Source organism: Heloderma suspectum, chromosome 2 (assembly GCF_057233095.1).
Source record: "Heloderma suspectum isolate Gila_16-S chromosome 2, 16-S_ref, whole genome shotgun sequence".
In the NCBI taxonomy this organism is placed as follows: domain Eukaryota; kingdom Metazoa; phylum Chordata; class Lepidosauria; order Squamata; family Helodermatidae; genus Heloderma; species Heloderma suspectum.
Genome location: NC_139459.1, coordinates 139220098 through 139364276, shown reverse-complemented (window position 1 = coordinate 139364276; position 144179 = coordinate 139220098). Strand labels below are relative to the sequence as shown.

General features: G+C 43.2%; 4 protein-coding genes across 8 annotated transcripts; 2 read left to right on the top strand and 2 right to left on the bottom strand.

Moving 5' to 3' along the window:
* Window positions 1–34595: 34595 nt before the first annotated feature.
* Window positions 34596–50860, top strand: SMU1 (SMU1 DNA replication regulator and spliceosomal factor). Its single transcript, XM_084835012.1, has 12 exons — window positions 34596–34705; window positions 36062–36272; window positions 38247–38399; window positions 40004–40114; window positions 40815–40943; window positions 42721–42840; window positions 43722–43838; window positions 45240–45367; window positions 45447–45573; window positions 47069–47236; window positions 48026–48178; window positions 49749–50860. The coding sequence occupies exons 1-12, from the start codon at window positions 34680–34682 to the stop codon at window positions 49845–49847; spliced, it is 1542 nt and encodes a 513-aa protein (XP_084691138.1). The 5' UTR covers window positions 34596–34679; the 3' UTR covers window positions 49848–50860.
* Window positions 50861–57664: 6804 nt separating this feature from the next.
* DNAJA1 (DnaJ heat shock protein family (Hsp40) member A1) lies at window positions 57665–68330 on the bottom strand. The gene is made up of 9 exons (XM_084835017.1): window positions 68187–68330; window positions 67184–67329; window positions 65959–66136; window positions 65181–65285; window positions 64813–65040; window positions 62196–62310; window positions 61018–61133; window positions 59888–59988; window positions 57665–59627 (listed from the first exon to the last, which is right to left on the bottom strand). Exons 2-9 carry the CDS (start codon window positions 67313–67315, stop codon window positions 59409–59411), a joined length of 1194 nt encoding a protein of 397 aa, XP_084691143.1. The 5' UTR covers window positions 67316–67329; window positions 68187–68330; the 3' UTR covers window positions 57665–59408.
* A 2072-nt stretch (window positions 68331–70402) lies between these two features.
* Window positions 70403–95855, top strand: APTX (aprataxin). Of its 4 annotated transcripts, none has more exons than XM_084835014.1 (10): window positions 70403–70433; window positions 72498–72631; window positions 73999–74045; window positions 80037–80186; window positions 80774–81097; window positions 82254–82313; window positions 82434–82660; window positions 82895–82998; window positions 83689–84976; window positions 86882–89345. In XM_084835014.1, exons 2-9 carry the CDS (start codon window positions 72502–72504, stop codon window positions 83862–83864), a joined length of 1218 nt encoding a protein of 405 aa, XP_084691140.1. In that variant the 5' UTR covers window positions 70403–70433; window positions 72498–72501; the 3' UTR covers window positions 83865–84976; window positions 86882–89345. The 4 variants fall into 4 exon arrangements, with proteins under 4 accessions (XP_084691140.1, XP_084691142.1, XP_084691139.1 ...); XM_084835016.1 differs by lacking the exon at window positions 80037–80186 and adding an exon at window positions 93923–95855 and having other exon boundaries at window positions 70411–70475; window positions 86882–87007; XM_084835013.1 differs by lacking the exon at window positions 86882–89345 and having other exon boundaries at window positions 70411–70475; window positions 83689–85308.
* On the bottom strand, window positions 86038–139626 carry ELP1 (elongator acetyltransferase complex subunit 1). 2 transcript variants are annotated; one of them, XM_084835010.1, is made up of 37 exons: window positions 139543–139626; window positions 136779–136948; window positions 135380–135532; window positions 134182–134263; window positions 131656–131736; window positions 126094–126179; window positions 123926–124025; window positions 122889–122979; window positions 121786–121909; window positions 121456–121549; window positions 120606–120839; window positions 118755–118925; window positions 115966–116065; window positions 112988–113155; window positions 111609–111715; window positions 110674–110777; window positions 109563–109616; window positions 109369–109474; window positions 107782–107897; window positions 106945–107018; window positions 106746–106824; window positions 106055–106134; window positions 103886–104023; window positions 102046–102131; window positions 101133–101281; window positions 100361–100484; window positions 99015–99112; window positions 98057–98258; window positions 96103–96164; window positions 94371–94433; window positions 94190–94250; window positions 93449–93562; window positions 92696–92807; window positions 91292–91419; window positions 90244–90398; window positions 89174–89252; window positions 86038–88608 (listed from the first exon to the last, which is right to left on the bottom strand). In XM_084835010.1, exons 2-37 carry the CDS (start codon window positions 136926–136928, stop codon window positions 88541–88543), a joined length of 3993 nt encoding a protein of 1330 aa, XP_084691136.1. In that variant the 5' UTR covers window positions 136929–136948; window positions 139543–139626; the 3' UTR covers window positions 86038–88540. The 2 variants fall into 2 exon arrangements, with proteins under 2 accessions (XP_084691136.1, XP_084691137.1); XM_084835011.1 differs by lacking the exons at window positions 126094–126179; window positions 135380–135532; window positions 136779–136948; window positions 139543–139626.
* Window positions 139627–144179: the final 4553 nt, after the last annotated feature.

Here is a 144179-nt window from a genome sequence, read left to right as displayed (position 1 = left end):
AGGGCAGCACTCACTACCCATTGGAGTCAGCCCTGCCTGGTAAGGTTGCCTCCCTATTTTATTGGCCGTGCTCCTGAACCTTGAACAGCAACATGATGTGCAGAAATTAAGCAGGTGAAACTTTTTCTGGTCACTTATTGCCAAATTTCAGTGTGTCAGGCTGCCCAGGAACAGAGACAGTCCAAATATTGGTGATCCAACAGCCTGAAGGTCATTTACTTAGTCATCACTTCACAAACAGAGAGGCCCCTTAGGCCAGGGTTGCAGAACCTCTTTCAGCCCAATTCCATTTCTGAGAAACTCTCAGGGATGGACAGGGTCAAAGGCAAAGAGACCGAGTTCAAAGACAAAAGGGGTGGGATACACCCCACCCTGCATATTTTAGCTTAAAGTTCTTACGGCTTGTGCCTAAGGCTGGATCTACACTTACCGCCTTTTTTCTCTTCCAATGAGGTTTCACCGCCCACCTTTCACACTACGCAGTAGCTGCCTCGAATTGGAACCGGAATTTCCCACTTCCATGCTCCCGCTTTCAATACCCTAATATCCCAGTATTTCCCCTTAATGTGCTCTGATTTTCTGCCTTCGCTACCATATCTGGTCGTAGTCCCCTCCCCCCACCTGTCCATATACGGTGGTGTTTATATTTCCCTCCTGTCCAATCACAGCTCTCAACGGCCCCATGACTTCTTCCGGCTACTGATCGCATAGCTTCCTCAGCAGCCCCCATTTCCTCAGCAACAAGCAAAGGGCTGGATGTGTGTGCACTTGTCTGATCTCGGAAGCAAAGCAGGGTGGGTCCCGGTCAGTGCTTGGATGGGAGACTGCCTGGGAATCAGGCTTCCTGCATTGAGCAGGGGGTTGTTCTATCCCTTCAAATGAGACTAAGTTTTACCCCTTCCTATCCCCCGCTCTGGATGTTGTTTTTTTTAATTGAGGCGTTATCCTCGCAGAATCGGGGCTTTTCTTCAATGTTTTTTTTTCTAATTGAGGCATGATCTTTGAAGCTTCGAAGTTGTGAAGCTTCACAACTTCGAAGCTTTGAAGATCATGCCTCAATTAGGAAAAAAAAACATCGTGGAGAAGCCCCAATTCTGCAAGGATAACACCTTAATTTAAAAAAAAAATCCTGAGCGGGGGATAGGAAGGGGTAAAACTTAGTCTTATTTGAAGGGATACAACAACCTCCTGCTCAATGCAGGAAGCCTGATTCCCAGGCGGTCGCCCATCCAACTCCTGACCGGAGCTGACCCTGCTTAGCATCCAAGATCAGACAAGCACGCGCAGGAAAACAGCACAGTGCTCAAGTGTGAACCAAGCTTGCGCATTTGATGAAGCACTGCAACAGGGAAAATGGGTGAGTGTGAATAATCATGTTTTAATGCGAGAGCGTTTAACCCGACAGGACACCGAATTCATTGCAATAGCGGGCGCAATGTAGATCGGCCCAAGCCTTGGGAGAATCATTTCAACCTTTTAGAATAGCCAGCAGGGAGGAAGAGGGGAGGGGGAGAAGAATTTAACAAAAGCCAAGAAACCACCGGTGGTTGGGGGAGAAGGATGGAACCCTGCAGGGCTAGATTGGGACCCCAGGCAGGCCAGAATTTCTACACCATTCCTTTAGGTTAATGAGCTATACCTGGAGAATATATAATTCTGTGGAGCAACAATTGGAGAGGGCTATTGCCCTCATGTCCTGCTTAAGGACTTCCCAGAGGCCACTGTGCGAAACAAGATTCTGGGCTAGACTGGTATGATCCTGCTGGCCAGACTGGTATGATCTTCTTCTGTTCTTATCTGCTTTGAATATGGAACTGGGAGATGGAGAAAAGGTTTAATGTGAAATATAGTAATCCTATCATTATTCCATGCCATTTAATAAAAGGTACAGCATATAAATTGGCAAGAAAAGAGGTGCTTCTTGGCATACAGTATGTGGGAGTGCAAAGCCAAAGTTAAAAGACAAACTCCTCCATTATTAGGATCATGACTAACAAGGAAATACACGTTTCCAAAGCAAATAAGACAACATCAGACTGGAAAAGAATCTTAATTCCCAAAGGACAACAGCCAACTGGGTAATAAAAAAAAAGCTTGTGTGCTGTGCAGAGTGGATGGTAATATCCTATAGGTCATAGCTGAGGAAATTCAACCGATTAATAAATGCTGAGAGAAGAGAGATAGAAATAAGGTTGTGTGTGCTCTGCTCTACAATGGGGGATAAAAATGTGATAAAGGCAGTGTACATAATCCTCCTGCTTTCCATTTTATTTTCACAACAATGCTGGGAGATAGGTTAGCCTGAGAGTCAGAGCTTTTCTACACGAGACTGATAATTGGCTGTTAATCCTATGTATGTACTTTCACTTTCATTGCAGAATCGAGATCCAAGCACTACATAAGGTGTTTCCTTTCCTGCTTTTCCAGTGGATAATCTCTACGTGGCACTGTGGTATAGTGGAATAGTGCAACTACATAAGAGGAAATAGCACTTTCTTTCTCTTTCACAATTACATGCTGCATATTCCCTGCTCCAAAAGGACTCATCAAAATTGCTGGTTAGACACAGAAGAGAAACTGGAGGATCACAATGTCATCGAAAGTACTCAAACAACTATGAATAGGGAATGAGGAGGACACGATAAATGCCTCATGTAGAAAGCCCTCAGTGACTGCCTCAAAGTCACCCAGTGAGCTTCATGGCCAAATGGGGACTTGAAACCAGGGCTCCCCAGTCCAACATTCTAAACACTACACCACACTGACACTCTGCTGAATGTGGCACCAATGTACATAATGCAAGTCACATCAATTTGCATTATGTTTCTTATTTTGTATAATGTATTACTTTATTTAAAATTATTCTTAGGGCTCCTTTAAGAGGAAGAGAATGCATTTTATTTACATTTTAACATAATTCAGTCATGGTATACTAGTCACAAGTGGACACAAGGAGCTATGCATGGAAGTCTCTCAACCACCAGAGATCTTATTCAGCATTGCTCACTCACAAGCATATCTTTGCACGTATTTCTGTAATTTCCGTGTTGTACATTTGTCTGCACAATCCTCCAGAGAAAAGGACTAAACCTGAACAAAAGTGGTAATTTTTCATGAGTGGTATTTAATAGTGTTTTTAGTGCTGTATTCTGTTGTTCAAGTTATTGTTATGTTTCAAGTTGCTGGGATCAAGCCATAACCCTAAAAATGATAGCATAAAACTATATTTATCTATCTGATTTGTACCCTGCCTTTGTACCAAGAAAATGGCACTCAAGATGACTTACAATCATAGATAAATAAAAATTGATTAAAACAATCATAAAACAAATACATGAAAACACAATTAAAAATGTGACAATAACATTTTAAAAAGCTCCCAACAGACCAGTTCAGAAGCCAAAGGCCTGGTTGAATAAAAACTTATTTGGCTGCCAGTGGAAGGACAGCATAGAGCAACCCAACCTAGTCTCTCTTGACAGGGAGTTCCACAGCATGGGAGCAGCCACTGAGAAGGCCATCTCCTCCATCATCACCAAACGTGCCTCTGAAGGTGGCCATACTGAAAGAATGGTGTTTTATTATGCTTTTACTAATCATATGTGTGAAGAAGCTGAGATAAAACTGAAGTAAAAGTTTCACTGTTATGTTTTGTTTCAGTAACTGAGGACTGAATTGGGTTAACAGTAGAAGAAAAATGTATGCTTTTTACTTGAGGCTTGAGCCTAAGGAGAGTTACATTGTAAATATGGTGTGCTAGCAAACTGGTAGTTACTGTTACCACTAAGAGCTGAAAATGAAGCCAGGTTTCTGTCTTAATATATGGGAAGGTGGGATCAAAATTGGTACATCTGACTAGAGAATAACTGAACATTCTCAAGATGCCCATTAGTCTGACATTTAAATGGAGATGGTATGAGGAAATGTTGGTCACGCCAAAGCTGATTGGCTGGGTGGGGGGAGGTCTCACTGAAGTGAATATAAGGAGCTATGGAGAGGCATCTGGGGGGGGGGGGTGACAGTCAGGAGAGATGCTGGAAGAACAGTTGTCAGGAGTTGCCTGAGGAAGCGTCATCAGGAGGTGTCTTCACGAGAGGCTGGGGAACCTGAAGAAGACATCAGTCAGGAAGAAGGGCAGCTACAAGACCAGGAGGCCAAGCTGAGAGTATGTGAGGCAGGAACTGAAGAAGGTCTGCAAGGGCTCCCACCCTAAGGAGAGGTTCTCCACAATATGTAATACATCATCTAGCCATTTAAAAAAAAAATACATTGCTTTAGCTAGCATCTACTTGCTGCCCCACTCAAACAAATGCTGGAATGCAGCAGCAGCAGCACCATGTGCATCATAGGAGCAGAACAATGCATGGAATAGACAGGGCCCCCGATCAGAATGGCCCAAGAGACTAGACCCACTGCCCTCCAGCCTCTGATGCCTGATTAAATGGTCACTTTGCTAATGGGTTGGTCAGCCCTGCCACCCTGGCATCTACTGCTCCTCCTTCTCACCATCACTGGCCCAGAGCGAGAGACGGGTGAACAAGCGGGTTGTAATGGTGAAGAGGAGCAGCAAGTCCAAGGGGGTCTTGTCAGTGGGCCCCTGCTGGGGTGTGGGCCTTGGCAGGTGCCCCATCATGCCTACCCTTTATGCCTACCCTTGATGCTAGTTTGGCCCTGGGCTTGTAAATTTAGTACTAAATTTTAATTTAGTACTAAACAAAATAATTGTGTATTGAACTGTTTTGGAAGACCATTTTTTCTGTAAATTAGGATATAAATATCATAACTAACTAACCTCAGAATGGAGGGGGAAGGGAGTTATGTGGGACAAAAGGGAGGGAACAAAATCAAGTATAGGGCAGGAATTTTAGTGGCCATTCCAAGTCAAACTGCCCACTGATGTCAAGATGGCTTCATCCATATTTGTGATAAGCACATTTGAAAGATCCACAAACTACCTCCTGAATCTATGTATTAATGGCACATCCATCACAAACAGGAAATCTATCAAGTTCTTATTGCTAGGTTTGCAGCCTGCTCTTGCCTGTTGTAGACTTCTTGATTTTTTTTTTTTCCTGACTCATGATGACAACTGTCAATTCAAGCCTGCTTTCCAAACAACTATTGTTGCTTCTACACTGGTCTTTTTCTCTGGAACAGACATGATTCATAGTTGATGAGAATCCAAATGACATATTTGCAAACCAATTGCCTCCTAGGGCTTCCAGTGTCATCCTCCTGTCTTTTAAAATTTGATTTAATTTATTATTTTGCTATTACAAACTTCCAGTAAATAAACAGAGGAAAACATTTAATCTTACACTGATTCATAAATACAAGTGATAACAAAGAAGAGTTATAAACATAATCAAACTCTTACCAGTTACATTGCCTCTAACAGTAAAAAAAGGTTGTACTGAATCCTGTACTTTATTGTTCCAATATAAAATATAAAATAGACTCCATTTTTCTATTAAAAAAATTATTTGCTGATTGCCCCTCTCTGACTCTAATCATATTAGTTAATTTGATCATAGAGGCTATATCCCAAACCCTCATATACCAACCCCCAATTGTTGGGAAGATTAGCTCTCTTCCTCCTGTCCTGTGGCTTATTGCCATACGGGCAGCCATCGGTAAGTGAATAGTCCTTTCCACATCATCAATTGGAACGATATCTTTAGCATATCCAAATAAAAATATTAATGGGTCCAAAGACAATTTAACACCTACAATTTTCATAATTTAACCCTTTACCATCCTCCAAAAATTACTATTTGGGGGCGGGACCAAAAACGTGTTCCTGTTAAAACAACAACAACTTTCAAAGCAATAGCGATGCCAGCCGTTGTGGTCTGGTTGTGGTTTCTCTACAGAAGAAACTGCCAGGAGGAGGTGGCTGGGGATGCAGCTGGTGATGCCTTATTCTGCATTGTGTCCTTGTAATTTCCTGATCACAATATGGTGAGCCCTTCCCCTGTTACTTTTAAACAGCTGGAGTTTAAGAGCCTTTCTACATGAGGCTTTTATTGTGCACTTGTGATTGCTCAGTCACGGTAATTTGCAAGTCCCTTGCACAATGTAGTCATCCTCCAGGGAGACATGCTTTGCAACCATTATAACGGGGGCGGGGGGGGGGTTCCTAAGAGGAAAGTCTGGTATTAGAAATGGCGGAATGAGAGTCTCATGTATATGTGTAATTCCACTATATGGCAGTGCCATCTAGTGGCTGTATAATGAAATATATAGAAAGGCAGAGAAAGAAAACCCCTGGAAAAAGCACGCATAAAGGAGCCAGTCTTAAAGAATCTGGAAGCAGAAGCTTTGGTAAAGATGTGGGATAAAAGCCTCATGTAGAAATGCCCTAAAAGGTCCATTTGTTGGCTCAATTGCAAGTGAGCAATGAGATTATTTTATTTTTAATTTCCATTGGTACACTGTTTTGCAAATTAAACAAAAATACTTAACCCTGAAAGATGGGAGGAAGCAAGCAATTAGTTCCAATGGACCAGGCTGGCTGGGGTTGATTGGAGCTGTAAATCAACACATCTGGAGGCACCAGGTTGGGGAAGGCTGGGGTTGAAGAGAGTAAGTGAAGGCGCCGCCACCACCAAGGAATAAAAACTGGAATGCAAGAGCATTCCAGGCAGGATCAGATTCTGGGGTATCTGTTCAAGTTGAATGTAGCCAAATAAAAGAAGGAGGTAGAGAAGTGGCAGCTGGCCCTGGAGCAAAGGAGTCATCAGGCAGGCAGGCATTAGGCAAAGTTAGGCATACAGGGATGACAAAACCTGGAAAGATTAGATGCCCTTTGAAAGGTCAAAGCTGCTCAGTCTTTCAATAGGAATAGCATAATGATTTGCTGAGGTCTTTTGTACAGATTAACTCTTAGCCAAACACTGCTCAGCCGTCCCCCCCTTTTGAATCTACTACAGAAACGGACATTCAAAGACTGTTTGGGGGTCCAAAATCACACTTCTTCATACAGCAAGCACCCTCACATAGGATTCCCCCATCAAATGCCCAATAAACCCCCCCCCATTTCTCTTACTTTGAAGTAAATCCTATTGATGCAAGTGAGACTTCTTTCTGAATAAAAGTACTTATGGACTTGCTTGACAACTGAAATCCCAGGTCAGTGTGCCTGCCCACTTTTGCCTTTGCTATGGAACTGGGATTTGCAGGATTTGTATGGGGAATATAGTGTCATGAGGAACCACGGTTTTTATTCTGTTTCCAGCTGATTACAAAGAGCAGTGCCTCCATAGCACAGCTCTAGTATGGAAGCAACCTATGACTGACTTAATAAATCATAGATGGGATGTACTTGAACAGCAATGAAAACAAAAGAGAGTATTATGCAGGACTTGTTCCAGATTTTGTGGGGCCCTTGGGCACTATGCCTTCAGGAGGGACCTGCTTGAGTGGGCCCCCTCTCCTTACCCATGTCACTACTGCCCATATGTCTGCCCTCTCCCTCTAGTCCTGGTCCACCCCACTGCCCAGCAGAAGGCAAGGCAAATGGAGGCTACTGCTCCTTCTCTTTGCTTGAGTCACTGCTTGCACAGTTGGAGAGTTGAGATGAACAGGCGGGAACAGCAAGGAGGAGGAGGAGGAGGAGCAGGGCCAAGGTACTCTGCTGGTCCCCTGTTGGGACGTGGGCCTACGCAAGTGCCCAGCAATACCAACCCCTGATGCCAGCCCTGGAATTATGCAAAACTAACTGCACGTAACTGAACAGCTCTTGGATCTTCTTCTAAATGCTCCCTCTTTCCTTCTCCATCACCCAGCATAATAATCACAACACTTAACATTTAGCTAACACTAGAGAATGCAAAAGAGTTCACATACTTGACCAGGTTCAGACAACATGCCACAGCTCATTATGGGTTATTTAATCCAGGATGAGCGGATGCCAGATTAAAGATACAACCCCCACTTGGAAGTTGTCGTGTGATGCAAAGCCTATGGGTGTGGTTTATATGAGGGTTAATCAACCCTCACATTGCATATTCTAAATGGTGGCTACCCCCCCCAGCCTCACTGTGGGTTAAAAAAAATCATGGTGGGCTGTTGTGTTGTGCAGACAGCCCAGTTGTCTTGGTAATCCTTACAACAACCTTAAGATGGATCAATATTATGGTCCACAAATAAGGTTTTCAACTGGCCCCTGCAGCTGCTGTTCTTCTGTTCATCAGCCTTTAAAAATGTGAGCAAGACCTATGGCTGAGCACTTGAGATAAAGGGTGCTTCCAGCCAAGGCTTTTATTGTACCATTGACTTGCCTCATTCACAGAATCTTATGGGGTGTGTGCTCCAGATGTCATCATCTTCAACTCGTAGCCCTCCCATTTCCCCCCACTGCTTCTTTTGTTTTTTTCTCTTACCAAAGAAACTCTGTTAAGGAAAAAAAAGTGGAAGAGCTGTACAGTGCCTCCTCCTGACTCCGAGCCCTTTGTCTGGAAGGGCCCAAAGTAGCTATGGCTGTTCAGCATTGTTCAGTATTCTGGAAATTATTTGGGACAGACTGAAGGAAGCAGTCCTTCACATAGTTATGAATATGTGAAATTTACTCCCACAAGATGTGAAAGGGGCCACTAGCTTAGAAGGTTTCTAAAAGGGGTTAGACAAATTAATGGAGGATAAGGGTTGACAAGGGCTATTAGCCAGGCTAACTTCATGGAACCTCCATGTCTGGAGGCAGTATGCCACTGAATACCAAATGCTGGGGACAGCGAAGAAGGGCTTTTACCCTCATGCCCTGTTTCTGAGTTTGCCAGAGGCACACATCCATCCAAAGCAGTTGGACCTTTGGTGCAATCCGGCTGAGCTTTTCTTATGTTATTAGGAATAATGTCAAATTGCCTCTTTGCTTTCATGTTGAACTTATGTTAGACTGAAGTTACCACCTGCTCCTGTGCTTTCCCACAGCTGTATGCCAGGCACAAATCTAATAGGCAAAGGTTTCCCCAATATGGTGGAGTGTTGGAGAATGCCTTACATTCTGCCTGTTGTGCAGCTGTTAAAGGATTAGGAGTCCTGCCAGAACAAGGGTGCAGCAGACAGGTGGCAACCTTATCTCTGATTTGTCTAACAAGAACTTTAGATACTGTGTGGGTAAGGAACATTGTTCGTGTTTAGTATTTGACATCAAAGCAAAACCATTTGGAGGAAAAATGTAGTGCTGCATCTTTGAGCACATACTGTGCTAGAGGGTATGCTAATACACCAGGAATGTAGGCTGTTCCAGTTATCAGAGCTCATCATTCAGGTTTCCTGTAACATTCAAAATGTACCCATTCAGCCTTTCCTCCCATTGCTTAATCCAGCAGGTTAGATACTGGACACTAGGACTGGTTTCCACCCCCTCCCCTCCACCACCCTCTTCCATTAATGTTGTGGCAGAGGCAGGAAATAGATTTTTAGGGTAGAATCAGCTGGCAGGAGGGGTATGCTTAACACTCTCCTGCAATTTGTCCCCTCCCCACCTATTTTTAGTTTATATTTTCCCACACTACTGAGACTGGGTGAGTCAGGAGGGAATGACCATAGTGGGGATTTGTGGGGGACAACTGATGGGCACAGCAATGGAGAAGCACTTTCTACTCCCACCCACCCATTCTTCCCTACAAGTGCTTGTGATCCCCCCACAGTGTGGTGTAGTGGTTAGAGTGTTGGACTGGGACTCAGGAGATCCTAGTCCCATTCTATTCCTCACTCAGGCCATGAAGCAAACTTCATTTATTTATTTATTTATTAAATTTATTAATCGCCCATCTGGCTGGTCACCCAGCCACTCTGGGCGATGTACAAGCATATAATAAAACAGTTTAAAACAATAAAATTCTACAATAAAAACATTTTCTAAAATACCCTAACCAGTCACTGTCTTTCAGCCTAACCTACCTCACAGCATTGTGTGGATAAAATGGAGAGGAGGACCGTGTAAAACACCTTGGATTCCTCGCAAGAAGAAAAAAAGATGGGATATAAATGTCATAATAAATAAATATACCTGACCACTCTATTTGCATTACTGTGATAAATATGGGTTTGGTGTGTGTTTGCCAAGGAAATTTGTTGCTCCAGTCTTAGTTGAGCTTGTGCGGAAAGATTTTCTATTCCCCAAATCTAACACTGATTTAAATATACTGTCATCTTTGACTTACATCTCATATCATGCTTTGTGCCCAAAACCTTGAAAGTAGCAGAACACACTGTCTATAAATTGCAACCATTATTTTTTCAGAAGTGTTACAGATCAGAACTAATCGGAGAGAGAGAGAGAGAGAGAGAGAGCACGAGTGCCCGTGAAAGGCCTAAAGCAACTTCATCCTGAATCACAATAATAATGGTCCTAGGGTCTTTTTTCTGATTAAAGTGGACAGGCTAAGGGACCATCAGCTTTGTTTCCTCATTCATAACATCTTTAGTTCACATAAATCGAAGTATATTTCACTGTACAGGTGTCTAAAACATCTTTCTATACTGATATAGGTTGCACCTAGATATCTTTTTCAAGGGGTGAGATATGTATTTCCAAATCTGCTTTCTTCGAGTGCTTCCGGATTAGACTTTTATTGGCCATCACCATGCCCCATTCATGGAATTTTACAGGCAGTCCATTTGTAGCCCTCCTGTGTTTTCCCACTCCTACTTCCATCTTTTTTTCTTACTGTGGAAAATCCATTAAGGAAGAAAAGACAGAATAACTGCACAATGCCTTTTGATTGCTAGTGCTTGGACCCCATTGTCTGGAAGCACCTTATTTTTTTTAATGATAAAACACTCTTCCACACACAATGCCTTGAATGCATCCTTGACAGTCTGCAAAGATATATCAAGCTCAATATAGCTTTTATTTTTTTCCTTCAAGTTATTTGTTTCAGAAGAATTTTGAAGTAAAAGTATGCATTAAATATATAGGGTTTGAATCAAACAGCTGATTATATACTTGACCCAAGAATTATCAGACTAGATCAAGGGTGGGGAACTACATTCCCTTTGGGGCTCAGATTACCTCCTGAGCTCTCCAATAGGCTGGATAACACTGGGGGGGGGTGTGTGCCAGGGACATAAGGGACAGGGTCCTGCCCACTGACATTATCAAAAACCATGATTCAATAACAACCCGTACTCAACCCATAGACCTGGTTTGCACATGGCAACCCAGAATACAGGTTGAGTATGGGTTGTTGAACTGTGGGCTGTCATTACATACGAACCCTGCACTATGGTTTAACAATGGGTTGTTAACCATGAACAACTGAGGAAGAGAATCCATGGTTTATTGTTGAGTTGTGAACTCTGAGTTGTTTGTGGTTAACAATCCATCGTTAAACCATAGCGCAGGGTTCGCTTATAACAACGACCCACAATTCAATGACAACCCATACTCAATCCATAATCAGGGTTGGGTTGTCATTACATGAAACTAGCTCATATTCTGGGTTGTCGCTATGTGTGAACCACATCATATTCTAGGGCATCGTTACATGCAAACCAGGCCAATGTTTTTCTTCTCCTCTCACTGTATTAAAACCTAGGGGGTCATCCCATTATTTATTGATGTATTTATTATTTACAAGTATTTTTAAACTGCTTACATCTAATGATTTCAAAGTGTGGCCCACAAATAATAGAAACATAAAAATAAAAACTAATACACAGAATATATTATATCTACATAAGATGGTAGGCTACGCTACACAAGGAAGGCTTGCATAAATAGATGGGTCTTCAACTCCTGCCTAAAATAAAAAGTGTTGGTACATGTGTAATGTCAGGGGGAAGATTATTCCACATAGTGGGCAGATGCCACTACACTAAATACCCTGCTTAGAACAAAAGCAGAGCGAACCTCAGAAATATGTGACACCACTAGGAGACCTCACCAGATGACCTCAAGGACCGAACAGGTTTGACCAGTTTCTTGCAGAAATATAATACCATGCCTTTCCTGATTTAAAATACAAGAAGCCTTCTTTGTATGTATGAAATCATTCAGATCATTAATATTATATGTTATATATGGAAGTGCAATAGCCATTGCTCAGTGTATAATCGCTGGAGAAGTCTGCTGAAATATCAGTAGATCTTCTAAGTACAGGGATTGATACTGTGGTGCTGATTTTGTGGGTATTAAAAGTTACAGATTCAGGCAATGAAGTAAAAAGCAAGAACATTAATAAAGAGTAAGGATGGACAAATGAGCTATTTTTGAGCTTGTCAGAGCTTTCCTTTTCCCACCATGCTTGTTTTGTTCTCACTCGCAAGGTTCCCCCCCCCAAACAGGAAATGTGTACATCTTTGAACAGGAAAAATGCACAATTTTCCAAGCGCACACCCAAATGTGGATTGCCCCCCTCCATTGAGAAAAGCATGAAAATGTATCCTGGGGTGTCTTTCCACCAACGATTTACTCCAGCCTGGCTACATGTTGAGGTTACATGGTTTACATGACATCATGGCCATCCAGCAGGCGTCCTGGAGTTTATTGTGGAAAAAACGGTTCTTCTGAGACTGGTTATAGTCTGACTTTTCCTCTATACTTCAGCTCAGTTATGGTCCTGTTGGGGTGTGTTCCATCACCCGCACTTGAGTCAGTATCATAGTCCTGCCCATGGGGGCGTGTAGCCATGGGAGAGGTGTCACTCACCTGCCTGTGACCTCACTGACCCAACCCTTTCCCTCCCTGTTTTTCAGAAGTTTCAATGCTGTTTTGGAGCAGGATGCCAAGGGACCAACTTTTTAAAAATTCATTGAAAATAAGTGCAAGATCACTAGTGCATATACGCGTGCTATCACGGGCAAGCAAGTGCTCCCACTACAGCCTGAAAATAAGTTTTATCTCAGGTCGCTTCTTCAGAACTACACGTGGGGAGGATCCACGGCTAATATTCCTTTGTGTCCTTCAGTCCCCTTTCACAAGCTTCATAGTTCAGCTTTCATATATTACATGCTAAGGTGCATACCCTCCATGTCAGTATCTCGCTATCACTCTATCATGAAATGGCACTAACATGCAATTGCACTATCGTGCAATAGCACATTTATTCAGGGGTGCCTGCTAATGCAGTAGCCTGGTATTTAGAGGGAAAGGGAAAAAATGGATGGAATGGGGCATTAGTCTGGGAAGCCTACTCAGAAGTAAATCCTGTTGTGGCCACTGAGGTTTGTTCCTGAGATTGCCATTAAGGGAAGTAGAGCCTGTCCGATTGGTTCGGCAGCCCCTGCCAGTCTGGTGACATTCACTTCCAATCCCCCCACCCCACCCAGGAGTTTGTTTCTGTCAGGGATCTATAATGGTGTGATGCAGTCTTTTGTGGAGCCATGCGTGGATCCATGCCAATTTTATGAAAACTCTGGTATTCCTTCATTTGCTTTGCCCTTCCATTTTTGTGGAAACATGGCCCTGTTCAAAAAATGTGCATTTTAAAGTGCACATTTTTCAGAAAGGATGCATTTTGCTAATGCAATTGCAAGCTTGAGAATGTGCAAGCTCTCCCCCAAATTGGTAATCGTGTTTGTGATTGCGGGGCATTTTTGTCAATTTTTCAAGTGTCAATGAAATTCTCTTATATCCCTAATTATAAACATCCTTTGAAAGCACTATTAGAACATTAATGCCACTTAGTGGCAAGAACCATAATAGCAAGTATTTCTATGACAGAAAATCAGGGCCGGCCTACGATAGTTTGGTGCCTGAGGCAAAGAACAAAATGGTGCCTCACACATCACATACAGAAAGTGCCCTGATAGTTGAATCTTATTTTAACACCCGGTAAAGTAAGCATCCTCCACCATACCTGAGGACTGCAAGCTAGCTTATTATTTTGTTTATCTATTTAAACTATTTTTCCCACTCCTCAATCAAAAAGTTTCCTAGAGTGGTTTACATATAATCAGTAAAACAAGGCGGTCCCTGCCCACAGCCTTACAATCTAAAAAGACACGACATACAAGGGAAGAGGACTGGGGAGGGAAGAAGGGCGGGGAAATTATGCCTTTCAGCAGGGGTGGTGGAATGGCCCTGCTTTCCCCTCTCATCACCCTCAGTGCCCTGGTCTGTTCCTCCAGCTACTGCTTGTCAGGGTCAAAGTAAACGTGACACTTAATGTATCATTAGGAATTACAGATGCTTCCAGACAGAGGGCTCCTTGAGCTACTAATTATAAGTCATTGTGCTACTGTTCTTTCTTTTTCTCCTTAACAGATTTTCTGTGGTAAGAAAAAGGATGGGGAAAGTGGTGGGAAAACTCCTGAGGGTTATGAGTGGAAGACACTGTCTGGAGGATCCCCTACATAAAATTCTGTGAAAGATGCAGGGCAATGGTGTGATAAAAGCCTCGACCCCTATTGTCTGCTTTTTCTTCTTCTTAAATAAATGACAGGCGTGCAGACCGCAATTTTCTTTCGGACCACAGCATATATGTGAGGTGAGCTTTGAACCTTCCCTCCCCAGTCACAGTCCCAATGAAAATAACACCTCCCCACCCCCAGTGTGTGGCTCTTAGGCTTAGAAAAAAACTTCAATTAGCACCAATTGAATTTTATTTTAAGTCGCATAGCTACACTGTGTGTGTGTGTGGGGGGGGAGATTTTCATTGAGATTGTGGCTGGGGAGGGAAGGGTTAAACCTCCCCTCCCTCCACACTGCGGTCTCAATTAAAATCACACACACACACACACACACCATTAATTATAGCTTTAAAAGGTATAGTTCTGAATACTGTATGAAGCATCTTATGGATTGCAATGCTCAGCATCCCTGGCTGGGGCTAATGGGAGTTGCAGTCCACCAACACCTGGAGGGCCACACATAACCCACCCTTGGTCTACAGGTACTGAGCTAGAGTTTCATTCTCTCCTTTGCTTTCCTGATAGCTCTGTTGTGACCCAGCAGCCAGGTTCCAAACATTGCCTAGCCTTTCAGGTAGAAAAGTTCCAGTCCCCCACACCGATGGAAGATGGGAATTGTGTTCCTCCAGCTATTGCTACTAGATTCTCACTTGTCTCTTCTGCTTTTCTTGATCAATCTGCTGTCCCTTTGCAGACCCCCCCCCAAAAAAAATTGCATTCACACATCAGGCCTTTTAAGCATTAGAAGACTGCAGTCCTTTTTTAGATGAGAGATAAGGGGTACTAAGGAATTCTCTCTCTTCCCCCACCTCCATCTCTAGGGACCTAGGAATGAATGGTGGGGGCAGGGATTGGTGGAGAGTAGAAGGTGGGGAACAACATCCGGAGGGGGGGTCAGGGATTGCTGGATCTGAATGAAAGAAGAGGTTGTGTTTGCAAGCTTGATAGTTCACCTTGTTGCAGGGGGAATCCCTCTACGTTGGGGCGCAGGAGATTGGATCAGAGCAGTTGGGTTGTCTCTGAACTGTGGGGAGGACATGGTCCTGAGTGGATTGAAACTCCTTTCACTTTCTGGCTCCATCTTTTGCTGGCAGTTGTTCAGTCTGTAACGTGGGGCATTTGGGGATATGCAGAAAAGGTACTCTTTGGGGGTCAAAGAGGATGGTGCATCTGCCAAAGCTGAATTGTTCTTACCAAAACGGTGAAAACACAGATTCTGACAGTGCACCTGATTTTCAAGATCTGCCGTTTTAATCTTTAAGTGGCTGCTGTTTATAAGTAAGAGCAGCTGTGCTATCTGATGCAGTTTTAGGCATGTCAAAAGCTTCAGAAGCCGGTCTCCACTTGCTTCTATTTAATTTAATGCAATTGTTCCCTTATGGGAGCAAGCATAAAGGTAATATCTGCTTTTAATTCAAAACTGAGCAATAATAATAATAATAATTTACTAAGATCCTAAAAAGAGCAAGGCATTCTGCTGTATAAAACACAGAATTAAGGCTGCACTCCTATACCCACTTACCTGGAAATGAGGCCCACTGCACTCAATGAGACTGAGTTCTGAGTATGCATGTATACGATTTGTGCAGTAAGAAGAACACAGAGTAAAAACAATAGAAGCCTACCTGTAGGCTTACAATCTAAACAAACAGATGAGATTGTAAGAGAAACACTGACTGAGAAATACCTCAGTCATGGGCGGGGGTGGGGGAGGATGTGAAAATAGAGGTGTTTCCAAATGCCAAAGATAAGTTGCTGCCAAAGAATGAGATAGAGGCATGAGTCAACAAAGATGGAAACTCTGGTCTATACTAAAATATTGGTTTTAAAATGAATTTAATAAGGGCAGAGGAGGCAGTATGAAGAGAAATAATTTTAGATGGCATAAAGGAAATGCTCTTTTTGTTGGTCTTCCTTCAGGCCATCCAAAATTATTGGTACCTATTCTTCTGCGCTATGTCTTCTCTTTTTTGCCCACAAATATTGCCATGTTTCTCCTCTTTTTCTCCTTGCACTGGCTCCTCTGCTCTTATTATATTCGTGTTAAAATTGTTTCAGTATTTGCTCTCTGTTGCTTCCAAGCATCTTTCTTCTTTAATTTCAATTCATTCCCCTTCTGCTATGCTCCTTTAGTGTCAGTCTTTAAGTCTAGACCAGAGTTTGCATCTCTGTTGACTGTTGGGAGGACAGGCCATGCTGAGTCCCCAGATGGAGGCTGGACTGGGGCTGAATCTACACATAGCAATTATACTGTTATCATACCGTTATCATAACTATTGGTACACATGACACCAATGGGCACCAATAGTTATAATAACGGTATGGTAACGGTATAACTGCTACATGTAGATTCAGCCTGGGACTCCTGGGCTGCCAGTTGCCCATCTCTCATATGGGAGTAGTGATGCCTTTCCCCAAAGCCATGCTTCTTCCTCAGCACTGTAGATGTAACAGACACCAGTGCCAAGGCACATTTTAGTCATGTATGCAGATTAAACTCTGGGAGTTCTTGGAAAAAGCACCATCCATTTCTTGTCTGATGGAATGAGTCCTGTAGGGAGAGGCACAAATCCCTATCAATTTTCTGTGCTAGGACATGAATTTGGCAAGGCCATACAGTTGGAGGATGTGCAAGGCTCTCATGAAGGTCACACAGATCTTGAGCAAAATCATATTTGATGGAGCTCTGGCAGCAATACTGTGCACAACGTGGAATGCTGCCTGCCTATTCACCGCAGCGCCATTGAGCCAATAAATGAAGCATTTGACATCGGTGAATAAACACATGATAAGACTAGCTTGTGCAGCTTTCTTGCTGGTGAGCATTTACACAAGTCGCTGCACCAAAGGTGCTGCAATAACAAATGTGTCAATAGTGAGGAACAGAGGTCAAAGTTGCATAATCTAATAAACCATAAAAACTGTTTAGCAAGCAATTTGGGTGACAGAATATTTCCCACAAGGGCTGAAAATGCAAGCACACTTACGTGGAAGTAAATCTAGCTGAGTAGATGCATTTAGGACTGGATTGCAAGTGACATTAAAAGAAGAAACGGCAGAGTTGGTTAGCCTCATGAATGCCATTTAGAGTGAATGAAAGGGTGTTTTAACCCCACTCTCACGTTACAGTCAGTGTGGTTTTTGTGAAGTATCAAAAAGCAATCTTCTAGAGATGTGTGATCCCCCACAGCTCACCTCAAAAATTATCTAGGCTTTCTGACTGCTCCTGTCGAATGCTCAAAAAATCTCCAGGGGTGGTGAAGCACAATCTATCCTCCCTTGCCAGTTCCTGCCTCCTCACCAAGCAACAAAACAGCAAAACAATTTTTTTTGCAACTGGGGTGTGTCTGTGTGTGAAACCACACTGAGATCTCAGCAGGGCTCATTTCCCACTGGCATTCACAGGATATGTCATTTCCTGAACTGAATTGAAAGGCAGGAAAAAATTACAAATACCATGCTCTTTGCCTTGGCCATGATTACCTGCTAAGGTGGTCAGTCATGCGTTGCCCAAAAAGAGAACAAAGAGGACACAGATCTACATAAAACCTTCATGTGCTAATTTATAGGTACATATGCAAATGTAGAACTAATTACTATTCATTTAAATAGAAATACAGTACATCTTGCCATAATGAGGAAGACTGACCAGATGATCTGTGTGCCTGCTTGCCCAACCTGCTGTCCTGGTGCAAACTGTTGTTGGGTAACGTAAGGCTCTTCCTTGTTATGGTTCTTTATCTTTAAACTGGACTTGGACATAAAATTAAATGGGGCTTACTTCTTTTTATATTCATAGTTTTTATTCAACGGGGTTTACTTCTGAGTAAACATGCGTAGGATCGCAGTGCCAAACTGCCTTCTGCAAAATGCCATCATGCTTTGCTATCCCTGCAGGCTTTACTGCATAGCACTGCACTTTGTCTTGAAGATGAAACACCACAGATGCTGTGTGCACACTCTAATAAGGGCCAGGCGTAGGCTGTTGGCCAACACATAAGCTTGCCAAGAACATCTGTAACCTCTTAGGATGAATATACTGGCAAAACCTCTCTCATGATTAAAGAGCCAAGGGGGGAAAAAACTCTTCACAGCAGGGAGATTTGCTAATTTGAGTCCTTTTTTTGTTATTGTTTTAGTATTTTATTTTTCCAAACACAAATATGGTAATCTGTATTCAGTTTAAAGCTGAAAGACATTTCCCATAAAAATCATCAAAATGTCTTTCTTGGAGGTCCTGGATTTTTAAAGTGTTGCATAATCCTTTCCTGAAAGCGATGACACAGAATAATTTTATTAAAACCTGTACTCTTGGGATGAGCTTTTCTGTATGTCGCTATTCTTCATTTTTCTATGGTGGAATAAACTTCTCTTTCCTTCCTAACAAAAGCACATCTATGTGGCTCAAGCTTCAGACAAAAGGAGAAGTGAGCTTATGGTGGTCATTTATGCATAGCCAAAAAAGAGGAAACGAGTCACCCCAAAGAAGATACCAATTTGCATAACATTTGCATATGCTAATTAATGGATATATATGCCAATTTAGAAATAATGATAATAGAAACAGAAATACAATACAACTCACTGTAGTGAGCTGCGTGTCTTAGGATGCCCTCGCTGCTCAGAAGCTTCCGAACTTGGAGGCTTCAGAGATTCCTATGCCCTACCAGGCTGAAGCCAGCAGGTCAGGAGCAGCAGCAGAGGCGATCTTCACCTCCCTGTCCTCCGTCTTCGGCAATTGTTGCTAGATGGGCTTTTCAGCCCATCCAGTGAGGGCGCTTTGGAGGGAGAGGTAAGGAGGCTGGAGGAGGCTCAGGATATCTCCTATCCTGGCCTCTCCGGTCGCCTCCCCTCCCTGTCCACCAGACCTCCCCTTTCCCTCCCTCTCTAAGGTTGCTTTTCTGACTTCAGAGGGCAGCCGGCATGGTTCTTTCCGTGCTGGCTGTGAGGGGGCTGGGGAGCGGGTCAGATCTCTGACTCCCCCTTCCGAAGTCAGAGCACTGCTTCTGACCTCAGAAGGGTTTTTCTGAGCAATCCTATGGTCCCTGGGATGCTCTCCCAGGGCCCATAGGATTGTTCTCTTGGTCTGCTGTTCAGGTGTTGTTGATAAGCAACTGCAAGCCCCCTCCTTTTCTTTTTATGGTCCTTTATCTTTAAACCAGACTTGGAGTGGACAGTCCTTCAAAAAAGAGGACCATTTCAAATAGTGGATCATCTCTGACAGCCCTTCAAATAGAAGGCTGTCTTTTGTAAAGTAGGACACCTGGCCACCCTAACCAAGAATATAGAATGATGACATATTCATACAAAATAAAAAATAGAAAGGATTTTTTTTAATTAAAAGCAACAACCCTGAGGTAGCCAAAAAACAAAAAACAAACTTTAAACAACTTTATAGGAAATTAGTTGGGGAGATTTCCCAACTTCTTAGGCTATTTGAGGGGAATTTGTTTGCTTGAGTCTTTTGTTGTTTTTCAACCTGCTCAAAATCAAGGATGGCAGTGAAGATGGCTGATGTCAACTCCTTACCAGCATAAACTAGTTCTTTCAGGCACAGCCTGCAAATATTGAAGAAAGGCCTAACCCATATCCCAAAGCTTTTTAGAAACCTATGGTGAAAAATTACAAAATCGCAGTCAATTTAAAATTTATTTCAGGCAACAACATAAAATCTCTACAAAACAGATTACAAAAACAGTGATGTTAGCGACTGAGCATTAAATAATACATGGTTTGATGTATAAACCAACCTTCTGTGACAGTACAATGCTGAGAAAATGGAAATTTAAAAATAAAAAACAGCTGCCAAGATCACTACATCTTGTGGAGGAATTTTAAGACATGAATCTCCAATACTCACAAGGGGGGTGTCTCCACCAGCGATTTACTCTGAGCTGGCTGGCTGCATTTGGAAGTCACAAGGGATACATGATGTTGTGGACGTCCAGAAGCCACCCCGGAGCTTATCACAGAAAAACTGGATTTCCTTAGACTGCTTACAGTCCGATTCTTTTCCTTAAGTTGGGTTCTCCGCGATATAAGGGGGTTCTCCATGACAACGGAAGGGGATAGAAGGAGAAGCCAATTGTGGATTCCCTGGATTTTTCAAGGAGCCAGCTCTGGTCCATGCAGGGCTCCACGAGCAAGAATATTGCACCAGTAAAAGTTGCTTCATGAACTTGAGCACACTCTGGGATGAGAGCGGAGGACAGGAAGGCCTGGTGTGCTATGGTCCATGGGGTCATGAAGAGTTGGACACGACTTAACGATTGAACAACAACAAAAGTTGCTTCACAGAACATACTTCTGGGTGGCGGGGGAGTTGGAGTGAACATCATCTGATGGGCAGGGGCTGCTCAACCAATAAGAGAGGGCCCCCCATCCAGGCTCTCCTCCCCTTTCTCCTTTGATAAAATCCTGGGAAGTTTCCTCCCCTGTATCCACAGAAATCACTCTCTTTCTCTCTCTCTTCCGTACTTCCTTACAGCGACAATCATTATAGGGACACACTGTTCTTGCTGCCCTGCTGTGATCAATCGAAGCTTCGAAGCTTTGATATTAAGGCTCTCTAAATGCATTATGTCAATTCATGGGGTTCTCAGTAACTTCAGGAGTGCACATTTCAGGAACAAGCCTCATTGACCACAATGGGAATTACTGAGTAGACACACATATGTTTGTGCTGGGAAAGGAGGGGAAACAAAGGGATGGGAAACCAGCCCCCTTTCTAACCTGATGTTGTGCAGGAACGAAGGTGTGAATTAGTTACTTCCAAAGGCAATAAACCAAACAATGGAGAATCATAGCTTGGTGAAAGCACTTTACATCCTTTAGGGAATTAGTGCTTTGAAATGTTTTATTTCAATTGAGGGGGTCTCTGGTGTGCACATTCAGGGGACAAGCCTCATTGATCACAATGGGAGTTACTTCTGAGGAGACACTCATTGGTTTGTGCTGAGAAACACAGGGGCAGGAGACAGGAAACACCCCTTGACCGGGGTCACAGTGAAAGGCACACCCCTAGGCAGGGCTAGCATACCCGTGGTAAATGCGGGGGGTGCGGCACACAACAACTATGCTGGGGAGAACCCGACTTAAGGAAAAGAATCGGACTTTAAGCAGTCTCAGGAAATCCAGTTTTTCTGTGATAAGCTCCAGGGTGGCTTCTGGATGGCCATGACCTCATATATCCCTAACGATCTCTAAACACAGCCAAGTCAAAGTAAATTGCTCATGGAGACACCCCCATAGTTGTTGTGTGCCCCAAGCCCCGCATTTACCTCAGGTATGCTAGCCCTGCCCAAGGGTGTGCCTTTCACCATGACCCCGGTCAAGGGGTGCTTCCTGTCCCTGTGTTTCCCAGCACAAACCAATTAGTGTCATCTCAAAAGTAACTCCCATTGTGGTCAATGAGGCTTGTTCCCTGAATGTGCACACCAGCATTTACAGAAACCCTCAAGTGAAATAGCAGATTTTAAAGCACTAATTCCCTAAAGGCTGTAAAGGACTTTCCAGATGCTGTGATTCTGTTTATTGCCATTTGAAAGTAACTACTTCCACCTTCGATCACCGGATCCTGCACAGCATCGGGTTAGAAAGGGGGCTGGTTTCCCATCCCTTCATTTCCCTTCTGCCTTTCCCAGCACAAACATGTGTGTGTCTACTCAAAAGTAACTCCCATTATGGTCAATGAGGCTTGCCCCTGAAATGCGCACTTCCAAAGTTACTAGATTCCCATTAATCAAAATAACGCATTTAGGAGCCTTAATGTCAAAGCTTTGAAGCCTTGACAGATCGCAGCATCGGCCAATCAGGACAGAGAGAACATTATGTTCCCTTAGTGACTGATCAATAAGGGAATAAATAATGCGAGGGGGGAAGAAGGAGATTGTTCCCAGCATAGTCAGTTTCAGGGGAAGGAGAACACAGTGTTCTTTTAGTGATTGTTCTTTAACAGAGTAAATTATGCTGATGTGGTGGGGGGGGGGATGTCAGAGAGAATGAGAGAGAGAAGGAGAGTGATTTATGTAGTGACACAGGAGGAAACCTCCCCGGATTTTATTGAAGGTGAAAGGGCGGGGAGCCTGGGGGGGGGGGGAACCTCTCTTATTGGTTGAGCAGCCCCTGCTAGTCAGATGCCATTAACTCAAATTCCCCCTCCCCCGGTAGTATGTTCTGTGAAGTGATTTATACTGCTCCTGTAAAGCCGTTCGTGGAGCCCTGCCCGGTCCAAAGCTGGTTTCAAGAAAAATCTGCATAAGCCACCATTCCCTTCCGCTTCTGTGGTTGTGGAGACAGGGTCCTGGTCTGGCTTATTCCCAAAACAACACAGCTGTGTAGTGGTCTCAAACCTGGACAAAAGAAGACACCTCATTGCCATATTCCATGAGGTTATATACTTTTCTTTACATAGCATAAATACATCTCTGCATGCTCAGAGATTAAAACTACACAGCAACAGCATAAGCAAAGGAAGCCATTCAGTAGCCATTTCTTGTAGACAAGCTTATCAGTAAAACAAAAGCACATTTTCTTAAACAACTCACTAAACTGGAATATTCCAGTTTATGGTACATCTTGACCCCCAAACAATTTGTGGTTATCAGTTCTACACACAAAGCAACTCCTTCTATATGCAACTCTCACTTGGCCTTCATTAGTTCCCCATGCTTTACAACATTTTTTATCACACTCTGATCTTGAGAGAGACCTTAGTTCCTGCTTTCGATCACTATACACTTTCTTGTACTTTTCTGCACTTCTCCACAAGCCTCTACTCCAGTTTTCCCCAACCTGGTGCCCTCTACAATCTCTATTTATTTATTACATTTCTATACTGCCCCGTAGCTAAAGCTTTCAATTAAACCAAACTATGTGTATAATTTTGTAATTCAAACAATGAAAGCTTTAGAAGTATAGAAATAGCATCTGATATTACCTCACAAATATGTATGACTTCCAGTGTTTTTAAATCTGCCTTTTGTATTTGCTTTTATATCTGCATGTTAAATAGAGATGGCTCTAAACTCAACTTTTATTGTGAAACTACACTGCCTCATTTATGGAATTTTACAGGGGGTCCAGAAAATGAGCATCTCTAAAAAAAAAGGTAAAGGTGTCCCCAACCAGTCGTGTCCAACTCTAGGGTGTGGTGCTCATCTCCATTTCTAAGCCGAAGAGCCAGCGCTGTCCGAAGACGCTTCCATGGTCATGTGGCCAGCGTGACTGAACACCGAGGTGCACGGAACGCTGTTACCTTTCCCGCCGAAGCAGTACCTATTTATCTACTTGCAATTTCTTGCTTTCAAACTGCTAGGTTGGCAGGAGCTGGGACTGAAGACAGAAGCTCACTCCGTCACGCGGCACTCGGGTCTCGAACTGCTGTCCTGCCGACCTTCCGGTCTGCAGTTCAGCGTCTTAACCACTAAGCCTAAAATCCCGCTTTTAAAATTGGGCTTTCTGCTTCCATTTTAAATGCAGGATCACAACAGACTCCCTTTACACACGCTTCCTCCTCTACCTCCTTTCCCCCCTCCTTTCCCAAGCTTATCTGAGTCTTTCATATGTTTCATTATATAGTTGCTAGATGGCACTGTACCACTAAACCATTCAGGTATGACCTAAATCATATCCCTGATGAATATACAGTGGAGGTGAGGAATAGATTTAAGGGATTAGACCTGATAGACAGAGTGCCTGAGGAACTAGGGACGGAGGTCTGTAACATTGTTCAGGAGGCAGCAATGAAATCCATCCCAAAGAAAAAGAAATGCAAGAAAGCCAAGTGGCTGTCTGATGAGGCTTTACAAGTAGCTGAGGAAAGAAGGGAAGCGAAAAGCAAGGGAGAAAGGGGAAGAAATATCAAACTCCAGATTTCCAGAGAATAGCAAGGAGAGACAAGAAGGCCTTCTTAAATGAACAATGCAAGGAAATCGAGGAAAACAACAGAATGGGAAAGACTAGAGATCTCTTCAAGAAAATCGGAGATCTCAAGGGAACGTTTTGTGCAAAGACGGGCATGATAAAGGACAAAGAAGGCAGGGACCTAACAGAAGCAGATGAGATTAAGAAGAGGTGGCAAGAATACACAGAAGAACTATACAGGAAAGATCTTAATGTCCCTGATAGACATGATAGTGCGGTCATTGAACTTGAGCCGGACATCCTCGAGAGTGAAGTCAAGTGGGCCTTAGGAAGCATTAGTAACAACAAAGCTAGCGGAGATGACAGTATTCCAGCTGAGCTATTTAAAATCCTAAAAGATGATGCTGTTAAAGTGCTGCATTCAATATGCCAACAAATTTGGAACACTCAACAATGGCCGCAAGACTGGAAAAGGTCAGTTTACATTCCAATTCCAAAGAAGGGCAACGCCAAAGAGTGTTCAAACTACCGCACAATTGCGCTCATTTCACATGCCAGCAAGGTGATGCTCAAAATCCTACAAGCTAGGCTTCAGCAATATGCGAACCGAAAACTACCAGAAGTACAAGCGGGGTTTCGAAGAGGCAGAGGAACTAGAGATCAAATCGCCAACGTTCGCTGGATCATGGAGAAAGCAAGAGAATTCCAGAAAAACGTCTATTTCTGCTTCGTTGACTATGCTAAAGCCTTTGATTGTGTGGATCACAACAAACTGTGGCAAATTCTTAAAGTGATGGGAGTACCAGACCACCTTACCTGTCTCCTGAGAAACCTGTACGAGGGTCAAGAAGCAACAGTAAGAACCAGACATGGAACAACCGAGTGGTTCAAAATTGGGAAAGGAGTACGACAAGGCTGCATATTGTCACCCTGTTTATTTAACTTATATGCAGAGTACATCATGAGAAACGCCGGGTTGGATGAATCACAGGTCGGAATTAAGATTGCCGGGAGAATTATCAACAACCTCCGATATGCAGACGATACCACCCTAATGGCAGAAAACGAAGAGGATCTCAAGAGCCTCTTGTTGAGGGTGAAAGAGGAGAGTGCAAAAGCTGGTTTGAAACTCAACATTAAAAAAACTAAGATCATGGCATCTGGCCCCATCACTTCCTGGCATATAGAAGGGGAAGAAAGGGAAGCAGTGACAGATTTTACTTTCTTGGGCTCCAAGATCATTGCAGACAGTGACTGTAGCCATGAAATTAAAAGACGCTTGCTCCTTGGGAGGAAAGCTATGGCAAACCTAGGCAGCATAGTAAGAAGCAGAGACATCACCTTGCCGACAAAGGTCCGTCTAATCAAAGCTATGGTTTTCCCAGTAGTAATGTATGGCTGTGAGAGCTGGACTATAAGGAAGGCTGAGCACTGAAGGATTGGTGCCTTCAAACTGTGGTGCTGGAGAAGACTCTTACGAGTCCCCTGGACTGCAAGGAGGTCAAATCAGTCCATCCTAAAGGAAATCAACCCTGAGTGCTCATTGGAAGGACAGATACTGAAGCTGAAGCTCAACTATTTTGGCCACCTAATGTGAAGAGAAAACTCTCTGGAAAAGACCCTGATGCTGGGAAAGACTGAAGGCAAAAGAAGGGGCGGCAGAGGTTGAGATGGCTAGATAGCATAACCGATGCAATGAATATGAACTTGAGCACACTCCGGGAGAGAGCGCAGGACAGGAAGGCCTGGCGTGCTATGGTCCATGGGGTCACGAAGAGTCAGACACGACTGAACGACTGAACAACAACAAAAGATGGCACTGTGGTCTACCTGTTCTTATGGCAGGTTTTCCCCTTTTTACGAGGGAACTCATGCGAAACTCAAGCTCTGTAATTTGATAGCTCGTTATTTCCAATCTTTTAAAACACGGGATAAAGGTCATTTAGTGCGGGAGATGCCCTGGAGGGTGACAACATCATCTAAATGGCCCATAAACTTCCGTGAGTAACTAATCTCAATGGCAGAAGAAAAATTCCATGTAAAGAAGCCCAATTATTTTTCATTGTTAGCACCCTCTTTCTACTGAGCCAAAAGAATAGGATTCCATTACCATTTTACATTATTTAAACAGCTGTTTATGTGCCTTAAGTTTTGATACAATCTGAACAGACAGAGGGAAAAGCTGGGATTGTGTGACTAGGCAGAAAGTAGTGAGGAAAAAAAGAATAGAAATTCTTTAAGTTGCTCTATCTCTGACATTTCTTAACCAAACTTTATACAATTTGGCTGTCTTATAGATCTCATCACACAGACTCTCTGTGCAAAAACATACGAAGTTGGGACAAACGGTCTTTATGTTATTATGTCAAATGTTCAGGCATCATCTGCTTAAACAATTGTGGTAGAGAATTCAGAATTCCACATCAGCATCAGCTAGAATGGTAGTGAATCATCCTTCATGAAGGTGCAGAGACAGCACAATCAGAAATCCTGTTCTGTTGCCCTTACAAGCCAAACATTCTTCTCTCTTAGATTTTAACTACATGATCATTGACAATAACACTTCACATCCTGTTATTCAGTTTTGTTTCTGAGTTTCCACTACAATAAAATAAAAGCAGAAATAAAAACTACTGGAAGTCATAAACAGTGGTTCTAGACTTCCTGTCAAGATGGCTAACTAGGAGCCAATCTACACGGAAACAGGTTTTGAGGTGGTTCCATTTGAGTACGGATTTTCATGAAATTGGGTTAGTTCCTCCTGGGGCAAACAGTAGCCAGTAATGGTATATACATTAAAAAAAAAAAAACACCTTTCGCATGGGGCAAAAGAGTAGAACTGAACGTCATCAGATGGGTGGGTGTGGGGAAATGAGGAGGCTTGCTCTGTGTCCCCCCCCCCCCCAAGCTCTTAAAATCAGTACGGCTCTGCATACCTTTGCACTTCCACACATAACAACCTCATTATGCTCCCCCTCCCCCCACTCCTGTGATCATTGAATATTTAAAGGGACAGTCAGTGACTGAGTGCAGGGTCAAAACAGCATCCTTTCAAAGCAGCAGGGCTGACTCTCATCCCCAAGGCAATGAGTTACTTCTTGGTAGACATAACCCCCTGCCCCATGCAACTCTTCCCTTCTGCAAATCAGTGCCGTTTCCACCAGCCCATGTTGAAGCCAGCTGATGGTGCATGGGCCGCCTTTACATTAAAGAAAAAACCCATGGTCCTCCCATTGTGGAGCCGTTCTGCATCTAAAGCCGCTCCCAGATAGCAGCCAAGTGATGGCTGAGAGGGGAAGCCCTTAATTTTCAAGTTTCCATAGAACTCAGTGAAACAGTACCATCTAGTGGCTGTTTTAATTGCACAACATTCTGACTTAAAAACATAGTTAATTCATTCTGGATCTTTTTGTGATGGAATAACCAGGAAATACCTCTGGATGTGGTCTGGAGGTTGATGATGTCATGAAAAGGACCTTAAAACTTCCATGAGTGAGCAATCTCAATAGCAGGATAAAAGTTCCGTGAGAAGGAGCCCATGGACTCCCAAACTACACTAAAACTGCTGTGACTGGAAAACCCACCACAAATAGAGTTTAAAAAATGGATTTAGGGCAAGAAACACTATATTAGCTATGGGGAAAGGAATGTGTCATCAGACATGATTGACTTGGGGTGGAGCAAAATTGGAGTAAAAGCCTGGCATAGATGAGCCTCTGACAACAGCAAGTTAGTAAGCTCCAGGCCCCACAAATGATCCTGCCAGGCAATTCCATTGATGGAGGCCCACAAAGGTATTTACTGACTAGGGGAAGCTAGTGTCCCTGCTATGGTATTCTGGGGAGGACTTTTTATTTTATTTCCCTTGTTTAACTTTGCTGAACTACTAGAAATGCAGCAGGTTAGTGGGGATAGAAATGGCAGGAAAACCTGCCATTTATTTTGTTATTTGCAATGTTATTTTTATTTTTCCTTATATTATCATTTGTTGGTGTGGTTGTTTTGCTATATCTTCTACATGATCTATATCCCTTGATCTGAAATTGCGCCTTATACAGCCAAAGTTGCTCTTCCAAGTGTACTTGACACCACAGTGCTTGTTTCGGAAAAACTTTTCACCCTCCAATAACTGTTGGTGCTGTGGGGCTACGGATACATCCTTAGTGCGTATGATGTAGCCGGGTATGGTGGTGTCCCTTCTGGGCATCAACTTTGTTTTGCATACTTAATTACTGTTCAATGATGTTCATGTTTTGCTTAATGCTATTCCCATGCTCTAGCCTCTAGAAGCTATCCTTTAGCCATCATCAGCAGACTATACAAGCTCCCATGGTGGCCAAGAGATTCATACTACTGGTTGGAAGAACAAAGTATCTCCCTCAATCATGCGGTTGTCTGAAGACCTCACAACATTGGCCTTTTTTGAGAGACTATACTGCCGGTGACAGCTTGGCCTCGATATTCCAACATTTGGTCAGCCTACTTCAATCTATATGAGTGATTTGGAATAGGAGCTTAAAAGTATTATTTGAATGCTTTTAAATGTAATTTTGTAATTTGTATTGCATATATGTTTGTTTTGTTTTTGCTTCATATTTTTATATGAGCATCAGTAGTTTTCTTTGAAAAAACTGTAAAAGTTAAATAATTATGAATATTTTTTAAATAGTGGTTCTGAGATGCTAGTTCTGTAATTTTAAATCTTTCATTGTTCCGATTACAAAATTATGCGTATTGTTCAAATTTTAATCGAGATGTAGTGATTTTGGCAGTCATTTTGGATCTTTACATTTTCATTTTCTCAGCATCACAGTGCCACAAAAGACTGGTTTATAAATTGGTTTTGTAACCAATTTGTACAGATGTTGCCTGAAATACATTTAAATTGGGTGCCATTTTGTAATTTTGCTACTTAGTTTTCTAAAAAGCTTTGGGCTATGTGTTACTTTGCCCTCAAAATGCCATCAAACTTCATTAAATAATGGAGATACAAGAGCAAGTTTATGCCAGTAAGGAGTTGGTGTCAGCTATCTTTGCTGCCCCTCTTTGTTTTGGCTCAAAGCTAAAGTGTACCGCTTAGGTTTATATGAATTTGGATTCAGCAAGTTGAAAATCATTATAAACACTCAAGCAAACAAATTGTCCTCAAATAGCCTCAAAATGTGGAAATCTTCCTGACATTAGCCCTATTGAGGTGTTCTGATACTGGGTATAATAAACACGTGAGCAGAGGGAGTGTGCTATCCCTACCCCCTCCAATGTCACATTTGTCACCCCCTACGAATGGAGGCCAACTTTGTGAAGAGGAGGGCCTCCTCTATCTGTGGCGACTCTCCACATGATCTGGAACGCTAGAAAATAACTGTTCCACATTGTGTGGGGAGCCCCCACGGATAGAGGAGGTTCTCCTTTTTACAAAGTCACCCTCCACATGTAAAGCAATGGCAGATGGGGGTGGGGCTAGCACATTCCCCCTCCTCACATGTTGATTATCCTCGGATTTAGAACACCTGAAGAGAGCTTTTATCAGTTCTTGCTAATCATTTGTGGTTTCTGGATATCCAGTATGCAGAGACTTTATTGTAGGAGGTTGTACAGCACCTCATGTATCTGTTTCAGTTTGGCAAGTTTGTAGGCAGAAGTAGATGTGAGAATGACAGATTTGTATTTTTAAGTGTGAGTTGTGCTGAATAAAGTAGAGGAACCATTTGAAGCAGGGAAGTGGTGGGCAGGAAAGGACTGTGAACCCTTTCTGTATGGATCACTTCCTAACCCTGCAACCCCCTCCTCTCCGCAGCTTTCTCCTACCTGGTTTTCGAGATCAGAAATAAACCCACCTAGAAGAAAACCTCTATTTCTGCTTCACTGACTACGCTAAAGCCTTTGATTGTGTGGATCACAACAAACTGTGGCAAATTCTTAAAGAGATGGGAGTACCAGACCACCTTACCCGACTCCTGAGAAACCTGTACGAGGGTCAAGAAGCAACAGTGAGAACCAGACATGGAACAACCGATTAGTTCAAAATTGGGAAAGGAGTATGACAAGGCTGCATATTGTCGCCCTGCTTATTTAACTTATATGCAGAGTACATCATGAGAAACGCTGGGTTGGATGGATCACAGGTCGGAATTAAGATTGCCGGGAGAATTATCAACAGCCTCAGATACGCAGACGATACCACCCGAATGGCAGAAAGCGAAGAGGACCTAAAGAGCCTCTTGTTGAGGGTGAAAGTGGAGAGTGCAAAAGCTGGTTTGAAACTCAACATTAAAAAAACTAAGATCATGGCATCTGGCCCCATCACTTCCTGACATATAGAAGGGGAAGAAATGGAAGCAGTGACAGATTTTATTTTCTTGGGCTCCAAGATCACCGCAGATGGTGACTGTAGCCATGAAATTAAAAGACGCTTGCTCCTTGGGAGGAAAGCTATAGCACACCTAGACAGCATAGTAAGAAGCAGAGACATCACCTTGCTGACAAAGGTTCGTATAATCAAAGCTATGGTTTTCCCAGTAGTAACGTATGGCTGTGAGAGCTGGACTATAAGGAAGGCTGAGCGCCGAAGAATTGATGCTTTTGAACTGTGGTGCTGGAGAAGACTCTTACGAGTCCCCTGGACTGCAAGGAGGTCAAATCAGTCCATCCTAAAGGAAATCAACCCTGAGTGCTCATTGGAAGGACAGATACTGAAGCTGAAGCTCCAATATTTTGGCCACCTAATGCGAAGAGAAAACTCCCTGGAAAAGACCCTGATGCTAGGAAAGATTGAAGGCAAAGGAGAAGGGGACGGCAGAGGATGAGATGGCTAGATAGCATAACCGATGCAATGAATATGAACTTGAGCACACTCCGGGAGAGAGCAGAGGACAGGGAGGCCTGGCGTACTATGGTCCATGGGGTCACGAAGAGTCGGACACGACTTAACGACAGAACAACAACAGAAGACAACCTGCCTGGGTGTATTAGGGCTGAGAAAGCATCAGGCAGAAGTTTGACACCCCCCCCCCCCAGCTGTTACTTCTACACTTGAAATTGCCCACTCCATGCTTTATGGCTGTTAGGCAGCAACTCACGTTTGAAGCATGGATATGCTGCATCACATCTAGTTTTGTCCTGTAAATTCTATGCTCAAACTGTCATAGATCTGGCATTGTTTCAAACCTTACACTAGGGAACTCTGTAGTCCTTTCGAACCTTATTAGGAGTTCTTGGATGCACTGTAGGGTTCACGCAGGGAAACACTGAGGGCCAACAAGTATGGCCAGTGCCTCATGTGAACTGAGCGTGCATCCAAGAATATTCCCCAGAATCCAGTGTGCATTGCACCTGTGACTGATGTAGCAGGGTTTCTCAGTAGAAAAGTCACACACCGTCTTTTATTTCAAATCACAGGTTTGTTTCACTGAAGGATATGATCAGAGGCAAGAAAGGTCCATAAGAAGTGCCAGGTTGTGTGCACCAGAAATGGCCCACAACTGGCAGGTCCCTAATAGACCATCCCTTCATCCCCTTCCTTGCCTGGCGTGCACCTTTCAGGTTAGTGGTGTATCCATTTTAAGGTAAGAAGGGCCCAGATAACTGGATGACCACATCAACATGCACATGTGAATGGCCATTACAGATACCCCTCAGTCAAAACGTTCAAACAATGTTTTCAGCATTGCACTGAAAGCTGAAAAAGTGAAGATTTGTGATGAGCATTAAGTATCTCTTACATTTCCTCTTTCATCACTATAACATTTGCCTCAACTCAGCCTTCAGAATTATGACTCAGTCATAATTTGCAGTAGTATACTTTCTTCTTCTCAAGTAACTGAATGATTATTTCATCTATAACTATTTAAGGCACAATCCTATGCCTATTTAGACAGAAAAAAGTCCTACAACGCCCAGCATCTTTCCAGTCAGCCATGCAGGCTGCGGAATGCAAGGAGTTGTAGAACTTTTTTTTGTCTAAACATGCAAAGGACTTCACAGTTAATTGTTAAAGATAGGCAACTAGCTTTTATGTCTGGTTGTCAAGCTGTTTTGATTATGAATGCATTAATACCAAATAGCATACTTTATCTGAAACAAGTAGCTTTTAGCTCCCCCATGTGTTAGACAAAATATATTGAATTTCAACCTATTCAAAACAACAGTTTGGCCTTGGGTCCATATAAGCTAGGTGTCCTTACCAGGTGGGCCATTTGGACTGACATAGGTCTAGCAAACCCTTGATTTTATGCATACCTGATCATGTTTCAGTATTAGAGCACAAGATGGGAGTTGATTATTGTAATGTCCTTATGACTTAGAAAAAATGTTGGCAGCAGACCTGTATCCATATATGGATGCAAAATGTAGCACGTTATATATCTGGACAAGGGAATCCTGCAAAGATGACTGACTGTATGGGACTGTTTAATTCATTTCCCCTGCGTTTTCACGAAGATCACAACAGCTGTATGTATTAATTGCTGCTCTCTGCTCTTTCTGTTGCAGCGGGCAATTGATTTCCAGCTTGCCTTAATTTCCAACTGCCCTTTCTTCCTCAACTCCTTGGGGAAAACTGAGGGGTTTAGGTTCCTCTGACCATCTTCTGCAAGGCTGGAAATTTCTTGGTACCATGCTTGTGCTGTCACAAGAATGTAAGAGCCCTGCTGGATCAGACCAAAAGCCTATCCCAACAGATAACAATGTGGCTACAATAAACCCTTTGGGCTACAATTCTACGCACACTTACCTAGGAGTAAGCCCCACTGAACTCAATAGGACTTACTTCTGAGTAGACACGTATATGATTGCACTCCAGGAGTCCTGCTAATTTTGCCTCGCAACCCTGTAAGTGAAACCTTAAATGCGTTTAAAGCAATTTATGGAATAACTGCGATTTAATTTTTAAGGCTGCAATCGTATGTCCACTTAGATTGGAGCAATCACACAGGACTCGATGGGATTTATTTTCTAGTTTACATGGATTAGATTTGGTGGGCCGACAAACTAGGAGCAGAAGCTGCTCCGTAAAGTCACTAAGAAAGCGTACTCATCGGCTACAGTCCAACACCCCGTTGTGTACAGAACTCGAGGAAGCCGCCGCTTTCGGCACGTGACGCACCGCCCCGAACATTAAAGGCGTCGACTTATCACGTGATAAAGGGAGGTCTGTCGCTCTTGTTCGCGTTATTTCTCAGGTGTAACATAGAAATAGAGAAATGGAAGAGTCACACTGGATATCGTCAGGGGACAGAACTTCTAATTCCTATGTCTACAAACTTGGAAAGCAGTCCCATTGAACTGAATGGGGCTTCACCCTAAGTAAGATTTCAACCGTAAGCACTTCCAGCCTCCAACACATTGGGGTGGAAGTGAAAGCTGTCCATAAAATACAACGGAGAAATTGAGAATTTTAGCATAGCTGTGAGTGGGCAGCGGCGTGTCGCCCGCCCCACCCCCTAAAACCTAGCAGCAAAGAGTTCATACCGATTCTAACCGTGGTCTTACTTTGTTTGAGAAAATGGCCGTATTTATTTTTTGAAACCTCTAAAAGCTTACTATGCCAATGCTGTCCATTAACCCCGTGTTTCGCGGGAGGGACGTCGCTGTAGCTAAGATCAGCTTACGACAGCCCTGCAACTGTAGTACACTGTACTATTGCAGAATAGCTGTATGGCTGAAGCGGTTTTGGATTTTAAAACATGCACACCGTGAGATTAGATACTGAAGCTGAAGCTCCAATATTTTGGCCACCTAATGCGAAGAGAAAACTCCCTGGAAAAGACCCCGATGCTGGGAAAGACTGAAGGCAAAAGGAGGAGGGGACGGCAGAGGATGGGATGGCTGGATAGCATCACCGATGCAATGAATATGAAGCTGAGCACACTCCGGGAGAGAGCGCAGGACAGGAAGGCCTGGCGTGCTGTGGTCCACGGGGTCACGAAGAGTCGGACTCGACTTAACGACTGAACAGCAACCATGAGATTGCAGCAAGATTCGGTGTATTTAAGTTGCTCCCACACCCCAGTCTTGCCAGTTGCGTGCCTTGTATTCCACTGACTTCCATGCAGAGATTTGCGCATTTAAGTTTCAATTTAAAAAAAAAAAACAACCTCCAGATGAGCGGTGTCTTCTCCACACAAAATAGGGCCTGATTTAGAAAGAGGAAGAACTCCTATCCTCGCTGCTGCGCCTTTATTTTTCCAGAATGGACACGGTGCTGTCTAGCCACACCTACGCGAATATCTTAGCCTTCCTCCATTGTTTGCTTTGGGCCTCTCTTACTTCCGCCGGGGAGGAGGGGGGGGAAACAGAACGCGTTCAAGGAGCCCGGAAGTTAGCTGCCCGTGAGAGCCTTTTTGGTAACTCTGTGGTATGAATAATGAGGAGTTGACCCGGAAGCGGTTGTGCGCGGGGGCGGAAGGGCGCCTTGTTTCTGGGCCCCTGCGAGGCGGCGGCGGAGCAGTTATCCCAACATGTCGATAGAAATCGAGTCCTCGGAGTGAGTGCGCTGAGCGGGCTCGTCAGGCAGAAGGGGCGGGCGGGCGTTGGGGTTCGGCGCCGTGCCCTGCCGCCCTCCGCTGCGGCGCCTTTGTCCAGTTCTGGCCCGGGATCACTTGCACCGACTCAAAGCATTCCCCACTCGCGAGGACCGGGGGACTTTTTGCGCGTTGTTCTAAGCCCATGCCGAGAAGGGGCGAAAGCAACGTGCGTTGCGTGCCCGGGTGTGCGATGACTAATTCGTGGTGTTTGGCATCGTATAGCGCAGTTTGCACGCTCGGGAAGCCTTCACGTACACCTGCCCCTTTACTTGTTATTTATATCGCCCCCATCCTGGGGGCCCAGGGCGCTTCACATGAAATGCGAGTTTGGTGTACCTCATATAAAGGGCTGCCAACAGATCACATAATTAGACCCTGGGGAGAAATGAGAGGCAGAAAGGAGGGCGTGGAACAAATAAACACACCGTTTGACAATATTGCTATTAGTAAAAAGAAAAGCCCCACCCCAACAGAGTGATTCAGTATGGGACAGACGGGCACCAGAAGGGGCAACTTCCAAATGTTCCAGGAGCGCCATAATATTGAAGTCATTGATGGTCTGCTTCCACTCTGCTGGCTTCCTCTGATAACAGTTAATTTTATACTTATCTCAGCAATTGTTATATCACATTATTGCTACGATTATTATCCCCGTAATGCAGATGGAGGGCTGAGGTTCAGTGAAAGTAGCTTGCCTAAGGCCACTTGGTGAGTTCATAGCTAAGATGTGATATGAACCAGGAACTGCCTAGGGCACACACCTGGTGTGCCAGTTCAGTTATTTACTTTTTGTTCTTTCATATAGGTTAGGGTCAGAAATGATAGTTGTATTTGTTAAAACTGGTCAGGTATCTTGCATCAAGACTCTTATTAGTTACCTTATAAAGTGGTGTGATGGGGACTTTAGGGGAATCTGTTGGATACACCAGTTATATAATATGGGGATATTTGGGGCAGTTTTGTTCTTGGTATGTGTCTAATGTGATTGTTGGTTAATGGAGGTACTAATTTATGCTTAAGTTAAGCAACAAAGAATGTTTGCTCCCAGCTAGATGCATGGTTCTTTGTGGTAGCACTTATAAGTAAATAGTGCAGCTAGTTGGTGAGTTTGTGATAACCCTAAACGTTGTGGAGTTACTAAGCCCTATTGCACTTCTTTCCTTTGGAGCAGGATCTGATAGTTTGGGAAAATGCCTTATACGGTGGCTTATACTGATAATACGTATTTTCTCCTCATTACTATGTGTGTGCATGTATGTGAAAGAAAGACTGACTGAATACACACATTAATTGTACCTACCATTTATTTTGCTCAGTGTTATCCGACTAATCATGCAGTACCTGAAGGAGAACAGCCTTCATCGTGCCTTAGCCACTCTGCAGGAGGAAACCACAGTGTCTCTGAACACAGTGGACAGCATTGAGAGCTTCGTGGCAGACATTAACAGTGGCCATTGGGATACAGTACTGCAGGCAATACAGTCACTGAAGCTGCCAGACAAAACACTCATTGATTTGTATGAGCAGGTCAGCACACTTCATGCAGGAATGTCTTAATTCATATCTGATCGCATCTTTCTTATCTGCAAGAAAATAAATTAATTCCTTCTCTTTTTGTAGCTTTGCAGCATATTTATATTTTTATCACTATTACAGTGTAATTGGTCTCTGCAGAGAATAGAATAATATTAGGTCTGACAGTAGTTCAACCAAATTCCTTCTGATGTTTACTAATTTATTTTCGTGTTTTACATTTTCATTTCGCTTTTTGGCACATGATGGACTATCAAAGAAGTTACTACCCATAAAATTCATGACAAATTCATAAAACATTGAATAAACTGTACTAAAAAAAATTACAGAATAGTAGGAACAGCATTAAAGTGATGGTTAGCAATCACATTTTAAAAGCCTGGCAAAATAAATAGGTCTTCACCTGTCTTCTAGAGGCAAGAAGAGATCTAGCCAGGTGACTCAGGGGCAAGCATTCCTTGATCACAGTAGAAATAGCTCTGGTTCTATTACCTCATATCAACCTAACTGTAGTTGGAGGGCCTGTCTAGACCAGTTTCTGTAATGTGTTGAGAATATTACTGTTTTCAACTACTCTTGTTTCTCTTTGAAGTGGTTACTATCTGTGGTGAGGGGAAGACCTAGGGAAGATTTCCGTTTGCATTCTTATCTGAATCTCCTCACGTTTACTGTGCATGGAGGCCCACAAAGTGAGACTGGGATGCTGGGTAATTGAAGCCTGCTAATTTGGTCATTGATGTAAATAAACTCTTGAGGTGTGAATCTAACATCAGTTGACTAATAATTGTTTCAGTAATTGCCACCTGAACACTTTGGTTCCCTGATCTTATTTGAATATACTGCCTGTATCATTAGAACTGATATAAACTCCCCTTGTTGGGTTCTGGATTTGGATTCTTTGATTCCAAAACTCCTGTTCAGGGATTCAAAGAAGTTCCAGGATGAAATACATTTCCCTTGAATTTACGTGATCCAGCAAAGTCGACATCAAAAGTATCTTGATGTTTGTTTATTATGCATTCAATATTTGGAGAGAATGTGGTGGATCCAGGCTAACTTAACTTCCATTGATTTCAGTGGTAACTTAAGTCATGACTAACTCATCCAATTGATTTCAGTGGGACTTAGGTCCAACCCAGTGTGTTTCTCCAGAAGGATTTTATTCACAGGAATAAGTCCATCTGTGTTCATAAGTCCATACTATGTACTAGGACGTAGTAAGTATGCTTAGGATTGCAACCTAGCAGCCAATTATACAGAATGAGGTGACAGAACTCTGATTCTGCAACTTCAGATTGTATTAGTGGAGAACATATTCTTGAATGCCTCCTCATGTAAAAACACGGAGAAAGGTTTAGTGTAGCACTCTCCCTGATGTGATAGTTTATTACACACAGGATGCTTTTTATGTCAGGGGCGTTAAAAAATATGAACCCTCCTCCACCTGCAATCTGAAGTGATACGGCCAGAATTCTACCAACTCATGCTCATAATGTGTTGATCAATTTTAAGTTTATTGCAGTATATTAGCGTTTTGCATTGCACATTGCATCTGGCAATATAGTAGCACCACATGATACGTTTTATGAGATGTTGCAGCATTTTTCCTAGATTTCACTACTGTTACTTGTATTTCTTTCTCTCCGATAAAATCTAGAATTTTCAGACCTCTGGTCTGAAAACCCAGTACTATCTCAGTTCTGAAACCTGACTCAGGTTCTGCTTCATAGAATCATAGAATAGTAGGGTTGGAAGGGGCCTACAAGGCCATCGAGTCCAACCCCTTGCTTAAGCTGCCTAAACCTTAAATCTTCTATTTGTGTACCTCCCTTTTAACTGAATTTGCAAGTCATCTTGGATGCTAGTTTTGGAAGAAAGAACCAGTAAAAATGTCTTAAACTACCAGAAAGATTGAAGTTTTATTAAGATGTTTGTGTGAGTAACACTGTTTTTCCTCTGATGTTTCAGGTTGTTTTGGAATTGATAGAGCTTCGTGAACTGGGTGCTGCCAGATCTCTCCTGAGGCAAACTGACCCAATGATCATGTTAAAGCAAACCCAGCCAGAGCGGTATATTCACCTTGAGAACCTTTTGGCTAGGTCCTATTTTGATCCACGTGAGGTATACATATACTAACCAAGAACATATTTTTACCTATATTATAGGGTTTTGCTTAGCTTAATGTTTCATTTGACAAACTCTTTTTCTCTTTCATCATTTGTAATAAGACATTTTGTCTTGCCTTTTCAGTTCTTCTGCATAATACTGGACCTGACACTACATTTACAAATATCTGTATGAAAGGACGGAAATAACAAATGGCTCATCCTTTATATTTTTCTGTAAAAGGTGTTCTCAGAGCACAGGAACATGCCTATGTAACACAACCTGGAATCAGTGTGGGATGGGGTGGTGGTGCTTTTGTATGCAAAAGAGAGAGGAGGAGAGAACATGATCCTGGACCTGACCCTTAGAACCTTGTCCTAGTGCTACGTTCAGACCAGGCCTTAGAATTAACACACTTCAAGAATTTTGCTCAAGTGTTGTGTTTAAGCCTTAAATCCAATGACCCCCTTGAGAGACAGGATTTCCCCTTGCTCTCCTCCTCCCTGCAGCCTCTGCAGACCTTCCAGATCTGCTCCAGAGGGTTCCACACTCTTTGGAACAAATTTTGGGGAGGGGGAATCCATTCCACCAGCGTCTTCTTTTCCACTGGCAGATGGTTAGGGTTGGATACGACCCTGAGAATGCCATTCATGTTTTTTGCTATGTTCTGCTCAAGCTTTTTCTCAAGACAAACTGTTGCAAACTTAACACCACTTTCCAGTCCTAAAATTTGTTCCCCCGATTTCCAGAACTCATTCTCCTTTATATTTCCTCTTGGTGAGCAATGAGAGAAATGTTGCTCTGATCCAACAGTGTTGGCTCAATCCATCTGCTGCAAGGGACTGAATGAGGTAGCTTTGCCTGTTTTAAAGGATCAGTAAATACTACTTTCATATGTAGAAAGCATGTTATTCAAGAAAAGATATAAAATATGGAAATAATGCATTTATCACATAAGGCTTTTATTCAGGGATCCAGTCTATCTGGAATTCTTTCTTAGAGATGTATCCCTGTACAAATTAGGAATTCTGTCAGAATGGTGGTCATTCCTAAGTGTGTTGCCAGCAATTTGCTTTCTCAGATAAATGGCATGTGGATTGTTGGGGTTTCTGGTTTATTGCTGGCCCACTAGCTTTCTTGGAACAGTGAATCACTGTTTGGGGATAGGTAGGTTGTGAACTGTGAAGACTCTTCCCCTTTGTCTGCTGTACTCCAAATGATGTCATCAGGCATCTCCCACTTGGGAGATGGTGGGAAACAGTTGGTGGGAGACAGAAGCAGTACAAAGACCTGTCTTGCCATAATAAGCAGAAGAGGTTGGTTGCCATTGGCTGGGTTAGTATTTTCACTTGACTCAAACTGGGTAAGGTCTGTGTTTTTTCACAAAGTTGCTCCCAACAAGTTTATTCAACTCCCAAAGACTTAAATGGAGGTCTTTGGTCAAAGAAATCTATGTCATACCTTATATGCATTAGTATCTGTATGTTTGCACCACTGTATACTCAAACATGCAACTGCTAACCAATATTTAGTAAATAATAGATGCAAAAATCTTGCTGACTTTTATGTTATAGTATTGTAGAAAGAATGTTACTAGTCCCCATGTTGTTCTCTGCTAGGCATACCCAGATGGGAGCAGCAAAGAGAAGCGAAGAGCTGCCATTGCCCAAGCTTTGGCTGGAGAAGTCAGTGTTGTGCCTCCATCTCGTCTTATGGCATTGTTGGGACAGGTATTTTTTCCTTAGACTTGCAAAATTGAAAATAGAGAACCTTATTCCTAAACTACTATAGTGTAGTATTCATTTAAATAAATACACTTTGTTTTAGTAAGACCTCAGTCTACCACTTCATATTTCAAAAGTGCTTTTTCAAGGGATGGGTTTAATCAGTGTCAGTATTAAAACTTAGGGTGCAATCCTATGCATTTTTAGACACCATTAGAAACCCAAGCTGGCTGGGGAGTGCTGGGAGTTTTAGGACTTATTAATGTCTAAACATATGATGGGACTTATGATGGGGCACTTATGTCAGCTGTCCTGAATAGGTCTGTTGTTGAACTTGTTTACTGAAATTGATTTTAGCTGTTTAAAGTGCTTTAAATTTTGTACATTAAAATTTTTAGATGATTTATCATAATGTATTATGTTTATTTGTTTATTGATTGATTATATTTTTTGTGAATTATTGTGAACCACCTAGAGAGCTTCAGCTATTGGGTGATATAGAAATGAAATCAATACTACTACTACTACTACATAGGATTGCATGCTTAACTGTGGTTACAGACTCTCCTGCAATCTGGTATAGATGACAGTAGCCAAGTCTTTGTCACTGAGGAAAGGTGTAATTTCATATGTAACTTTCCACTGTAAAGAATATCATTTAGATTTAAAAAGTGATAAAAGGCTGTAATTCTTTTTGATTTCTCAGGCACTGAAATGGCAGCAGCATCAAGGGTTACTTCCTCCTGGTATGACAATTGATCTGTTCAGAGGTAAAGCAGCTGTCAAAGATGTTGAAGAGGAAAAGTTCCCCACACAGCTGAGTAGACATATTAAGGTGGGTCCCTAATTACCATTACAAGGAATGGGCCAGATTCTTCTAGGACTGAGGCAGGGGCAGTTGAATAAAAGTTCAAGAATACACTAAAGTCTTAGCGTGTCTTACTGAGAAGTTCAAATAAAGCGGGCGCAATTGGCTAACTGATGTGCAACCATGTTGGATATGGTCAACTCATAGCCAGAATTAGCGGGGGGGGGGGGGGGAAGATGGCTAGTTGAGCACACACAGTGGTGGTGGCAATTATATTAGGATGAAACGGCAAATACATAAAACACAAATCTAATATGTTTAATGTTTTAAATGATTTAGGGTGCAGCCCTATAAAGTTTACACCTGCTAGAAGGAAGCCTCCGATTTTGGAGGCTTCTGAGTATCCTGTGCCCTGCCAGGCTGCTGCCAGCAGGGTGGGAGGAACAATAGAAGCAATTCTCACCTCTCTGCCCTCCTTTTTAAATTTTTTTCCTTTAGACAGGCCTCTGAGCCTGTCTAGAGAGGCATGCTGCCAGGGGCCAGGACTGGAGAGCCCAAAGGATTTTGTGTATCCCAGCCTCCCCCCACCTACACACACTCCCTTTTTCACCTCTATGAAGTCATTTGTGTCCACTTTTCTGATCTCAGGAAAGCAGGTTCTTTCCATGGCTGCAAGGTGGTGGAGGTAGGGGGAAGGATCTTGGGAGTTCCTGTCTGCGGCTTTGAGAGTGAGAATCTGAAAAATCCTATGCTCTCCAGGGACCATAAGGATTGCACTCCTAGGACACAATTGTATAAATAAATACAATTTAATTTAATTGTATTTAAATTAAAAATACAATTAAAAAATAAAAATAAATACAATTTTTTAAATCATGTTTAGATTTAAAAAGTCCTAGAGTTCCCAGCATTCCCCAGCCAGCATGGCTGGCTGAGGAATGCTCGGAGTTGTAGGACTTTTTTCTGTCTAAGCCTGCATAGGATTGTGCCCTTAATTTGTTAAATTCTCAATTTAAAACATGTCCACGTACTTGTCATTCCAGTACTTTGAACTCTTTTTACCGGAAGCAAATTTCATTCGTACCGAGGACCTGAGTTGCTGCCTTCATTATTTTGATTTAGGGCTAATAATTACTTTTTTTTAAATTACAGTTGAAAATTTAGGAAAGGGGCTGGAATACCTTTGAGGAGCAAAGCCCCCTTCCTTGTACTTGTAGCACTGGATATAGTCATGCATGGGCAGTATGTGAACTGTATATACATATTACCTTTTGAACCTGGCTACACAAGTTAGTGCTGCTGTTTTGGTTTTTGCTGTATTTAGAGACATTCAAGATAGCTGATTAACCTTGGTGTATTTTGCTCTACATTGCCTTAATTCCTAATAATATTGATTTTCAAATTGTTTTTGTAAGCCAGTAACTTCTGAAAAGCTGTCTCTCGTGAGGCAAGCTGATATAGACAGCTATTGTAGATTCTGCTGAGCGAGATGCAAAATGGATATGTCTTTTAATTGGCTTTTGAATGGTACAGAATTCAAAAGGTTTGAATGCCTTTTAAATTTATATACTCCCCTCATTCAAAAAGAGATTGACATTTAATATTCACTAGTTTGAGCAATGTGATGTGAGAGCTGAAACGAAATAGATTACTATTGAGTCTAACTTCTGTAAATTGCTCAGAGCTTTGGCTATGAGGTGGTATAGAAATGTAATAAATAATAATAAACGGTCAGTATCGTACTGTACTGCTGGAATATTATACGACACTGCATGAAATTATTATTTTTAATCACTTAAAACAGTTTGGCCAAAAGTCTCATGTGGAGTGTGCTCGATTTTCCCCGGACGGTCAGTATCTTGTCACTGGCTCTGTTGATGGATTCATTGAAGTGTGGAACTTCACCACTGGAAAAATCAGGAAGGTAAAACTGGATATTCTTGGCTGTCAGATGGATTGTTCAGGACATAGTCTTTGACCACAGTAAATTCAAGTGAATAAGAAATATTTAGGTATGCTTTATGGCATTTTTTTCAAGTGGAACTGGGAAATTAGGATATATGGTACCAAACTAAATGCCACAATTGCATCCTTTAATATCAAGCTGCCTTGAGTGCCATTTTTCTTGGTAGAAAGGTGGGGTACAAATCAAATCAAAAAAATAAATTTGATACTCATTAGCATCCTTTTCAAAATTGGGGCCAATACTAGATGTGGCAAAAACAGGATTCCAGACCAAATGTTTTCTGCCTTACATGGATTTGGGGTAGAGATGGGGGGTACGGGGATTCGAAAGGAGAAAGCAGAAAGTGGGTGCTTAAGTCTTCCCTTCCTGCTGCTTTCCCCCCCATAGCTGGGGTTCAAGAATGGAAAGGAGCCTGGCTTGGGGGTAAATGGCTTTTGGGGAGAGTTTGTAGAAGAAAATGCATGGTGCTCCCATGGTCATATAGGTGGCAAACACAGGATTGGCAGTCCTGCATTTGCCAAGTAATATCTAGTCCTAGATTTGTTCTTGGTTTGATTGTATTGAGGGGAGAGAACCTGGGTTGGGTTATACACTCTATGTGTACATCATCCCGTGGCCTCTTCTACTATAAAGAATCTCATGTGGCAGGTCCAAGAAAGGCCTCTCACTTGGAGATCCCTACCAACCATGGAGGACAGTACAGGATAGATGGACCAATGATGTGACTTAGGAAAAGGCAGCTTCTTATATGGATGTTATACACATTTGGCTACTGCTGTTTTGGTTTCTCTGGTTTCTCAAGCTTCAGTGACTGACACTTTGCTCACTACTTGATTTAGGATCTGAAGTACCAGGCACAGGATAACTTTATGATGATGGATGATGCAGTGCTGTGCATGTGTTTCAGTAGGGATACTGAAATGTTAGCAACTGGAGCACAAGATGGGAAGATCAAGGTATGCAGTGAAAGGAACTAGAGGCCAAATAACTAATCCAGGAAGATTATCTTAAGCCATGTTTCCTAAACTTCTGAGAACTAAGGTTGGAAGCACACTTCACTTTTATACACAGAAAGAATAAGAATTACCTGCCCACAGCAAACGTTTTTGCAGTGTCCTTCCTGACTGTAAACATAGAGCAGCAGTTCATGCAGTGAGACATTATAAGGAGATGCCCCCTGAGGATGAGTAATTTTGCTGCTTCTCTGCATCAGGAATAATTTGAACAATCCAATCACATTTGGTGGAGAAACAGCAGAATTGCTTTTCTTCCCACAAAGGCTGATTGGAAGGAGGCAAGGTGAATCATGCAGAAAGGTAGGGAGAAGTTCCATCTGTGGATGACTATTTGGGATTCACATAAGCCTGTCTTGTGTTTCTCTTGCAGCACACAGTTTGGTGATTGCTAACTTAAGCTTCTCAAAAGTTATACATTGTCCTTGCTTCTGAAAAAAGTAAAGAAGTGAGACAATATTGAATCTGCTGTAAATCTTCACACTTGAAATGTTGTAGTAGGATTGCTCTCTTTGAAGACTTAACACTGGTCTTGCAAGCTTAGCAAGCAAACACAAAATGAAAATTAACATAATGGTCACAATCATTTTTTTGTCTGTTGCTTTCAGACTGTTGTTGAACTTGGAATTCTAGACCAGCCTTCCCCAACCTGGTGCCCTCCAGGGGCTTTGGACTTAAAATCCTATCAGTCCCAGCCAGAATGGCCAATGGTCAGGAATGCTTGGAGTTTTAGTCCAAAGCGTCTGGATGCTGCCAGGCTAAGGAAGGCTGCTCTAGAGCCTACTTAAATCAGACTTGTAAATACTTACTTAAATCCAATTTGAAAATAGCTGCTTGCCTGGGATGAGTAAGTACTTTGTTTAAATGATCAGGCAAGAAAGTTTTGCAAAGAGAAAGATAGTTGATTATGTCCTTTAGGCTTTCAATGTGTTCCAAATTACCAACGTTAGTACGTGTGTATAGGTGAACTATACAGAACTAGACAAAATGGTTGCATGTTAGTAAACTTTTTGGACTTATTTGCAAGACAATACAGAAATGTAGAATAACTGTCCTCAGTTGCCATTTCCTTCTGTTTGGTTAGCCTGTCGACAATCCTCTGTGCCAAAGGGTTCCTCCATTTATGTAATATCAGGCATTTAATGAGTAATAGGGCCGTATACAACTTGAGTTTCTTATTTGATCCTAACTTAAGACAGTGGAACAATCCCTGAATTTGTTGGATTTTCTAGTTGGCAATCAAGGTGACTTGACTGCCAACTAGAAAATAATAATAGTAAAGTTCAACTAGCTTAAAATCGCAGGCTTCCCAGTAAAGGTCACAATTTTTTATTTCTCCCCAAGGTGTGGAAAATTCAGAGTGGGCAGTGTCTGAGGCGGTTTGAAAGAGCACACAGTAAAGGTGTCACTTGCCTGAGTTTTTCAAAGGATAGCAGTCAGATTCTTAGTGCTTCTTTTGACCAGACAATCAGGTATGTCTCATTTTGCTAAGTATTGCTATTCAGCCTGTCTTGGATGAGTGACACTAATGTAGCCCTTATGCTGTAACAGAATCCATGGATTGAAATCTGGAAAGACTCTTAAAGAATTTCGTGGTCATTCTTCATTCGTTAATGAAGCTACTTTTACACAGGATGGGCATTACATTATCAGTGCGTCCTCAGATGGCACTGTGAAGGTAAGTTCAGGATACTGACCTTTGTTTGCTCATTTAGCTTTTGTAAAAGCTTTTATCATCACCTTGGGTTAGATAAGTGGGGCAAACATTGTGAAGTGGCTCAGTGGACTTTTTTTTGTCTAAACATGCATAGGATTGCACCCTTAATGGCTGTCATTTTCCCTTTCATATTTTTTTCCCTGCTGGTTGCAGGTCTTTCAGATAGTATAAACTTGCATGTTCTCTGGAGAGCCATCATAGTTTGAGTTTAGCTGTCTTCTAGAAGCAGTGTATAAATTTCTGTTTTAAGCTGCTGTTTAGCAGACTGTAATTTTTGTTTGTTTTAAATACTGCTGCTGAAGGACTTGACCTCTGATTTCCGACTCACCTTTTCGAATTATGATTTTAGAGACTCATTTTTATTTTGAACTAATAAAATTCTCATCACCCTAACAGGCAGTGTGTGTGTATGTATGATTGTATATGTATGGAGGAAAAGTTTATGACTTTGTTCACCCATAATGGCAGCGTGCGGCAGCAGTTTGTGAGTTAGAGAGCAATCCTATGGCTGCTAGACACTGTCTAATGGGCCATAGGATATGCTCTATTCTGGGAACCGACCTCAGAGCCTGCACTCCGAGGTTGGTTCCCAGAAATCTGATGTCCCCCCCTGTCCGTGCTGCCTTGGAGGCAGCGTGGAGAAGCCCCATCCTCCGCGCTTGGAAGATGAGCGTGGAGCGGCTGAAAAGGGACAGGGCCGGGGGCGTTCCAGGGTGGGGAGAGCGGAGCTGCGCATATAACACATCCTACGTGTCGTACGTGCAGCTTTCTCTCCTAGCTGGTCCCCCTGCTGCTAGACAGCCAAAATTGGCTGTCTAGTGAAAAAGAGCAAGGCTGGAGAGGCGCGGAGTGAACAATCCCTCCGTGCTTCTCCTGCCTTGCTTTGGATAGGTGGTCACCTCTGATGTCGGAGGTGACCACCTATCTACTTAGGATTGCGCCCTTAATTAATTTACCCACGAATTGCAGGGATGCATGGTGTGTGTGAGCCACTTCCAGTTTCCAGCAACAACCTATGAATACTGCATTCATAGGTTGTTACAGTGATGTCTGAACCTGAGCACTTTGGTTTTTCACAGGTTAAACAACCCAAAGTTAACCAAAGAACAAGCCATGAGTTAACTTTGTGTTGTTTAGCCCACAAACAACCCAAAGTGCCTGAGTTCGGACATCATGGTAACAACCTAGGAATGCGCATTTGTAGTTTGTTAGTGGAAACTGGCCGCAGCACACATGTGGTATGTATCCTTGCAATTCATGGATTAAATAACCCATGAATTGTGTTTGTGCAAAGAGCCCCCATGTATTGTGGGGAACTGGGGGACTTAATGTACTTTCCACAAAGGCATGCATTGTATCCATCTGCATAGCTTGGATTCCATGGTAGCGTGTGACAGAACTTTGGAGACTTGCTGATGTATCTGTAGTGATTTTCCTTTCTTGTTCTGTTTGCCAGGTTTGGAACATGAAGACTACAGAGTGTTGTAACACCTTCAAGTCACTTGGCAGCACAGCTGGGACAGACATCACTGTGAACAGTGTGATTCTGCTACCTAAAAATCCGGAGCACTTTGTTGTTTGCAACAGATCAAATACAGTTGTCATTATGAACATGCAGGGACAAGTATGTAATTGGAGGCCAATAGCTTTGAAATGACTGGGAGCACAGTTTAAGCTCCTTTTCGACTTTGAACTTTCTGTAGTTTAATTGACTGATTGAAGCCAGATTCCCTCATCTCTCCCTTTTTACTTATATGTGAGAGCTTTTGTAAATCATTCTGACTAAATATTGCACAGTTTTGACATTAGGATGCTAAGTCTGTATGCTGGGATCCAAAGTAATACTAGTAAGCCATATTCTAAACTTTCTCAGCAGTGCCTGGGTATGGAATACATCCTGGATCCCTGAAGATCACGATGTTTGGTCAATCTTTCTATTTTCCTTTAAGTCCACTTGTTTGTTGATCAGTGGGATTCCTGGTTGTGTTTCAAGTGATTCATTCACCTAATGAATGGTATTTCAAAGCATATCTGCTCAGAATCCACTATATCCCTTCCCCTTTCTCCTCCATACTTTGTCACCCTACATCCACTTGGTCTTTCCTTCCCATAGTTAAAGCTCTAGTAAGACTGCTTAGCTTTTTATGTAGCACATATTTCAAGTGTTTAAAGCATTTTACATACATTGTGTTTTGCAAGCACTTTACAAGAATAGAGCAGAGACTTCTGGCCATCAGGAAGGCCCTCAGATGACTTTGCTTGCCACTTGGGAAATTTCTGGTACCCTGCCTTAGAGGTTGGGTTCCTTCAGTGCTTATTCTGCATCCCTCAGAAGGCATTACCGCAAGAGTCCCATAACTTATTTAACTGCACATTGGCAGCTGATACATTTTTTAATTTATTAACTTCATAGATTGTAAGAAGCTTCAGCTCTGGTAAGAGGGAAGGTGGTGACTTTGTCTGCTGTGCCCTTTCTCCCCGAGGCGAGTGGATCTACTGTGTGGGTGAAGACTTTGTGCTGTACTGTTTCAGCACAGTGACCGGCAAGCTGGAGAGAACTCTAACAGTGAGTAGCAGAGAAGGACTTTTGGATAACTTAGCGTAAGTGCTGAGATCTGAAATGTGACCTTATCTCAGTTTGGATGTTGTAATGTTAATGCAAGCAGGTGGGGTGTTCTGTCTCTAGAAACTTGTCTTGGTTTACATAAATTTACACATACTCCTTTAAAATAAGGGTATTTCATCAGAGGCAGTGAGTGGAATCCATACACTATCCAAAATATAGGTTGGATCTATGTACAATAGCTGCAACGTGGCCACTTCCAAAAACAGCAGCCCCATGTCTCTCCCCTGTGGCACTTGGAAAGGCAAAATGCATGACCTGTCATTGCATTTAGAGTTTTCTCACTTCCACTAGCGTCTCTGGCTGCTGTCTTACCTTATTAACCATTATGGGGGGAGAGGAGGAAGAGATGTGGAGCTGCTGCTTTTGGCAGCAGTCGTGTGCCAGTTTTAACATGTAGTTCCCACGTTAATCATCTAAGTATCCCGATGATAATGCTTAGCCTCTATATAGAACTTCAGTGTCTAAAACCCTTCACATACATTATCTCAATCTATACAGCACCCCCTTTACAATATGTCAGTTTTATTATCCCCAAGTTGCAGATGGGAGACTGAGATTGAGCTTGCCTAAGGCTATTGGTTGAGTTCATGGCAAAGGCAGGAGTCAAACAGGTTACTTCTTTTTATTCACTGTAGATTCTTTATGTAGCTGCATGTCACTGTAGCACTCCTGTCCTTTAAACCTTGTTATTCAAATAAATTGGCTGTGACTACCGTTGACTATCTGAGAAAAATTATGTTGTTTTTTGCTGTAGAATTGAGTATAGTCACCTATATAGAGTTTCGTCTTAGTGCAGCCTTGAAAATATAGCCACAAAAGTTACTACCCCACAAAAATGTCCGCTAACTATCCTGCCCTTATGTACTTCTGTCCATATTTGTAGAAATCAACAACCTGGCAACAAAAATCAACTCTTCCAAATTATAAATATTTCCTTGCCTGGTTATCTGTGATTCTGGAGGCAGTGGCAGGAGGGTTCTTTCTCTTGATCACTAAATTGTTCCCATTTGTACACTTGTAGGATAGCAAGCCAGACAAACAGAAAATTGAGGATGCTGTATAAATTCAAAGCCACCATTCCTCCCTGAAAGCACCTTCCCAGCCCTTGCTTCCCTCTGGTAGGCTCCCTTCAGCCCTCATATTATTTCCCCAAAATCCTGATTTAGTCACCCCTGTATCATCCTGTTCCTCTGTGCCATCTGTACCAGCCATATTATCCTGCTCTAGCCTTCTCTACAGCTCCTAGCTATAGACTACTTTGGAAGTGGCTATTTATAAGCCTGGTTTAAGAGAACTTTGAGTCAGGCACATTCTCTGCTGTGAACTCTGAACATAATGTGCAAATTATTCGGGGGATAACGGAAACACGCTTTTGTCTCAAATCTTAAATTACTACTACATGCTCTCTCAACTTTAAAACTTCTAATAGGCTTTTCAGGGGGCAAGCAAGTATTTATCTTGGCGTTATATTTCGGAGAAAATCTAGTATTTTTTTCTTTCTGACATCTAGGTTCATGAAAAGGATGTAATTGGTATTGCCCACCATCCCCACCAGAACTTGATTGGTACCTATAGTGAAGATGGGCTGCTGAAGCTGTGGAAACCATAGAACTGAATTTCAATTTCCTTCAGTGCATGACTCTTGAACGCAAGGAAAGTGTGTATGTTGTGGGGTGGTTCTTTTCTGTACTGAAGAGGTCCAAAAGTGTTGTTTTAATTTATACTATATTTCATATTCAGGTGTCCTATGAAAGAAACATACATTGTTTTCAGATAAATATGCTAGTTAATACAGAAGTTGCCCAGGTAGCAAAAGCAGTTAAGTTTAAAAGGAAATAACTTCTCTCCTGAGGATGCATCCTTTTTGTTGCTTATTATGGAAATGAACCATAATTCAGTTTTTTGAATTAAAAGTGAAATGGAAAGGTATTTTTGGCTAAGGCAAAATTAAGGAAAGCAAAAATGTGGAGCCTTACTCTAAAAATGACTGAACTAGAGTTCTGTGTCTCAACAGTCCCTGTCCTTAATATGATATGGAATTAAGGGGCATTATACTTAAAATAGGCATGTTCCAGCGAGAGCTAAACACTTTAAAATCCTATCTATTTCAGTGGGAATGTTAAACATATGCTTAAATATTGCCCACTGAAAGGAATGGGACTTCAAAAATTCAACTTTGGCTGGGTGGACTCTTACAGGGTTTCAAACTGAGATGTAATTAATACCCAGCGAATAAATCTGAGCTCCCCAAAATGGATCTGTGGCAATGTTCTTGTGACTTTTCCTGCTCTGGACAAAATATTTGACTTCAGTCTCATGTTAGAATATAGATTTGTCCTTATTGGCATAGAAACTAGCTTGTTATGAAGTTATATTAGGCTTTTTAATAGCCCAAGAAATGTATGAGCCTCACAGCGTGCAAGTAAATAAGCTTCATTCAGCTGTTTTCAGAGAAGTGTCAAGTCATCATCTGAAGCTTCTTGAATAATTATTAATCTTGCTGTTCAGTGATCATTTTCTGATTTCTAGTTGTATGCAGTTTTTATTTGGAATAATTAGTTTGGTTGTTTTATTTTTTAAGTCTGCCTCTTCTACAATAAAATCTCTTTTATTACAAAAACATCTGACTTGTGTTAGCAAGGGAACTTTCCTTTAAAAAAAAAATGGAATTCTTTTTGTAAAGGGTGTTTGAGAAGGAAACCACTATTCTCAGGGCTGGAAAACCAACAGCTGCTGACAGTTCCTTATGTGCTACAGCCTGAGTTGCTTTTGTGAGTGATCAGTCTCTTTGGGGGTATTCAGATGAACATGGGGGTAAAACAAGCCACTGTGGCTTCTCCCCCCACCCCTGTGACTGTCATTTGCATAATTACCCACGCTGCAGCGCAGGTTGTCATGTCATCTGAACCCAGCGTGTGGCATGGTGGGGGTCACTTCGTACCCACCCTCCAACCCCTACTGTAAGTTCTGGGTTGTGGGGTGGGTATGAAGCCATTGTGCTGTGCACCGGGTTTGGACAACACAGCAACCCGCACTGCAGTGTGGGTAATTATGCAAATGATGGTAGTGCAGACAGGGGGCAGAAGCCAGGATGGCTTCTTTTACCCCTGTGATCGCCTGAACCTGGACTTTGTAAGTCATTGCACTGCAGTTCATCAAGCCAGTAGCTGTTGACAGCGCAAATGTACTATAGAAACCACAACTATGCAAATTATCAGATGAATTGATTATGCTTACAGGCATGAAACTAGCATTGTTGCCTTCCCTGTGGCTTCCATCAAGGTTTGTTCCGTTTTAAATAAATAGAATTCTGTGTTGAGCATTTTATGTGCTGTTCCTCAAGATTAGGGAACCATACAGTAGGTCAGGCATGCAGAACTTATTTCAGTCTAAGGGCCAAATTCTATTGCACAGAAACTCTTGGGGGCTATATTATAGTGGTGGGCGGGGCCAAATATACCAGCATATTTTTGCTTAAAAGTCTTGCTCCCGGTAAGTAAGCCTTAGGAGAGGCATCTTAATCTTTTAGAATGGGGAGAAAAACACACAACAGCCAGGAAATCACCAAACTGTTGGTGGCTGGACAAAAGGGAAAGGGGGCATGGCCTTCTGGGGAATCCCAGAAGGGTCTAAAATGCAAAGTGAATTGCCTTCCTACTGAATAGAAAAGTATTTTTATCAGTTGCAGATATACTTGCTCTTTAACTGTGCCTACCTATATTTAAATGAATTTTATACCATGCTCTACGAAATAAGGCGTTCCCAAGATCTTAGAGAACAAAATGTGTATTGTAAGTAACTTTTCTGATTTGAGTGTGTGAGGCAAATACAGTTGTAATCAAAATTATTCAACCCCCATTGCAAATCAGGTTGACTGTCAAAATTTAGACTTTCAGCTGTTTGCAATGAATAAATCAAACAAAAGCAATTGAAATAGCTCAACACAACTAATGCCTCAAGTGGTTTCCCCAAATTCAACTGAAAATGCAACTTCTAATGACTTCTCCAGTCTCAAAGGTATTCAACCCCCTGAATAGAATCCCTCACAACAGCACAAATATGCAAACAGGTGTTGTCTCAAGCACACTTGAGGCACCCTTTCCCCTTCATGGATCACTGCCTTGTTGTGGCGAAGGGGCTTGTGTAACTCAGTGAAGCCATAAGCTATGCTGTGCAGGGCCACCCAAGACAGACAGGTCATGGTGGAGAGTTCTGACAAAATGTGGTCCACTGGAGAAGGAAATGGCAACCCACTCCAGTATTCTTGCCAAGAAAACCCCATGGAACGTATCACAAGGCTAAAAGATGTGATGCCGGAAGATGAGCCCCTCAGGTCAGAAGGTGTCCAATATATTACTGGGGAAGAGCAGAGGGAATTTCCAAGTAGTGCCAGAAAGAGTGAAGTGGCTGGGCCAAAGCCGAAAGGACATTCAGCTGTGGATGTGTCTGGTGGTGAAAAGAAAGTCCAATGCTATAAAGAACAATAGGAACCTGGAATGTCAGATCAATGAATCAAGGTAAGCTGGAGGTGGTCAAACATGAGATGGCAAGATTGAACATCGACATCTTGGGAATCAGCGAACTAAAATGGACAGGCATGGGCGAATTTAATTCAGGTGACCATTATATCTACTACTGTGGGCAAGAATCCCTTAGAAGAAATGGAGTAGCACTCATAGTCAACAAAAGGGTGGGAAAAGCAGTACTGGGGTACAATCTCAAAAATGATAGAATGATCTCAGTACGAATCCAAGGCAAATCATTCAACATCACAGTAATTCAAGTCTATGCCCCAACCAGTGAGGCCGAAGAAGCTGAGGTTGATCGGTTCTATGAAGACCTACAACACCTTCTAGAACTAACACCAAAAAAAATGTCCTCTTCATCATAGGGGATTGGAATGCTAAAGTAGGAATCAAGAAATCACCGGGATAACAGGCAAGCGTGGCCTTTGTGTACAAAAAGAAGCAGGACAAAAGCTAATAGAATTTTGCCAAAAGAACACGCTGATCATAGCAAACACTCTTTTCCAACAGCACAAGAGGCGACTCTACACATGGACATCACCAGATGGTCAATATCGAAATCAGATTGATTATGTCCTTTGCAGTCAAAGATGGAGAAGCTCTATACAGTCAGTAAAAACAAGACCTGGAGCTGACTGTGGCTCAGATCATGAGCTTCTTGTTGCAAAATTTCAGCTGAAATTGAAGAACGTAGGGAAAACCACTAAACCATTCAGGTATGACCTAAATCATATCCCTGACGAATATACAGTGGAGGTGAGGAATAGATTTCAGGGATTAGACCTGATAGACAGAGTGCCTGAGGAACTATGGACGGAGGTCCGTAACATTGTTCAGGAGGCAGCAACTCAATCCATCCCAAAGAAAAAGAAATGCAAGAAAGCCAAGTGGCTGTCTGAGGAGGCGTTACAAGTAGCTGAGGAAAGAAGGGAAGCGAAAAGCAAGGGAGAAAGGGGAAGATATTTCCAACTGAATGCAGAGTTCCAGAGAATAGCAAGGAGAGACAAGAAGGCCTTCTTAAATGAACAATGCAAAGAAATCGAGGAAAACAACAGAATGGGAAAGACTAGAGATCTCTTCAAGAAAATTGGAGATCTCAAGGGAACGTTTTGTGCAAAGACGGGCATGATAAAGGACAAAAAAGGCAGGGACCTAACAGAAGCAGATGAGAGGTGGCAAGAATACACAGAAGAACTATACAGGAAAGATCTGAATGTCCCTGATAGCCATGACAGTGTGGTCACTGAACTTGAGCCGGACATCCTAGAGAGTGAAGTCAAGTGGGCCTTAGGAAGCATGAGTAACAACAAAGCTAGCGGAGATGACAGTATTCCAGCTGAGCTATTTAAAATCCTAAAAGATGATGCTGTTAAAGTGCTGCACTCAATATGCCAACAAATTTGGAACACTCAGCAATGGCCACAAGACTGGAAAAGGTCAGTTTACATTCCAATTCCAAAGAAGGGCAACGCCAAAGAGTGTTCAAACTACCGTACAATTGCGCTCATTTCACATGCCAGCAAGGTTATGCTCAAAATCCTACAAGCTAGGCTTCAGCAGCATGCAAACCGAGAACTACTGGAAGTACAAGCTGGGTTTCGAAGAGGCAGAGGAACTAGAGATCAAATCGCCAACGTTCGCTGGATCATGGAGAAAGCAAGAGAATTCCAGAAAAATGTGTATTTCTGCTTCATTGACTACGCTAAAGCCTTTGATTGTGTGGATCACAACAAACTCTGGCAAATTCTTAAAGAGATGGGAGTACCACCTTACCTGTCTCCTGAGAAACCTGTACGAGGGTCAAGAAGCAACAGTAAGAACCGGACATGGAACAACTGATTGGTTCAAAATTGGGAAAGAAGTACAACAAGGCTGTATATTGTTGTCCTCCTTATTTAATTTATATGCGGAGTACATCATGAGAAACGCCGGGGATTGCTGGGAGAATTATCAACAACCTCAGATACGCAGACGATACCACCCTAATGGCAGAAAGTGAAGAGGATCTAAAGAGCCTCTTGTTGAGGGTGAAAGTGGAGAGTGCAAAAGCTGGTTTGAAACTCAACATTAAAAAACGAAGATCATGGCATCTGGCCCCATCACTTCCTGGCAGATTTTATTTTCTTGGGCTCCAAGACACCGCAGACGGTGTAGCCATGAAATTAAAAGACACTTGCTCCTTGGGAGGAAAGCTATGGCACACCTAAACAGCATAGTAAGAAGCAGAGACATCACTTTGCCAACAAAGGTTCGTATAATCAAAGCTATGGTTTTCCCAGTAGTAATGTATGGCTGTGAGAGCTGGTCTATAAGGAAGGCTTGAGCGCAGAAGAATTGATGCTTTCGAACTGTGGTGCTGGAGAAGACTCTTACGAGTCCCCTGGACTGCAAGGAGGTCAAATCAGTCAATCCTAAAGGAAATCAACCCTGACTGCTCATTGGAAGGACAGATACTGAAGCTCAGATATTTTGGCCACCTAATGCAAAGAGAAAACTCCCTGGAAAAGACCCTGATGCTGGGAAAGATTGAAGGCAAAAGGAGAAGGGGACGGCAGAGGATGAGATGGCTAGATAGCATCACCAATGCAATGAATATGGACTTGAGCACACTCCGGGAGAGAGCGGAGGACAGGAAGGCCTGGCATGCTATGGTCCATGGGGTCATGAAGAGTCAGACACGACTGAACAACAAGAGCACCCTTTTGCTGTTATGACCTGCTGCAAATGAGATGCCTAGCCAGACACCAGCTTCTGGCAGCGTTCCTCAGGAATCTTAGCCCATTCCTCATAAGCAGTGGTCTCCAGTTCAGTAATGTTCTTGGGTTTGCATGCTGCAACCGCCTTCTTCAAATCCCACCAGAGATTTTCTATGGGGTTCAAGTCAGGTGACTGTGATGGCCACGGTAGAATCTTCCAGGACTTCTTCTGCAACCAAGCCTTGGTGGAATTTGAGGTATGCTTGGGATCATTGTCCTGTTGGAAGGTCCACTGACGCCCGAGCTTCAGCTTCCTCACAGACGGCATGATGTTTTCTCCTAGGATTTCCTGATACGTCAATGAATCCATCTTACCTTCCACACGCTGCAGGTTTCCAGTGCCAGAGGATGCAAAGCAGCCCCAGAGCATCACCAAGCCACCACCATGCTTAACTGTAGGCAGAGTGTTCTTTCATTCTTCTTCCTCCAGACATACCACTGATCCATCAGGACAGAAAGTTGGTTTTGTTTCATCGCTCCGCAGAACAGAACCCCAAAACTTCTGTGGCTTATTTATATGATTTTGAGCATATTGGAGCCGACATTTCTTGTGCTTTTGCGTCAGTAGTGGTGCACATCTTGGAGTTCTGGCATGGAAACTTTCTGCGTTTAGTACGCGCTTTACTGTGCTCACTGAAACCTCAGTATCTGTTGCCACCAAGTCTTGCTGCGCGTCTTTTGCAGTCACTCCAGGGTTTTTCTCAGCCTGCCTTCTCAGAAATCTGGTTGCAGGTGTTGATAGCTTCTTTTTTCTGCCCCATCCAGGTAGTGTAACCACTGTTCCTTTATTTTTGAGCTTGCGAACTATGCTTCCAACAGTGTCTCTAGGAACATTCAATGCCTTCACTATCTTTTTGTGTCCTGTTCCTTGTTTGTGAAGGGCAATGATCTTAACTTTTTGGCCCAGTCTTTTGACATAGCCATTTTTCTAACATGTAGTCAACTGTGACACTCAACAAACCCCTCGCCAGTTCAGGTATTTCATGTGCTCCAGCTCAAGCACACCTGGTGCAACTAATGAAGTCCTTGATTAGTTGCATCAAGTGTGCTTGAGACAACACCTGTTTGCGTATTTGTGCTGTTGTGAGGGATTCTATTCAGGGGGTTGAATACCTTTGAGACTGGTGAAGTCATTAGAAGTTGCATTTTCAGTTGAATTTGGGGAAACCACTTGAGGCATTAGTTGTGTTGAGCTATTTCAATTGCTTTTGTTTGATTTGTTCATTGCAAACTGCTGAAGGTCTGTAAATTTCGACAATCAACCTGATTTGCAATGGGGGTTGAATAATCTTGATTGCAACTGTAGGTCAGGACAAATCCTTGCTTGACTCCTGTCAAAAATGGAAAGCATAGATTGGTTGGCCAAGTGGGAAAAAAGCTGGTCAAAGACTCCCAAAGGCAGTCTTCTATGTTGAGAGAAGTGAACCCTTTTGCTAAAAATAGTCCCCTCTACGGTGAAGCCACCTAATGCTTCATTTTGAAATAGCCTAACATGTTCAAATAACTCATATGCATTGCATGACACATTGTTGTTCAGCATTTAAGTCGTGTCCAACTCTTCATGATCCCATGGACCATAGCATGCCAGGCCTTCCTGTCCTCTGCTCTCTCCCAGAGTGGCATGACACATAGCTACCTTGTTTTCACATGATGCTGAACTACAGTTTAGGATTACATGAATAAGCCTTAGGCTTGTACATTCACCCCTCCATGAGCACAACTGTGAGATCAGAAGCTTTTGCTCTGCTTTTAACCAACTTATCTTGTCTTAAAACTGGTTTATTGAAACAAGCCAACTTCAACTGTGGTTTATTAAATTGCTTCCCTAAACCATAGCTCAGATTAACTATGGTTTGGATGTAGTAAACTGCAGTTTATTAGTAATACTTGTGCTTTACATACAGATTAAAAACCCAAACAAAAGCTTCTGATCTCATGTCCAGGTGTGGGTGGGAGAAGCACACAACACTTAGGCTTGTGCATGGAACATTAAATCATGGTTTAGTAAGTCTGAACCAGGGCACTACCAAGAGACATCTGCTGTAGTAGGTGCACTGACTCCAAGACAGAATTTTTCACTTCATTAACATACCTTCATTGAGTGAGCAGAAAACACAGGTCAAAAAGAAAAGAGATGGAGCTGGTAGAAGTAAGGACAGTGTTTATTTTCCCACTATGGGTTGAAACTCAGTTTAAAGTACAATATGCAAGCATTTTAAGTCACATACTCAATTCCACTAACTCATCCTTATCACAAGGACCATGATAATTTGCTATATAACTTAATCAAACCCCTGCCAAAGACTCAAGGGACTAGGGAGAAGTTGCACATTAAAGCTTCAAAATGGATAAGACCTGTGTTGAAACTACGTAAGGAACTGGAATGCTGTATTTGTCAGCCCGCTTACTCTGTATGTACAGCATTAGTGCTGGGCTTGCCTATCAAACATTAGCAATGGAATTCTTAGAAGATCAAGGGTCAACTTAGGTACACTGGCCTCTCAAAAGAGGCACTTGAATCAGTATTACTCCCTCCCCCAGTTATTGAAGTCCAGTTATGAACTGGAATACAAGCCTGTACTGGCTATCCATGAAGTTACAATGACCTAGTTCACAGGTAATGTAGCAATTCCTATGTTTAACCCAGGAGTTGCCAGGATCAAGTGGAGCATCTGAGCGATTTCTGTTTTTAATCAACCTAGGAACAATTACCCATGGTTCTGTTATTGGGTTAACTCTGGGTTTTTTAACCTATAAACCACTCAGGCTTTCGAGATTCACATGTCATGAAACAACCCAGGAACAGGGTATTCCTCGGTTGTTAACTGAAAGTGGAACTGGCTTGCCCACCATTCTTCACATACTCTGTTCATTTAACCCAAAAACTGTCACAATTTGTGCAAACCGTGTGAATACCAGGTAACATTTTGAAATGGCCAATAGTGGAGGTAGCGTTTTTAAGAAACTAATTGCACACAAAAAACTATCATGAATTGTTGTGACTAGTTCAATAGTGAGCCAACGCTAGCAAGGAGCTTTCTGCAAGTTCTCATACAACTGAAGAATCTGAATTGCGTTAAAATAGGATAACTGAAACCTAATTATGTAATAAGGTCAATTCATCAAGCTTTCCTATTAAGAATCAAATGTTCCACAGTTTTCTACCATTACTAAGAATAATCATGCTACTTTTCCGTTGCATGATTGCCATTGTCAACGTGCCAAGTATTTCCTATTCACAAGCCTTAAACATTTTGATTTTCATCCCACATGAGCCATTACACAGGTTGCATTTTTAGCTCTTCTACCCAGTAGCCATGCTAGGATCCTGCATAATATTAACAGAGGAATTTTACACAGCATTCTAGCTAAAGCTTAGGGTGGGATGGGGCAGATCTTTAACTTTCCAGGGCAGGAAGGTACAGTGCCATGCAGATGCCTTGTAAAGCCTGAACCAGCCACAGTACAGCCAAAACACATCAGTGTATCTAGAAGCAGATGAATACAAAACTTTAATTTCACATCTTTAACACGAATCATAAATACATGTGCATACTTAAGGAATATAATTTATAATACTAAACAGAAATCACTGAATACTAAGCCAGTGCATTTGCACACAATACACTTATGATGCATAAAATAAAAAAGCCAGAGCAAAATTGTCTTCTGGTTTCCTTAGGAGGCCATATGGAAATATGAAATCATTCCAACTTGATTGAAGTGTAGAGTTTTACTGATTTAAATTTGTTAACTTGATTTAAAAACAACTAGGTTTAAATATTACAGGGACAATGGCAAGTTTGAGAGAGTTTAGCAACTTTAGTCCTTTACTCATCCACAACTGACATACAGGACAAGCAGCACAAGGGGAATCATGAAGCCATTTTAAGATGTCTGGCACTGGACACCGCCTCTAGGATGGTGGTCATCATCTTCATAGGCTTCCCCATTGTAATGGTGTCTTCTTTCCTGAGATGGGTCAAAGTCCACCAACTCTACCTGATCCATATCTTCAGTTTCTTCCACTTCTTGCCTTGGAGGTAACAGCTTTTCCAATAGACACAGCTTATCTGAGGAAAGGAAGCCACTCTCTGGAAAGATCACCTGAAATTAGGGGATACGATTAGTGTCTTCACTTGCACATCATTCATTCATGGCATGTAAAATATGGTTTGGCAGCCAGAAGCTTATAAGACACATTTGGTTAGTTTGCATAATATGCAAGTCAATTCATTGTGATTTCTTTAAAAAACAGTGTAACCCTCACAAGCCAGCATTCTCTGGAGTATATGGAAGGTTCTTCTCTGTATAAGAGATTTCATTGAATCACCAGCAACTTCAGACTTAAGTCTGCAACATCCTACCTTAAACTCAATGATCAGGCGACCCTTTTCATATGGCCTGCGATAGATTGGCATTCCTTCATTCAGTACACACTTAATATCTCCATGTTTAACAATCTGACCTAGAAATTGAAAAGATAAAAGGTGCTGTCATCAATAGACTTTATACATAATACAATGGACGATCTAAATTTAAGCATGTACAACTGGGCTGGCTGAAGTTAAATTCTGCACACCCTCCAGCCCCCTGAAAATGCTATACAGAGGACTGGGGGACCCTGCTGAGTGGAGTGAGCTGTAGTGCGAGGGGATCCCCCCAAGATTGGACAGAGGCACTTTGCTTCTGTCCACGGAAGGCACATCCTGGATCCAAATCAGAAAGTGTAGCAAAACTGCTTTAAGATGTCGTAAAAAGGTTATCAGCAGTTGTTGGAAGTGGAAGGTGGTCTATAGAGGCAAATGGAAGAGGCCTTGCTTACAAACCAAACCAGGGTTAATGTTAGGAATTAATGTTAATATCATGTTAGGAAACTTTTAAGATCTACTTGAAAGCTTTAGTTCCTAGTTCATTGTGGCAAAGAAACGTGCCGTTTCTCTATCAAATAATCCAAGGCAAAAAGAGTTTCAGTGCAAAGATACTGACTCTAGAAATTAGATGTACACCATTACACTGAATACTAGATTTTATGGAGAGAGGGTTGAATCCAGATTTAAACTGGATCAACCACACTGGCAGAAGTGGACTTTCCGACCCCCTCTACCCTACTGCAGCCCTCCAGCCCCCTGAAAATGCTATACAGAGCCAGGATATCCTGGGTGAGCTGTTGTAGAGGGCATGGGAGGGGGATCCTCAAACACTGGGCAGAGGGGTCTTCCATGAGCATAGCCCTTCCTCTCATGGAAGGCAGATTCTGGATCCAACCCACTCTGTTTGATTGCAGTCTGACAGTTATAGCACATTTGATGACTCACATGTTCGCATTCCACAGGCTTGAGTAGATTTCTAGAGATCACAATGATTACATATTTACTTTATAGTGTTCACTTGATTGTAGGGATTCTAGGTAATTATTATCTCCAAGTTTCCATTACTTCAAAGTTTTACCATCAATATACCCAACATATGTTTTATCAAAGCAATACATACTTACCAGGATGGGAAGTAATGATTATTGTTCGATTATCCAGCATTGCAATTGGTTTTTGAAAGCCACACAGTGCCTCAACAAGTTGGATATCCATAGACATGACCAGGTCTTCACCTCGCCTGTAGAGACAGAGGATGATTTGTCACAAAACTGCAGGGCTATATATCAAATGGTGCAGGATAGCAATTCCAGGATGACAGGGCACAACCAACTGCCACAATACAGCTCAGGTAGATAAGAGTATTGCTGAAGTAAAGGGGCTAGGTACAAATCTTGAACTTAATTGTGACAATAACACTCAGACATTTAATTGTAGAAAAGACTCGTATTCATGCAGCATTGAAAGCAGTGTCACTTGGCTGCCCTCAGGTGGTCACACACTCAGCTTTCCCTTGTCCTACTACTGCCACATATGTACTTGGCTCCCCCGAACTAGAGGTCAGAGCCTCTCATTTCTCTGCTGAGAATCTATCAACTGGGTAGGGATCCACAATTTTAAGGTGGGTTCTAGATGCTGTTGTAGCAATCTGATTCATGCCTAAAGGTTTAGGTTTGCTCTAAGAGCATGAATGCTAATAGAATGTAGGTAACTGAAGGGCAACTATATCCAATCACTCCTGCTGATTTCCATGGAAATGCATGCACATCACAACTTTGGAAAGCTAGCCACAAGCATGCATGGATAAACTAAACCAGGAGTGCGCAACTGCAGGAGGTCTGGGGGTCATTTTCATCCCCAACATTTTCAAGCCCATCCTTGATCTAAAGTGATACACAGTAGATGAATTGTGGGTTTTGAATACTTTAAATAAGTAAATATAAATTAATTAACAGCAAATCAGCAGAGGACTTTGAAGGGTTAAGTAAGGCAATCTTGCTTTTTAAAAACTTGATTTTTTCCGTAAGGGAAAGAGAACGATCCAAAAAAAGGGGAAACTATTTTACTGACCTTGTTGAAACACCATTATTACTGTGAATAAACATTTAATACTGTGAGAACAGTTTAATAATTATTTCCCAAAACAAAGAACCAGGAAGTTGTGAAAAAACAGTACTGCAGCAATGCATGAAGGGATAGATCTTCATAACAGAACTATTTAATAACCAGGGGCAGAGCTATAGCAACTACAGAAGATGACAGGTTAAGTAACAGGGCTACTAAAGTACGATTACAGACTTACCTTGTAAACACAGAATGGTCTTTCTGATCCAAAACAATTATGATATCTCCTGGCTCCAACCCTGGTTCTTGGTCACCTTCGCCATGAAAAGTTATCTTCTGACCATCTTTCATTCCTATTGCATAAGCACCACATAAGAACCGAGAAACAGCAGAAAATTTCACATTCTAGTCTGTATTATAGGCATTTATAGGCTGCAGCATTCCTCACTATTGCACAAGAATGGTACAATATTACTATATGTTTGCATATAGCCGATGTTAAAGAGGCAGAAAAATGAAAAGGGAGACTAGGAATTTGAGATTAAGTTGGTGTGGCAGAAGTAGAGCTAGAACCAAGAACAGGTTAGAAAGGAATTGCATTCCTTAGCACATCCTAAGAAGATCTAGGTATTCCTATAATTAAACTGCTCCTTCATGTTTGATCTATTTTTTGCCACCTTGATATTTATGCATGATCAACTGTTACTTTATCTGCTGCCTTGTCCCTATTTTTTTGCTGTTTTTAATTGTTCTCTATCTTTTGATATAAGCCATTTTGATAGTCTTGAACTGGAAAGGTGGGATAAGTGTGTTAATACATGTTTCCCAAAGCTTTTCGGCAGAGAGGCGTTTGTCACTGCAATTCTAACCTCTCCAGAAATGCTCCCATCCAAACACCACATGATTTCCACAGCAACCTGATGCTAAATGTTTGATGAGTCACTATGGCAGCCATGCAACACTCCCACAATATTCTTCGGACCCATTAGATACACACAATTAATGCACCAACTATGGGAAGCATTTTCCATCCTGTTTTCTAATTGTTGTCCTGCCTATGCCTCTTGTAAAACTGGATAGGCACTTGTTAACATTCACTATAGTCAATCTGACTATCCTTGACCCACTTAGCTAAGGCAAAGCCTGTAAGGGTTTAATCACAAGATGCTACACATGTTCTGACTGAAGAGTCAAAAGAATAGCTTACAATGCTGTCAGGCTTGAAGAATCTAGCACTTCAAAGAATTTAACTTACAATGCTTTTTATTCTATTTTCTAGTTTGAAGGTGCTTTAATTTAACTTACAATGCTTTTTATTCTACTTTCTAGTTGGAAGGTGCTCCAGGGGATATACAAATAATACTTTTGCTCAGGCAACTCAACCTGAGTAATTTCTTTAAGACAGCAGTTTCATGTCAGTCAGTTACAAGTTGGGGGCCTGTATGTTTCTGAAGTGGGGCTGGAGAGGGAGATAAATATTTGAGAAACTGCTTCCCCCCACCATAGGGCAATAAAGCAAGTCTGTTAACTCCAGGGCTAAACGATTAAACTTCCTGCTCACTTAAATGCTGAACTTCAGCAGCCTGGCACTATAGTGCAATTTCCCTTTAAAGCTGGCTGTTGAGGCTCAAGGCTAGGCAAGCAAGAAGCTGCTCATCTAGCCCCAAACTGGAGTGATATGATATGCAGAAGGGAGTATTCTCATCTCTACTTTAACTCCCCATTCCAGGATATTTTAAATTGGTAGAAGTTCCATTCACCTCAGTTGAAAGTTCAGGAGGAAGTGATTAGTTAGGATTGGAGGAAGCATGCCTCCAAAACTAATAAATCTTCCACAGGACTTTTTTAGCACATCCTCCAACCCTCCACTCTCCTCCAGGATACTATGTTAATGGCTTGGGCAGGCAAATGCTTTCCCCTCCCCCACAACTGGTACACAGCTGCCCTGTATTTCTGGCTCCTGAAGAGCAGTGACCATGCTCAGTCTTGAGGGTTTAACTATCTCACTCACCATGGTAACTGTTCAGTCAGTCTCTAGCCAATAAACAAGCCCAAGGCATCCTCCCAACACTGGAACAAGCAGAAACCACAACAAACCACTGCCTCAAATCTCTGGCTCCGAGTTGGAGAGGTAAGGCAAAGATGCACTGCATTGCCTCTGCACCTGCTACAAGGATGAAGCTTGTACCACCCAGAAACTGCAGCAGGAGAGCAAACCTGCCTGCTCTCCTGCTCCAAGCTGGAGAGGACAGCAGAGGTATGTCAGCTTGTTCCTAACCTTGGGCTGCATTTCAAAGGTGCAGTATGAGGTCTAGGATCCGCCTCTTGGGGTAGGGATTGGTCCTGGGGACTAAGAATTTTTGGCTGGCTACTAAAGCCACAAAAAGTTTGTCAACCCCCTCAGCCCCGTTAAGCCTTTTTAAAAAGAAGTTTATAAAATAATATTTTTCTGCCTACCTTGAAAGTTCTTCAAGTATCCATAAAGCCATGCCTTGTCTGTAGATAGCCCAGTGAAATAGGCCAATTTGACTGTCCTACTGACAGGCATGGGACCACCAAGTTCACTGCTAGAAGCAACAATTCCTTTGTTTTCTGTGGAACAACCTTTCTCCATTGTATAGGCACTTCCACAATTCTCCCACTTCCCCAGATTATCATTTGTGCGATTGCTTGTGTGATCTAACAGCAATGATATGCTAAATAATTTCAGGCTGCTTCTCTTACCTAGTAGGCTGCAGTAGCACAGATTCCTCTACATTTGTGGAAATTCCTGGGTCCACCTTCTCCATACAAATTCCCACAAAGATAATATAGCTGAATTGAATTTAGAACTGCAGACCCAAAATAAAACATACCTTTATCAATATGAACTTCCAGAATTTTCTTCTCTCTAATGATCTTCCTTCCATTGCAGCTTTTACACCTGTCCTTGGGACTGATGCGCTCCCCATGGCCCTGACATTCCATACACACAGACTGGATTTGCTGAACCATTCCAGGTCCTATCTGGTGAATTCTTATTTGCATGCCTGTTCCTCTGCAATTAAGACAGCACTCCACTGCACCTTTCTTACCACCTCGGCCTAGAGAATAACATAAAAAGAAAACACACACACACCCAGAAGACTAGATACGTTTCCTTCTCTTCACATTCTTGCGATTGTGAATGGGTTTTTTTTCCCATTCCGATAAAGAAGAAACTGGAGGTTTTGTATCACCATACCTTCACACTTGTCACAAATTACATTCTTCTGTAGAGCCAGTTTTCGTGTTGCTCCATTGTACAAGTCTTCTAGAGTTACCGACAACTGATGAACAACATTTTTACCTGTGAAGAAAGGCATGTTAGGACTAGTATGACTTGCATCTCAGAGTAATTTCAGAGTTTCTTTTCCATACACAAATTTCTGCTGATCAAAGACATCAACATCTTCTGCATTCTGGGAAGCCATTCCAGGAGACACTTTGGATTGCAGCTGACACTACGCAAGGTCAAAAAGTTATTGAGCTGATGTTATTGAGAAATCAAAGTTGCAATCTTGTGGCCATTTACTAGGTAAGGAGTAAGCATGACTGAACTCCGTGGGACATTTCCAAGTAAGCCTATATATGATCAGGTTGTACATCAGTCAGGAAACCCACACAGAATGCAATATAAACAGTGTGTTTTAGAATTTAACTGTTACCATTTATGTACCTGAAGATTTAACATTAGTTAATTCCAGCTACCAGAGTTTGAGGCACTTTATAAATACTATTAGTGAACGTTTTAGTAAAGCCCCATTCTCATTGGGGCTTCTTTCGACTGGACCCCGCCAAAGTGACGAATGTTCATCAAATGTAATAAATTCATTAATAACCTTACCATTAAAACAAGTCCAGCTGAAGCAAGAGCAGGCACCTTCACTTGACTTTGGGGAGCTATCCTCTTTGGTTATCAAGCAAGAAAAGCTGATCTACAATCATTTCCGTGAACTAGTTCAAAGGAAGTCATGCATTACCTCTCCTCTCTCTTTGCATTCTTCCACCTCCTCCAAAGAACATATCAAAGATATCCATGGGTGATCCGAAGCTGCTTCCAGAACCACCCTCTTTTATAGCTTGTTCACCACCTTTATCATACAACTCTCTTTTCTTGGGGTCAGAAAGGACTTCGTAGGCTTGAGAAATCTGTTTGAACTACAACATTAAAAAATCAAAAGTTTAATCACTTTAGAGAAAATCACTTCCACTATTATAGCATTTATTTCGTGCCGCTAGCAGAACTTAACACCGCTCAGAAACCTAGCTGGTCATATACAACTGTAATCCAATGCAAGATGGCCAACTTTAAGGAAAACCCATTTTACACACTCTAGCCTTATGTTCAAGAATAATGTCAAGCCTTTTAAATCATGTTTGGCTTCAATGTAAGATTTTAAAGATAAACATTTTCAACTTTCCTATTTGTGAACTTTCAGAATAAGGTTCTGAAGTCATGTTCTGAATTTCTCTATATGAAATGTTGAGTTTCAGGCTTCTGAAAGCTCCTCAAAAGCAAATATATGAAATTCAGTTGTTAACAGATCTTAGATTAAGTTATATACATGTTTCAATATTCATATTTCCTTGTGGGAGAAGGGAGGGGTTACACCAGAAGGGACAGGTAGAGTGTTATAAAGGTTAAGTAGCCTCCAGGTACTAATTGTTTGTTATTTAGCAATATTAGCTCTTTGCTCTCCCCCTCCACGCTAGAAACCATCGATCTGCAAATTCCAGAGTAAAAATCACACGCTAAAGCCAATAGTGCAGGAGCAATGCACCCATGTAATATGAAAAAATATCAAGGATATTATGATTGCCACATTCTCGTGACAGTTTCAGGAGTTGGCCATACACAGCACCCCATGCTCTAGTGCAGCCCCTGCCGCAAAGTCTCCTAAAAAAAATGGTGGTCCGCCGACATTTTGAAAGCAAGCTAAATTTGTCACTTCTAAGTTGGTATCCTTTGGCTGCCACACTGCCAAAATTTGGCAGCAGGAGTGTAGCTGGGGGAAGGGCCTGGAAACTGGCCCTGGATCCCCCAAAGGTGCCCACCCCTGGGATATAGATTAGGGACTAGCTACCATAATCCAACCCGTTCCAAATTAACAGTCATGAGGTGCAATAAGAACAGCAGCAAAGTACACCGCTCTCCAGAAGGCTAATCAGCAGAAAGTTCATGGGGGAGGAGGCTTGTACACTTACCTTCTCGCCCTCATTAGGATTCTTATCAGGATGGTATTTCAATGCCAGTTTCCTATAAGCTTTTTTCAGTTCCTCTTGGGAGGCATTGGGTTTTACCCCAAGCACATCATAGTATGTGGTCTCCTTCACCATGGTGCAAATGATACCTGCAAGGGGATGGGGCAGGGAAGGATAACAATGTGAATGAGAACAGGAACACACATCAGACAAACCCAGTAAGCTAGAGAGATCACCAGAGCCTCCACACCTTCACGTATAGGGTTGGACCCGATGGTTATGTAGGCTCCTTCCAACCCTACTATTCTATGATTCTATCTCCCAAAGGGGAACATTGCTCTCCGCACTGTTAATCCAACACCCCCCACACACACACACAAACAGGGTATGTCTGCATTTTCATACTACCATCTGTGACACAACCACCTTACCACAAAAGCATCCTTTATTTTTCTCAAGCTTGATCTGGCAATCTACCGTCGCATCATTTATCTGAACAAGGCTCCCAAGCCATTACCGTCACACACACGCCTGCCTGCCTCCCCCATGACTACGAAGACGTCTCCTCTAGGCCTGGCAGCCAGATAGCCCTTAAGGCGCCTTACTCCCTCCCCTCCCCCACTTCCCTTTCAGCAACATCACCTTCCTCCGACAGAAGACACAGAGGGCGCCCCTTGCCTTTCTACACCGCATGCTTCACGGACAATGGACAGCCCCAGCACTCCATCGGACTCCCTTTTCTCTGGCCTGGTCACCTCATGTCCTGCCCAGCCCAACAAAGCCCCCCATCCACCTCCTCCCGTTTTCTTACTGCCACATTTCCTCCCCCCCCCCCACACACACCGGCGTCAGCTGACCCGGCGCGCGCCTGACTCCCCCCACCCCGGTGTCTCAGTCACACGCGCACTAGCGCGCGCGTAACTGCCCGGACGCCCGCGCGTTCTCCGTACAATACCCGCGGGGGGGGGGGGAGGCGCGGCGAGCCTTCTTTTTGTTTTCCACTCACCGCACGCTCGCGCTTTGGGCCGAAACAGAGGCTGGCTTCAGGGCAAATCTACCACCAGAGAGGCCGAGTCGAGCCTTCGCCCGCCCCTCTCTCTCACACACAGAAGACGACCGCGACTTTTCTGGAAAGTTCCGAGCCGGTCTCAGGCTAGGCAGCATCCGGGGAGTTAAAACCCCGCCCGTTCCCGGAAACCCCGCCTCCTTCGCTGCTGGTACCTTCTCCCGCTGGTATTCGCCGGCTTTCTGGAAACGATGACGTGACACCAGTTCCTTTCCAATAGACTTTCCGGCAATTGCATCACCGCCGAACACTACCAATCCCATCATGCCCCGAGGGCAGGCATTCATGCCGTTCTTTGGCGCGGGAGAAGCAGACTCCAACGGCCAGAATGCAACGGGGCGAGGGGAGGACGGGTGCGCTGACAAAGAAGCCGCGGTTCTTTGTGGCGGCAGCTCCCTGCTGCGCGGGAGCGGTTCGCTGACGTGCAAGGCCTCAAGGCGGGCCTCAGCGATCCGCTGTTTCTCGAACTCCGACGTCCGTATTGAGGCAGTGCCTCTATTAGGCCACCCAAAATGTGGGATCTTGTGCTTTCGCAGTGTGCCGTGCCTCCAATACCTGGAATTTATTTGAGTTGTGTGTTTCGTAAAAACTGTCTTAATGGGCATGGCGCGGTGGGGGAATCATGGGAGCTGCCCGGATTTGAGATGCGCGTTTATATTCCAACACTGGTTTTATATTTGCAAGAGAGGCGATTCACAGGACCACTTCTATGGGCTTGAGCTCAGTCCATCTGGCGAACTAGACTCTGCAGCGAATTGTCCAGGCAGAGCAGTCAATAATATTAGCCAATTCGTGATGAGGTGGTGTCAACCCAGTTCCGCAAGCAGCTTATTAAAACTGGATCAGGTTGATATGACCTTAATGGCAATGGCGTTGCATCTCTAGCGAAGTGTTCTTCCAACTCCACCCAACTTTTAAGGGCTGCAATTCTAGATAGATAAGCTAGTTCAGTGGTTTGGGGCACGCTGGCTAGGGATGACCGGAGTTGTAGCCCAACACATCTGGAAGGCACCAGTTTGGGAAGGGAGAGCTAGCTTAAGATTTCAGCAGCAGGTTAAGATGTACCTCTATTCCCAGGCATTTAATGGGCTAGGATTACTCTGCATAGCTATATATTACTTTATTAAATACTTTATTTAGATTTTTAAGTCACCTTCAAAATATAAATTTACCCGGATTTGAGATGCACGTTTATATTCTAACACTGATATTATAATATTTGCAAGACAAAGTCTCGTTAGACCCAGTAGGGTTTTCTTCTGAATGAATAAACCAGCTTATGACAGGGTGATGATACAACACAATGTTGACTCAATTCAAGTACCAGACATAACATAAATATTTCAGGACCAGCAGAAGATAGGATTTTAAACACCACTTTTAGAAGGGGCTTGCAGCAACTCTCAAATAGTGCTTCCAGGTTGCTTTTCTAAAATGAGGAACTGGATGCCTGAAATAAAAAACATCTGCCACAGCAAAACAAAATTAAGTTGAATTCTGTAATGTTTACTACATTCAGTGGTGGGGGGTGTTTTGGAATAAGGGATTGTCCTTCACAGTGCAAACTTCTGCACTGAGTCTACTCAGAAAAATATCCCATTGAGTTCACAGAATCACCTCTTTAGGCTACAATCTAAGCCCTATTTAACTTAATGGTATATATTTCTGAGTAGACATGTATAGGGCTGTGCTGTTAATGAGATTGTTTTGTAATGTGCATTATATTAATATTTGATATTAAATCAAATATTGTATCTTGGCTGCCTGTGAATTTTTGAATTCACATGGCTTCCTTTTTATTAGCTACATATACAACTGATATTACAAGGATGGTTATTTAAAATAATCTAGCACACCTGCTCCAATTTTTTTTTAATCTACATTTTTAAGTAAAGCTTTTTACATTCAAAAACTTGAAATAAAATAAAATGAAGAATTCTTCTGCAACGTAGCTTACACAATGCCTACCTAGAATTCTTGCTTTGAGTCCCCACCCCCACTCACAAAAGCAAGCTCAAGAATTAGCACGAGATCCACCTTCTTCCTAGGAGGCTGGGAAGACCGCAGTCGGCGCACGGTGGGCGTACAGAATCGACAGAGCGAATTTGATTGGTCTCGGGGCAGCAAAGAGATCGGCTATTGGCTGAGAAAGCTTCGGCGAGGCGGGCCGGTGGTGGCAGCGTGGAGGTGAGCGGAAACAGGCGAGAGTAGAGGCGTAACAGGAAGGAGGTGAGGATGAAGAGTTGCTGGAATTTATTGGGGGTGGTGGGTGATGCATCGAAGACCGGAGGGAAGGGTGATAGTAGAGATAATAGAGAAGTAGATGTTAGGAAGGGATAACGGGCTGAAAAATGACGGGCGCAGAATTGCACTCCCGGTTCAAAATATGCTGAACATGTGTTCTTACTATAATTTCAGCCACATATTTTTATCATGCTAATCTAGAAGTAACTGTGTAGACATGCAAAGAAAGGCTGATTTCTAAACAGAGAAGTGGCAGGTTCCAAGTCTGCCTGGGAGCCGCCCTAATTTTTAATTTTCTTATTCATTTCAGGCGGCAACCCTTTGTACATTGAGTACAGAGAAATTTACTTCTGTGTAAACATGCACAAGATCGGGCCGTCAGAGGTGTAGCCTAAATAAGGAACCAGGATTCGGACACACCCACACTCTAAAATCAACTGTGGACCAGTCCAAATCATATGGCTATACCTCCAGGACTGGCTCTCCCCATAAGCAGTCGTACACTGATGCCTGGCTCAGAATTCTGTTTGTGCACGACACGCTGTCCAGTGTGCTGCCCCATCCATCAAGTTTCCAATGCAGTTATGAAAAAGGAATGAGGTCTGCCTCCCCTTAACCAATAATTTTTGGCCCACCCCAAAGCTGCTGACTGGTCCAGAAATTCATTTGTGTGCAATGCACTCTCATTCGTTATTCAGGTTGCATCTACATTTCTGAGCTGAGTAAGACATACAGGAATTACAAAGAAGGACCTGAGAACCAACTTCAGCCTTGTCCTTGGCTCCAAATCACAAGGCCTGGCAGTGGTTACTTAGTGAGGAAGGGAATAAAATCTGCCCATGCTCAGATGCATTTCCTTCTTATAATTCAAATATTTGAGGGCTGAGATTTAGTATTTAAAAGGGGTCCTCAGTCTGAGCCAAGTCCCAGTTAAAATTAAACCGAGGAGCAATGTACAAGTGAATCTAAAATGGTTTTCTGAATTCCTCATGTCTGAAATCAAAACAGCATCTGTGTTTTCTAATCACTGTTAAATAAGCGATCTGTTGGATTACCACAGGTATGTTAACCATAAGAAATTATACAGCACATTCTCCCTTAAACATTTTTACTCAGAAGTTAGTCCCATTGAGGTCAATGGGGTTTACTCTCTAGTAAATACATTTAGAACTGCAGCCAGAATTCAGTTGCTTAGTTTCTCTTTTCACAGCCACCTTTCATATGAACAGTTCCATTTAAGAAACCCTTAAGCTTGTTATGCTTTGAGTATACACACTCATCCACATGGCCTCACCCCATGGCCGATAGTAAGAGGTCAAGCTCAGACCATGATCAATAAAAAAAATCCTAAATATGTATGTGAGATGCTGGCAACCCTAGAGAAGCAGGATCTGATCCTCTTTCTGCTGGAGGAAGATGAGACAATAACTTCCTTCATTTCAAGCAGAACTAGTTCTCTTGTTGGAGACCAGCACTCATTTGTGGATTGCTGGTTGTAAACTACTGGCATATTTCAAAGCTGGGGCTAGTAAATGTTAAGATGAAGGCGATTATTCTGTGGGTTATATGCAAGTGTAGATGTATATAAACAAAATCTTTATCATTAGTTTAGTCAAACCCCTGTTTCATGTCCTCTCAAGATCTAGAACTGTACAGTTTAATTTTACAGATCCTTGCAATTTACATGCAGTTAAGTCTTAAAATTCCAGTGTGACATATTTCTGGGTAAATATTTTAAGGCTTGATAGGATTTGTGAATATAATATTTAGCGATGTTCTGCATCTTAATGCCATTTCTGACCTTAAGAAGTACTTGTGTCCTGTATGTTCTCGGTTTCTTCCATTTGCTGGTGGAGAGGTTGAATTTGAATGATTAAGCTAAAACCCACATTCAGTCAGTGCTCTGGAATAAAATACATTTTCTGTGTAACCTGTGGGTCATTCTTCCTAGTTGAGTCTATTCTTATCTTAGTAAAACTGAGTATTTCTTCTTTTTTCCCCCCTGAGCACAATGCCTGTGTGCTGGCTAGTGAGCAAAGACAGAACCTGTCAGCAAATTAAACTGCCGCACTTAGAAATGGTGGTGATAGGGCGTGGCCCTGAAACGGAGATAACAGACAAGAAGTGTTCACGAAGACAAGGTAAAGTGGAGATTAAGGTAGCAGTCCAAAGCACATTAGGGACTAAGTCCCATTAAACTCAGCAGTCCTTCCTTCTGAGTAAAGATGCTTAGGATTGTGCTGTAAGTTGATTTGTCCTTTTTTGGCATGGTGGCATAAGTGCTTTGATGCTAATTAGATTGCCAGGATAGATGATGTAGTTAAGAGACCAAGCCACAAATCGGGAAGGCTCTGGTTCGAACTTCTCTTGCTAAAGTCACTTGACAAGCCATTCCCAGTCTCCCCCAACCTGGTGCCCTCCAGATGTGTTGGATTACAATTCCCATCATCCCCAGTGTACAACTAGATAATGTACGTGAAACACACTCTAAAGTGCTATATAAATGCTAAGTAATTATAATATCATACTTTCCAAGATTCACAGATGACAGTACAGATACTTGTGTAACTGTTCTCTAGAGCTGGATTCCAGAACCTGTGGCCCTGTACAATTCTCATAACCCCTGATATTGGCTGGGAATGATGAGAACTGACCACCAGTTCTCCAGCCCTGCTCTAGATGCTTGGGTTCCCCCTCCCCCCTTACCGACTGCTGACGTCTCCTCTGTATTTGTTGTACATCGTATTCTGCAGCGTATTCTGTCTTGTACTGGCTTTTGAAGCAAGATGTGTTAGTAAACTGATCATAATGATTGAAAAAAATAAAATGCAACTAAGTTTAATAGAATGCTTAATCCCATAGTAAATCTGGTTGTCCTTGTTATAGAATAGCTGCAGCCCATTCAGCATCGTTTACTATCTGGCTAATTACGGAGAGGGATGAATGGTAAACAGTGCATTGTGCGTCCATGTGTATGTGTATTTACACATGTGTAACTTCTAGGGGGGCGGGGGCAGGCTGAAACCTGAAGAACTCTAGAGCATGTGTGCGCACACGAACATAGTTTGGACAAGGCAAAACAGGGAAAGCTGGGGGTGGAGGGGTTGCCAGGAACAGGCACCAGAATATAAGAACTAATAGGGGCAGGTAGAGAGTATGAGATAGAAAAATAGTTATCATTAAAATATTAAATCGTAGTTATCATTAAAAGATTAAATTGTAGCAGTAATTTTGTTCCATTTGGCCATGACTCCATTACAGCTTCCTGCATTTATTTTCTAGGCTGGCAAGGCAGACTTTGATTTTCCTGGCTTGAGAATAAATTGGTGAACATCTGGCCCTTATTTTCTAATTTTAGTAATGTTCAATTGTCTCCAAGTGCCTGCTCTTTTGGACTGACTGATTCTGTCCCCATTCTCTGCAGTCTAGTATATCCTAACCCCCTACCCCTTTTACCACAGAATGCCTGGGTATGGGCCTAATATCATTCTGTCACTTTTATTTTCAGTACAACTAAAAGCAGACTGCAACAAAGGATATGTCAGGGTTAAACAGGTAGGTCCTTTTCTCTCAATATAGCACTGCTGAGTGCTCCCTTGGCACTTTATAAAGTTTGAATAGTAGGGTGTGTCCTGCACCACATGTCTGCAAAATGTTGCCCTCATTCTCCACTTTCACATCTCATTGGTCATGACTTATTTCTTGAATAAATGTATTCCATTAATCCTGCAAAAGAAAGAGAAGACCAGCTCTTTTTGGCGGAGCTCAAAAGTTAGCAAGGTAAATGTTCATAAAAATAACTCAAACAGATCATGTCTCTTTTGGAAGATAGAAATAGTAATCAAAGAGTTCTTTTGTCCATCCTCCTTAGGAGGCGTGATCCCAAGCAGATTTGTTTTCTCTGTATTCAACTTTTCTGCTTGGTAGGAGGGTTATAATCATCATCATCATCATAATCCTTAATACTTGTTTAATGTTATCGCCTTACTTTTACCACCTTTATGTACAAAGTTGGAGTAGGGATATAGGCCTGAGACAAAAAGTCAATTTTCCTTTCTCAAGAAAAGCTCACTAATCATATACAGTTGCATTAATATATTGAGGAGCTTAGGGGTTATTATAATGTTTTAAAAGTTTCCTAATCATTTTCTTTCAGGACTCAGTAGTGCTGTTCCATAAATGGATCAATACTTAAAATAAAAAGGTGCTTCCCTGCCTTTTATTCCAGGCATATTTACTTATAAACAAAAACAATTTCACAACAAAAGTTATTTTCAACTACTTTTATAAGTTGCTCTTTTTCTAAAACGTCCACAGGATCAAACAGATTCAAAGTGCAGCTCTCCCATTTTTTCTTTTTATTCTGTTAATCGGTATATTAACTCTACACTTAAAGCAAAGGAAAGAAAGAAGGAGGGGAGACTATTCCCCCCCCCCCGCCCCAAGCTTGCTGTTTCTTTTTCATGGGAGTGAGAAACAGCATTTTTAAATCTGAAAACAGAAGAAGTTAAACAACTTTTACCGAAAGCACTTCTAAAAGTGTAAGTTGAAAATGTAAGTCTTGTTAAGGCAGGTGAATTATTCACAGATTTACTTCTTCCCTTCCCTGTGGGCAGTATCCAGTACTGCTGCTGGGACCCACCACTTGCGCAACAAAAACCTAGCAGACCTGCCCCATTCCAGAACTAGCGTTTCTGCTCAATTTGGGGTTGCTTTTAGAACTGCTGGCTCCCTGTTATGCTAGCAGTGGGTCCTGCTGGCACATGGGTCCTGCCCATTGTTTACATCCTTGAAAAGCAGGAAGGGGGGGGGGAATCACAATGAATTGCAAATAGCGATATTTTTGGTTTTCTCATATTGACTACGCAAAGAAAGTTGCACGCAGCAGTCTTGTTCCCTAAATAAATCAGGCCGGCTCACACGATACAAGGGTGGCTAAGAAGTCTTGTTAAGCACTCTGTACGCGCCGGCTGCATGACGGCTTTACATAATTATCCTCACCGGGCACAGCTTGTTGTGTCATCTGAACCTGGTCAGGGTAGCTTGTTATGGTGCGTAACAAACCACCCAGAACCATAGCCTCTTGTAGGGTTGTGGGATAGTTTTTCAACCACCTCAACAAGCCACATCGTCCGGTTCGAGTGACACAAGAAGCCACAATGGCGCTTGAATTGGCAGCTTGGCGCCTGTGGGCACCACAACACACCATGACTTAAATAAACCACGGTGGGCTGCAGTGATCTGACTTAAATAAACCACAGTGGGCTGCAGTGATCATGGAAACCAGGTCAATGCATTAAAATAATTTTCTTCACCCCATCTTCCAAGGAAGAAGAAAAAGTCATTATCTGCTATTCCCAGCTGCTCGGGCCACTTCCTCTAGATTGTCTTCTTGGCTGCTTTTATTTATAGTTTCTGTTTCTTCATCCTCATTGCTTTGTATTTTCACTCTGCTTGCAATTTGTTTTGCTGAGTTTCCCTTGCATCCCGACTCAGAAGGCCTCTGTGTCCTGGTTTGAATGTAACGCCAATTCGTAGTTTGTGTAACCCATGAATTGGTGGGGCCGTGCCAGAGCAAGCGAGCACGCTGCCTCCCATGTGCTCATCACTTCCGCTTGCGTCCACTGTCATAAGCAACCCAGGAATGCCCTATGTGATCCAACATGCACACCTGGATCTCTGGGTTGTAGAGGGACCAATAACCTAGAATTTTAACCCAACAGAAACCATGGGTTCAAACTCTGGGGTGTTTGTCCCTCAGCAACCCAGAATTCTGGGTTTGGACCAAAGTGGATGCAAAGCAGAAGCGGCGAGTGGGCAGTAGGCAGTGCAACTAACTATGGGTTGTTTACCCTGTAGTTAGTCGTTACATGCAAACCAGGCTGGTCTCTCAATTTCAATGCCAATTCCAAATGCAAATTTTGAAAAAAGAATAGTCTCATTCAATAGAGCAGAGAGTCTCATTATATGGGGCTTTTTCCTGAATGTTCCAGTTGGCTTTAAGAAGTTTGCATTCGCTCAAGACTATCCGGTAGCTGCTTCTCACCCTTATGCACGCTTTTGACCGCCTCCTTTGGAATCAGAGTCAACGGCTCCTACAGGGCTTGCCCAGTTCTCCAAATCAAATTAAGCCACACACCCACCTGTATGGAACTTGACCCTCAGACTGAATGGGCACTTTGCTACGGCTGGAAAACTATTCTCTCTCTCTCGGATTTTCATGGTCTTTTGCTGAGCCCACTCAATGGCCCAGTTCTCATGACATGCCCAGTTCATCAGGGGTTGTTTAATAGGGATTCAGCCTATGCTAGATGGGTTTACACTCCCCCTGAAGACTCAGGCTTGCAGTTGGATATACTCCTGTACTCAGCCTTGGACATTTTCAGTGGTGCCCAGGAGTGCGTTTGTACAGCTGAGGCTAGTGCGCCCTTTCCTAAAGATGTCTGATCTGGCCACAGTTGCACATGCCTTATTACATCCCGTTTGAATTACTGTAAATCGCTCTATGCAGGGCTGCCTTCAAACACTGTTCAGAAACTTCAGCTGGTCCCAAATGCTGTGGCCAGACAGTTGACTGGGGCTGGTTACAGGGAGCATGTAACTCCCTTGTTACAACAGCTTCACTGGCTACCAGTCTGTTTCCAGGCAGAATTCAAAGGGCAGGTTATGACCTATGAAGCCCTATAGACCACCTTCTCCCATACGAGCCTGCCTGAGTCTTAACATCTTCAGGAGAGGCCCTTCTTTCCAGACTGCCACTTTCAGAGCTGTTTTTAGTGGCAACATGAGAGAGGGCCTTCTCAGTGGCTGCTCCCAGGCTGTGGAACTCCCTGCTGAGGGAGGCTAGGTTCACTTCCTCTCTGCTGTCCTTCCACTGGGAAGCAAAGACCTTTTTATTCAAGCAGGACTTTGGCTACTGGTTTGGTTGCAGGTTTTATTCTGTTGTGTTCTTAATTGTGTTTTAATGTAGCCAGTGTGGTGTAGTGGCTAGAATGTTGGACTGAGAGCCGGGAGATCCAGGTTCTAGTCCCCACTCGGCCATGGAAGCTCACTGGGTGACTTTGGGCCAGTCACAGACTCTCAGCCCAACCTACCTCACAGGGTTGTTGTTGTGAGGATAAAATGGAGGAGGAGGAGGAGGAGGATTATGTATGCCGCCTTGGGTTCCTTAAGGAGGAAAAAGGCGGGATATGCATGTAATGAATGAATGAATGTATTAGTTTTTATTATTGCTTTAGTCAAGTTTTATTTGTGATTGTATCATTTTTCTTGGTAGAAAGGCAGGGTACAAATCAAATCAAAACAATCAATTGATCGATCAATATCTTGCAGTGATTTAGCCTGTGCTCAGCCTGGCACAGTCTTACTACTGAGCCTCAGTTCTAGGCAGACTGAGGTTTCTACGACTTTCCTTGTCTGCTCCTCTCCTGCCCCACCACTAACTTGCTAGACTCTCAGACAGTTCCTGAGCACAGGGCCTGGTTCTAGATACTTACAGCCAGTTTTAGTGGAAGTGGTCAGGCTGTCTTATATTTAGGCTTTTCCCATTCCTTGGCCAGAGAAGTATTGCTAGATCTCAGTACAGTTATTGATCTATACACTGTCTGCAACTCTCCACTTATTATTCTGCACACTCCCACTCTTTTATGGGCAGAAATTCACAGCACAGTCCCAAGAGAACTGTGTTGGGCAGAAATTCTCTTTTTCATACAATTTCCCCTCTACCTATAATATTCTCACACACCCCTTCACAACTGTGCTGCTCAAACTGCAGCAGGTCTGGATTATCATTGTCCTTTCATGGTTCCAGCTAATGTATGAATTACATTTATAATTGCAGTAATCATATACAGCTGTGGCCACCTTAAAACTCAGGCCCTCTTTCAGAAGGGTCCTATAACCCCACCCCACCTGGTTCTTGGTTGCCAGCCATTCTTTGGATTAAACAGCACAGTTGTTGAAAACAAAAACACAAGATTGCTACTGACTGTGGCTGCCTTTTATAGGTTTTACTGACAAAAAAGCAAATAAATTCAAGAAAGTTATAGAAAGAAGATGGCACCTGTTAGAACATGAGATGAAGTCATGACATACCAGCTTATAAGAGCACGGTGTATACATTACCAGTTACAGCTTTCTGCTGGCAGAAGTGACTCCGTGCCTGGAGTGACTACACCCAGTATCTTCCCTTTTATAGTTTTATATTTAAACATGATACGTGATTTGTCTCTCCCAGGGTTATCACTTCCTCTTTTGAATGGGCCTGCTTTTACTTTGCATATGCTTGAGGCTTCTCAATTCTAAAGGCCTCAAACTTTGGTCAAGCTGCATACTTTTTCTAGCCTGTGCCCTTTTTTAATTTTGTCTGTTTTAGGGCGCAATCCTATCGGGATAGGTGGCCACCTCCGAACTTGGAGGCGACCGCCTATCCAATGCAGAGCAGAAGCAGCCACCCTGCATTCGTGGCTAGACAGCCGATTTTGGCTGTCTAGCTGTGGGAAGTCTGAGCGGGCGGGCGGGCAGGCGGACACTGGGTGACACATGGGAAGTGTCAGAAAGGCACATCCGCCCTCCCTGCCCCGCCCCGCCCCGCCCCCAGGAACACCCTATTTTCTCTGCTCTGCGCTCCTCTTACGAGTGCAAAGCACGGGGCTGATCCACGCTGTCTATGAGGCAGCGTGGGAAGGGGTGGAGGTCAGTTCTCAGGGAACTGACCTATCCTATGGCCATCTAGCTGCTGACTAGTGGCCATAGGATGGCGCCCTTAGGCTGCAATCTTATATGTACTTACCTGGGAGAAAGGCCCATAGAAGTCAGTGGGTCTTACCTCTGAGTAGATACGTATAGGATTGTGCTGTTAATCTCCACACAAAAATTCTCAGTACCTTCATAAAACCACAATTCCCAGAATTCTTTCAGGGAAGCCATGGCAGTAAAACTAATTTAATGCTGGTTTGAATGTATAATATAGTTGTACGCTCAGAAACCCAAAAGTGCTGTGGGTTGGGGGTGCTTTCGGAGGTCAGGAGCTAGCGTTACCTATGCCTGCACTGCTGCTGAGTACTTACACCCCTCTTTGTCAGCTTAGACTTCTCTGCCGTTCTCTCAGCTGGGCTAGGTCATTGCCTAGGCAACTGAGGTAGCAAGATGACCACATACCACTTGACCGGAAGAAAGGAGGCCATGGGGAAGCCTGGCTTCTTTTTTAGCTGCAGAAAAAGAGAGGACTCCTAGTATAATTTCCCTTTTGTTTGATTTGGTCAGGCTAAAGGGGGTTCTTTGAAGGTTGATAAGGGAGTCTATGAATGCAGTGTTGAAGAGAGGCTTGGCTTCTTTCTCTGACTGCAAGGCGAGTTTAGTGACGAAGCAATGTTGCAAAGAAACCGAAGATATGTTTTTCTTTTGTTGGTGGCCATCTCTTTACTACTGAATAACTAAGTCAGCCTTGTATTTTATTTGAACTGAGAATCAACGATTAAGTGGAAATAACCTGCAACAACTGGAGCCCATTTTGCTTGTTTGCTTAATATTGTATTGGTTTTGTAGGTAACAGGGCGCTTAACAATTTCTCTCATTGCCCAAGTTACTGAGACCCATCCCATTTGGCGGAAGAGTATTCCAGTCCTCCTCCTCCTCTTAATATATAGTAGTCTTCATCCAGAATTAAATCATGCAAGTCCAGGAAGTACAGCCAAAGTAAGCTGAATTTCTCTGATTTTCCGTGTTCTTTATACAAGCCTTGCAGCATAATCCTGTACATGTCTAGTCATAAGTAAGCCCCATTGAATTTAATGGTACTTACTCCGAGGTAATTATGTATGGGATTGCAGCCTTGCTCTAAACTCAGGGTAGGTTGATGGTAGATTGGGATCTACTGGTAGGTCTTTGTTGATTTGCAGCAGATCTCTGCACATGTAACAGTAGCATGTTGTAGAGAAGGGCAGCTTAGAGCCTGTCTGCTGTAGCATTGTTGAAGTTGTGTACCTGATCAGTGACTGAATAAGAGAGCACTAGAACACCCATGTGAGCTGTTTTGCTCTACACAGAAAAGAAGAGCAAGATATAATATAGAGAGCCAGTGTGGTACAGTGGTTAGAGTGTCGGACTAGGACAAGCAAGACCTTGGGTTCAAGTCTTAGGTCAGTCACACTCTCTTAGCCTAAGTTACCTCACAGAGTTGTTGTGAGATACTACAACATCCTTCCAGGCAGGCTGGCTTTCTAGGTGTTTAGGTCTAAGTATAATGACTGATGCCAATGCTGGCATTTTCTTTTGCTCCCCAGATAGGTGTCAACCCAACCAGTATTGATCTGGTGGATATTGGCAAGGACCAGGAACTTAAACTGAAGCCAGGACAAGTTCTCCACATTGTCAATAAACTGTACCCATACACCGTGCAGTTCCTGAAGGAAATGGGAGCATGTGTTGGTCCGGAAGCAAAGGAACCAAAAAGTGAAAAAAGGCCACAAGATGAATCTGAGAATAGCAGTGTGGAAAGCATGTCAAGAAAACATGTAAAAATGGACCCACAAGGCTGTGCTTCATGTTACAAGCTGAATGATGGCAGTAGTTCTGTTTCTTCATGTGAAAGCTCTTCTGGCAAAAAGGTGAGCCAATAAATAGCGACAACTGGTGTTGTAGCACAGGTGGCTGAATACAGTAGGCAAAGCTGTGTTCTTAGCACAGACTCTAAGGGTGCTTCACGACAGAGGGCTCCTAGCGTGAACAGTCAAAAGGCATCCAGCTATTCCATCTTTTCTTCCTTATTGGATTTTTTTCTGGCAAGAAAAAGGATGGCAGAAACTATGGGAAAAAATGGGGGGTGTTTACAAATGGCAGACAACATCATTGGGACACAGGCACCCCTATGAAATTGAATCTTGCAGCGTAATTGCACAAAAAAAGCCTTGTCTGGAAGCACCCTCAGTGGTAGGTGAGATAATATTAGGGGCATATCTACATTACAGGCTTAAATTGATTTAATAGTGATTTGCTCCCTTTAACAGAGAATTCTCAGCACCTTTGCCAAACAGTTCCAAAATGCTTTGAGAATAGCCATAACAGTGAAACTGGGGTAGGATGAAATCCAGTGTTGCTCAAAATGACTTCTGTTTGAGCAACAGGACTTTCCCCACCTCTCTTCCCCTGTGGTTCTCCCAAATTTGCTTTGGAGAGTCCCTCAACCCTCTGGAGCATATTTTGAAGGCAGAGGGGAAGAGGAATTGCCCCCCTCCCTGTTCTCTCAGCAGGAGCAGCTAATTGGATACCATCTGTAACAGTGATATGTTTGCAATGTAAATATGCCCTAGGCATCCCTAACTTCTATAGTGGGAGTGCATGTACAGAGCTTGCTAGGTAGCTGACAGTTGGTTTCATTGACTGCGACTCAGTGGTGGAGCACATGCTTTGCATACAGAAGGTTCCAGGGTTAATCCCAAGCATCTCCAGGTAGGGCTGCAACAATTCATGCTGGAAACCCTGGAGAGCCGCGGCCCGTCAGTATGAAAAATAATGGGCTAGATGGACCGATGGACTGACTCAGTATGTTCCTATCTTCCTATGACCAGGGGCAAATGCTGAGTGCTTCCAGACTATCGGGCTACATTTCTAGTACTGTTCCTCCCAGGAGTTGCAAACATATTGGCCTTATGCATACTTCCAAAAGGCATTCAGAACCCTGAGGGTCTCCTAAAATTATTTTAACTATCCTTGCAATGTGACTTCAGCCAAATGCAAATTTAGATTCTCTCATTTGCCCTTTAGGAATCTTTGGAGCACTGGAGTCAAGGTCTGAAGGTTGCCATGCAAAACCCAGATATTCAGGTACGAATCTCACGCTTCCCTTGGATCAGTGGAGCTCTGAGTATGGAGCTGTATGGTTCATGACTGTAAAACCAATGTGAGATTGTGGTGTAGATGTTCATTTCTTTGTTTCTCTGCTAGGTTTACAAGGATGACAGGGCTGTTGTTATAAAGGACAAGTACCCAAAAGCTCGCTATCACTGGTTAGTGTTGCCGTGGGAATCAATCGCTGCCTTGAGTGCAGTAACTCAGGAGCATCTTGAACTGCTGGAACACATGCATGCAGTTGGAGAAGTGGTCATCCAGCAGTGCCCTGAGAAAGACAGCTTGCGCTTCCGACTGGGCTACCATGCCGTTCCCAGCCTGAGGTAGTGGATGATTGTGCTCAGAATGATCAGGCTGTGCTATGTGGGACACCAGGGATCCTTGGGGGCATCTATCAGTTTGATTCTAGCAATTGGCAGGTGCTTGCTAGAGAGAGTACTGACTGCCACCCTTTCTCTGACACCTTTTGTTAGACGAAAAGGCCTTTAATGTTTTGGTTTTTATTGTGCTATAGTAACATACCAGAAATCCTTGTTCTTTTTGTTTGGTGTTCTCAGACACCTACATCTTCATGTCATCAGCCAGGATTTTGATTCCAAATGGTTCAAGACCAAGAAGCACTGGAATTCTTTTACAACGGAATACTTCTTTGACTCCAAAGGTAATAATTCAGGCCATCTTAAAAAAAAAATCACATATACTTCTGAGTGTCTCTTTGTCTGTCTCTGGACTTTTGGTTTCCTCCTTGTAACTTAGGGTCAAACTAGCCATGATGACAGCATCCTTGTTTAATCATATGACTGCACCATTCACATATAAAGTAAAGGGGAAGGGCATGGGCACAGGGCCGGTTTAACATCCAAAGAGGCATGCAGATGCGGTGAGCTGAACCCACCCCTGCAGTCGCCCACTTCAGGTCCTTTTCTCCCAGTCCTGCTCCAATACTAGAACACAGCTGAACTGGGGGAAAGGACCATGTGATGGTAAGGCTGGGGAAGCTCCAGGGTTTCTTTGGGAGAAGCCAAGACAGTTAACGTTTGTAGGGCGGCTATGTCCCTAGAGCAGCTTTCCCCAATCGAGCCTTCCAGACATATTGAAGTACAGCTCCTATCATTCCCAGGCACGTTGCTAGTGGCAGCTGTTTGTGATAAGTATAAGCACTGTATAAGAGGAGTTCACTTAGTTTTATTTTCATGCACAAGGAGCAGAACTGTTCCTCCATGTGCTGGTATAAAGTCTGGGCAGCTAAACCCAATTGGCATTTGTTTCATAACCTTAACAATATGGATGTGGCAGAACCTGTAATCTCAGATACATTATGTCTCCCTGCCCCCTCCTCCTCCCCATTCAGATGTGATTGCGATGGTAAAGAAGAAAGGAAGAGTGACTGTAGACAAGAGCACACCCCAACTCCTGAAGCTGCCTTTGAAGTGTCATGTGTGCAAACGGCAGCAACCAACCATCCCTCAGTTAAAGGAACACCTTAAGGAACATTGGCCAAAATGGTTTGGGGAATCTCTGCCCTAATCCACTCACTACAATTTTATTGATTATTCAGTTAACTGAATTCCAGTTCAGTTACAGTATGCAGACCGTACTAAGTTGTCTTATTAAATGCACAAATTATGAGTTGTGTGTAAAATTGCTGATGGGTTTTTTTTCAGATGGCTGTTATGCATAGGAAAGATGTGGTGTGTAGGCAAGCCTCTTAAAACAGTGGGCTGTACCTGACCTTTTGCAGTTCAGCCCTCATCCATGGCACACCTATGTGCTCTGTTGTAAATAAGGCATTTATAATTAGTTGACCAGCCAGAGTGGGGCCCTGTGGCTTAATTCACCCATTGGCATTCTCTTTTTGTTGACCACAGAGATGCTGGAATGAAATTTGGTGTACACTGTCAGGGCATCATTCTATATTTCACGTTTGAAGCCTTGCACCTATTTTCAGAGCAGGGTAGGGGAGAGGAAAAAAGCAAAATATAATGTAATGAGATCTGACTCTCAGATTGAAACTATAGAGTGAAATTTGCTGTATATATTTGAGACACCCTTCTATATCTCAGTTTCAAACCCCAGCTCTACTTGTGCACCAATTTCAGGCAAATCAGTATGATATCTGGCTTCAAGATTTTGTTTGAAGTTTGAATACAATCTTGAACCCTGCACCCATTTTACTGGGGGTGGGGGTAGATGCAAAATATATTGCAGTGTGGTATCTTACGAGTCCCCTGGACTGCAAGGAGGTCAACTCAGTCAATCCTAAAGGAAATCAACCCTGACTGCTCATTGGAAGGACAGATACTGAAGCTGAAGCTCAAATATTTTGGCCACCTAATGCGAAGAGAAAACTCCCTGGAAAAGACCCTGATGCTGGGAAAGATGGAAGGCAAAAGGAGAAGGGGACGGCAGAGGATGAGATGGCTAGATAGCATCACCGATGCAATGAATATAAAGTTGAGCACACTCTGGAAGAGAGCAGAGGACAGGAAAGCCTGGCGTGCTATGGTCCATGGGGTCACGAAGAGTCGGACACGACTTAACGACTGAACAACAACAAATCTGAAGCAAAGCCTTTTAAGCATTATTATTGTTTATATCCCCCCACCACATTTTATCCTTACAACAACCCTATGAGGTAAGTTGAGAGTTTATCTACTCCCTTCATCCACTTCATTTTGGTAAAAATGAAATAATTCAGTATCTAAAACACATTTGTAAATCTCTCTTCTGATTATTGCTATCACTTAAGCAGCAATCTTGTGCACACTTTACTAGGAGCAAGCCCCACTGAACTCAGTAGGGCTTATTCCTTGAGTAGATGTGCTTAGGATTGTATTGTTAAGCTGCAGTCCTATGGACACGCTCACTTGGGAGTATTCCTCACAAAATTCATGACTTCCATAAAGGTTTTATTTATTTATTTATTAATAATGATCTGTCCTGCGTCTAGGAAATACAGTGGCTAACAATTAAAATGGATCAAAACAAAATTTAAAAGTACAAGACTGAAATAGGCAAGGGTTGCTTCCCAACAAGGCTTTTATTGTGAAGTCACCCTGTCACATTCATGGAATTTTACAGGGGGGTTCAGTCAGACATCATCATCTTCCACTTTGAAGTCTTCCACTTTGTAACCTGTGTTTTTGCATGGCTTCTTTTGTCTCCCTGCCCCGCCCCGCCCCGCCCCCCCCCCACGCATTGAGGAGCAAAATACTGAGGAGCTATAAAATGTCTCTTGATTGGTAGACCTAGGAGCCCTCTATCTGGAAGCACCAAGGTAAAACAACCCATAAAGAAAATGACAATCCCAATGAAACAATAACTGAGCAGAGGGGAGTGAGCAGATAAGTTGACTTTCTGGGAGCAAGGAGTTCTATGAGCTGGGTGCCACCGTGAAGAAGCCTTTCTTATACATCCTTATACCGCTCAGCGGTAGGAAGCATAAAAGAGCCTCCACAGTTGACCTCGGAGGGCGGGTGAGGTTATATTGGGGGTAGGGAGCCATTTAGGTATCCTAGTCCTAAACCATTTAAGATTTTAAAGGTAATGACAAGCACTTGGAATTAAACTTGGAAATACAGAAGTAGCCGGTACAGTTGAATCAACAAATGCACCACATGCTCCAAGGGACCAGCCACACGCAGCAGCCTGGCTGCAGCATTCTAACTGGCGGAGCTTTCTGCGTGTTTTTCCAAGGAAGTCCCATATAGAGCATGTTACAGGGGTTCATGTGTCACCATGACTGGCTCCGCCTTATCTAGGAAAAGGTTGGAGTTGGCACACCAGCCTAAACTGAGCAAAAGCTCGTCTGCCCACAGCTGCCACCTTAACATCCGGTAGCAAAGCTGGGTGAAGCTGTGATCCCAAACTGTGAACTTAATTTTTCAAGGGGAATGTAACCCTGTCTACAGAAGGCTAAAGCCAGATTCCCTAATTCACATTCTTACTGGCCAGAAGCACTTCTGTTTTGTTGGAATTAAGTTTCAGTTAGCCCTCATCCAGACCTTCATTGATCTTGGGCACCAGTTTAGAATCTCCGTAGCCTCCGTTGAAAAAAGAGGTGAGGGACTGGAGTATCACCATCATATTGTTGGTACTAAATTCCGAACCTCCCCCAGCCGATTCAAACTGAACAGTGTTAGGGATAAGATACAACCTTGCAGGCCACCATAATCCAGTGGCCATGGTGATACTGCCTTCTGAAATGTACCCTTTCAGGAAGGGCCAAAATCACCATAACGTGGATGCCCAAAGACTTGTGACAGATAGGCAGTCCAGGACACGATGGTTAATAATGTGAAGGGGTGCTAAGAAGTGCAGCAGAACCAACAGTTACATATTGCCCCAGTTTAGTTCCTGGCTTAGATCATCAACCAGAGAAATTTCAGTCCCACAACTGGGTCAGAAACCAAACTGGAAAGGATTCAGATAATCAGTTTAATCCAGAAAAACTTGGGGGTAGATGGCTAGCTTGCTCAATTTAGTTGTGAATCTAGTTCCCATTGAAAGCAGTGGGCCTTAACTGCTTTCATTGGCTCTTTTAGGACGTGGTCATAACTAACTTTACTTGGATTGGGACCAGTGGAACTGACTTCTGACTAAATATGCAGAGGATCAGGCTGTTGTATAGCTTTCCCAAGAAGAACTTGATGGTTAATGTCTTGCAGGTGGTAAGTTTAGGCGCCAATTTTAAGAAGACAAACATGGACCAAATAAGTCTAACACATTCAGAAGTTGGTGATGTGTACCCTACCTGAAGAATCCTGCTCAGAGACAATTAAAACAATGAGCATCAAATGGGCTGAAGGATGAAATTCCTCAGCTAGCAGACACCTTGGCCACACCTTTTATTTCACCAAGGTGTTTCTGACTTTTATTTATTTCTATTAGATATACATGGGAGAACTTGTTTTTTCTACAGCTGTGGCATGTTATCTGATGCTATGGTATATAGGATCAGCCACATATGATGCCACTTTTCCTGTTCATCTCACTGAAGTCACTGGGACTTGGTTCCCAGTAAATAGGCATAGGCTCAGGCTGCACTTTTATCTTGTAAAAGAACCTGAAGCAGAAGAGAACAAAGATTCAGGGTATTTCCAGAGGGGTAGTTTTGTTAATTTATTGCAGCAAAAATTAGACTTTTGGCACCCTAAAGATGAACAAATTTATTATGGCATAAACTTTCATGGACTCTAGCCATGGAAGCATATGCCATAATAAATTTGTTAGCCTTTAAGGTGCCATAAGATTCTTGGGGTTTTTTTGCTGAATATTTATGCCTTGCATGCCAAATAGTAATGGGGCTAAACAGAGGAAATATATGAAGCAGATCTTATTAGGCTAAATCAATTAAATATTTCTGCATAGGAATGAGGTGAGAGTATTCACTTTATAAGAGAAATGTAGCAATGCACAGCTAACCTTATGCCACTTTTCTAAAGAAATGAAAATTATCAGATATTAAGAGTTTTTTCATGAGGAACAACAAAACTAGATCCAGAGAAAAAATTAAAACAAACCCCCCCCTTCCCCTTGATTTTGAGAAAGCTTCCATCAACACTCATTTTGTCTAAGCATGGCATTTCAGAGTTAATGTCTGAAAATCCATAATCATACTCAGTTGATACTGGGTTTGAAGTTTATCTGTACTTTGTTGAGAATTGAGTCCTTGATAGAATTAAAAACCAAATCAAACCATATCCAATTCAGTGGACGTCTTCCTTTCACCACACAGGGTAATGGATGCCCAGTATTAGTTTGAGTTGTGTGCCCACAAAGAAAAAGGTAGCTAGAAAACCGAAGCGGTATTAACTTAGTAGTGCTACTTTAAAGTTTTAAAAGTTAATTTGTTATCAACTGGCAAAATAGGGACCGAGGAGATAAAGCGGGGGCTTTTAGGCAACACCATGTAAAAAGTTTAAAAATAACTGAAGTTGCTAGTTTGAATTGCAGTGTATATGCTTACAAGCTTTTTCTGGTTATCCAGGCAATACTGGGGGGAAAAGAAGGCAGTAAGGAAGGCCATACTCAGACATCAATAGCAAGACTGGTCTGCTTTGGTTTTGGCCTGCCTGTTCCTTGTTGCTTCAGGACACACGATCAGTTAATTGCAAGACATGGGGAGGGCACACATTTCAAAGTGAGAAGAAATATTTTCTTAAATACAGATTCTCAGTCCATCAACAGATGTGGAGTCTGGATTATTGGAGAAGGTGCAACTTCCATTGGATGTTTTTGTTGAGCTTCGGAGGTATAAAGAACTCAGGATCTGGGAGGGGAAAGATACAAGAAATAATCCTAATAATTCAGTTTGCAGTCAACAGCAGAAGATATCGCACCACATCTTATATATAATATGGAAAATACAGAGACCGAATAAAGATTCAATTACTAACAGTAGGGGTTAAAAAAGAATATGAAAACTTGACAGTGTTAAATAAAGTAGTTCCTACTGCTCTATCTGCTACTGGAGAGAGATCTAAATCTACGAAAACTAACCTAAAAAAGCAGGCATTCCTAATTTTCATACCATTGCTGCCTGAATCAGCAGATCTAGTTTTCCGAACTTTGCTAAATGGTATGCTTCATGGTAACCAGATTAGATATAACCAGAATTTAATCCAAGCCACAGCTCATTAGGGATCAGTTCCAGAACCTGGAGTTCTGAATGCCAGCACTCAACTAGGGAGTGTGTCTCCCTCAATACCATTTAGGATTAGAGGGATGGGTGCCTAGCCAAGCTTATGTTCCAGCATCTCTGTTTACAGAAATTAAACACTGGATGCCATCACAGTATCATCTGATTTGTGCATTGTGTAATTTCTCTTTCTCACCTTGTACTACAGGAGTGGTCACTTTCTGTTGATTGTAAGCAGCAGTTATGCTATTAGCAGTTGAATTGGGACCCAGGATCTAAAATTGGAATTGGCAAAAGAAAATGTTTGTCTATGTATAACAAAGAAGCTACAGCATTTGAGCTGAAATAAAGCTAAGCTTGAGTCCTGCTGTGCTTCTTGCCCTTCTTACAACAATTCCATTAGAAGGCACCTATTTTCATAGGATGAAAGATGCTGAGATATTCCCTGGCAATCCAAAAGGGAAACAATTTTTTTTTGCTCCCCTATCTTCTACCCACCCCCACCACACCCCAATTTGTACTTACTCACAAATAGAGCTGCTGGCAGGGAGCCCTTCCTAGGCAACAGCAGATCTCTTTAGATGAGGGGTGGGGAACCTGTTGTTGGACTCCCAACTCCCATCAGCCCAACCAGCATTCCCAGTGGTCAGCCCTGATGGGTGTTGGAGTCCAACACCGTCTGGAGAGCCATAGGTTCTCCACCCCTGCTTTAGACATTGCAGAGAACTGGCACTCTCTTTAAAGATGTTGCTGGTGCAAATGTGTAATAAGGAGCTAGTAAGCCACTGGGATTAAATCAGGTTTCCTATTCACCAGGCTATAAGGCATAGCTCTGGTGGTGGCTACCCATGGATAAACCCTCATGCTGAGGCATCGCATATATGCTTCTTTCAAAATGCCATCAAAATAATGATCATAGTAGCTCCAGTATTTACCCCCAACTCAGGGCCAAACTACATCCAAGGGGGCTGTTGCATCATGCCGAGCGCACACAAGCACCGTTGTTGCATCATGCCCTCAGGTGCCTGAATTGCCATGGCTTGTCATTTCATGCAAACCCAGGCAGCAGGGGCTATCTGAGGGTTAGACAATCCTCAAATAACCCTAAAACAAGCCATAGGTTATTTAAAGGGTAAATCAACCCACGTGTCATGTGAATCAGGTCGATGTGTAGGTTGACTTTTAGTGTGCCGGCAAGGGCACCAGCAGTGCTTAGGCTCTGTACTGTAAGTCAAGGCAGGACAGAGTTTGGAATTTTTTTCTTACTGGGTTAGCTGGGGTCTGCCGCAGGTCTGGGCTCCAGATTTCAAGAAGGGAGGGCTCCATCAATTGAAGGGTCTCCGCAAAGCTGTGCTGCAACTTCTGGGCTTGTCCATCATAGCCAAAGAGGACTAGATACTTTAAAAGGCTGTGTACCTCACCTTAGGAATAAAGACCCCCAGCAATAATTGTAGGTTTAAAATGCAATCCGTTACGTGTGAGGGGGTAAAACACAAACCTCTTTATTTTGCCCTCCAGTCCCAACCTGAAAATAACACAAGACTCTCCTCTCCCTTGGCATAGGAGCAATGAGTACCACTCCCTTCTCAGTATCATGATCTCAGCTCTCAGAACAAATAGCCATGGGGGTGTCTGCAGGATCTAGTCTCTCCAGGGACATTTCGGCCCCCTTCCCAGAATGTGGCACTTTCCTTTATTCTAAAACATAAGTATTTTGCTTATTGAGTTGTAAGGGAGGAAACTTCAGGTTTTTGTCACTTTAAATTGACTTACAGTTTACCCTTGGGCCACTCTACCCCAAATCTTTTGGCTACAGGCCTGACTGCTGTCTAATGATGAAGGCAAACCGGGGCGGGGGGGGGAGCCCCCAAAGTGAGTATCATCATTGTTTTAATATCCCCATCAGGGGATATTTAGAACAATGGCAGAGAGAACATTTGTCTCCTCAGCATTCAGGATTCTTACATTACAGAGCTAGCCTGTGTTGGGTTTTTACACTTAACCTGACTTCTTAAGAGTAATGTAAAATCAGAATTCTCTAATAGTGTGATGAAAGTTGACTTCAACACTTGGGCATTTAAGAATTTTTCTACCTACCAAACTATGTTTTGAGTAATTTTTGGATATGTGGGTTTACCATTTAGGTCCATCCAGTAACGAAGGCAGCCTTGAAGTCAAATCCCTGTTAGCACAAGACCACTGCACCTCACCTCTTAGAATCTCTCTCTGGAGAGGATTATTAGCCTTTGCTCTTTGGGAGTTCACACCTTCCTTCAGACTACATCAAAAAGCTTGGAAAGCCTCCATGACCAACCTTTCAGACTGTCAATACTCCGAACTATTTCCCCTAAAACTTCCAGGAGTGCGACATCCTCTAGGGGGCTCCCTTCCTTTAGGCTGTGTTTCTTGCGCTCCGCTTTGCGACGGTTTTTTGAGGAACGTCTACAAAAGATGAAACACCATGTAGCATATACACAACAACAAAGCTATTGTAGCCAGGGATGGGGGGGAAGGTGATAAGAGGGAAAGCAAAAGTGAAACAGCAGGTTTAGTAGTGTCTGGTCGTGTTGTCAGTGCTTTTGGTGCACGCAGACAAAGTTTGGGTTGGCCCACTTAAGCCTTGTTCCCACTGAGGTGGTAAACCTTGTCTGGGCTGAACCACTTCAGACTGCAGGTGGGATTTCACATGATGGAATGCTCTTTCATACCAAACCCCCACCCCTGCTTGCATGTACAAAACTAGCATATTAGGAAGAAGCTAGAACCTTTTCTCCTAACATGCTAGTTTTCTATGTGCTGCAAGTTTGGTTTTAGATTACTTTATTATTTTTATTTCTTACATTATGAAACACCTCATAAAATAAATTTCTCTAAGCATTTTACAATAATAATACTACAAATAATATTTAGTACTAGTAGTAGTAGTATTTGGTAAGGAGAAGCATTCCACAACATGAACCCACCTGCAGTCTGAAGTCATACAGACAGATGTTTACTACCTCCATGAGAACTAGCACTCTGAACTTCTTGCAGCTATTCATCTGTCCCCCTTAATACTTCACTGTCATCTATTTTCATAAACACCTGCCGAGGGTCACCCCAGTACAGAGTTCTATATTTTCCCCACCTTTAAAAACTGAACTGGGTTCAATTGAAGGCAGGAGCATCATTAACAGAAACTCCGCTTCCATCTGTCTAAAAGGGAGCAAAGATCACCTCCCCATCTTCTGTGTTTTCTTGAGCACCACCTGTCTGGGGGCTGGAAGCATGCTGTTTAGCCACACTACTTGACCCCTCCATATACGGTCAGACTCTGTATGATAAACTCAGCACCGCTTAGCAGTAAGAGCTTCATGCTTATGGAGTGAATGTGTTTGGGCATAATTAAGGACATACAAACTCCAAAAAGAAGATGTCGTATTAAAATACGGAGTGTTTCACATTCTCTCATACTCTTCTGAAAACTATTTTCCTTACAGGTGAAACTGAGCAAACATTTGGATTAAAATATTACAGACATGTTGTGGGCCAAGAGAAAGGGCTTTGTGGCCTGCCTGGTTATCAACACCCTAAGGCAGATCATCAAGAAAAAAGAATCTGCAAGAGAGAACCAGGCAGAGCCTTCATATATGGAGGACAGTCTGTGCAAAGCTTCCCCTACTTGAGACAAGAACAGCAGCCAGGCTGGTGAAAAACTAATGTAAAGACAAATACATACGCAGATATTCTTGAGTTACTGTGAGTGTATTTGGAACTTGTGTCGCTAGCCGTAACCATGCTGCTGGTATCAGAAAAGAGGTCTGATTCTGGGCAATTTGGTCTGTCGAAATCTGCAAAGGCAATCACTTAAATCAGTAGAAGAAAGAAAGAAAAGTTCCCAGCTCGTCCTCTGAAATCATTTCCACCCTATAACCATGCTTCTATAACACTTCTAGTGGGTACAGTGCTTGACAATCCTCTCTCATTCAAAAATACCCTGCCAGGTAGCTAATTATTGCTGTTCCAGTCTACCAAATAGAGGACCAAAGTGAAGGGGGAAAAGGGACTTGCTAAGCAAGTGGGCTGCAATATAAACCCAAGATGAAGTTGGCCTGATCTCAGGGTTGCACTTTGAACCTTGGTCTTCCAGGCTCAAGTGCATAAGAAGTAAAAGCAGCCCTGCAGGATCAGACCATAGGCCTATCTAGTCCAGCATCCTGTTTGGCTAGCCTGATGCCTATGGGAACTTCGCAAAGAGAGCGTGAAGTCAATAGCTTCTCCCCTGTCATTTGTTCCCAGCATACAGAAACATACTGCCTGCGAACCTAGGGGTGAGCAAATAGCCACTGTGATTAGCAGCCATTGAGAATCTTATATTCCATTAATTTGTCTAATCAACAGCCTAGGTTTCCATTCTATCTCAAAGCAGTGCTTTGACCAGGAACTCTGTACTAGTTAGTGGCATGAAACATGATTCAGTTCCAGTGCATACCTAGCAGCTCACTTTGGGCCCGCTGCTTCAGCTCTCGGACCACAGAGAGGCGCTTACGATGGCGAGAAAATGCTGCTTTCTGACTCTCCAAGAACACCAAATGGTTTTTTTGGACTACAGAGGTGATAATAGTGGGAAAGGTGTTATACAGTGAAAGTGAAGCAAGCATATTCAAAACTTTGGGTAAGCAAAGGAAGATTTTAAAAACCCAAGATCAGGAAAATGGCACCATATAAGATCAGCCTTCCCCAACCTGGTGCCATCCAGAGGTGTTGGACTACAACTCCCAACATCCCCCTGCCAGCCATGTTCAACACCTCTGGACCGCACCAGGTTGGGGAGGGCTGATATAGGTGGTCAAGTGGAATTCTTCCTAATGTCAACAGACACATGCACACCAACCAACCCAACAACCCTTGCAGGTTGGAAGCAGAATTCTAGCCGCCTCTTTGATGTCCAACTTTCTGTTCACAGGACAGAATCAGGACAGATTCATAGGGGAATCATTCAAGCACATAATTCCCCCCTGCGGTCTGAAGTGGTACAATCCAGGACCAACGGTAACACACGCTATTCTGCACACTGAGGTAAAGTATACCAATATCCTCGCACATGTGCTAATCCCAGACCTGTAGCATTTTCCCACAGGACCCTGAACTTGCAACATCCCCTGGAACTCCATTGGACCCATACATCCAAGAGCATGCATCCACCAGCTCTCAGCAGGTTAAGGAACCTTACCTTCTAGGAGAGATGGTCTGAAGTTGGTCTCTAGAATATCAGTCCTATTATATTTGTAGATCTGGAGGAGGGAAAAGATATGGACAAGAAAATCTACAGCAACACTGTTATCAAGTGGCAAACACAAACTCTTTCCAACAGGTAGATAATGGAAAAGGCTCAATGGTTTTAAGGATCTTACTAATCTCAAGGCTTCGTCCCAAGCAGTTCCTTCCAGGAGGAGCAGAACAGCCTCTTCATAATCCTGGAAGAGGGGAAATAAAGCATTCACTGTTGTTCTGCTAACGAATCAAATATCACTCCTGCTCCCCCACAATAGGGAAGGGAGGTTCTGGAAAAGGTCCATTTGACTAGTAACACTGCTAGTACTGGTCGATAGTGAGAACACTACCTGACATCCATAAGGTGTGTTTATTTATGTATTGCTTAATTTATATCCTGCCTTTCCACTAAAAATAGTGCTTAAGTCTAAAGGCAGATGTTCACACACATCAATCCCTATTGGGGGATGGAGCCAGCTCCATGCACACATGGTAATGGGCATGAGGACATGAGGGCTTCAGGTGACTCATGCACAGGGCCATTGGTACAATCGTCCCCCTCCCCATTTTGAAGGGAAACAACCATATGAATATGCCCATCGCATGCTACCTTATGGATGCCTGGGTATGTGAAGTGAGAGGTCATTCGTGCCCATTCCACCACCACAGAAAAAGTGTTAACATTGCTCTTTTATATCACAGTCATTTAATGTCCCTGTTTAATTTGTTTTATTGTAATTTCAACTTTTTTGTAAGCCACCATGGAAAACGGTTGAAGGGCGTGGCATAAACGAAGTCAGGAAAAACTAACAAATAAATGAAACTAAAGGGTCAGTCTGGTCAGGACCTCATCCTAAGGGCAGGACCCCATGCCCATCAGGGGATTAACATCCCTGTTAGTCCCCTGGTGACTACAACATCAAGCAATTGCTTGCATGATGTGAATAACCTATGAGACCTAACCATGCAGCCAGAATGCCTGTATCTTTTAATGTCACATCAGCCACAGTGCTGTTCAAGGGCGTTGATCACATCCAGCTGAGCACTATGAAATGACAAGATATCAAGCTATATATGTGCATGCATGAACCAGCCTGGTGTTTTATCCCATTCCAGCACCTTTTCCAGTCCTTTGAAACGTCCACCTAATTTCCATTGAGCCAGTTAAATCTTTACAGCAAGGATGGCCAAGTTTTATATTTTCAGTTGTCACTCTACTCTTCAGCTGGACCAGGGTCTGGAAATGGAGTCTTGCCAACAGAAACCGATACCTTCTCATGAATGGGCAGGTCCCATAGTAGAGTTGTGCCATCTAGCAGTTGGGGCTTCACCAGTATGAAGCCTGGACTCGGACACAGCCAGAGCGTTTTATACAAAATCCAAATGAGAAAATACAACAAAGGGTGCTTCCAGACAGACGGCTCCTAGCACTACCAGTCAAGAGGCATTGTGCAGCTATTGTGTCTTTCCCTCCTGAACAGATTTTCTGTGCTAAGAAAAAAGATGGAAGAAGCAGTGGAAAACATGGGAGGATTACAAATGGGAAACAAAACTATAGTGTAGACCTCCATAAAAATCTGAGAACGAGGCAGGGCGATTGCGCAATAAAAGCCTCATCTGGAAGCACCCAAAGTGTGGAATGTCCTTTTGGTGTTACAATGTAAAGAAAAATGGGACTGTAGGAAAGTTTCTTGCATACTTCGATTGCAGTTTGGTTGCTGAAGGTAAGATGCAGCTTATGGGCTGGCCACTTCTTCCTTTAGAACCCAGGCAGACAACGCAAGGAGAGATGCAGGGGTAGAAAGCTCCAAGATGGGACTTTGGGTGAGAAGCAGCAGAACAGGGTGGGAGGGAAGGAAATCGGAGTTATACCTTAGCATATTGTTCCAGGAGAATTGCTGCATCAACATACTTCCTTTTTTCAATAAACCTCCCTGAAAGAAGAGACAGCATTCAGTGTTTCAACAGGAAAAGAAAAAAGAAACCTTCCTCCATCTGATGAAGTATCTCTTTAATATATTGTGGGATCTGTTTTCCACTGTAGACATGAGTCCCCACTCCCCCCAAAATTAAGAAGCCAGTCCTGAGGTAAGATCAAGTTAACCATGGGTGATTTCATTCATTTTTCCCAGTGCCTGGTAAAATAACAAAAAATGCACCCCGATATGAACTGCAATTGGGGCTGCATGTCCTCCCTGTCAGAGCATATAAATTTGGCACCATGGCAACCACACTCTCTTTGCACAGAATCATGCAAATAAAATCACTCCGTTGATTTAATTTACATAAATCAATTCTTGGTTTCACTATGTAGGCTTCAAGGAATTCAAGCAGGGGAGGAGGAGAAGGACTGGCAAGGATGTGGAATGGCACACACAGAAGGGGAGGAAAAGTCATGGACACTGAGTATAGTTGGGCCAAAAGGAGAAGGAAGGTGGGGGGGGGGGGGCTGTGCAGGGTACTGAAGTCCTATTTTTGACTACCCTCGCTCAAAAACTCCATTTGGGTTCAGAGGGCCTGTTCAGTTGTTATTTGCCCCAGGCTTCTAACCAGAGTGAGGCAGAGAATGGCCCTTAGGCTATCGTGTTCCCACCCCACCCCTGGGTAAAAGTAGCAAATGAACCAGGAGGTCCCACATTCAATCCACAGTGGGGATCGTGGGGAAAAAGAGGGGGCACCATAACTCTGTGTGCCAGTTGCTGGGAAGCAAGTGCAGGAGAGGGCTCTTGTCCCCCGTCTTGCTTGTGGGCTTCCCAGAGGCATCTGCTTGGCCACCGTGGAAACGGGATGCTGGACCAGATAGACCTTTGGTCTGATCCAGCAGGGCTCCTATGTTCTTATGGGTGGGGACACTTTCCCAATCTCCTCCTGGACAGATGCTTGCGGGCAAAGTATCATCTGAACAGGCTCGAGTTTACAAAAGGCTCATTTTGAAATTATTCTCCATATAACCATAAGGGTGAAAAAGCTTGCCAGCTTCATACTTCTATTTCATGCTAAACTTGTAATCCACCAAGCCAAATGTATCCCACCAGCTGATGAAGCATCGCCTAGAGGGTGTTTGGGAATCCTCTTGGCTTTCAGCCCCAAGGCAAGCAGAAGACACCGATGGGCTGGGATCCAAGGAGCTGCCGAAGCTTCCATGTGGGGCCTGTGCTAGCCCAGTAGGGCGTGCGTATCTCTCTTGGAACACCTGCATCCAACGCTGCATTGCACACACTAGTGCTGAAACCTCTGTCAGTGGCCTGGCAAGGCTGCTGCTGGAAGAAGGTGTCACAAGCTTCCTTGGGCTCATGAAACCAATTTCACAGTTTTTTGCACCCAGCTGTGATTTATTGAGCCCCTGATGGCTGGTGTTTGGGGGGTCACAAATGCTTGGTTTGGGGGGCCACAAGCTGTGCAAGCCTGTGAGTGCTCATGTATTCGCATAGAAAACTGATTTCATGGAACTGAAATGAGGTGCAGGTAACACTTGCTAATATTCTTCCCATTCCATCTCCCACTCCTCCCTTTCTCTACCTCTCTGTTGAAATTTAGATGGTACGTTTCTTGGAGCAGGGGCTTGTCTTGTTGTTTGTTTGCTAAATTACTTTGCAAAATGCCATGTCCATCAAAAGTGCTACACAAATAATACTGACGGCAACATTTTTATATTGGCTCTTTTTATATTTTTTTATCTTTTTGATCTTTGATCTTTTTGGGGAGAAGCACTTCATAAGTTGTGAAAAATGATTTTAAGGTAACATTCAAGGGGCCTAACTGTGGGAAGACCACACAGCCTGGAGGGAAGCCCAAACGAGAGGTTACGTGTAATTGGGACACTCACCGGCCATGCTCCTTGCCAGGCTGGCCAGCTTGTCTTCTGTGTAACAGAGCTCTGCTGCCGAACAGAGGGCCTGCTGCCAGCTGCCACTGATCAGGAAGGCATCCAGAGCTTTCTCAAATGCACTGCAGCGGAAGAAGATGAGCCCCGCTTGCTCAGGGAGATGCTCCTGGATCAAATATTCTCCATAGGCATAGCTGACAGTCTGCAATATGTAGTTGCAAAGAAATGGAAAAAAGGAGGGGGTGGAGGGTGCTGTTTTTATCTGACCTGAGGGAGCATTGGACCAAATAGGTGAACTATCCTCCTTTGACCAAACAGGTTGGAGGGGTTTACAGATAATTGGTAGCTCCTGGAGCAAAAGTCAAACCGTTGGGTGATTGTTCCTTCATACTGCCTTGTCTGCCAAGGAACCAGACAAGTCTGCCTTGTCTGTTGCAAAGTACTGACCAGGCCAGTTTGGACCTCATGCTTGTCACATGTAAGCAGAGTCAGCAGAACCCAGCCCTCTCCTGCACTGGCATGTTGCAGAAGATTGGTACTATTGGTGGGAATTCCTTCAGAGAACTTTGCATTACTGAGCATCTCACTGAGGAATTCACCCACCCCCAATACATTTCTAAAGAATGCCAGGTTTCCACGGAACACAGTTTGTAAGCCACTGGCTTAGGGCAGGCCATTTCAGACTTTACTTCTGAACTCTTGAAAAAAAAAAAAGGTCTTGTTAAAGATGACACATCAAGAAGAAGCCACAAAGCTTACCCTTATGCAAGAGGACCTGGTTACCCTTCTGAAAAAAAAAGAGTCCTGACTTTTAAACTGACGGAGTGATTCAGTGTAAGTTACTTGCCAGTGCCCAACAGGGCCCGTTGCGTGCATGCAATCACTGCAGTAGGGCTTGCCTGTTCTCACAAATTGAGGCTTATGAATGAAGATGTACAGAGCAGCCCTTCACACACACCTTGTACTCCTGAGTGTCTGGCAGATACAGCTTCAGGGCTTCATTATACAAGTTCTGATCCACTACCAAGTTCAGGAACTCTGAAAAATGCTCTGGTCCTTAGAAAGAAACAACACACATGCTGAGTGGGTGAAAGCAAAAAATTCCACAGGCTTGCATGAGTCCATCTGGACTTACTAGGATGAGTTTGGAGAGGCAAGTGCTGGTGCCAAAGCACAACACTTTAGCTGCCTGCTAATAAGAATACACATCTTAATTCTTGAATGGAGAGCAAAAGGAGCAAGCAGTAGTCTCAGGCATTCCAAGACAAAATGTTAAACATAGTTATTCAGCTTCTGATCGATAATCCATTTAGCCCAGTATTCTGGTTGGACAGGAAGAAAAAATCCGAATAATATTGACTCAGTTCAGACATCACAGCAAGCCATGGTTTGTACTAACAATAGTTAAGAACCCACGGCATGGTTTGAGCTTCCAGGCATACAACAGGCAAACCAAACTATGTTTTAGAGCTGCTTGTCTGCTTTTGTTTTAGTTCTGCTCAGAACTTGACTTCATAAGTTCAATCCAGTATTCATGGTGCAGCAGCCTCTTTAAATGGAGCAAGGCCCTAGCTGTTGTTGTTCAATTGTTTGTGATTTCAGACATAGCAGCAAACTACAGTTTGAACAAACTGGTTCAAACAAACATGGCTTGGTTTTGCAAACCAGTTTCAAACCATGGTTTGATATCCTGCTTTTGCAGTGGTTTGTATGCTGAGTTAGGTTCAGACATCACACAAAACCAAGCTTTAATGTTGTGTCCGGATCCAGCTATTGAATACGATCCATGCATCCTGGCCATTATTTCAGTGCTTAAGTCTCTCCATTGTGGAGAGTACTTTGGCTGGATCGCAACCAGTTTTCATTAGACTGGGGTGGGTTTGCAAGATTTTAGGATCTTTTCTGTTGTGTCATTCAACCTATAGAACTTTCTCCTCACAGAATTAGGCTGACATCTCATTATGGCCATTTCTACATGAGGCTTTTATCCTGCACCTTTACCAGGGCTTCTGCTTCCAGATTCTTTGCAAGATTAAGATCAGCTTCTTTACATGTGCTTTTTTCTGGGGTCTGGTCTTTCTTTCTCTGCCTTTCTATATATTTCATTATACAGCCACTAGATGGCACTGTGGTATAGCAGAATTGCACAAGTACACTCTATATATTGCCATTCAGAAAAATACTGCACTTTTCTCAATCTAAAACCCCCCACGATAATCATCATCTCTTCTACTGCTACCAGAAAAGATAAGATGCAGCAAGAGGAATGTTCCTTCCAAGAGGCTACTTCTCCAGTGCACCTACCGCATTTACTGAGATGATGGAGAGCCTTCGGATACCTCTTCAAATATTTGTCTATACAGTATCGCTGGTAATTGATTTCCATTTTCTTAAGTTTGTTTAAAAATGGGAGATATTCCTTTGGATCCTGCAAAAAAAAAGTAAAATGTCATTATTTTTGGAAATTATGGACCATAGTCACCATGTAGTTGCGGAAAATAGGCAACATACAATAGCTTGCATACTTCTGCATCAATTTAAGTTAGCCCCTAAAAGCTGTAATCCATTTGCCTTCTTTTATGTTTGCTTGTGTGTCAAAACACTCCTTCCATTTTCAGCAATCTTCCATGTTTGTTGCAAACACATTCATGTTGTTTTGATGCTATTTTCTGCCCCATTTTCCTCCCCCTCCTCTGCCCTCACTGTCCTCAACTTCTTTTGCCCAGACTGCCATTTTATTCAATTGGCTATGAAGACACATGATTTTGTTGACGATGTCATGATGCTATTTCTGACATGATGACATGAACACTCACACACAAAAGGCTTGGGTCACCACGGACAATCCAATAAAATGGCAACATGGGCAAATGAGGTAGAGAACAGTGCAGGCAAAGAAGAGAAATTGCCACCGAAAAGCATATGTGACTTGGAGAAATTGCACAGAATGGTGTTTATGAATGTTGAGGAGCCTGGGTGGTGGTGACATTTTAAATTCTAACAAATGTCTTGCAACAGCTAGGACTGGCCAATGAGATATGAGCTACGGGGAAACAAAACACAACGAAGAAATTACCTTCTGAGATTTCTCTGCAACCATGATGACCAAATCAAAGTCATACGTCCCCAGCGAATGATCATACAATTCACTGACATCCACCAGGTACAGCAAGTATTTCAGAGCTTCTTCTGCACTGATGGATCCAACGGTTATTGACGCTTGCTCTGAAGTTTAAAATTAATCTTCTTAACACACCAGAGTTCACTTGCAAAAGCAACTGCACGTTAGATGCCTGAACTAGACGAAGCAGTGCGGCCTTTCACAGAAGTATGTTGCTCGTTGGACAAGTGAGCACCTATCCCCACAGCCTGATACAAATGTCTTAGGATCATATGTCTTGCCTTGCATAGGAGGATGTTGCTTAAAAGGATATTAAGCAAAGGGCAATTCAGCGGCGCCTCTCTCCATGGAAACTATGTAAGAACGTGGCAAACATATCGAAAGGAGATTTTCTTCTTATGTGGTGATTACGCCGCAGAGCAGGAGTTGCCAACTGGCAGCCCATAGCTGCATCTACCCTCCCATCACCATTTTCTCCAGACCCCTCCACACTGGGCTTGCAGGTATTGCTTCTAACCTGGCAGGCACCTCTTTGGGTGGGAGCTGAGAGGCAAGGTCTCATTTTCCATTCAGGTGAGCACCTATACAATGAGAAGCAGGCTCCACGTGCACAGCTTCTGACCTGCCCAATGCTGCTCCTTATAAAATCCCGTGCGTTAGGCAGGGCGATTGAGCAATAAAAGCCTTGTCCAGAAGAACATTTCGAAACATGAGACCAGTATTTGATCAAACTCCAGCAGGACAAGTGAGGACTGAGCAAAGTTTCCAGTGGTAGATGTGGTTGCTGCCTAAAAGGGTATTCAGCTCATCCCCAGCCAGCTTTAAACCTCTTAATATCTGACGAATCAATTCAACCTTAATACTGTACCTCGAAGTTCACGAATTCTCTGCAGGGCAGTTTCCAGTTCTGGGGGACTCTTTTTCACATACGTGGTCAGTATGGACAAGCAGTATCTAAAGAGGCCAGGAAGAAAAGACAAATGTTAAAAACTGGAGGCTTTGAGTGCTTCTTTATTTCTCTCATGACAAAGATTTTGCTTGAGGGAGAGTTGCCATTGAAATTTCACCCAAACCAAAATTCAAAAGTGAATGTAGAAGTTTTCCCTCAGGAAAAACAACTAGACAATTTTGAGGGAAGCCAAAAGAGAGTTGATAGGACGAGAAGAATTTCTTGGTGGCAGGAAACTTTAACTTTCCTACAAAAAACTGGAAGCAAATTTTGAATTTTCTCTTCAGGCAAAACATCCAAGGAATTTTGAGGGAGCCCAAAATGATGTATGTATAGGTCACCTTTCAGGGCCATGCCCTCACAATGTGGTGTACACAAAAGAACAATACACTAGACACATCAAATTGGTATACATTACTATAAGACAGCACTTTAGCATTGTAGATTTCAACAATAAGTGGCAAGAGTGTTGGACTGGGAGCCAGGAGATCCGGGTTCTAGTCCCCACTCGGCCATGGAAGCTCGCTGGGTGACTTTGGGCCAGTCACAGACTCTCAGCCCAACCTACCTCACAGGGTTGTTGTTGTGAGGATAAAATGGAGAGGAGGAGGATTATGTATGCCGCCTTGGGTTTCTTAAAGAGGAAAAATGGCGGGATATAAATGTAATAAACAAACAAACAAACAAATGTCTGTTTTCAGAAGAACACTAGCCCTTTATGAATGTTCAGCCTGCTCACATGACTAACGCGGGGGGGGGGGGGGGCAAGAGTGTGCATGCAGGCCCCACCCCGAACATCCCCATCCCCTCCTGCCCAGTTCCCTGCCCTCCTGTGTTGACAAGGAAGGACTGAAGGGGGCTTCAGCAGGGTTCCCAATTGCGCAGAGGCTTTTTCAGTCAAGCAAATAAAAGCAAACTCAAGCAGAAGCCCCCTCCACAACTTCCCACTCAACCTGGGAAATTTGGGAACCTAGCAGGTAGGCATGGGAACACTGGGGGCAGGGCTTGCCTATGTGCCCTTGCCCCCAAATACCCTCTTAGCCTTCATGTGAGTAGGCTGAATATCTGCATAGAGTTACTGTCACAGATCCCTCTTTTATAAGGTTATTAATGAAAGCTCTGTCAAGTTTGGTGGGTAGGGAAGGGGACGGGGAGAAATGGAGATACCTAGCCCTTTCTTCAACCCCAGTCACCCCACACATAGCCTAAGTGGAAAAGCTGGCTGAATCCCATCCCTTGCTTCACCCACTACATTGTGAATGGCTGAAGTAATTAATGGGATAATGAGGAAGTGAAGGCCGAGAATGCTTACACCCATCCTCATCTCTTCTGTCCATTCCTAAGGTCATTGGAACAGAAAGAGCAGGAGTGCCAGGCTTGCTTTTCCAAATGGGCCCTTGCTTGCTGTTACCCTAATCAGACACAGCCTCGAGGCCCTGAGAAGAAAGTCAGAGAATGCACCCCACTCCTTAAGCCAGAAGCTCTACTCCTTCCTCTCCCACAACTTTGGACCCAAGCTTTTAGGATTTTTAGTGGGTGGTGGGAGAGAAAGGAATGGGAGAGAAGAAGGAATATTTCCTCGTTCCTCACAGTTCTTACTCTGGAACTGCTTGCAGAAGGGGGAGATCTGGTAAACCCAGCTATTAAGAAGCAGGCCTAATCTAAACAGCCCTGTCCTGCGTTCTGTTTCTGGTCACACTAAAATGTTGAGAACTGGGTTTTTTTATGTGTAGATATTCTATAATCATATGTCAAGTACTTAGAAACACTGATGTTCTCCATGGCTGTTCTCATAGCATCACAGATGAGGTCAACCTTTTTACTATCAGAATTGTCCAGCTCACAGGCATTGGCAGGGTCTAGAGGTGGGTACATGGTCTTCGTGAAATCTTCTTCTCTAGGAAGAACCACATAGGAGCGAAATTCGGTTTCAGTAGGTCCATAATATAATATGTATACAGCATAAACATATCATGTAACAATGCCGACTAAAATAGTTGGAAACAGTTGTATGCTACAGTTCCTCAAAAGAACAAAATGAGACATTGGGCATAGAATTCAGCTGCCTAAGAGACACCACTTTTTAATTTAAAAAATACAGGTTTCTAGTCCTTAGGATTGCAAAGATACTTGAAAATGTACAGTCAGGCCTAAGGAAATCTCAGAAGCCAAAGAAATTCCTGTGATTGGGATTTCATTGTCTATATAGCTCATTGCTCCTCCTCATAACAAGCAAAATCAGAATGAATTTTGCATAAAATAAAAACTTCAGAGTAAATTATACGAAGTAATAAAATAGTTAACAATTAATTTTTCATAGTTTACAGAGATTGCAGAATCCAGCTTTTCTTAGTTCAGAATTTGGAATTTTTTTTAAATTGCAAGGTACACACATCCCCTCCCTATCAGTAACCTGTCTGTTACCACACTCTTACATACAACCACTGAGAATGGTCATGAGGAGATTCGTGGCAAGGTGCCATTAGTATGCTGATGACACTCAGTTCTATGTCTCTATAACATCTGGGTTGGGAGAGGCCGTGCATGTTTAAAATGGACCGTGCATGGATGCAGTTATGGGCCGGATGAGGGCTAACAAAGTGAAGCTGAATTGACAAGATGGAGATCCTTTGGGTGGGTGGTTCCCAGGCCTGGGAACTGGGTTGTTCACTTGTTCTGGACCTGGTTGCACTCCCTTTGAAGGAGCAGGAGTGTAGTTTGGGGGTGCTCCTGGATTCATCTTTGTCACTAGAGGTGCAAGTGACCCCAGTGGCCCGGAGTGCCTATTAACAGCTCTGCCTGGTATGCAAACTACTCCCATTCCTGGGCAGGGACAGCCTAGCTGTGATCCATGCTTTCATAATCTTATGGCTAGACTACTGTAACGTGCTCTGTGTGGGGCTGTCCTTGCACCTGGTTCGGAAGCTGCAGCTAGTGCATAATGCAGCATCCAGGATGATCAGTAGAGCACCTAGATATACACATATTACTCTGTGAAAAGTGCACTGGCTGCCTTTTAGCTAATGAGTCATGTTCAAATTTGTTGCAGGACCAGGATGGCTAGCTGACCATCTTCCTGTATATACACCCAGTTGACCCCCGAGATCTGAAGAGGCTTTACTGGTTGTTCGATTGCCAATGCAATGTCTCCAGGTAGTGATGCATAAACAGCCTTCTCAGTGGTGGTACCGACCCTTTGGAACACTCTCCCATGTGTGATTCAAGAGGCAAAAACAGCAGCAAGTTTTAAATGCCTCTTGAAAACACTCATATTCACACAGGCTTTCCCTGACCTGTGAGGGACTCTGTTGCCCCCCTCTTTTATGATGATGAGAACGATGTAACGTTTTTAATTGTTTTAACTATTTTTATTTATTATTTTTATCTTCTTTTTACAATGTAAACTGCTTAGGGATTTTAATATATTAAGAAATACAGAAATATTATAAATAAAGATATAAATATTTAAGGGTGTATGACTTCCCCCTCAAGCAGTCCTCACAGAAAGTAAACATAACAAGTTGAATCCAAAATACCCAATTCCTCCTCCTCATTACCTCAGCTCCTACAAACAGCCTCAATTATTTTGTTCCTTTTTCACCTTGTATTTATGCTGCTCTTCTGAGATCTTGCTCATTTCCTCTCAGCATTCTAAAGACTTTCAGGACAAGAATTTGCTCAGAGTCTAGTTATATGCTACATATGAATGCATGAAATAGAGCCCTGACACCATTTTTGAAAAGGTGGAGCAGCTTTGGGGGAGGAGGGGGAGAGACAGTTTATAGCATCATCATTATTATTTTTTTGTTCCAAGGGAGAAAAACCTTGGGAGGGGCAGATTTCAAATAAAAAAATTACATATGGGAAAAGGGTTAGTTAACTCCTTGGTCTGAAATGGAAGCATATTACTAAGCAAAGTTGTACTCACTTTAGCTCCGTGAGAAACAAGTTTATATAATTCACAGAATCAATTTGTTTTATGAATGTTTCCACGTTTTCCAGAAAAACCTGAAATGAAACAAAGTATTGTTAAACTTTACATCAACCTATCAAATTCCTGCTTCTAATAAAGGAACCAAATGCAAATTTCATGCAAAAATGGGCATTCACGGCCCCTTTGCAAAAGCAGTACATATGGCTTGCGATGGATAAACCTGTGCAACTCCCATGCAACCTGTGCACGTATCAAAAATGGTAAGAGGAGACGTTATTTACATTTTTGTATGATCTGGTGCCAAAGTAATATTTCCTGATCTTTTAACTTTGGATAAGAGATAGGGAATATCCCTATCATCTAGCAACAAAAAGTTGTCAGTTGCTTCAGAGCCATTTTTTTTACACACATGCAAATTTAAATGGCTAGGTCAATCACCTAAAACTCATACAATTAATCAGCTATGATCTCCTTAGTTGGGTGAACTGCCTGAAGGACTATCAATATGCTGCATAATCTTTGATGTCCAGGTTTCTCCCAGGGCAGGTGCCCTTATCACCCCACCCTCATACTGACTACTGATACTGACAGTATATTTTGGTTTATAAGCATCCATTCACAATATCCATCACCGCTCTCTAAGACGCCATCTGAGTAAAATGACAACACCTTTACTGAAACTTGCCTTTGGATTGTGGTCATAAATGAGGTTGAGATTGATTCGCAGCTTCCTCATGCATTCAAATGCTTCTTTAAACTGGAGGCTGGTAGAATAGGCAGAATGGCGCCAGTCAGTTCCAATATGGTCATGGATCAAGGAAAACACATATAATATATATGGTCTCAACGCACTATATGTAGGGAAGCTGGTCGGTTTGACTCACCAGTCCAGCCACTTGCGAACTTGGGCCAAAACAAGGGCTCGATGATGAATAGTCTCTAAGTTTCCTCTTGGCACCTACAGGAAGATCCCAACATACATTTGCCACCATGAACATCAACTGCCAGTAGCGGGGGTGCGGGGCGTGCCATGGGCCACTTTCCAGCGGCTACCCCTGCTGAAGCCATTTGACATGGCATCAACTGCCTACAGCACAGGGAGGGACCTGCTTTCAATTTTGAAATGATTTAGTGCAAGTGCTTTATGGCATGTTAATTTTGTTAGCTGCCTTGAGCTAACAAAAAGGTGGAATTATAGATGTAATAAATCACTAACAAATACCCTTTAACATAGCATTTGGCAGACTTCTGATACCTGCGACACACTATTTTTCTGAATTAAAACTGGAAGCGCCACATGCCGAAACATTTACTTTCAAGGCCTGGATAGGAAGGAGGCACACCTAGTTCCTTTCAGACAGCCAAGGCCTCTATCTGTTCTTCGTTTGGAAGCACAGTGAAGTCAGTAATTTAACATGCACAATACCTATATTTCAAGGATGTGCTCACCATACTACCACCAACTGGAGGTGGAATACTGGCATGTGAGGAACAAGGGTGCAGCCTCAACCTCACCTCGACACACTATTTTTCTATATGGGGAAACGTTCAAACATGAACCTCCGCACCCACGCTCCCACGCTGTCTGAATGGTACACTCCTACAAGACCTGCATGACAGAATTCTCCTGTTCGTGTAGCCCAGGTATTTTTTCCCATGCAACAAATAAAACCAAGTTGGAGCAAGCCACTTTGGGTTATAAGAATAAACAGAGCACTGACCTGCAATATTAGCTTTGTATCCTGTGGCACAATCGTGACTATCCGAGATCCTCTTTCAATCTTGCGCAGTGTCTCGCAGTTGGTGACAGAACTGCTGCCCAAACCTGATTGTAAAGCTAAAGGTACCACAATCAATGGGATAAAAGCTCAGGCCAAAAGGTAAAACTTCCCATCCGTTTGATTTTTTTATGAATGAGAAAGGACACCCACTGGACACACACCCAAAACCCAGAGAGATTCTGAGCATCTCTACACCAGCCTAAAATCCCATATTTAAAATGGGGCTTTCTGCTTCCATTTTAAATGCAGGATCATGACAGACTCCCTTCACACATGCTTCTTTCCCCGCCAACTTTTCCCCCTTATCTGAGTCTTCCATATGTTTCATCAGACAGCCACTAGGTAGTGCTGTGGTCTAGTTCTTCTTATTGCAGCTTTTCCTTTTTCAGGAAGGAACTCAAGTGGAACTTGACCACAGTTCATAACAAGTGTATCAAACACTGTAATTTGATAGCTCATTATCTCCGATCTTTTAAAAAATGGAATAAAGCTCATTTAGTGCGGGAGATGTCCTGGAGGTTGACAACATCATCTAAAGGACCTGCAAACTTCCATGAGTAACCTCAATAGCAGGATAAAAGCTCCGTGTGAAGAAGCCCTCTGCCTTCAACAATCTACAGTTTATATAGAGTGTAGAGAACACTGTGGAGCGATAGTGCGCAGTAGTAAAAATCCTATACATTAACCCAGATACTAGCATGTACCTTCAGTTGCTGAAGCTAAGCAGGTTTGTCCTATAAACTGCTTGGATGAGAGACCACCTGGGAACCAAATGGTCAAAGCTCCACAAAGGAAGTGCAGGATATAATAAGTGAATAAGCTTTTTACAGATACCAGTATAGCATTTTCCCATGAAATCTCACCTCTGTAAGGCTGTAACAGCCTAGTTCAAAGTAGTTGTTCTTGACTCATTATGAATAGTAGAGCCTTGTTATGAAACTGTTAACCAAAGCCTATCCAGCCATTACTTACTGGGGAGAAAGCCCCACCTTTTGAACACAGAGAAAAAGGATTGTATTGATTTTTGCTGTACTGAGCTTATTTGAACATGGTATTTCCTTGATCCCCTGAAATAACAGAGGTTTCTGTCTTAATGTCAGGGAGATACTATTTTCAAATAAATGCAGTATAGCCTGGATCAGACATGGTAAGTAGGAAGGTGCAGAGTATATGTGTGCCCAAAACCCTTACTGGGTTGAGATTCCTCCTTCGCAACTATTGTGTCTGAATAGTTCCCACATCTAACGACTGGATAGGATCCCCAAACACTTCTCTCAAGCATGTAGTTTTGGGAAAGTGATGCTGCAGGGAAAATTCACACATATGGCCAATTGTGTACTCTCTGAATATACAGCAAAGTGGAATGAGAAAGTGAGTTACCATAAAAAGGAGGAACGCTAGCAGCCACTTTGAAGAATCAAAAGCAACAGCCATCCATATATATTTGGGAGTAACATGTGAAGGAGGTCCAAGAAAGAACAACTGATCAGGGCATCCCTTACTGCTAGGCACACTGGAGATATTTACCTTTCAGGGATGTGCTCCTCAGAGACAGGCACTGACAGGTATGAGAGTGTGTGGTCAACAACAGAAACTCATCATGAATTGCAAAGGACGTGACATTTGAAGCAACCTGTGGAAAGCAGAGTCACTAGGCCATTATGCAATCTTTCTTGTCAGAGAGACAACAGATGAAACAAAACCATAACAACAATTAGTACCTCAATGTCATTAATAAAAAAACGACATCTGTCAGTCAGGCCAAAGATGGTTTCCTAAGAAGACAAAAGCAGGATACAGGACAACGTTAGAAACTAAACAAGCTACAAACACGTGATCTATGAATGAGCTAACAATCAGAATTGTGCACCAAGGTGATCCAAAGTCTGCTTATACAAAAAAAGCTAAAATCCATGATCCGTATAAATTATGCAAATAAAAAACATTTCCACAACAGTTTGCATATTTTGCATAATTCATTCTGCTTTCACTTGTCACAGGGATGGGGAAGGAACTATGTAGGGATCAGAGACTCTACCTCCTAAACACTGGAAATGTTACTCAGCACCCCTCTGGCTTTACTGGATTGATTGATTGATTGATGGATATGTATTCATTATATTTTTTATTCACCTAACAACAAATGTTCTCTAGGTGGATGATAGACGTTACGCACGATCCACACAGTTTCAGGCATATCATTATAAGGGTTAGACAAACATTATTTTTTAATAACAAATGGAATTCACTAGAAGCTGAACGTTGTGCCAGTACCTTGTTCTGTGTTTTTTTCCCTGTGCTTGCCCGGAATTGTGGAATGCAAAGCCCTGACTGGCACGCAGCTGAATTAATGGCGCATCTAGTTTGGCCCTCACATGCAGGAGGGAATGCCTCTCCCTAAATGGTGCCTACTGCAGTACATGTTTGCCCTTTGGTTCAAAAAATATTGCTTTGATTCACAAGTAAATTTATGAAGTTGTAATCAACCAGTTAAGACTTGTATGATTCATTGGCGACAATGTCTTTTAATGGGGCAACACACCTAGGGATCTACATGTGACAGCAGAACAATGTTTTTGCGACGCCCACACAACGCCACGATTTATGACGCTAGCATAGCTGTCTGTACGTCCATCCTAAGGACTGATGAGGCAGTGCAGCAAGTCTTTTGACTGGGGTAAGAATTTTCCACTCAGCAGTATAAAATTGGAAAACAAAGAGAAACAACCAGCAAAGGATTCAAGCAAGTAATATTCAGGTGGGGATGGGGAAGGGGGCACTACCAGGTTATCACTGATGTGGTCCAAGAGTTCATGCTCATAATCTACTTACTTCATCACCAACCACAGCTAGCGCAGTCTGCATACATGGAGAAGGAAACCGGAGAGCTGAACCACTGCTGTTTAGCCAAGGAGTGACAACCGGTGTTTCAGCTCCTGAAGTGTAATGGAGAAGACTGATCAGGTCTATGTGATAAAGCCAAGACTATATGTTACCAGATGCAGGGTGATTCACCAGGGTCCACATCTTGGAGTGGTGTTGCACAGGCCAAGTTTCCAGCCTGGCTGGCATCCCTTTCAACACGAGATTAGAAGCAGGAGTAAGCAACCTGGTGCCCTCAAGATAATTTGGACTACAGCTCCCATAAACCACAGTCAACAAGGCCAAAAGTCCAGAATTATGGGAACTGTCTTCCAAAACATCTGAAGGGCATCAGCTTGCCCACCCCTGGATTAGAGAATGCCCCAGAGGCCTCAGTATGAGCATCTGCTATTTATATGTTTTCCATGGGAAAGTGTGGAGCTGCCCTAAGAAAGAGGCTGGTAAGGGGAGAGAGGAGTAAAGTAGACCCATAGGCCTCAGGAACCCACTCCTTGATATTCCTGGCTCTGGAAAGATCTAGTGGTATTATGTACCATGCACAGTTGTACGCAGCACAACACATACACAATGCATCCTATATGGCAGCATCCAGCAAATCTAAGTATGAAACACGTCAGACAAGGCAACGGGGTTCATAATTACCAAATCAGCTCATGGGGCTTCATGGCATTTGAGCATGTGAAGCTGCCTTACACTGAGCCAGACCACTGGTCCATCAAGCCTGGTACTGCTTGCTTTGGCTGGCAGGAGCTCTCCAGGGTTTCAGGCACGGGTCTTTTCCCGCCATGCTATCAAAGGTCTTTTTAACTGCAGACACCCAGGACTGGACCTTCCCCAAGTCAGAAGACCAGCCAGCTTATGTGAATAACAGTGATCATACATACCCCAGAGATACTTCATTATTTGACCATCAGAAAGTTGCAGAGCCGCCACTTTGGTCTTTGGATTGCAACACAGGCTAATTACATCTCCATCCACCATCACAGGCGAGCTACAAGACAATGCACAAAAGACAAGAAGGCTGATCACACCATCTATGCTCAGCTTGCACTCAGTCATTTTTGTGGCAATGACTGTAGGGGGGAAATGTAGGCATCTGAAGCCCAAAACAGAATCCAGACTGTTTTCTGAAGTGAGCCTTATAAAGCAATAATCCAACTACTGAAGCCCCCATAACTCTTAGTGACAAATCACAGTCAAAGAACATCCACCCAGTTGCCCACGACCTTTCTGCCATATTATTAATAAATATTACTTGTTACAATGCATCAGATACATACAAGCTTCTGGGTACATGTTCTCGGGGCCAGTATAACATAGTACAGCCTTCCCCAACCTGGCATCTTCCAGGTATGTTGGACTACAACTGCCATCACTCTCAACCACCAATCCTATTGGCTGAGGGTGATGGGAGTTGTAGTCCAACACATCTGGAGGGCGCCAGGTTGGGGAAGGCTGGCATACCAGATCGAGTGTTGGGCTTGGACAAGGAGGACCTGGGTACAGAATCCGAATTCAGCCACAAGCTTCACAGGGTAGCCCTGGACAAGTTACTGTATTTCAGCCTAACCTGTTTTACAGGATAAAATGGGAGAGTTCCTGGTAAGATGGATGAGATACAAATGTGGGGAATGAATAAAGCAATAAAACGATACAATAAAACTACATGAGCATCTTAACAGAATAGTAAAAAATGAAGTACAATATTTAACTATGTTTGGTAAACATTTTGGGGGTAATGGTAGCTATTATGTTGCTCTCAGAGACTGAAAATCTGCAAACCAGGCCAGAAATAGTTTTTACTAAGCTGGATCAACTTCTGTTAGTTGGGGAGTTGTTTGTGAAGGCTTCCAAGTTGCAACAAACTTTTTACTAGGTGGAAATGAATATTAACTATTGTCTTAGAGATTTGAGCTACAAGCCTGTACTTAGCTTCTCATGCATGTTGTGTTGAACCCATTATGTCTTACCCACACATAATTTACAACAAGACTGTGCCCTTTGCACATCAGCAAGGAATGTATACCAAAGGTTATCAAGGTGCCAAGACACTTGAAACACACTGACAGGCTACCATGAGAACAAGCAAGTCCCAAAGAACTGGCTTTCCACAACCACCAGCATTCACACAGCCAAAGCATCTACAACAGTTCAACCAGCCAGTTCCAAAACAGCATTAAGGTGGAGTGCTGCCTTAGGATTCCAGAACCACACACACAATTTTTAAAAAGTAACACAAGAGACATAAAATGCGGTGCAGTACCAGATATCAATTCGTCCTTCTGCTGATGAGCATAGATTCAGATGGTGTATGATAGTGTGAGCTGGGAGGTAGCCCTGGCTAGCACCTAAGAACAGGTCATCTTCCAACCAGGTGACAAGGCGAAGCCACAGTGGATTTCTCTCTTCTTTTTCATTGCTACAGTCAATTCTGCGACAGTTGCCAAAAAGACAGATTACCCACATAGTACAGGTATGCATAACCTTTTTCAGCCCAGAGGCAGAATTCCATTTCAGAGAAGCTCTTGGGGGGCCAGATTCCATGTTGGGCAGGGCTGAAGGCAAAAGGGCTAGGGCCAAAAATACCCCAAATGCCAGCATGTTTTAGCTTAAAGTTCTTTTTGCCAGGAACTAAGCCTCAGGAGAAGCATGTCAATGTTTTCGAATGGAGAAAACTGTGCAAAAGCCAGAAAACCACTGATAGGTGGTTGGGGGAAAGGGGTGTGGGGGAAAAACGGGCACCCTTCTGGGGAGCCCTGGATGGCCAGATTTGGCCCCCATGCCTCAGGCTCTGCATCTTGGCATAGCACATCAATCAGGTATGTCAACCCCCTCCTCCCACTACCTCCATGCAGTTCAACAGCTTTCTAACATACCCCCAGGTAAATCAGGGAAAGTGTATCTATCAATATTCTTTGGATGAATCACATGCTAGCCAGAGGTAAGCAGTTTGGGCAATTTACAAGGTAAAGAGAGGAACTGTAGGGGCTCTACAAATGCTTTCCTGAGGTATGTGACCCAAATTAACTTAGCTGTGGTAAGCTAAGGGCCGATTCACATGTGCATGTTCCTAATACATCATCATGTGCATAGTCCTCACATACCATCAAGTGATGACTTGAAAGAAAAATTCTACCTCATGTCACTTCAGTCGCAATGTTTTTAAACTGAGTCAGTTACACATTCCGTTGCCACTCATCAAATGTGCAGGAATCAAATGTTAAGAAATCAAATGAAGACTTGCATGTATGAATCAGGCCTAAGGGCCACTTTTCACACAATATTTGTGCGAACACCTAATTTTTTAAAACTGGTTTAAGATCCTGGTTAGTAAACTAACATTAAGCCACAGTTTCCCATCTCAGACTTAACAGGAAACTATGGTTTGCTCTAACCAGGATGAAAGCAGCAAAGCTGGAGCATGAGGAGAAGAGTGAGGGAGAAGCAAATGGTCCCAACAGTGAAGCTCGGATAATTACATCCAAACCAGCCCATAATGTTTAGAACCAATGAGCTGGCCAGAGACAGTAGAGAGCTTGAACAATAATCACATGCAGTCTGAGACCGTGGGGAGGAGTGTAGGCATGCAGGGCTGGTGCCAGACTTCAGTGGGCTTTCAGCATTGTGCTTCCAACAAGTCATTGCCCAGCACCAAACGCAGTCAGCCATTCACCTCCCCTGTCACCTTGGATGCATTTCTATGGCAGGCAGCTGCTGCGGTGCACTAATGCCAGCAGTGTTAGCACTTTTCCATCTGCAGCAGCCACCTGCAGTCAGATTGGATGGCCCAAAATGCGAGGCCTGACATCCACGTTGGACACTGCATTTGGGGAAATCTAAGATGCTGGATGGCTGCTGTGGATCAGAGCGGAGTGCTGGCTTGGCTGCTGTTCAAAAGTGCTGCTCCCAACAGGGAAACATGTTTGGGGCGAGGTAGGAGACTGGCAGCAATGGCAGTAGAACACAGCAGCACTGGGTGGGCGGCCCCCATGGAGGCAGTTGGATCTGCAGCAGTGGTGGGTGGGAGCTCCAGTGGGGCAGCAGGTTTGGCGATGGTCCTGCTGAGCCCCAGGGCAGTTCCCTGACCACGCCGACCTTCATGTCCTGCCCTGGGATATATTGCAGGCCAACGTATAATTATGAGAACGGCCCCAGTAACACTGAAGGCACGGCCGTATGAACTCTCTTCATGCATAATTTCACGTGAAGAGGCTCCAAGAGATTAAAAGTAACATGGCCCCACCTCCAACATTGTACCTACTCACCTGGCTCTGCCCCCAACCTCCATTTGTTGAGATAAAGGTCTGGAAGGGGAGACAGCTCTACTTGTGGAGGCTCTATACGATCAGGGCTCCCAATCACATGCAAGAGACTCTATAGAGTACATTTGGAGCCTCCCTTCAGACAAAGAGATACTGCAAAAGCCACCACAACTTTCCAGCACTCACTCTCATCAAAAGGAAGCTAAATTCTGTGGCCTTCTACGTCTTACTGTTCAGGGAACTGAAACTACTGAAATTTCCCTCCCTTCTCCAATCTAAGGATTGTTAAAATGCCCTGTGAAGGGGTGTGAAGAAAACATATATTATTGTTATAAATAATAACACTACTATGATTTAATGTATACCTTGGGCAGTCTTCCATAACACCTCTCCTATAATGCCTGGCTCTGAGGAAGAACCCCCCCCCCCCCCCGAGCCAGGCATTTGGGCCTGGCCAGCTCTCTGAAGAGTCACGGCAGCCGCTTTCTCTGGCTCTGAGGGATCCTTAGAGCGAGCCAGAGGGCAGGCAGCAGTGGTGATTATTGGGGAGGGGGGACCATAGGAGCAGCAAAGATTGGGGAGGGATACACAGTTTGCAATGCTGTTGGTGAATGGGTATTAATATGGCATAGAGAGTTCAATGAAAGACATTTGTTAAGAGAGGTGTATACATATCCAGGTGATAGTGATACTTTGTAGCCCTGTCCTCACCGGATATATTAAGCAAGCCAACATTTATCAGTCTGGTCTACCTTCCAGAGTGTTTTTAACTATTACTTTGCAGCCCCTAACTATTACTCTAAATAGCACCATTTTTAACAGAATACAGAAAGTCAAAGGGAAGAGCTATCCTTGTCAGCAGAGGTGGTCCAGAATCGTCCCCCAGCCACTAGACAATGGCTCCTTCTAAAGGCAATTCTGATATTGAATTCATGTTCCCTCAAGAACCACATTCTGCTCCAAGTTTAACCTCCAATACCTGTATGACTTTTCCAGCCGAGGGACTGCAGCTGAAGCTTTAAGTCTGCTTCCACCAACTGCACCGATTTTAACTGTGGAGTCTGTATCTGTATGGCCATCTGTCAAAGGGCAGCAACAGAATATGTAAAGGACCAACATCAGCACCAGCCCAGGATGCTTTATCTGCTCTGTTTAGTCACCAAATTGCTGTTCAAAAGTCATGACCAGGGGTGCAAAAATCCAGGTGCCCATTCCACATTGGTACCTCCCCCTGGGTTGCTGATGTGTACTGCTGTGTGTAGGATCACCTCTTACTTGCCTAGTCCCTAATTGCAACCACTGACTACTCACTAGACTCTAGAGGAAGGAGTTCCAAGGCTGAGCCTATGATTTCCAGGCAGGCCTGAGCCTTGGCGCACCTCTTCCTGGCAAAAAGGGACAGGGGGTGGAGGGAGAGAAGAGACCAAAGATACAAACAGCAACAGGAACAAACCTCTCACTGGCACACTTAGGCCTCTCCTTTCTGTAACCCTGGCAATGACCAAGAACTAACAAACTGGAGATAAATTTAGATTGCAGAGTGCAGTGGGGGAAACTATTGGCTGTGTGTTTTAAGACCGTAGAAAATTCTGTAATTCTGATCTCACTTTAAAAGAAAATAAACCTGTAAATTGTTTTGGGAGATGCTGGTTTCTATCTTTTGTAATTCCTGCTGTACAAAAATAGACAAGCTGGGCTCTTCTGCACTCAGTACAAAAGCTACTTAAGACAGAAAGAAAGGAGACCTGAATGCATCAGTTTATAAGTAAAGAGTGTGTCGCAATCATGGCGTTTAAAAATTTGCATGACCTGGGAATTACCCTGAAAGTTAGGGAATCCATCTACCACAAATTAATTTGGCAAATTGCATCGAATCCTGAAAAGGTCAGCTTCATGTATTCAAACCCCTTTCTCTGGCATCTTCCACACCGTCCTTCCAGTGCAATCAGCCCTCCTGTCTTACACACACCAGAAGAGCCAGAATAATCCAACAACAGTGGCAGTCCCTGCTTTCACCAAACATTAGAGACTCATAGGGGTCAGCAATAGCTAAGCAGCTTAGGGAAGGTGAGACCCAGTTCCTCTGAAGTTGAGGGAGGGCAAGACAAGGGCAGCCTGCAGTCTCAGCAATCTAGTTGCTGAGACCAGTGAGCAAACTTGACCTGGAAGCTCTGGCCTATTGATGCAAGGAGTTTCCCTTGGCCAGTCTCACTGCAGTTCCCTCCTTTGGTCAGAGCTGGGCAGTGGCGCACAGCCTAAATGTCAAGTCACTGCTGGTTCAAGGCTTGAGTCATAGCAGGGAATCCCATTGCTTTCTCACCAGGAATAATCTCAAGACCCCTGAAACATTCTTCCCACTTCTGTCCCACAGAGGGTATAGTTGATTCTCCTCATTCAGGTCTCCTTCGCAGTTATTTCATTTATAAAACAATAAATTTACAGCCTTCATGGTGGTGGAAAAGGTTTCAAGTTTTTAATGGACACTCAGGATCTAGAGGTGATATGAGTGTTGGTTGCTATGGTTGGGATCAACTTATTCATACTATACCCTCAACTGACTCTAATCTGCATCTGGAGCCCAAATATTGCACATGAATCTCTTAATTTATTATTTTCATCCATTGCAGACACCCACTTAAAAACAATCTGGAAAAGCAGCATTAGCACATCAGAATAAAAAGAGCACAAATTAACATTTCCTTGTCTTCTTAATTTGCATAATTTATTCCAATTCTAAATTTGGGCTATCTGGTGGCGAAGTTGGTTATTTTAGATGTACTGACCATAAATAACCTTGAGAGGGAGATCATCCTTCCCCTTTCTCTCTCTTTCTCTCTCCAAATCCATAAGGTAAGAATACAGCGCTCCCTAGTCTTAACCTTTAACCTCAACCTGCAACATGGGACCCACTTTTTTACTGTGTATGCCCATCTCTCTGTTTTTCTCCTTCTCTAACTGCCCCCTTCTTCAAATTCTTTTTTTGAAAGGACCTGAGGAGGTCCCATTAATGAGATCCACCTTAGGTCAGGGCTTTACTCACTTTTGGGTGTCACCTAGCAGCTGGAGACTAAAGCCCTAATTCAGTGGTCAAACTGTGTGCCAAAGAGCCCTGGGATTCCCTGGAAGCTTATCAGGGATTCCTCAGTGAGAAATTCAGTAATAAGAAGCAGGCTTCCCTGAGTTCGGCCACCACTACTGATATCTGCCAGCAATGTGCAGCTCCTGAGGAGTACTGGGTGTATCCATTCACATGAGGCAACAGTGAGGCCCAACAGACCTGGCCAGCCTCCTGTGTGTGAGTTAACTATGCACCATAGAACATATCCCAGAATCCTCTGCAGTGCAGTGTGGCAGATACGTCAATGGAGGAAAGTGTTCCCTGAAGCAAGAAAACTGGAAAACCACTGCCTTTGTTCATCATTTTTCACTGGGGATGCTTAATACAGCTACTAAACCCTTGTCTCTTACAAGCCAGATTTGTTACTTTGTCTAATATGAAAAAAGTGCCATAATCAGAAAAACTGGGGCTCGTTCCAATTATTTTCCCTAACGGCAGCCGTGCAAAAGGTCAGCTTTCAAAAATGTGGCCACACTTGTGGTCATAAATAAAAAGCAGTCTGAAAACCACTGTCCTAGTTGCTGCTTGTAATGCACAGCATTGAGCAGGGGGTTGGACTCGATGGCCTTGTAGGCCCTTCCAACCCTACTATTCTATGATTCATACTATTCTATGATTCTATGAATTGAAGTCACATTCAGATTACCTACCAGATCTATAAATGGAAATCCTGTTACTAGCATCCAGGACAGCAAGATCCCCACTTCTAGAAGGCTCTGCAGGGAAGGCAACTTGATTGATAGCACAGGGAAGTTGGAGCTGATATGTACAAAGAGGTGGGGGGACCACGCTGTGGCGAAAGGCCGTCAACAGCACCTTGTCTTTTGAACAGGAAGAGGAGAGAAAAATCACTCAAGCTGACAGGTAGAGGTTGATATACAGTCCTTAGGCTCTTCTCTCAGTCCTTAGGCAATATCCACAGTTGCTGGCTTTCTTAAAAATCAAACAACACAACTTTGCAGATAAGAAACAGCATCTTGGATTTCAGGCAGAGGAACAATACTTGGGAAATCTGAAGCAAACTGTTTAGTGTCTCACTTCTTCCCCTTCTGGTGAGATCTGCTGTAGCACCATGGCTGAATGCCAGGTTCAAATATGCAGCCATCAGAGAGAGAACTTTCATATGAAAAGCTAAGGATTTCAGTGGCATCTGTTCACATGTTCAGCTGCCAGAAGTCATTAAGGATACTATAATCATTTGACTTAAGAGTCTGAGCAGGGATGATCTAAGGCCAAATCTCACCTCCACAAAGAACTCACTAGATAGCCTTAAGAAATCCTCAGCCCCCTGTCAGCAACGTGGCAATAATAATATCGGCCTACCTTACAGGGTTGTAAGGATGACTGAATTCACTAGGCAGTATCCAATGCTGTTCACATGCCAGTGGATCCCACTGCTGGTACAACGGGAAGCTAGCGCTTCTTAAGCAACCAGTAATAAACCAAAACACTCGTCTCCAGAATGGAACAGGTCAGTGCAGCTCACAGAAGGGAGCTCCCCTGACCTGTCCCTTTCTGGAAATGAGTGTTTTGACTTGTTTCTTGGGTTGCTCTAGAAAGCATTAGCTTCCTGTTGTGCTGGCAGTGGGTCCTGCTGGTGCAACACTATCAGTGATGCTGCAGGGGCAGCACTGGATACTGCCCTGTGTGAAGTACGTTAAACATACAGAAAGTTCTATATAAACTTTAAATATTATCATCATCATATGTAGAAAAAGAGAAACAGAAATACATTTTTACTATCTTTATGGCTACATTATCAGTTTAGGCTCGGTTTCTTTAGAGTATCTCTGGATTCCTTCAAACCAACACCTCCCTCTTATTGGTAAGTCCTTAAACTTACATATACTTTGCATTTAAAAAATATATAACGCACAAAGAAAATTTTGAACTCTGTCTAAATTATTCAAATAGTTATATATTTGCTTATTTTGCATAATTTATTCTGCTTTTGCTAGTCATGGGAAAGGGCATAGAGCTAGAAATACAGTTTTAGCTGCTGGATACCAGACTAAGCTTCAGGAGTTCACCAGATACTATCTCCACACTTTGTGGCTATATGAGCTAGAAACTTACTTTAAACACAGGCACACATGCACACACCAGCCAAAGCTGAGATTCTCAGGATGCTGAATTCCAGGAAAAACAACAACTTTGAGAGAGAGAGACACACACACACACACACAATTTTACAGAAGAAGAATGTAAGAATTGCCTAGGTGGATCAGACCAAAGTCCATCTAGACCAGCATTCTTATTTCTACAGCAGCCAGCAAGATGCTTCTGGAATCACAGTCAACATACAGCCTTGCCATGAAGTCATAGCCATATAACTCCTGTGAAATGCAGGGTGCATGTGTATGTGTGTATAGGGGGTGGAGGGAGGAGTAAAGGACTAAATGCAGATTAAGACTTTACTACCACGTGGCTTAATCCTAATGTGTGACCTTCTCCCACATACGCAGTCTGCCATTAAAAACTCCTGCTCACTGGAAACGTACCTCCATCAATGACTGCCACACTTGCCAGATCACTTGCTGCTTCGCCAGTGCTGCGGTCAGTACTCCAGTGCCAGTCATAGCAGAGATAAAGCCACTGTTGGCAGAGGATGTGAAGTCGATAGGGAATCTCCTGATCCCATGCTAGGGACACAAGAGTTTGGCTATCCTCTGAGCTACCAAAATGCAGGCTTTGCTTCAGGTACCAGTGATAGTTCCCTGTCGTCCACAGCTGAACTACACACAGAACACACAGTGATTACAGAATGCAGGACTGGGGATAGGAAATTGTACTTTAGATCCACAATAAATAAAGTGCAGAATCTTCCTAGCCTTTGAGGTATGAGAAATTCTCACCCCGGCGAGGTGGCACCTGGTCCAGTTGCAAAACAAGCACTTCCCAAGTGGTGGTAGCTACAAAATTGTCTGTGCCTTCCACCTTCTCATTCAAGAGCACATTCTTTTGCCTCTTTCTCCACATTTCTTTGGCCTGTAAGTTGGCAAGCAGGAGGTTAGGCAGCAACCCTAAGGTCAGATTTGGCTCGGAGACCTCCAGTTGCTGATCCCTACCCTAAGCGGTTAGGGGCAGATGCCAAGACTCTTCCCCTACACCTAATAAACTCCCCCCTCCCTGCATTAAGGAGAGCTGAAAATGTGTCTCCTCAGCTAAAGCCACCACACGCACTGATGTACTTCCAGCTTATACAATATATCCTCCATGTTAATGGGGCATACAAATGCCTGAGGACAGCTCATGCACAAACCAAGGTATTTGGGTGGAGGCCACAGCTGCCTGTGTTACCCAGTCTATGAAGTTCTGGAACCCTACGAGACAATGATTCTATGTTCTTACCATACATATTTGGTTCCGAGTTATTCTCACTTTTCAGTTCCTCCAACCATACAGCCAATATTGTAGAATCTGAATTCCAGAGCAGCTCATTTACCTAAAGCAAGGCAGATGGAGCTATCACATTAGCCAAAACATTTCCCGACAGATTGCTTATTCTCCCATCATGTACCATCTCCTTCAGAACATCTCACAGTTTAAAACAATGTATTGCAAAGATTTCTAAATTCCTCCAATTAGGGGCAAACAGCATTAGACATGCACATGAGAAAGGAATCTGCAGACTAAATATGATTCCATTAACAGTCCTTCCAAGAAAGGGAGTCATCCTACCTTGGTTTGGCCTTTCTGGAAGGGAAGTGTAAATTCACCATGGAGGAGTCCATTTTTTTCAAAGAACACAACATCATGTTTATTGGCTTTATTTTGTGTGGATGCAATCAAGCTTCCAGAGGGCCTCAAGTACAAAAAAGAAAAAAGAAAGAATTTAGGGTAGCAATGTTTCAGGCAACAATTCCCCAAGCACACTTTTTTTAAAGTAGTGAAATATCTGTCACTAGGAGAGATGGAGGGTGAGAGGTAGAGGTGGGAAGACCATATATGGCAGGGGATTTACCACAACCCCATTTACTTTGCCCCGTCAGCAGCCATTCAGCCCTTCCTTCACAGTCCCTACCTTGGTCAGGAAAGAATGGGATCCACAAGTTGCACCTATATGTCATAGATCTGGTTCGCACATAACAACAACCCAAACTATGGGTTGAGTATGAGTTGTTGTTGAATCGTGGGCTGTTGCTGAATTGCGAATTGTTGTTATGTGCGAACCCTGCACTATGGTTTTACTATGGGATGTTAACCATGAACAACTCAAGAGTTCACAACCCAGCAACAAACAATGGGTTCTCTTCCAGGGTTGTTTGGGGTTAACAACCCATAGTTAAACCATAGTGCAGAGTTCACACGTAATGACAACCCATGACTCAACAACCCATAATTAAATGACAGCCCATACTCACCCCATTCTCTGGGTTGTTGTTATGTGAAAACCAGGCCATACAAATCAAACATGTAACAGAACACAGTTGGAGTACTCTGCTCCCCCTCTCCCCACTTTCACAACACACTGTACAGCAGCCTTCCCCAACTTGGTGCCTTCCAGATATGCTGGACTGCAACTGCCATCATTCCCAGACAGTATGGCCATGCCGGCTGGGACTGATGGGAGTTGCAGGCCCACACCATGTTGAGGAAGGCTGCTGTACACTACTTCCATTCCTGAGAGTTCACTAAGGGCTGAAGGAAGGGACAGACTAGAAGTGACTGAGATTCACAGTGAAGTCACCACCCTTCGGGTATCAGGCTGATGAGGCAATAATGAGAGCATACAAATAAAGTGCAAACTCCTCGCACACAAACAGCAGTTCTTCCTTACTCACTTCCAGGCCAGTGCTTGTTCTAATCCTGGGACAGGCTCACTTGTAGTCTGCAGGACAAGCTCTCTGCTCCACACTCTTACTTTCCGAGCCCCTGCATAATTGGAGAAGGTGGGGGTACAGACACAGAGAGAGAGACAGGCAAAACTCAGAATTGTTTTCCAGGCTTCAGGAGTTGCAGGCAATATTTCACCCATAAGTCTTCCAAAGAACATTCTGTGACAATTCCCAGATCAATATAGGCCAATATTTCATTCTGAGTAACTGCACATTCATTCCTCATAGTCTACCTAGTGCAACCTTCTCTCTCTGATATTTTAGAATAAAATTAGCGAAATGCTTGCTATAATGGTAGTGTGTGCACATATGCGTGTATGGGCACATGCGTGTACAGGGACCCCATGGGTTGTATTTGTATGCAATATAATTTGTGTGCCCTGCACCCATGAGGCCCCTATTCATGGAGGCTTAACCACCCAGCATTGGATAGTGATGCATTTTGTCCCAACTATAACACATCCTACAAATAGGGCTGGATGTGCCTGATCTCCTCTGATTTCATAAAGCTAAGCAGGGTCAGCCCTGGTTAGTACTTGGATGGGAGACTGCCTGAGGATCAGGCTTCCTGCATTGAGCAGGGGGTTGGACTTAATTCTATGATTCTATGTTTTCCAGCTACAACACTACAACTGCTCACTTACATGGGGGAAAGTAACGGGATGCACTCAGGGATGCCATTGAGCTGCCCTGATGACCCCAGTGTCTGGGGCGGAGATGACTTTTGTATTTTCTTAACTGTGTTCCAAATTGTGGGTCATTTACTTTGCCCCTAGAATGGAAAAGAGTCCATATCTACATACCCCTCCCTGGGTATAATCTCCTGGTGATATATTGGCATAAACAGAACCATGGGAAAATATATCTTAGCAAGACGGTGATCGGGCAATCTTCCTTTTTCATATCATGATTTTCATCCCTTCTCCTTGCTCTATCCAAAATTGTTAGCAAACAGCATTGCACTGTTTTAAACTCATACCAACCTGTCTCTGGGCAAATAGCACTCACTGCAAAATACTGTCCATCTCCTCTCCAGGTGATCCGAGGTCTACGGTCATCCCATGACACAGCAGGCATCACTTCCTGGGAAAAATAATATGATGCTCATTTCCTGTTAATCTGGGAACAATCAGGGATGGTCGGATAGTTGCCCTGCAACCACACACACTATTTCCGCCTATATCTGTCTCCCCTCACTTCCTAGCAAGAAAAAGGCTAGAAAATTAAGGAGCTGTTACCACTGGGTGCCAATTGACAGAGTCTTCCAGGAGGAGAATGCTGTCCACACGTTGCCAGTTCCTAATCTATAGCAACATCTACAGATTAAACCATAAATAATGTAAAATTATGCACAGTGTCTTCTTGGACTCCAGCCTGGCTGCTGTTTCAAGACTCAGCAGTTGGTAACAGCAACAGAGATATAACTTTGTTAAAGTAAATCTTTCACATCTGTTGTGAAATCTCCTGCAACATTCTGTCTAAGAATTAAGAAATTATTGGAATCTGACACTCTCCTCTTTTTTTTTTTATCTTTCTCCCTGAGAACCTTGGACTATATCATCTTTAGATTGGCCCCACTAGCGAAGTGTATTATTTTTCATTTTAAAATTTAAAGGCACAAGTAAGCTAACTATTAACTCATGGTGGGCAGCAAGACATAGACTCTTTTGCCAGTACATGGTACTGTTTTATGGATTACATTAGAAATGTAGCTATGGAAAGAAGACCACCAAATATGCATGGAACTATTTGAAAGAACTCTTTTAGATGAGATATGATCAGCTTATAATCAATTTTTCATGAATTTTAATGTCATTGTCTATTTATGTTTTGTCTCCTTTGTTGGAATTTATTAAAAAACAGAATTTTAAAACCATTTATTATTTAGTTTTTCTTTTATTTTAAAAAAAAGGACCAGCAACTAGAGACTCCAGAGCCAAATCCACACCCCAGAAATACCAGTTGCTCTCCCTTCCCCTGTAAAGGTTCAAAAGGTGTGTTGAAAGAGTGGTGGCTATGGAAACAGGACTTACTGGAAGTTCACTTTAGTTGGACGGGGGACGGGCTGAAGGGGGATCTCTGCAAGATGATTCTCACATAAATTGCTGAAGAGGGCTTTAGATTAACTTGACAATGTGGCAAGCTGATACTAATATTATTAAGAGTTGCATCTTGCTTTCTTTTAAGGAATTCAGGGTGGCATACATGGTTCCCCCTCCTCTTATCCTCACAATAAGCCTGTGAGGTAGGTTAGGCTGAGGGAGAGTATGTGGGCCAATCCATACATAATGCTAAGCCAGAACGTAGTGCTATGTGCACCAGCCCCTGTAAGCCCAAGTGAATCCTCAGGTTCATGTGACCCCTCCTTCCCTCTTCTCTTTCCACATGGCTAGGAAGAGGAGTTTCACTTTCTTCAATCCCTGGCTTATATATGTATGTATGTATGTATATATATATGCCAGTAATCCTGGTTTAAAACAAACCCAGGTTTGTTAAACAAGCTGGCAAACAATCCAGGTTTGTTGTTGGCTTGGTTAGCAACTGGCTAGAGTTTGTTTTAAACCACAGCTATGGTACATATGTAACGACAAGCCAGGAATCAGGAAAAGTGAAACCGCTTCATAGTTTATTCCTCCTCCTGGCTATTTCGGAGGACAGTCAAGTGGGAAGCATGTGAGCTCGAGGCTTCATTCAGGGTTGCAGGAGCTTGTGCACATAACGCTAAATCCTGGCTTAACATTATATGCGAATGAGGTCTATGTGACTGAGTTACGGTCTTGGAGCCTGAATCTCTTCAATCCAAATCCAGTGCTCTAACCACTACAACAGCTCTGCGATCGAATCTATTGCATGCATTTTAATATGAAAGGGTGTCTATGTATGCAATGAGGGTGTGCCTTCTTTATATCCCTTATCTTATAACATACATAGGAGCCTCCTCGAAGATTGTTGTACAATCGGGTGTACCCTGGTAACGGTGCATTGCGCCGGCTAATCCTTCTACCACCTGATCGAACCACAGCTCGGCAGTGTGGCGGTGGCTACATTTTGGTGGAGCAGAGTTTGGTCTGGACACGACACGACATGACACACACACACTTTATTTTTTGTACATGCAACGAATATTCATAATTTAAAAAAAAAACAGCACCATTGGCTTGGTGTGAGCTGCCTGCTTCCCTTCCGATCCATGGAACTGGGTTTCCTTTTTACCCCAACCAACAGTAATAAACTTCCCTAGAAATAAAGCAAATGCAATATTTGAGGACTGAAAAATTAACAACTTGACCAAAAAAAAGTTATTACCCCCAGCTTCTCTAATACTTCCTTCTAATTCTGAAAATGTTTTGCAAGCTTTACAAGTTATTATTACACCATGCCAATCCATTTGATGTCCTGCATTTCGTAGTCATAAATGGGACCAGCAGAAGACCTTGCAGTTTTCGAGGAAGCAAGGAATTATTTTTTAAAAGAAATATAACATTTATGTTCTGCTCTTACATGGAGTCCCTCGCTAGTGATCTCTCATCTAAGGCAGTGGTCTCCAAAGTGGGGTGCGTGCACCCCAGGGGGGCAGCAGAGGATCCACTGGGGTGCCCGAGCCGCCTGATAATTGAGCAGCCTCCTGCTGCTCCAACGAGCTGCCATTGTGTGCGATGACAGCAGCGGCGGAGGCAGCAGGATGGGACGGGAGCCGAGAGGGAAGCTCCGTGGCATTTCCCTCTCAGCTCCAGTCCTATCCTGCCTCTGCTGCGGCCACCGAGAGCAACTGCGCCAGTCTCTGCCAGGCATGGCAGAGGAAGTCACGGCACCAGAATAGCTGCCATCCTGCCGAAGGAGAGTGGGAAGGAGATTAACCCTTCCCACTCTCCTTTGGCAGAATGAAACCGAGAAGAAAGCGCGTGCTACGACAGGTTGGGGACACCTTTACCTTTTTTAATGACTGTGTAGGGCTTTACCAGAAGAAAATAGTTTAACTTGTTTTATATTAAGGGAACAAGGGAATCCTACTACAGTAAGTGCAAGGCTGGCCCTAGGACAAATAGCGCCCTGGGCGAGCAGTGCCTTTGCTGTCAGCTATGACAGCCATTAAAACCAAGTATCGAAATATACTGAACTTAGAACCAGACCTTCGAATTGCTGTATCACAAAGTGTTAAACCAAGATTTTCAAAAGTAATGAAGCATATTCAATCACATCGCTCTCGCAAAAAAAAAAATATTATTAACACAAGCAGAAAGGGTTTTTTGTACCATTAATAAAATATATCCCCTTCATGGATCACTGCCTTGTTGTGGCGAAGGGGCTTGCGCAACTCAGTGAAGCCATAAGCTATGCCGTGCAGGGCCACCCAAGACGGACAGGTCATGGCAGAGAGTTCTGACAAAATGTGGTCCACTGGAGAAGGAAATGACAACCCAGTCCAGTATTCTTGCCAAGAAAACCCCATGGAACGTATCACAAGGCTAAAAGATGTGACGCTGGAAGATGAGCCCCTCAGGTCGGAAGGTGTCCAATATACTACTGGGGAAGAGCAGAGGGAATTTCCAAGTAGCGCCAGAAAGAGTGAAGTGGCTGGGCCAAAGCCGAAAGGACACTCAGCTGTGGATGTGTCTGGGGGTGAAAAGAAAATCCGGTGCTGTAAAGAACAATACTGTTTAGGAACCTGGAATGTCAGATCAATGAATCAAGGTAAGTTGGAGGTGGTCAAACATGAGATGGCAAGATTGAACATCGACATCTTGGGAATCAGCGAACTAAAATGGACAGGCATGGGCGAATTTAATTCAGGTGACCATCATATCTACTACTGCGGGCAAGAATCCCTTAGAAGAAATGGAGTAGCACTCATAGTCAACAAAAGGGTGGGAAAAGCAGTACTGGGGTACAATCTTAAAAATGATAGAATGATCTCAGTACGAATCCAAGGCAAACCATTCAACATCACAGTAATTCAAGTCTATGCCCCAACCACTGATGCCGAAGAAGCTGAGGTTGATCGGTTCTATGAAGACCTACAACACCTTCTGGAACTAACACCAAAAAAAGATGTCCTCTTCATCATAGGGGATTGGAATGCTAAAGTAGGAAGTCAAGAAATCACTGGGATAACAGGCAAGCATGGCCTTGGTGTACAAAATGAAGCAGGACAAAAGCTAATAGAGTTTTGCCAAGAGAACGCGCTGATCATAGCAAACACTCTTTTCCAACAGCACAAGAGACGACTCTACACATGGACATCACCAGATGGTCAATATCGAAATCAGATTGATTATGTCCTTTGCAGTCAAAGATGGAGAAGCTCTATACAGTCAGTAAAAACAAGACCTGGAGCTGACTGTGGCTCAGATCATGAGCTTCTTGTTGCAAAATTTCAGCTGAAATTGAAGAACGTACGGAAAACCACTAAACCATTCAGGTATGACCTAAATCATATCCCTGACGAATATACAGTGGAGGTGAAGAATAGATTTAAGGGATTAGACCTGATAGACAGAGTGCCTGAAGAACTATGGACAGAGGCCCGTAACATTGTTCAGGAGGCAGCAACTCAATCCATCCCAAAGAAAAAGAAATGCAAGAAAGCCAAGTGGCTGTCTGATGAGGCTTTACAAGTGGCTGAAGAAAGAAGGGAAGCGAAAAGCAAGGGAGAAAGCGGAAGATATATCCAACTGAATGCAGAGTTCCAGAGAATAGCAAGGAGAGACGAGAAGGCCTTCTTAAATGAACAATGCAAAGAAATCGAGGAAAACAACAGAATGGGAAAGACGAGAGATCTCTTCAAGAAAATCGGAGATCTCAAGGGAACGTTTTGTGCAAAGACAGGCATGATAAAGGACAAAGAAGGCAGGGACCTAACAGAAGCAGATGAGATTAAGAAGAGGTGGAAAGAATACACAGAAGAACTATACAGGAAAGATCTGAATGTCCCTGATAGCCATGATAGTGCGTTCACTGAACTTGAGCCTGACATCCTCGAGAGTGAAGTCAAGTGGGCCTTAGGAAGCATTAGTAACAACAAAGCTAGCGGAGATGACAGTATTCCAGCCGAGCTATTTAAAATCCTAAAAGATAATGCTGTTAAAGTGCTGCATTCAATATGCCAACAAATCTGGAACACTCAACAGTGGCCACAAGACTGGAAAAGGTCAGTTTACATTCCAATTCCAAAGAAGGGCAACGCCAAAGAGTGTTCAAACTACCGCACCATTGCGCTCATTTCACATGCCAGCAAGGTGATGCTCAAAATCCTACAAGCTAGGCTTCAGCAGTATGCGAACCGAGAACTACCGGAAGTACAAGCGGGGTTTCGAAGAGGCAGAGGAACCAGAGATCAAATCGCCAACGTTCGCTGGATCATGGAGAAAGCAAGAGAATTCCAGAAAAACGTCTATTTCTGCTTCATTGACTACGCTAAAGCCTTTGATTGTGTGGATCACAACAAACTGTGGCAAATTCTTAAAGTGATGGGAGTACCAGACCACCTTATCTGTCTCCTGAGAAACCTGTACGAGGGTCAAGAAGCAACAGTAAGAACCAGACACAGAACAACGGAGTGGTTCAAAATTGGGAAAGGAGTACGACAAGGCTGCATATTGTCACCCTGCTTATTTAACTTATATGCAGAGTACATCATGAGAAACGCCGGGTTGGATGAATCACAGGTTGGAATTAAGATTGTCGGGAGAATTATCAACAACCTCCGATATGCAGACGATACCACCCTAATGGCAGAAAGTGAAGAGGATCTAAAGAGCCTCTTGTTGAGGGTGAAAGAGGAGAGTGCAAAAGCTGGTTTGAAACTCAACATTAAAAAAACTAAGATCATGGCATCTGGCCCCATCACTTCCTGGCATATAGAAGGGGAAGAAATGGAAGCAGTGACAGATTTTATTTTCTTGGGCTCCAAGATCACCGCAGACGGTGACTGTAGCCATGAAATTAAAAGACGCTTGCTCCTTGGGAGGAAAGCTATGGCAAACCTAGACAGCATAGTAAGAAGCAGAGACATCACCTTGCCGACAAAGGTCCGTCTAATCAAAGCTATGGTTTTCCCAGTAGTAATGTATGGCTGTGAGAGCTGGACTATAAGGAAGGCTGAGTGCCGAAGAATTGATGCTTTCGAACTGTGGTGCTGGAGAAGACTCTTACGAGTCCCCTGCACTGCAAGGAGGTCAAATCAGTCCATCCTAAAGGAAATCAACCCTGAGTGCTCATTGGAAGGACAGATACTGAAGCTGAAGCTCAAATATTTTGGCCATCTAATGCGAAGAGAAAACTCTCTGGAAAAGACCCTGATGCTGGGAAAGACTGAAGGCAAAAGGAGAAGGGGACTACAGAGGATGAGATGGCTACATAGCATCACCGATGCAATGAATATGAACTTGAGCACACTCCGGGAGAGAGCGCAGGACAGGAAGGCCTGGCGTGCTATGGTCCATGGGGTCACGAAGAGTCGGACACGACTGAACGACTGAACAACAACAATAAAATATATAAAGTATTATTTTAAAACTATTGTTTATTTCATCTTTATCCCATCCTTTTTAAATTTATATTTTTTGTGTATGTTTTATAAGGTACTTAATATATTAGTGCAGAAGTAATTACATAATTTATAAATATACATATGTTGGAAGTGCATGCTCAAAAATCTTTTACTGATGGGGGTGTGCAATCAAAAAAGTTTGAAGACCACTGATCTAAGGGACTGAGCAGGTCTGTCCACTCTTCTCTGTAGCAATAGTGTTGTATCAGGTGTTCCCAGACCATTAATAACCCCCTATATTATTTTTACTGAAGTAAAGGTGGAAATTCCCCATCTTTCTTTTATGTAACAAGACAGTAAACAAAGTATTTCATCAGGATTGTACATGAAGACTTCTACCAATTTTATAAACCAATGCGATTTGAAAAGCTGCATCTGTTGTGGACCTAGTAACATGCACATTTTCAGAGTCAATTAAAAGCCTGATCATTAGTCAATTGAAAGGATTTTAGTCTACTGACAGCCCAGATATTTTCTGGTAGCTTGCACAATTCTAGACAAGGGATGGGGAACATATGGCCCTCCAGATGCTGTTGGATTGCAACTCCCATCATCACTTTCCATTGGCTATGCTGGCTAAGGCTGATGGGAATTGCAATCCAATATCTGGAGGGCCACACGTTCCCCACCCCTGCTCTAGACAGACACATACATGCAGAGGCAATAGACATACCTGCCAACATTTTTTTATTAAGGGAAACTGACCTCCTGCCTCTCCAGTCTCCTGCTCTGCTTAACTGCATTTCCTAACACACACTCATTCTGCTATTCTGAACACCATTTTTAAAGTCTGCACATGTGCAGGAAACCTAAAAACAGCAAGCTGATACTGAAGGGCAGAGCAGAAAAGAGCAGCAGCAGGGACAGCAATAGACATTCATTTCAGATATAGGCCACCTTTCTTCCACAGAACTCATACATCTAAAATCTTGCTCCCTTTAAATTAACTGTCCTGGCGTCCATGTACACACAACCGTTGCACCCAGTATTTGAAAGTACATTGCTATGACAGTGCTGCCATAATTCTGTAGCAGCCACATTGAGTAGCTGGATCTAGTTGTCCGGTACAGTACTATCAGTCTTCATTCTGTCTCTGCATATTCACTTTTACAAAGACAAAGTCAACTATTTTCAGAGCATCCAGTATCTCTAGCACCAACTCACCTTCTCCAAAGTCATTTTGGTGGATCTGTTTTTCCGTAATTGGTTCAAAGTCTCTCGTCATCAGAATGAGTGTCTGTTCACCTGTCACGATGTAAACACACAACGCCTTTAACATGGCTTAGTGTGCCCCGGCGTAGGTTATCTACCAGGGTGACCAAGGCTATTTCTGTCCCAAAGCCAGGCCTGAACCTGGATTGGAATTGATCCAAATAATCAGCATCATCTAAAAGTACCTGGAGTTGAAAAGTCACCTCATGCTCTAGCGCCTTGCCTAAAAATTGTAGGTTTGACAGCGGGCAGCAATTATCAGAAACCAATGGATCTAAACTAGGTTTCTTCAATACTGGCCTCATCACTGCTTCCTTTAAGCTAGTAGGAACTGCCCCTTCCCTCAAGGAGGTATTAATCACCTCCAAGGTCCAGATATCCAGCCCAGCTTTGGCTGATTTCACCAGCCAGGATATCCAAGGGTCCAGAGAGCAATTGGCGGTCCTCAATCCTCCAAGCTGTTTGTCCACATCATCAGGCTGGCTGAAAAGTATTCATAACATGACTGGATGGCATTCTGGTCCCATCCAGCTCCAAATCTGTTAAAACCTCAGTGTCTAAATTGGCACAGATATGAACAACTTTATCTGCAACGTGTCCACCAAACTGATCACAGCAGGCTTTTGAAGGCTCAAGTTGCTGTTTTTCAGGGCCACCCCAAGAAGGCCCTTCATCACTGGAAAAAACTCTGCTGGACAACACTGAGTAGAAGCAATGGTGGCAGAGAAGTAAGATCTCTTCATCACCATCACTGCCACAGAATAAGATTTAAGATGGATTCTTAACTGTGTTCAGTCGTACTCACTCTGAGTCTTCTGTCATTTGTACTCTAGTCACTGACCCAGTCGCTTCATTGCCCTCAGCTACCCTGAACACCAGGGTGCCAATGCAGCTCTACAACTGGACCAAGGTAGTTTAGGAACTACCATATTGAGGACCCTGGTCATTCCCTCATTCCAAGCGGAGACCAGGTCCTCGGCAGGACCACCAGTTAAGCTTGCATAAAAATCCCCAAGACCTTAGAAAGCCATCTGGATTCATCAGTCTCCTGGGGTGGACCATCAAATTTGGTCCACCACCCCTTCAGAGGTTCCAGGCAGCTTGAAGATCAAAACTGATCAGGTAATGATCTGTCCATGCCAACGGAGTCATTACTGGGTCCCCCACACATATACCATTATCCCCTAGCCCAGTGGTCCCCAGTGCAGCACCTGCAGGTGCCCACATTCACCCGCAAAGGGGTCCCCAACATGGTGCCTGCAGGCTCCTGACTTATTACTATTATGATTATTTTCTTAATATACATACATGGATTTGTATGAAATACATACAATTGCAAGGAATTACACATAGACTTCAACAAAAGAGGACCAAATGTCCAAATAAGTATCCATTTGAAGGTGGCATCTATATGCCACCCATTCAAATATTGAAAGCGTTGTAAGATCCTCAATCCACTGCATTATAGGAGGTGTTTATCCTTAGTGCTGCAATATCAGTCTTCTAGCTGTCAAAAGGGTGTAGAGAATCCATTTACGTTAATTTCCATGAAGCAGGTAAATCATTTAAAAGCACATGTACATCAGTGAATATTAAAGACCGTTCCAGTACAAAATGTATCTGTGTAATAACCTCCCCAACAAAAGAAGCAACTGCTGGACATTGTCAAAACATACGTATAAAAGAAGCATTAGCTATATTGCACTGCCAGCAATTAGCCAAGTTAGACAATCCCTTATGAAAGAGATGTTGGGGTATCTAATAGACACAAAACAAGTGTTTTGCTGAATAAGGCACTGCCCAAGATCCATAGACGCAACAGGCAGATACCAAAGAGGCGATCCACTGATTAGGCATTTTGTGCTGGTGCCCACAGCAGTTTCTCAAATTCCCAAATGTGCCCAAGGGTCCAAAATGTTGGAGACCCCTACCCTATTCCATTAGAGAAAACAAAACATAATGTATGTCCTGACACATGCGTTGGGCCAGATATTAACTGAGACAGGTCCGTGGTTGACATGTAGGCCATGAAACCCTGAGCCACCCATGTCAAGGCAGCCTCAGCATGAATACTGAAATCCCCCTGGGGATTTTAAGTACACCAACAGAATCCCAATCCTATCTTGAGATCCCAACACCAGGTACAGACATTCAAAACCGCCTGACTGCTGGACAGGGTACCTGACCAGGGAGATGGATTCCCTGTAGACCAAAGGTACTGCTACTCCCTGCCACTCAACTCAAGCTTGGTGCTATACCAAGGGCATTGGTGCATGCAGAAACATTAGCCCATGTTTAAGGAAAATAAGGGAAGGGATGGAGGGAAATTCACACTGGAGAAGGCAGAAAGCACATATTCCCAAGGCTGGATTACTGTTTTGCAAACCACGGTTTGTAATGAAACAGTGTTATGTCTACACTGGCCCAAAAGTTAAAGAGCAAGACTGGCAATATTGGGTTTGTAAGTTTGCTGTGCACCTGTAGCAAGGAGAATGAGCTCTTGGTCAGGACTCCAGCTCATCACAGTTAGTCCGCTGTCCACACTCCCAACACATTCCAGCTGCAAAAAAGTAAAGACTTAATTTTATTTATGTATATTTATACCCCACCCTTCCTTGCAAGGAGCCCAGGGCAGCTAACAACCCATATAAAAATACAACACATGAACACTGTTAAAAATCATCACTCTGAAATACAAACACACAATGAAATACAATAAAACCATCATTACAGTACCAGAACACATATAAAACACTTGCCTATACCCCCAAAAGCTTGTACAAATAAATACATATTTAACTGGAGTCTGAATGACTACAGCATGGGGACAACCAAATCTCTACTAGAAAGGAAGTTACAGTCAGGGTGTCACCACCAAGAAGCCTCTGCCATGTGTGGCAGCCCCATGGGTGACATTCCTCAAGGGCGCCACAAGCAAAGCCTCCCCAGTTTGGTACTGAGGAAAGCAGTCCTTCAACTAATGCTACTCCTGTGCCTTTAACAGCAGCCTGACACAGATAAATTATGCAGGTGAAGCATTCCCCATCAATTGTCTCAATGTTTGAAAAAGCATGACCTGATCAGATATCTGTGAGTCAGGCCAGTGGTATTCCTGTTCGAGTATATCCTTCGGTGAAACCCATGAATACTTCCACAGTTTTGCGCGTGAGCCACCCTCAACAGTTTTTAACTGTGCTCCAACCTAAGCCAACTCAGACTAGCACCATTTTCTTTTTATTTATTTTTTTTTAAGGAGAAAAAGTTAAACAATTACAATGAAGATCAGGCTCAACATTTCCCTGTGAAGGGAATTGGCTGTGGCTTCCCATTTCATGTATGTGGCAAAATATACATGTGTGATAGTTTACATCTCTTATACTCATTTTTTTTTAATAAAAGGAGTGAATTTCAAGAAGCCAGTATATACACTAAAAAAAGAAAGGGCAAATGCTAAAACCCCCATTAAGGCTAAGAACATTAAGGGCAAATCCTATGCATGTTTAGACAGAAAAAAGTCCTACAACTCCCAGCATGGCTGGCTGAGGAATGCTGGGAGTTGGAGGACTTTTTTCTATCTAAAGAGGCATAGGATTGCGCCCTAAGGCAAGACCACTGGCATCATGCCTTACTTGGCATTGCAGGAGGTTGCACAGCTCTGCCTACCATTCTGCCATACCTGGTTTGTGTTCAGATTGCACAGTATAACATCGCCAGTTGCTGTAGCCACACAAACTGACTCTTGATCTGGCAAGTCCTCGATGCCCACAATGTGCCCACTTCCATCTTCTGGAAGGAAACCCTCCACTGTCAAAACAACTTCATTTGCAACCTTTAAAACAGGAACAAAACAGAAACAGCCATGAGACAGTTGCCCACTTCTCTGTGCTGCACATTGATTTGATCATGGGAGTTGGCTCCTAGAAAGACTGCCACCAGCAAGTGCTTTAAGGACACCCATTTATTGGTGCTGCTCCAAACTGGTGCACACATCTCTATGCTGTAAAGTGTCCTGGCTTCAGGCTACTTAGCACAGAGTATTTAAATTAAGTAAAACATGTATCTTCATCTGGCATACATGTGGACAATAATCTCTTACATGTAGATTGGAAATATTCAGATGTTTGTTTACCTTTTTATTGGGATTTTACAAGAGAAGTGAAGCAGGAGAGATCAAGCTGCCCTAGCATAGTAAGAGATTATTGTGCCATCCAAACCGGGTCAATAATTTGGCATCCAAAGAACAGGAAATTGTAACCTGCCCCTCTAACGCAGTGGTTTTCAAAATGTGTTCTCAGGAATACAGAAGTTCCTTGAAAATCTATCACGGGTTCCTTGCTATCAGTCATAGCAGAAAAATGTAGTGAAAGACAGCTAGTTCATCATTACTGACCTTTCCTTGCAACACATAGCTACAAGGGAAAACTGGGCACATTCTAGGTGCACTTTTAGTTCATGAGAGAAAATAGCAAAGCCCAACAGGCCTGGTTTGCAGCTGTATGACTCGAGCGCGTGTCTTAGAATTATGCCACAATCCTTTGCAAAGTGTAGAGGTTCTATAGCAGAGGCACAGAAAAATGGTTCTGTAGCAGACAAGCCAAAGTAGAAAAGATGTCTTCGGAGTTGGAAGTTTGAAGACTATTGCTATAAGATGGGTTTTCTTAATGTTAATCTACACTCAGTGGGATCCTCCATTTCTGAAAGATCTATAACAATCTGAACAAAATATTTAGTAATGGCTGCCTGCATCTTTTATGTCCTGTAAAATGAAGTGACCCAGACATCTAGCCTGAACTGTTTTTAATACCTCTCAGAAATTACATCTCTGTGGAGAGGAAAATGAAGTACTGTAATGCAGACAGAAGCAGACATGATTCTTCCTGTTGTATACATAATGTCATTGTAAGCCACATAAATTGCAGGTTTCTTATGCTGAAATACTCACCTAGTTAGGTAGCTCTATGAAGGGCTAAGGACAGAAGTAAAAGTAGCCAGCAACAGACCATTTTAATTACACAGCAATTGCCAGGCAGACAATTCTTAGAACATAAATCCATAATTGACATGTGGTGCCTCACCTCTTGTGTGACAGGATCCAGTTCCACAACTCCATATTCTGTGCTGATTAATAGTGTCCCCCTGTCTACACGGAGAGAGAAACCCTGAGGAGTTCCAAGAGCTTGGACTGGCTGGCATTCCCGCGTTCTCAATAATTTTAGATTTCTCATGTTGTTCTCAGTACACGCAACTGAAAAAGGAGAAAATGTATGTCTCTTCTCATCCTAAAAGCAAATCAAAGTAACAGAGTGCACCTAAAAACAAGAATTAGGTGTTGTTTTTAATACTGGGACATTTTGATACTTGAATATGAATACCTGAAGTAGCATAAGAAATCACTGAAAAAAAGAACGTATTGTTAGAACTGTAACAGTTCAGTATCAAGAAGAACCAGTCCCTAACATTCCATCATACTGTAACATGATCACTAAAACTGAGGATGGAGCTATGCAAGTAGGAGGACGCTTGACTCTCTGTGACTAGGAGAGGTTTGGCTCCACTGCCGGGGGGGGGGGGGGAGGGATCGGTCTTTATATGTGTGCACGTGTGCGTACACATGCACGCAACTAGACACAAAATGTGCAATTCCAGGAAAAAAATGGACAAAAGAACATCTGTGCAGTTCAAAATTAAAGTCATGCAAGAGTTGCGCTATGTTAATTGACGTTAAGAGTGACCAGCAACAATGGAAAAAATAAAATGAGCAGTTCAGACTCCTCCAGAACCCCAAACCCTGATCAAGCATACACATTTCTCCTGCCCCTACCAAACAAACTCCCCACAGACTCCATTGCTAATCTCAACACAGTGTTCACCAACGTTTCTAAGATGAGGAAAATCATTCTAGAACATGGGGACCCATTTCCTGACAAGTCATGTGAAGTTGTCAATGTTACAATAAGGGTGGTGATGGCAGACAAAAATCCAATATGACATTCTTAACAAGGAGTGCTGGACTGTGTTTGTGCATCTGTTATTGTTTTTTTTTTATCTTGTTCTTAGTTGTTGATTTTATCCCTCATTGCAAATAAAGTTTGGTTGGAGTTCATAATGCCTCTTGTGTGAAGCTTAAATATAACACACTTCTGTATTAGTGCTGCCAAATTTCCAACTCTGAGGATTTTCTGTCACTTTGAGTAGGCTAGTAAATGTCATGGAACGTAACCCTATGCAACAAAGCCTGTGTACACACACACACACACAGAAACTGCACAGGTGTATTGCAGTGGAACGCACTGCGCACACAAATTACAATCACATACCACTGTGCAGTTCAAAATGTTCCGTAAAAGCCCCTGGCAAAGCAAAAAGCCCATGGTAAAGCAAACTGGGGCAAAACAAAGGGTGGGCAGGTATCAGCTCCTCCGGCCCCTGCCCCAGCCCTGCTGCACTAGTCACCAGAGCCCCAATCATGCATGAGTCCTTGTAGCGGGCAGTGACAGGACCTCAACATCACATCTGCCCCAGGCCCCATAAACCCTCTAGGCAACCCTGCCCTATGAAGTACTTTACTTTCCACTCATATAAGAAAATGGTTCCCATTCACTCCTATGAAGGAAAACAAAGCACTGTCCATGGGGACACTGTTGCGATGACAGCAAACCTTCTCTTCACTCCTGAGAGCAGGTGGGATCCCTCAAGGGCGTATGTGTCTCTCCACATCACTCACACACACACACACACACACACACACACGACAACAGCTGTTTTGGCAGCAAAAGAAGGTTCTTGGTAAAAATGTATAGACATTTAAAGATAACAGGGCTGGGAGGGACTTTGCCAAGGATGCCCAACATTTTCTGGTCCTGCTGCTGTGCTGCCCAACAGGCAGAACTTTTAGCACACAACTTTTTTTCATCATTTAATCTTCATGTCAGAACTGACTTTGCCTGTTAAATTGAGAGGGAATCTTCTGGCCACCTCATCTCAACACTAGAACTTGCATCAGTGAAATTGATTGGCAGTAGACTCAGGACAGACAAAAGGAAGTACTTCTCCATGTAAACACATCATTAAAATCACTGCCACAAGATGTGGTGAAGACCTCTGGCTTAAGCGACTTTAAAAGGGGATGAGGCAATTGCATGGAGGAGAAGGCTATCAATGGCTATTCGTTAGAATAGCTCTACACTGAACCTCCATGGGTACAATCCAACATAAGTCCTACTTAGAGTAGATCTACTGAAAGGAATGGGACTTACATTATGACTAACGTAAGTTTCATTCATTTCAATGGGTCTACTCTAATTAGGACGTATGTTGGATTCTACCCCATCAGACAATGCACCTCACAATATCAGATGTTGGGACCCAGTGACAGGAGAAGGCTGTTGTTGCTTTCACGTCCTGCTTGAGGGTTTCCTGGAAGCCTCGGTCTCGCCACTGTTGGAAACTGAATCTTGAATGAAACAGACCTTCGGGCTGATCCATCAGCTCAGCTCTTCTAATGTTCTTATTTTGGTGCCCCGCCCCACCACCATCACTACCCCGATCCGAAAGGCTCAAGGGGGAAATTACTCGGTGTGCTGTATGGTTCAACACTGCAAAGAGGTGGGAACTTATTTCAGCACATCTGGCTCTCCACGACTGTATTGGGGCCTGAACCACGCTATTTAAAGAAGAAGAAGAAAGCGGGCGGAGCGGGGTGGGGGAGAGTCTTTTGCAAATAAGGGCCCTATCATTTTGCCTACCGTCTATTTATAAGGCGATAATGCGTAAACCAGAATCCTCCGGCGCGGCGAACAGAGTATATCTGGGATCCTGATACCCGCACTGCTCACTTACCTTACAACAAGCTGCTTCCAACTGCACGCGTGCGACCTCACTACAAACGCAGGGCGCCTGCCATGTTAAAGCCAACGTGTGGGCACAGGAAGCCTGGCGCACGCTCAGTGAGCCTGTGAAGCCGAAACGGAATGGGGGCGGCTCTGTTTGTAAAAGGCGCATGCTCAAATGATATTCTGAAGCCCAACAGAGTGAGGGCAGCTCCGCTACTAGGACGCATGCTCAATGGAAATCTCATCCCGTCCATTATTTCAAGGAATGCGGTACTAAAAAGCAAATCAGGCGTAGAGGTGAGCGATTCTTTGCGTGCCCGTTCATGAGCCGTTACTGTCGTAAAGGGGGTCTTCTCATTCCTAACCTGCGAAAAGAAACAGCTTGATTCGGTCAAAAATACAACAGAGATCAGAGTTAGAACGGAAGAAGAATCCTGAGTTTGTTAACAGAGGCAGTTGCCGCAGCCTTCGCCGACTTGGTGTCCTCCAGATGTTTTGGACTTCTGCTCCCATCAGCCCCAGCCAGCATGGCCAAAGGTCAAGAATGCTGGGAACTGTAGTCCGAAGCGTCTGGAAGGCACCAGTAACATCCAACATAAGTCCTACTTAAAGCAGACCCATTGAAATGAATGGGACTTTAGTTAGTCATGACTAACTTAAGTCTCATTCATTTCAATAGGTCTATTCTAAGTAGGACTTATGTTGGATTTTACTCATACCACTGAATAAAGGTGTTAAGATTAAATAATGGACTAAGACAATTAAGCCTAATTTTTGTTTAATGCTAGCTAACAAAAAAATGAATGAAGGAGAATAGCAAATATAGTACTGGTCAGCTGTGTAGTTTTAAGTCTGCAAGAATAATAAATAAACAAAAAAAAGGCATATAAGGGTGCAATCCTATGCATGTTTAGGCAGGAAAAGGTTCTACAACTCCCAGCATTCCCCAGCCAGCTGGGAATGCTGGGAGTTGTAGGACTTTTTCCTGCCTAAACATGCATAGGATTGGGCAGCAAAACCCATAAAGAATCTTGTGGTTCTTTACAAATTTATTGTATTATAAGCTTTCGTGGACTATAAGCTTGTAGTTCACATCGTAAGATAGTGAATCATTTGGGAAATCACTTTCATGACATTGAAACTTTCCCAAATGTCATGATAGTTGAAGCATACCTTTTTTCTGAATTAAACCTAGTGGCAACACAGCACTTCACCTTTTATAAAGGCTTACTTTGTGAAAGTAAAGTATAATCCCCAGTTTTAATCCATAATTCAATACAATTATTGAATTAGTTAATCTTGCATAGTATTTTATATACTAACAGCAAACTCATTCTTGAAGTGCCAGTCCTTCTGTAGCTAAATGGTACCATCGATGCACAAGAAGGAGGCATCAGCTTGCGGGGAACCCCTGGTCTGCAGAAGTAGAAAACACATGTATGAAAAGAACCCTAAAGGGGTGGATGAGTTCAGTACAGCCCAGTGAAGACTAAGCATGCTCTCTGGCTTCAAAATCCTGAGTGACTGTTGGGGGTGGAGGGGAAGGGGAATGGAGTATCCTGAAAGAAGGCGTGGCTGCCTGGTTGGCACCCTGAGCAGGAGCATACCACAGTGGAATATTTTGTCCCACTTGTAAATGAACAACATGAACCTGTTAATTTACAAGCATGTCCCACTTGTAAATGAACATTAATCTTTCCTATACATTCCAGCTGAATCCTGATTTAAAGACACAGAAACTTGCAATTTAATCCTCACCATATTTACTTGGAAGTCCCACTGATTTCAGCAGAATTTTTTTCCAAGTAGTAGGTCCATTCTGTAAGAACTAGACACACTTGCCTTTCGAAATCTGTGGGGCTAAGTGTACGTAATAGTGCATAGGGTTAGGTTGCTAAAGTGCATAGAAATGGTTTGAAGTCATACAGCCTGATTCAGTATACATTTACTCAGAGGTACATAGGAACATAGGAAGCTGCCTTATTGTCAGGAATGAATCTGAACATGTGGAGATAGCTAGCAGCTCAGATTCAGAATGGGAACAGCCAGAACAAGGGGAGGCTCCCTCCCTAGTGAGCTCAGATACGGCAAGGCCTTCTTCTCAGGACCTTGGCACCCAGATGGTTAAGCCTGGAAGGGACCCCCGTTCCTCCTCCATGAGAACCCAGGTCTCAGGGGAGGAGGAGAGTGAGCAGCGTGACTTCAGAGATGCTAGGGTCCATCGCAGAGCTAAGCGGGAAAAGTCAGAGGCAGAGCTCAGACGCTTCTCCAGGTTGGCTATGCATGATAGCCTACACAGGAGGGAGCAACTGTAAGGGAAGGGCATCTCCCCAACGGGCCGGGAAGTTTTTGTTTAAACTGCCGGAAACTTCTCTAACATCCATAAGGGTCCACTTCCGGCTCCTGTGTTGGTATTCGTAATTGTGTGGAGTAGCTGTTTCCTTTGTAGCCTGAGAGTTTCCTAGAATTTGCATTTGTAAGGAACCTGGATGATATTCTGGAGGTGATGGACTCGACCTTGGGGGAGCTGGGGGTGGCGAGGGCTGACAGGAAGCTCTGGCGTGGGCTGGTCCATGAAGTCAAGAAGAGTCAGAAGCAACTGAGCGAACAAACAACAAACAAGGAATCTGGTCCTTAATGAATTGAGAAGTAAGCCTGAAGCCTGGTATCTTGGAGAGTGCTGATTGCGAAGGAGGATGAAGGAACGTGACACTTAGTCAGACCCTTAGTCTGTCTAACCCAGTATTGTCAGCGCTGTTCGGCAGCGGCTCTCCAGGGTTTCAGGCAGGATTCTTTCCTCACCCTACCTGGAGAAGCCGGGAATCAAACCTGGGACCTTCTCCATGCCAAGCATGTGCTCTATCACACTGAGCTAAGTAAATCCCACTATGTTCAAAGTGGCTTATTCCCTAGTAAACATGCATTTAACTTTACAAAAATTGTCTCTGATAGCAAAATGGTGGAAATTTGGTCAGTATCCTATTTTGATTCATGTTTTACATTCCTATATCTCCAGGAACCTTCAATTATGTATTAAATATGTTCTCTTTAATCAAGCAAATGTGGCTCAGTCCAAATTTTGGAACAACTGATATAAGTACTTCAGACAGGGACAGAAGACAATACTTTATAAGGACCAGCCAAGATTCATAAAGTTGTGTACAAGCTTTTAAGTTGCACTCAGTACTGTTAATCAGGTTGGATGTTAAAGATAAATCAAAATGAGAAGAAGAAAATATATTTCTCGTATATGATATGGCCTTGGCCCAAATCAATCTCCATATAGCATTAAAACATTGAATGAAGATCTCTGCAGACTAATGAGATGAGGCCTTTGCCCAGTGCAGCCTTTCCCAAATGGTGTGCCATGAGAAATACATTTGTTAATTAAATAGTTAAAGGCTTTGAAACATACAGGGAGATAGCAGATTTTAAGGCAGATATAAAGAAAAACCTGGTAGTTTTTATATTAGCACATTTGGAGATCCACAGCACAATCCTATATATGTTTGATCAGAAGTAAGTCTCAGTGAGTTCAGCAAGCCTCACACCCAGATAAGCAAGTATAGGATTGCAACCTTCTTTTGATGCACTTGGTCAGACTCAATTGAAGCTAAACTGGGTACCGGTACTTTCCGAATGAAGGCCTGAATGTCGTTTCTCTTCTAGACAAAGCCCCATCTCTGTTTACTAGTGATTCCCAAACTGAGTGTTGGAGAATATTATGATGACATGAGAGGGGCTGATGCATGTCTTGAAAACGTAAACCACCAATGTTGGATGTATCCATCACTGTATGCGCACCGGAACCTGTGCAGGATTGATCCCTGCTCTCTCTGCCAATATATGACAAGTTTCATCATCCCAAGGGAGGTGTCAAGAATTCCTGTTCTGTTTTTGTGATCTAACTGTCTGTAAGACTCCATTTGGCCAGGGTGAAGTTGCACGTAGTGATACAACCACCTGCTTGTGTGTTATCTTGAGATGCCTCTAGCTCCAAGGTCAGAGCAAGACTCAGTCTCACGATTCCTCAAACTGCTCACACTCTGGTATCAATCAAAGCTTTTAAAAAATCCCATACAATGGCCTATGTATGTGTACATTTTGCTACATCATGTTCATGCGCTAAGAAACCGTGATGTGTTTTCAGCATGTGTATACACAGCCAAACAACTGCATGTGCAATTGTCACTTTCTGTACAGAAGAATTGTCCATGTAAGGAATCCATCATGTTTGAATGGGTCCTCAAGCCCTGCCTACACTATGCAAGCATATTTCGGTGTTATACCACCTTAGCTGTCATGGCTTTCCCCAAAGAATCTCAGGGATTGAGATGCAACTTACAATTCTCTGTCGGAGATCCCTCCCTTCCTTCATAATTCTTTCTGAGTGAACATGCAAGGAACATGCAGGGGATCTGTGAACTAGGAAGTAAAGTCCCAGGTTTGTTAAACTTCTCTATCATGAACTGCCTAGATGGCATTTCTTAGCTTCATCCCATCCCCCCACCCCTCTGAAGCATGCAAATAACAACACTGGTTAATTTACAGGTCTGGCTATAAGGATTACTAGATGGTATATAAGTGCTTTGAACACTCTAAAGGGCTACATCAACCTTACGTGTTATTACTTGACAATAAAGT

Coding starts and splice junctions, on each gene's coding strand:
- SMU1 (XM_084835012.1), top strand. CDS start 34,680: ATGTCGATAGAAATCGAGTCCTCGGA. Junction 36,273..38,246: donor TCATTGATTTGTATGAGCAG/GTCAGCACACTT, acceptor CTGATGTTTCAG/GTTGTTTTGGAATTGATAGA. Junction 38,400..40,003: donor CCTATTTTGATCCACGTGAG/GTATACATATAC, acceptor GTTCTCTGCTAG/GCATACCCAGATGGGAGCAG.
- DNAJA1 (XM_084835017.1), bottom strand. CDS start 67,315: ATGGTGAAGGAGACCACATACTATGATGTGCTTGGGGTAAAACCCAAT. Junction 66,137..67,183: donor ATCCTAATGAGGGCGAGAAG/GTAAGTGTACAA, acceptor TTAATGTTGTAG/TTCAAACAGATTTCTCAAGC. Junction 65,041..65,180: donor AATTTGTGACAAGTGTGAAG/GTATGGTGATAC, acceptor GTTATTCTCTAG/GCCGAGGTGGTAAGAAAGGT.
- APTX (XM_084835014.1), top strand. CDS start 72,502: ATGCCTGTGTGCTGGCTAGTGAGCAAAGACAGAACCTGTCAGCAAATT. Junction 74,046..80,036: donor GATATGTCAGGGTTAAACAG/GTAGGTCCTTTT, acceptor TTGGTTTTGTAG/GTAACAGGGCGCTTAACAAT. Junction 82,661..82,894: donor CATGCCGTTCCCAGCCTGAG/GTAGTGGATGAT, acceptor TGGTGTTCTCAG/ACACCTACATCTTCATGTCA.
- ELP1 (XM_084835010.1), bottom strand. CDS start 136,928: ATGAGAAATCTAAAATTATTGAGAACGCGGGAATGCCAGCCAGTCCAA. Junction 126,180..131,655: donor CCAAAATGACTTTGGAGAAG/GTGAGTTGGTGC, acceptor CTTTATTTCTAG/GGAAGTTTATTACTGTTGGT. Junction 96,165..98,056: donor CCTGGCAAGGAGCATGGCCG/GTGAGTGTCCCA, acceptor CTCTTCTTTCAG/GGAGGTTTATTGAAAAAAGG.